At 43.4% G+C, this 125,753-nt stretch overlaps 4 protein-coding genes and 3 long non-coding RNA genes across 8 annotated transcripts; 5 read left to right on the top strand and 2 right to left on the bottom strand.

Annotated features, from left to right (window-relative positions):
• The first annotated feature begins 5,406 nt into the window (after positions 1 to 5,406).
• LOC115791456 (zinc finger protein 726-like) lies at positions 5,407 to 20,139 on the top strand. The gene is made up of 5 exons (XM_030745545.1): positions 5,407 to 5,442; positions 9,296 to 9,373; positions 9,856 to 10,452; positions 16,713 to 18,418; positions 19,096 to 20,139. Exons 1-4 carry the CDS (start codon positions 5,425 to 5,427, stop codon positions 17,268 to 17,270), a joined length of 1,251 nt encoding a protein of 416 aa, XP_030601405.1. The 5' UTR covers positions 5,407 to 5,424; the 3' UTR covers positions 17,271 to 18,418; positions 19,096 to 20,139.
• Positions 20,140 to 26,922: 6,783 nt separating this feature from the next.
• On the top strand, positions 26,923 to 28,226 carry LOC115791717 (uncharacterized). Its single transcript, XR_004020977.1, has 3 exons — positions 26,923 to 27,127; positions 27,895 to 28,089; positions 28,178 to 28,226. It is a non-coding gene; the product is annotated as an uncharacterized LOC115791717 (long non-coding RNA).
• Positions 28,227 to 30,135: 1,909 nt separating this feature from the next.
• Positions 30,136 to 32,465, bottom strand: LOC115798161 (uncharacterized). Its single transcript, XM_030754908.1, has 3 exons — positions 31,801 to 32,465; positions 31,108 to 31,243; positions 30,136 to 30,888 (listed from the first exon to the last, which is right to left on the bottom strand). The coding sequence occupies exons 1-3, from the start codon at positions 32,394 to 32,396 to the stop codon at positions 30,136 to 30,138; spliced, it is 1,485 nt and encodes a 494-aa protein (XP_030610768.1). The 5' UTR covers positions 32,397 to 32,465.
• Positions 32,466 to 34,813: 2,348 nt separating this feature from the next.
• LOC115791408 (zinc finger protein 226-like) lies at positions 34,814 to 43,252 on the top strand. The gene is made up of 4 exons (XM_030745507.1): positions 34,814 to 35,016; positions 36,345 to 36,417; positions 41,152 to 41,748; positions 42,432 to 43,252. Exons 2-4 carry the CDS (start codon positions 36,400 to 36,402, stop codon positions 43,089 to 43,091), a joined length of 1,275 nt encoding a protein of 424 aa, XP_030601367.1. The 5' UTR covers positions 34,814 to 35,016; positions 36,345 to 36,399; the 3' UTR covers positions 43,092 to 43,252.
• A 12,625-nt stretch (positions 43,253 to 55,877) lies between these two features.
• On the bottom strand, positions 55,878 to 124,732 carry LOC115791185 (NACHT, LRR and PYD domains-containing protein 12-like). The gene is made up of 10 exons (XM_030745318.1): positions 124,597 to 124,732; positions 116,331 to 116,468; positions 116,121 to 116,246; positions 100,058 to 100,136; positions 99,699 to 99,897; positions 96,935 to 98,741; positions 86,424 to 86,597; positions 80,982 to 81,155; positions 56,729 to 56,775; positions 55,878 to 56,553 (listed from the first exon to the last, which is right to left on the bottom strand). The coding sequence occupies exons 2-10, from the start codon at positions 116,417 to 116,419 to the stop codon at positions 56,006 to 56,008; spliced, it is 3,243 nt and encodes a 1,080-aa protein (XP_030601178.1). The 5' UTR covers positions 116,420 to 116,468; positions 124,597 to 124,732; the 3' UTR covers positions 55,878 to 56,005.
• On the top strand, positions 59,524 to 60,347 carry LOC115791744 (uncharacterized). 2 transcript variants are annotated; one of them, XR_004020983.1, is made up of 3 exons: positions 59,524 to 59,716; positions 59,799 to 59,862; positions 59,961 to 60,347. It is a non-coding gene; the product is annotated as an uncharacterized LOC115791744 (long non-coding RNA). The 2 variants fall into 2 exon arrangements; XR_004020982.1 differs by having other exon boundaries at positions 59,799 to 60,347.
• On the top strand, positions 71,537 to 72,452 carry LOC115791759 (uncharacterized). The gene is made up of 2 exons (XR_004020985.1): positions 71,537 to 72,164; positions 72,247 to 72,452. It is a non-coding gene; the product is annotated as an uncharacterized LOC115791759 (long non-coding RNA).
• Positions 124,733 to 125,753: the final 1,021 nt, after the last annotated feature.

Below are 125,753 nucleotides of genomic sequence, written 5' to 3'. Positions count from 1 at the left end.
TTAAAATCAGAGCTTTATTGCTGACTTCCCACAAAATCAGAGCTGGCCCTGTCTCCTCGCTGTGATCGCTGCCTCTCTGGGGATCCTTGGACAGTTCCTCCGGGCCTGCCCCGCCGCCGCCAATGTGCAGGGCATCCTGTGGGCCATGTTGTCCTGTGCTGCTGGGGCTGAGTCTGGGCATCCGGGTTGTCCTGGCTGCTGTGCCTCCCGGGCCTTGGTTCTGTTCACTGTCTCTCGGCTCGTGCGGTGCTTTGAGCTCCTTTTCTGGGTGCCTGTGCCGCCTGGGTGGGACCGGGTTGTGCTCTCTGCCTCTGTTGGCTTTGTAGAGACCCTCAGACACTGATGTAGACCTTCCTGCATGTTTCTGCCCTGGCGCGGGGGTTTCTACTGCTTCTTGGCCTTAATGCAGGTTGCTGACACTTGGGTTCTTGTTGCCATCCTGTGTTGTGCTGTTTGGACTCACCACACTGACTGATTTGGTTTCTGATACTCTTTGTCGTTGTTTAGGGGTCTGGATGCTTGTTGTCACTGAGGTGCTTTCATTTTTGTCTATTTTATTCTTTTTTTATTTATTTTTTTTTGTAAAGGGGAAGAAAATAAAAATCTCATGATGAGTTGGGATCACTACGTTAAATTTGGGAGGGAGCACATGCATGCCTTCACAAGAGCATGAACATGGGCACATATGTGCACAGGGACATGCAAGCAACACACACACACACACACACACACACACACACACACACACACACACACACACACACACACACAAAAAGAGGGCCAATGATGTTTTAAAACACTACCAACCAACAGATACCCCAGCCTGTAGCAGATAGCATAAATGATTTTTTTGTTTGTGTGTTTTTTGTTTGTTTGTTTTTCCAGTTTCCTGCCTGTTCATGCTGCATGGCTGGGGTACCTGTCAGATTTTTTTTTTTTCTCTGAGGCCCTAATTAAAAAAAAAAAAAAAAGAATAACGATCTTACCAAATCTACGATTAGCCTTAGCCAGCAGTTTCAAATTTCCATGAATGTCGCCTGCTCTGGCCCCTGGAAGACATTTGACTATGGTCGCCGGTGTGTCTAGCTTCACGTTTCTCAAAACAGAGTCGCCAGTAACCAGAGTTTGTTCCTCGGCGGGTGTGTCGCCGAGTGGAGAAAAACGGTTAGAGACGTGAACAGGTTGGTGGTGTACCCGGGGCTTCTGCTTAGGACTACGCTTCCTCCTCACCGTCACCCAGCCGGCCTGTTTTCCCTGCTGCTCGGGATCTGCTGGGGGGGAGCTAATGGCGGCTAAGCTACCATGGTCCGCACCCGCTACAGGGGCCTGGCTAGATGTAGGATTTTCCAGGGTGCGGAGCCGAGTCTCCAGTTCAGAAAGCCTGGCCTCCAGAGCTACAAACAGACTACATTTATTATGTGGTACCCAGTACATATTGAATGTTTAGAAAGTACACCCCCCAATAACTTTTCATTTTATTGAGGCTGAAGTCCTGTTCACTTTTCTGTTTAATGTTCATATGGGTTGTTACACCTAAAAAACTGTAAATAATTCACCTGTTAAACTGGGATGCATTACACATGCCACGCCACCAGATGGCGACCATGGCACTAAGAGGTCAACAGTGTTGCCAACTTAGCGACTTAGTCGCTAGATTTAGCGGCTTTTCAGACCCCTCTAGCGACTCTTTTTCCAAAAAGTGACTAGCGACAAATTTAGCGAGTTTTCCCAGTGACGCTGGCGACTTTTGGAGAGTTTTTTGTTCACCTGAAATCCTCGCCGTGTTTGTGTACATACAGCCTTGTACTGCGTCCGTTCAGACGCTTTGGCATCACCCGGACCCCCAAGAGTACCTGGCTGTTGGTATGTACCATAGGTCACGTGACCTTAATAGTGGAAGTGGATCTGTTCGTGTCCTCGTATGCTGTGATACGTCAGCGCATATGTCTATGGATTTACTGAGCTGACTAAAATCCTGCACTGTGGTGAAGTCTGCTTCACTGCAGACTGGCTTTGTAAAGAAGTCAGCTGTTTGCTGTTTTTGCTCTGGATCTTTTCTGTTAGCATTTTAATAGCACAGCTGCGAGTCTTTTGTTATGGAGGAAAAAAACATTCATTTCTTTGAGGAGCATTATTATTTAAATGCCAGTGGTTTATTTTTGAGCAGTTTCTCCTGTACATCTACAGCTGAATGTTAATAAAAGTGTCTGTGTGACATTTGGGACATGTAGCTTTGACTCAGAGGTGCCTTTTTGTTTATACCTTGTAGAGGAAGAAAATATCAAGATATATTTTGTATATCATTCAGGTAAAAAATATTGAGATATTATTTTGGTCCATATTCCCCAGGATCATTTTCTCATGCTGATAAACAAAATAAAAGATCTATAATAAAAGCCATTGAATAAATAGATCTTTAGAATATTTATGGGTGTTTTGATGTCCTGTCTTAGTTTGTGTAAATTGAATTATTGACCCATAGACCTGCAGTTCATGGTATTTGGTTTAATTGACAGGGAAAAATTGGAACTTTCTTCACTGGACTTTTTCCACAGGTACCTGAGATCATACCTGAGACATTAACAGGAAACTAACCAGGATGACGGCCAGATGTGAACAGCTGTGTCTAAAGAGGTGCAGGAATGCATCTCAGGGACGAGTGCTGACTGCTGTGGTTTGAACATCCATGCTGAAAGAAGGCTGCATATATAACTATTACCTGTGCACTGATCAGTGATCATTTCTTTTAGTTTGCAGTAAGATTTTCATGGATTGGAACTGGATTTGATCCTGAAGGGATGCAATCCACATTTTTTAATGAATTTGAGGAAAATTATTAGATAGTGACTGTTTCATGTTACTGTTTGTCATGTGGGGAAATTTATATGCAGAATTTACTTTGGACTGATTAGATTTAAATGCTAATCCACTTCACTGAACAACATTGACATATGAAAGACCAATGCTTGTTTCCTTAAGAGGTTTTCTTAAGTAGGTACATCCATTATAAGTATGACATCATTAAACCCTGTCTTAAGTCTTTGCTAAATTCACAGTCACAGTAATATGAGATTAGTTTTCACAGAATCCTCTTCTGGCTTTTAACATCAGTGCAGTTCTGGCTGACCGACCCAGGTCAGGCTGGTGGAGTTGAGCTCAGAAACGTCAGCTCTGCAGTGATCAGGTCTGAGTGTGGCAGTGAGACTGAACTCAGCTCTCCAACAATCTGCTTCATCACAGTTCATTGATCATTGAACACGAGGGGAAATGAGTTTTTCACACAGGGCAGGAAGGTTTGGATCACTTTGTTCCCTTAATGCATGAAATCATTGATAAACTGCAGTTTGGATTTACTCAGATTATTGATGATTAATATTAATTGATGCTGATTTTTCTCCTCTTTGCTTCTTTTCTTCCTGTTTTTCGTCTTTATAAGTTGCTGCTGTTGTAGAGAATTTCCAGCCCAAGTGATTTGTGAGCGCAGCTGAGTCACGTGACCGCCCAGCGACAAACCACAGCAGAGCAGGAAGAAGGGGGCGGAGCAAAGTGTGGCTGCGTGGTCGGAGAGCGGAGCTAACGGAGCTGCTTTTTCATTGATGAAAAGACGTGAATTTAGAGGAGAAACAAACTAAAGCATCGATCCAACATCTCTACCAACGTTCGTATCGATACTTGGATCGATCACCCACCCTGCTCTCCTGGATGTGACCTGAGAACAGCGCTAATCTGTCTGTGGGCTCAGCTACAGGTAAGCATCGAGCTAACTTTAGCAGTTGAGCGTTTGGCAGAAAGCTGGAGCAGAAACTGCTGTGGATGAACACATGAGAGGAAGTGAACTCCTAAAATGATGCGCAGAGAGCAGCTGGGCGGTGAGGGGAGAGAGAGGAGAGAAAAGAGGAGCACAGAGATCCCAGCAACAACACACAGGACAAAACACAAAGAGCAGGAGACAAAAGGCTAAAGACACGCAGCAGTGACCGCTGCAGCTACACCTGGGAGAGCAGCTACAAATTCATCTGCGCATCTACATCGTTATGTACGGTTCGTGCTACGTTTCCACTGCGAGGTTCCGGTGCTGGTTCCAACGAGCCGGCGAAACGCTTAAGAACGGGCCGCGTTCCCACCGCGTTTCTGTGAACTGCTCCTTTACGTATGAGCGTGGGCGGGTCCTCGTCTGGACACGAAGCCGAAGCGCACAAACGTGGGAGAACACGCTCCCCTTTCTGTGCTGCAAATACGTTTTAGGGTCCAAACCAAACTACTGCAGCATCTGTGTGCAGCACAGAGGGAAACACAGACAGAGATTAGAGCAAGACGACAAGTACGCACTTTGTGTCCTTTTATCTGTGATATGAACTGATACAAAGCAGCAAGTTCAGCCTTAGAGCCCAACCTAATTCACAGCCGTGAAAATCGCTTCACTTTTCTCCTGTAATACACACCATGCAGTGAAACAGCGGCAGAAAACTTTACGTTTTACGAATGGCTCTGAAAAGTCAGCAACAGTGGCCGCCAGTGCTAAAAGGCCTCATTTGAATGACACACGCTGCTATAAATTAATGCACAGGAAGAGGTTAACAAAATTGAATAAAATGGAGTTCATATTTGAACACACTGAAAATAAAAGTGTATTGTGGTGCTTCATGTGCAGCTCGTGGTGATTTGGGAGAAGAAGATCAGAATAGAATAGAATGTCTTTATTGTCATTATACAGGATGTACAATGAGATTGGAGGGCCACTCCTGTTCAGTGCTGTGCAATAAAATGTTGGATTTTATTTTGTCTACAGAAGCCAGAAGTTTGTCCACTTGTGATCAATTAGATTGATTTTCTTTTTTTTTCTTGTGTATTGGTTGGGTTCATTTGAGTTTCATTTGTGGGGGTTTGGTCTGTGAAAGAGTTGATTTACATCTCTGTCAAGTATGGAGAGAGGCATCGTGGGGGGTGGAGAGACTTGAAGTGAAGTGTTAAGCAGGTCCATGTTGTATTATGAATGGTGGAGGTGGTGGGACTGGGGTGGGTGAGTAACAGGTCTGTCCCGTTGTTGAAGCTACAGGAGAAGCTATTCAGGTTGTTGGTGAGGAGTGAATTGTTGGTGAGGAGTGTGAGTGTGTGTGTGTGTGTGTGTGGGGGGGGGTAGGCTTCTGATTCATTCACTGCCTGAGAACTTTTCAGACTGAAGAACTTGTTTCAAACAAGTTTCCCACCTCCTGTTTCTAGATGCCCACCCTAACATAGCAGGCTGGAACCGGCCGTATCCCACAGAAGTGTATAAATCCAAATGCAGCCTTAAAGGGCTCATTCCCCCAAACAGTGCAGTGTGGTACCTTCTAATAAAGATCTGTTCTCCTGCAGCTGATCATCAGGAGGAGGAGAGTCTGACGGAGCAGCAGAGGAACATTTTCAGCCTCTACAGAGGAAACAATGAGTTCAACACAACAGGTGAGAAAAATCTCAGTGTTACACTATTATTGAAACTGTGTGACTTCATCAGCTGCTGTTGGTTTGGTTTATTATGGTCCCAGTTAGCACTGAAGTTACAACAAGGCCAAATAAGAAGGTCACATTTTAACAGGACACTGAAACAAAGACATTAATAATCAAGATTCAGATCAAACCCACAGTTTATCACACAATACATCATTTTATTTGAACACTATTTGATCTATGATGTCATTTTCTTTACTGTTATAATTACACATTTCATGTTTTCATAGCACTTTTAAGATAAGATAAAACTTTAATGATCCCACAACACTGAAATTTGCATATTACAGCAGCTCAGTACAGAGAAAAATTAAAGGATGAATAAAAGAAATGAAATAAAATAGAAAACACTGTGCATAAAATATATATCAATATTGATACACATATACATATATACACATAAACACACACATCAAAACATTATATACATTTGTAGCCGGTAAGGTACACAGCATACACGGTATGCATTATATGGATGAGAGTGTAATAAATACAATGTATCTGGACTGTAAGGATAAAGTGATGGCAGAGGAGGTAAAGTGTCCAAGTGACTCAAGACATCATGATGTGTTATACAGTCTAACTCAGGGGTGGGCAATCCCAGGCCTCGAGGGCCAGTGTCCTGCAGGTTTTAGATGTGTCCCTGATCCAACACACCTGAATCAAATGGCTGAATTACCTCCTCAGTATGCAGTCAGGTTCTCCAGGGTCCTGCTAATGACTTCTACATGTGATTCAGGTGTGTTGGCTCAGGAACACATCTAAAACATGCAGGGCACCAGCCCTCGAGGCCTGGAGTTGCCCACCCCTGGTCTAACTGCTGTTGGGATGAATGACTGTGAAAGCGCTCCTTCCTGCAGCGAGGATGTTTCAGTCTCTGACTGAAGGAGCTGCTCAGCTCACCCACGCTCTCATGCAGAGGGTGATGGGGGGGGGTCCATGATGGAGGTCAGCTTTGCTAACATCCTCCTCTCACCCACCACCATCACAGACTCCAGAGGACATCCCAGCACAGAGCTAGATCTCCGCACCAGTTTGTCGATCCTGCTCCTGTCCCTTTCGGTGCACCCCCCCCAGCAGGCCACTGCATAGAAAAGGGCAGATGCTACCACTGTGTCATAAAAGGTCTTTAACAGAGTCCTGCAGACACCAAAGGACCTCAGTCTCCTCAGCAGGCTCTGTTGTAGGTGGGGGTGAGGAGAGTACAGGCAATGATAGCCCTGCACCAGGAGAGAGGGGGGACCGCATATGGAGGGGGGTAGATGAGAGCTGAGGGGTGGGGGAGGTGGTCAACGGCTCAGAGTCAAATCTATTGAAAAACAGATTCAGGTCATTAGCCCACCCCCGGTCAGCAGACACTGTGGCTCCTCCATTGTCCTCAAAGTGGCCAGAGATTTTTTTCATGTTTCTCCAGACTTCTCAGACTTTATGTTGGAGCTGTTCCTCCATTTTCCACCTGAAGCTTTCTTTGCCTCTCATGATCTTGTATTTCACATCCTTTTCACCCACGGTTTATTGTTGGAGAAGCACTGTAGCTTCTTGGTTGGCACAGTGTTCTCCACACAGAAGTGCAATGATGTAGGTAGACAAATAACAAATACGACTGTACAGCTTCTGAAGAAAACATACATGGAATGCAACTCTCGTGTAAACTTGTCTCTCCTCCTGCAGCTTCCGCAGTTCATCACTCTGTAGAATCAGGACATAATATAAATCATCTGGTGCTGATATTTGCTTTATCTGCTATAAAACATATGCATACAGGGCTTGGAAAAGTGTGTGTTGGCTGTCCTTTGATGGCATTCATGTGGCCTGCAGTAGTGCTATGAGGAATCTTGTGCGGCATTTCCATTAGTACCTGGTACCAGTTACCAGGTACTTTTTTAGTACTCACTCAGCTGGGGTTCCAAGCAATCTGACGCGATCCAAAAATGTGACATCGAAGAACAACATGCCACGATTGGCTAAAGAGTCATCAGTAGCTGAGTCATGAGAGCGACTCCTTCACTAGAATCAACCGCACCATTTTTAAAACTGATGGCAAGAAAATGGAGGCAAACCATTGGGAGGCTCGGGTCAATGTCCAGACCAACGATTCGCAGTGGTAGTTTTGCAATAAGAGATCCATCTGAAAGGCACACACAGCATACCGTATTTTTCGGACTATACGTCGCTCCAGAGTATAGGTCGCACCAGCCAAAAAATGCATAATAAAGAAGAAAAAAACATATATAGGTCGCACTGGACTATAAGTCGCACTTTTTTGGGGGGGGTGTTGATAGAATCCGAGACCCAGAGCAGAAATGCCATCTTGAACGACAATTTAAAATAATGGATTAAAGAACAGGACGAACACGGTTACGCCTACGTTATGCTAACGTAGCACATTCAGCTACATGACGCACAACGAACACGTGTTCGGTATGTTAACGTAACATTAACCCCTTAACTGGCAAGGGCCCGGTGACGGGCCGTTTGTAGTCCCTTTTATATGGCAGGCTAGACCCTCCCATTTTTATTGACACGTCATTCGGCCAATCATGTAACTGGCTGCACCAAATCACCTGACAAAGCTACGTGACGCCCTCTGAGTATTATTGGCTCTGGGAAACCCATTTCTTAACATGATTGGCCGAATGAGGTGTAAGTCAAAATGGGCGGGTCTAGCCTGCCATATAAATGCACTTCATTCGGCCCGCGGACCAGACGCAGCCAGTTAATAGGCTATGAAATGGGTTGTTCAGAGCCAATAATAACCAGAGGGTGTTATGTAGTTGTTTCAGGTGATTTTATTTGCTGCCAGTTAAGGGGTTAAGTTATTCAGATAACCATAGCATAAAGAACATACTAACAAGTTAACCAAACCATCAATCCATTGAATTCTTCATCCTCGGTGTCACTTCTAAACAATTCCGTACACTCCGTAGACGAAGCGCCGCTTCCTCTTCTGTGTTACGTTAGTCAGACTCGTCGTCAGCTGCAGTTCCAATTATTCCAGCCTTTCTGAATCCCAACAGGATGGTTTGTCACTGAAGCCCATGTTTTCTTGATCCATCCAATGACTTCCAGGAAAGTTGGGTGGCGCATTCTCCCAGTTGCCGTTAAGCTGTGCTCTCCATCCATCATCCACTGCGCCCACAGGTTACGCAAGACTGCCTTAAAGCTGCAGTTCACGGAGATGTCAAGTGGCTGGAGTATTTTGGTTCATGTGTTATAAATGTCACATATACGTCGCTCCGGAGTATAGGTCGCACCCCCAGCCAAACTATGAAAAAAAGTGCGACTTATACTCCGGAAAATACGGTACATATTTGAATACTTTACAGTGATAACCTTCATCCATTAAAACATTATACTAATGCATGGTGTTGGTAGTAAACTGGCATTAGCCACCCTTAGTTTGCCTCTAGCTCATCCATTATTGTGTTTGAGTTGCACACAAATTACGTCAATAGACTACTGCCCGCGTTGCTATTTCCACTCCACCCACACTGAGGTGGCAATTGTAATGAAAACACAACAAGACTGTGGCGAGTTGTTCTGGCCATGGCGAATAGGGACTAATAGACTATTGCAAACGCAGCATCTTTGTCCAGGATGTGTCTGTTAGAAAGTGTCTGAAAACAAGATTTCAGGATGGTTTTCATTCATCATCAGTGTTGTCCCATCCTTTAACATTTTAAAGCTGGACTGATGTGATTCTTTATAACCAGGATGTCCAATTAATGCTTTGAAATTATTTTACAAAAATTAATGTTTTTTTTTTTTTTTCCCTGTACATGGTTGCATGTGCTATTATCACCAATAGGTGGTTGTAATTTGGGCCGCAACGATTCCTTGGGCCGCAACGATTCCTTGGGCCGCAACGATTCCTCAAGTAACTCAGGTAATTCAATTCTAAAAAAATCATCAGCACAAATTTGTTGCTTTGATATATCGTTTAAACTCTGCAGCTCGAGTGTCTCTGAGTAAGTGGAGTGTTTCACCCACATTAGCAGCAGTAAAGTGTTTCGTCACTGCGAACGATTTCCTTCATTTGGAAAAAATGACCGTTTAACACTGAGTAGATCATTACGGACACTTTTTCCACACCTCCACTGCTCTCTGCCGTGTGTGTGTGTGTGTGTGTGTGTGTGTGTGTGTGTGTGTGTGTGTGTGTGTGTGTGTGTGTGTCTGTGTGTGTGTGTGTGTGTGTGTGTGTGTGTGTTGTGCTCACTGTGCTGAAAATTTCAGCTGTTATTTTTTCTCTACTTCAGCTGTTAGCTACCAGAACAGATCAGTATAACCACGATTTGCTAGCAGGCGCTGCCATTAGCACTAGCGACTGCATTTCACTCACTGCCTCTGTTTGTATCTCTGTCACTGCAGGACCAACATGGACAGAGAATTGAGTGCTCTCAGGAGGCTGGCAAACCTCACAGAAGGAAGAGAGAAAAAAAATACTTCTGTGATCTGTGTGGGAAGAATTTTGCTAATAAATGTACATTGAAAAATCATAAATTCATCCACACTGGAGAGAGACCGTTCAGCTGTGACGTGTGTGGAAAGTCTTTTACCGAGGCTGGACACTTAAAAACACACCAACTCATCCACAGTGGAGAGAAACCGTACCTCTGTGATCAGTGTGGCAAAGCTTTTGTCCACAGTAAAGCCTTAAAGAGTCATCAAATTACCCACTCTGGAATTAAGGCACACAGCTGTGACTTTTGTGGAAAAACCTTCAGCAACATAAGTAAGAGAAATGCACACCTCCGCATTCACACTGGACAAGATGCGTACTGGTGTGATCGGTGTGGCAAAAAGTTTGGAACAAAATGGCACCTAGAACACCACATGGTTACCCACACTGAGGAGAGACCTTATCAGTGTGACCTGTGTAATAAGACTTATAAATCGCAACAGTACCTGAAAGAACACCAAAAGATCCACAGCAGAAAGAAACTCTACAAGTGCAGTTCCTGTGAGGTATGTATTTTTATTTTGATCTTGTAATTTTGGCCTGTGACAGGTAATAGGCTTGTTTTTGAAGGACACCTGAAACACTTTAATTAAAAAAGCAAGACATTTAATATATTAAAGAATCAGAAGAAATCACAAATGCACATGTGGGACTCAGAGGAGAGACAGGGCTCTGTGAATGTGACCTCTCCCTCCCTGAGCCCATGTTCCTGTCTAACCAGAACATCTTTATACTGCCTCTTATCTAAACCTAAATAAATTGTGGGCACTATGACTTGGCCTTTGTCACTCTGTCTTGTTCAAGCTGGTTTTTCATGACCCAGATTCCTCTCATCTGCGATGAAGCCATAAAGCACATCTTCTTCCTGATGTTTTAATTTGTCATACAGAGCAATCTTGTCCAGATTAATAACAAAACATGGTGACGTTGGTGATGTTTAATTGTACGTACAGTGGCTGAATCCTCCAAGATAAGATGCACTGAGACAGAGAAGTTAGTCTAGCACTTTCTAATCTGTTGTTCTCTAATGTATTATTTAATTGTTTATTATTTGGTTGATCCCATGTTCATTAATTTACTGGAGTTTACTTTTAAACATTTGTCATTTTATTAATTAAGTAAAAATAATCCCTAACAACTCCCTCCTTTTTCACACCCTTGAGGTGTGAAACCAATTTAATACCCCTATGGTTATTAACCTATTGATTAAAATCTAAAAACATGTTTTTAGATTTGTTTCAGCAGAGACAGAGACAGCAGCTCTCTTTTTTCAGTAAAGAATGGAAAAACATATGAAAAGCACTCTAAGACATAATTATTATAAGCGCTCTCATTTCCCAAAGTCACCCTCATTTTCTATAAATTGAAACCAATCAAACCAAAATGCCAAGCAAGTGCACTAAAGCACAAGACACAAGACCATGATCATTCTGCAAACATAACTCAGAATATGTCTGTTTAAACCACATCACATGACACAAATATTTATTATCACACTTTCATCAGTTAGTATTTATTTACTAGATAATTGATCCTGTCATTACAGGTTCAGACCCTTTTTCTTTTTGTCTTTTCCTAGGGATTAGTCATCTAGTCTTCATTACAGTAACTGCAATAGAGACTAAAAGAGAGAAATTAGAATTTGTCCATCTGATTTCCCAAAACATTTCCCCATCATTAAAGATACAGGATTTATTTATTTATTTCTGAGTTCTCTGCTGGTTTTTGACAATGCTTTGGAGAATTGAACTGCTGTGGTTAAATTTTATTTTCACTGAGTAAACAGCACAAGTAACATCTATGTTATTTTGTTCTGCTGTTAATGATGTTCAGTTCTATCACTAAGTTTTCCAATTAGTCTCTGTAAAGTTAATCAACATTCCTGATTGGGTTAGTTATAATATTAAATCTAAGTTTTGTTTACTTTTGGCCCAAAAGGCATACAGTGACACAACTCTGCTGCTATCCCTTGAATTTGTTACTAACAACTATTAAGGCATAAAAGGACCCTTTTGGGCTGATTGTTTTATTGATGTAACAACCTGGACTAGTGGTCATATACCATTCCATTCTCCTGGAGAACTGAGGATACAGTCTGTGTGTCCCAAACATCGGGCCTTCAAGCCTCCTGTTTCCTTAAACCAGGTTCCGTTATTTCTGGCCTCTCAGACTGGCATGTTCCTACACCTATAGGACAGACCTTCAGACATGTTCCTCCTGGTAAAAACACATTCTCCTTATAATGGCACACCAGGGGGCAGTTACTGGTATCCATGAAAAACTAGTCCAGTTGTTTTAAAGTTCTGATTTTCCTTAATATCTATAATTTGAAAAGTTGAGTCTTGAAGTGCAGACCTTTGAGGTCAATATTTAAATTTGAATAGAACCTGTGGTCTGATCAGGTCTAACTATTCAACATAATTTTATTAATTTGATGTATTAATTTTACCCACTAAATATAACACCCTGACTCAAAAATTATTAACTTAAAATCTACAGACTACAATTTGCCGAGACACATATTTAACAGCAGAAGTGTATGTTTGAAAGATCTATTATACAGTGTATTCATATTACAGACCTCTTGATTAGTTAAACCCAGTCTGAATCAATTCTGGAGTAAAAAAAATCAGTCTATTGGATTGACACCTCATTTGGCCAATCATGTTATGAAATTAGTTTTCCAGAGCCAATAATAATCAGACAGCATCATGTGACTTCTCTGGACATGCCCCAAATTGCTCTCCAATCGTTCTGATTGGTCAGCTCTGACCCAAAATCTAAAACCTGACACATAGATATATGGCATCTTGGGGTGTGTTTTCAGATGAATCCACAAAGTTGCTGCACAATGAGTGCGTATTATGTCACTCACGTGTTTACAGTACTTTTTCCTCACTAACAGATTGTATAAATATCTTAAAACAAGCTATATTTCTTCAACGAAGTGACAAAGTGACTCACGAGAGTGGATTATTATTTATTAGAGGACTTTGTCACTGAATCGACCGGTTTTACCGCTGCAGAATGCACACGAACGAACAGCTGTTACTCAGAAGGCGTTTCATAGTAAGTCTAAGTTTTTATTCCCAGCTTGTGCTCGTATTATATGCCGTTCAGCTGTAAATATGTGTGTCTTGATGGGCTTTCATGGCAGTTACACAATGGCTAAGAGCAATTTTTATTGATATTCGTGATATTCGCTTTGTGGTGGGCTTTGGGTTCCTTTGTGTTTGTGGGGTGTGGTGGAACTTATTTTTTCAAAAGCCTTCAGTCTCATTGGGTAACCCATTCACTAAAATCCAATGGTCCAAATTGCAGTTACGTCTTCTTCGCTATGCAGAACCGAACTTTATCTCCAGATCTTATCCCTTTCACCTGCGATCATGTTCGCAGCTGGACTACGTATCCAGCTTGCGGCTCAGGTCCAACAGGCTCTGAGTCTGAGTCTGAACAGCTCTGCATAGCCCATCCGTCTTGTTCTGCTGACTTGGCAGATGCCGAACTGCTGCCCAGATTTTCTTAAATTCCCGGTAAATCAGGTATCCTCCAAGCCCAGACAGAAGAGATCCCATTACCAAAAAGCCAAATATGTATACGTCTTCCACGTCCTCGACCCACAGCACTGAGAGACACAGAGGTCTTCACATGCCCCACGAATCCAGGACGTGTCCAACCGGGTCTGTTCAACTAGGACATACGGGCTTCCCTTTCCCCAATCTCATAGTGGAGAAAATATGATCCATGATGTTGAGGGCCCATTTTTCCACATCCATGTTGTTTCTTATTCGATTGATGTGTAAGAGAGGCCCTTTTCAGCAAGTAGGGTAGAAGGGGAGGGCAGGAGAGAGAGAAAAATGTGTCTGTCTCCGTCAAGAGCAGGAAGATTTGTAAAACTAATGTGTTTTAGTTCTTCACTGAGACCTGTGACTGAGCGTGCTTAAGGCCTACCGCTCCCCACGTCGAAGAGGTCTCCTGTTGATGACCCTCCTCCTGGGCTCAGACTTTACACAGAGGTCATGGGTCCAGGATCTTACACTTCACCTGTGAGCGCTCGACCCTCACTCCCTACTCTACCATCCATAACAAACAAAACAAAGCAAAAAAACAGCAACTTACAGCACACAAATTCTGTCTCTCTCTGACACACAAGCAAACTTAGATTAAGACGCGCACACGCACACACACTCCAGTTGCTAAACATTGCAATATTTTTTTCCTTTTTCTCTTTCTCTTTCTCTCTGTCTCTCTCTCTGAGCCACACACACACACAGGCACACACAATGACTGTCATTCTCACACACCAACTCCAGTTTTCTTTCTTTGCAAGGCGCACACACACACAAGCCTCTTTCCCACCAACAGGGTTCTGGAGCCAGTGCCTTTATTTGAACCGTTAGGCGAGTTTTCTATCGCAGAAGCACTCGGTGCTCGGCCGAAAAACGGGTTCAACTCCGGCCCCGCTGGTCTTTTCTACCATATTACATGTGTATTACATGAGAAAAGCGAAGCGATGTTCACAGCTGTGAATTAGGTTGGGCTCTAAGGCTGAACTTGCTGCTTTGTATCAGTTCATATCACAGATAAAAGGACACAAAGTGCGTACTTGTCGTCTAATCACTGTCTGTGTTTCCCTCTGTGCTGCACACAGATGCTGCAGTAGTTTGGTTTGGACCCTAAAATATACAGAGCCTTGTGAAAGTATTCGGTCCCCTTCAACTTTTCAACCTTTTGCTACATTTCAGGCTTCAAACATAAAGATATAAATTTTTAATTTTGTGTGAAGAATCAACAACAAGTGGGACACAGTCGTGAAGTGGAATGAAATTTATTGGATGTGTCAAACTTTTTTAACAAATAAAAAAACTGAAAAGTGGGGCGTGCAATATTATTCGGCCCCTTTACTTTCAGTGCAGCAAACTGACTCCAGAAGTTCAGTGAGGGTCTCTGAATGATCCAATGTTGTCTCAAATGACTGATGATGATAAATAGAATCCACCTGTGTGTAATCAAGTCTCCGTATAAATGCACCTGCTCTGTGATAGTCTCAGGGTTCTGTTCAAAGCACAGAGAGCTTTATGAAGACCAAGGAACACACCAGGCAGGTCCAAAATACTGTTGTGGAGACGTTCAAAGCCGGATTTGGATACAAAAAGATTTCCTAAGCTTTAAACATCTCAAGGAGCACTGTGCAAGCAATCATATTGAAATGGAAGGAGTATTGCAAATCTACCAAGACCCGGCCGTCCCTCTAAACTTTCATCTCAAACAAGGAGCAGACTGATCAGAGATGCAGCCAAGAGGCCCTTGATCACTCTGGATGAACTGCAGCGATCTCCAGCTGAGGTGGGAGAGTCTGTCCATAGGACAACAATCAGTCGTACACTGCACAAATCTGGCCTTTATGGAAGAGTGGCAAGAAGAAAGCCATTTCTCAAAGATATCCATAAAAAGTCTTGTTTAAGGTTTGCCACAAGCCACCTGGGAGACACACCAAGCATGTGGAAGAAGGTGCTCTGGTCAGATGAAGCCAAAATCCAACTGTTTGGCCACATTGCAAAACGATATGTTTGGCGGAAAAGCAACACCGCTCATCACCCTGAACACACCATCCCCACTGTCAAACATGGTGGTGGCAGTATCATGGCTTGGGCCTGCTTTTCGTCAGCAGGGACAGGAAGATGGTCAAAATTGATGGGAAGATGGATGGGGCCAAATACAGGACCATTCTGGAAGAAAACCTGTTGGAGTCTGCAAGAGACCTGAGACTGGGACGGAGATTTATCTTCCAACAAGACAATGATCCAAAACATGAAGCCAAATCTACAATGGAACGGTTCACAAATAAACGTATCCAGGTGTTGGAATGGCATTGAAGCTATGGACTGACCCGCCCGTTCCCCAGACCTGAATCCGATTGAGCACATCTGGGACATCATGTCTCGCTCCATCCACCAACGTCACGTTGCACCACAGACTGTCCAGGAGTTGGTGGATGCTTTAGTCCAGGTCTGGGAGGAGATCCCTCAGGAGACCATCCGCCACCTCATCAGGAGCATGCCCAGGCGTTGTAGGGAGGTCCTACAGGCATGTGGAGGCCACACACAATACTGAGCCTCATTTTGACTTGTTTTAAGGACATTACATCAAAGTTGGATCAGCCTGTAGTGTATTTGTCCACTTTAATTTTGTGTGTGACTCCAAATCCAGGCCTCCATTGGTTAATAAATTTGATTTCCACTGATGATTTTTGTGTGATTTTGTTGTCAGCACATTCAACTTCATTCATTCAGATCTAGGATGTGTTATTTGAGTGTTCCCTTTATGTTTTTGCGCAGCGTATAAGCATGATAGTATTACACTTACACACTTGCACATTTACAGCAGTGGTAATGCAGTACTACAGTATTTTAGTACTGCATTAGTATTATTCCATGGGTGGATACATTAGTATTAATATAGTGTGACATTAATATTGTGGCACTATGTTGGTGGCAGTTCATTAAGACAGTAATATTATTATGGTGGTATTATTGCAGTGGTAGTACTTCAGTATGATATTAACGTTATTATAGTATTAAATGAGTATTGTTGTAGTATTATGGTGGTAGTATTGTAGTTATTGTATCCCAGTAAGCTGAGTGTTCTAATGTAAACAGTAAAATGTAATTGGACGTTGGCAGAGATGCTCTTTATTTCAGGTGACGTACAGGATAAAAATGTTGAAGGATTCTCTGACTTACTCTGTCTTTGTGTCTTTGTGTAGAAGCAGAGCCACACAGATGGATCCAGTTCTCAGTCCTGTCGTCGCTGTGGTGGTGGGAAAGCGTTTCGCTGTGACCTTTGTGGAAAAACCTTCAATCATCAACACAACTTAAAAACACATCAACGTAGACACACTGGACACAACCTGAACTACTGCAAAGAATGTGGGAAAAGCTTCATCACAGCAGCTGGATTAAAACAACATGAACTCATCCACAGTGGGGTTAAAAAGCACGTCTGTGACCAGTGTGGGTCATCCTTCTTCCATGCAGACCGCCTTAAAGTACATAAACGAGTCCACACAGGAGAGAAACCATACAAGTGCAGACACTGCGAGAAAAGCTTCTCAAGTTCAAGTTATCGTAACGTTCATGAACGTTCACACATTGAAAGGAGCTACAGCTGTGACCAGTGTGACAAGAGCTTCAAGAATCTCATTTTATACTCCTACCACAAACGATCCCACGAAGCAAAGAACTGTTTCACTGTTACCAATGTGCAAAAACATTCTCTTCATTATCTGCTCTGTCCAAACATCAGCGTGATCATGCAGGGCTGAAATCATTCCCATCATTGGATCACAATGAATCTGCAGACACACAAAGATCCTCTTCTGGTTGCACAGTCAAACTTGAAAACCTTGAGATCCAGATCCACTGAATTCCGATGGAATCTCCTGTAAACAGTGTCAGTTAATGTCACACTTGGATCTGATGAAGTAGCTCTGATTTCTGGATTTGCAGTGAATAATCCTGAATCTGACATTTAGGAAGCTGCAAGTACAGATATATACATCAAGGTTTTTATTTGTGTTTGAGGAATTTTATTAATCCTTTAAAATGTTATCCCAGGTTTTCCAGTTAAATTTGAATCATTTTAGAAACAGTAGTAGTACTTGTAGTATAGAAATGTCTGTTATATCCAACTGATACTGCAGCCAAACTTTATCTTTAATAAGTACTTAAAGGTTGGTCGAGTCAGTGCAGTACTCTGTTTAATAAGCAGCAGCCATCGATAACTACAGACATCATGTCTCATTAGAATTTAATTATTCAACTAAATAATTTCTCACAGGTGACCCTGTCTGTGGTTATGAATATTAGCAGGTCATTAATATCCATTTATAACACTACAATAAAGTTAGAGTTGTTATAATTGGAAATCGAGGGGCCCATAGCTCAGGAGGTAAAGCAGGTCATACACTAATTGGAAGGTTGGCCGTTGGATTCCTGGCTGCTAGAGGCTGCATGCCAAAGATACTGAAGTCCAAGTTGCTCTCTGAAGCAATCGTTGGAGTATGAATGTGTGTGAATGGACAGAAAGCACTTAGCTACAGATGGAGGTGCTTGTATGAATGGGCGTGAATGGCTAAATGCAAAATGTTGTTTAAGTGCATTAACTGCTCAGCTAGAGTAGAACAGCGTCATATAAGAACTAGTCAATTTACCATTTATAGTTTGTTTTTAATTACTCTGAATTTTCTTTTTGTAATTTTAGTTTTTAATCCAGTTTAGTTTGTTCCAAGTGTGGATTTATATTAGCGTAGGTTTTTCTTTGTTTCCTTTTTGTGTTAATTTTCTTTGTATTGCAGTAATATGTGGAAGTGTTGTCAGGAAGAGGACAGATTTAGGAAGTACAGAGCAGGTATTACAATTCAAACACAGCATCTTTGTGAATGACTCAGTGATGTAGAAATCCAAGTCTCAGGTGCCGTTTACACGAAGCCGTTTTCACTGGAAACGGTGTCGTTTTGATGCGTTTCAGCCTTTCGTTTACACGATGGCGTTTCAGAAACGATCCGCGTTTACACGAGGACATGTGAAACGATGAAAACGATGTAGTTCCCATGCCAGGCCACAAGTTGGCGTTGGTTTTCTCTTTGCAGTTTGTTTACGCAAGACGCGCATGCGTGGAGTGACACAGTAGGTAGTGCGGCAAATTGTTCATTACTTACAAAACGGCCAATGTGAGAGGTTTTGTGTGGACAGATGATGAGGTTGGATCGCTGCTGCACACAACGCTGAATTACAAAACGGTAAAAACACAGGAAAAGCATAAGAAGCACTCGTGATTCCGCGAGTACTGTTTATCAGTTTGCGCGTGCGCGAAAAACTGGCCGTCGCAACCATAGTGCGCATGTGCGAGTCGAGCGTTTTCAAATCACCCCGGTTTCAAGTGTTTACACGAAAACGCAAGCCGGTGCGTTTCTGAAACGCTCCACTCTGGACCCCGTTTCTGAAACACATCGTTTTCACTCTGTTGTCGTGTAAACAGAAGGCCGAAACGCATCAAAACGACACCGTTGTCGTGTAAACGCAAGGCCGAAACGCATCAAAACGACACCGTTTCAAAATGAAAACGGTCTCGTGTAAACGGCACCTCAGACATCTGCCCACTGAGTTAGCTTTGAATCTTTTTATAATCCTTTTAATGCTTTTGATTTTAGTCATGGCTGTAAACTTAAACATGATCAGCATTTTAACTCTGACCTAAAGAATGTGGAAAAGAGACTCGTGGATCAACAGGATCTGCAGTCATTCACTCAAATATTTCTCCCACCAGCTGAGTCACATATTTCAGTTCCAGGAAGTCTTCACAGACACAGCATGCAGCGAGTGGATGGAAAGCTGCTGTGGTAATCCCTGCTCCTAAATCCAGTTCTCCCAGCACTCTAAATGATTTCACACCAGCTGCTCTGAAAACCTTCCAACATGAACTAAAACCATCACCAGGATGTGAAACAGCAGCTGCTGTGTCTTTATGTCCAAAAAAGATGTGAACTGAAGCTGAACTGAGGCTGTACTTCTGTGTAATACCAATCTGTACCACAAGATGGAGCAGTGAGTCAGTGTGACCTTTATTTAATCAAACAAAGAAGTCGTTCTTATTTCCAGGGGCGGCCTGCAGAAGTCAAAGCCTCTTGTGGAAATGGGGGTGAGGCAGCAAAGAAGTGCTGACAGGTAAAAACAGCAGCACATCAGAAACATCTCAGGAGCTTTTTAAAGTTTGCAGATGATCTGTTGTTGTTGGTCAGCTCCAGGACAGTGAGAGCAGCCATGGCCCAGTCCTCTTGTCTTAATGCTGTTTAATGCTTTGTCTGTTACTGCCTTTGCTTTAGTGTGGCAGGCAGTGGCTGATGTCTCTGTCAGTAAGAAGGCTGGAACACTGACACTGATGAAGATGATGAAGAGCGCCTTGGACCTGTTTGATTTTTGAGACCATAAACACAGATTTTTATTTCCCAGCAGCCGGATGAACAAACGAGTGTTTGTCTTCCATCATGTAGGGTGGATTTGTTCTTCTTTTTCCTTCACTGTGTTTGATTCTGTTTCTGGGATGTTTGGAAAGGTTTTCATTTTCACATGGATGAGCTGCTGAATGCAAACCAAATGTACCTGCAGGAGCAAATAAACTCACCTGAACCTGAAGCCCTCTGATGTTTATGTTGGTGAATGTGACCACACTCACACACATTTCCTCTCACTTTGTATTTGTTAGTCATTAAAATCAGGCCTTATTGTGTAAATGTAACACAGAGTTCAAGAGAACAAGTGTATATGTACACATGATTGCACAATAATAATCTAGTTCCATATCTGTTGTATTTAACAGATATAATGTATGAATGAGAGCTAATTCTGTCCTGATTTTAAAGAACCAACATGTGGTGGAAGAAACTGAAAGGAAGTTTGAGTCAAACAAGATTTATTCCTTCTTCCTGTGCTTTGTGTTACCGTGATACACCGAATATCTCAGGTCATCTAAAAACTCCCACTGTGCATCACCTCATGCTGAATCAGTTTGTAGTTTGATGGAGCATCAGGGACAATTCTTCCACAGCAGCTGTTACAGGAATACAAAGTTTTTTTTTTTCTAACTCAAAGTTTTTATTTTCATTGTGTATATATATAAAAAAAAAAACACAACAAAGACAAAACTCCATACAGTGCCGGTGGGATACATAGTCTTAAAGATAATATTCAAATATCGTCTATTTCGAAGGTTCCAGTGTTGTCTCTGTTTTGTGATTTGTATTTGTCCCATTTCTTGCATTTCCCATTGAATTTTGCCCACTGGAGTCTTAATCTGTGTGTGAGACGTTCCATTCCGAGGATCTCCTCGACTATGTCCAACCAGTTCCTCCGGGTGGGAGGATCATCTTTATGCCACTTCCTGGTGATAGTCTTCTTGGCTGCAGCCAGCAGAATTTTTACTAAATATGTTTCCTCGTGCTGTATGGTGTCCTTTGTCAGGTTACATGGGTATAGTATCTTACTTGTCTTTGGTATCTCATACCCCAACATAGTTCTAATGCCCATCCACACATCGTTCCAATAATTAACCATTTTACTACATTCCCAAAATATATGACTATGACCTGCATTCGGAGCCCCACACCCTCTCCAGCATATTTGTTGTGTACTTGAACATTAGCTTTTTGATTTAGGAGTGATAAAGAATCTAATAATGTTTTTCCAACAAAATTCCTTCCACATCCTGGAGTTGGTGGTTTTCTGAATTTCACTAATATTGTACCAGTCCTCCTCAGATATCTGTATTTTGCTTTCTTTTGCCCATCTGTCTCTTATATACAGTGTTGAGGTTTTTCTGTTTTTCTGCAGACCCTGATATAATGATGATACCACTTTCCCCACACTATTCCTATGTGCCTTACATATTGTTACTGTAATTTGATTCAACTCCCAGGGAAGATCTGGCTTTATATCCTTCTCAAAGTAGTCTCTAACTTGGTAGTATCTGAACTGGTCACAATCTTCCAGTCCAAATTCCCTCTTCTGTTTTTGAAAGCATTTAATTTTGCCCCGTTCAATTATTGTGCATATTGCTGTAATCCCCTTGTTTATCCATTGTTTGTAATTTCCATCCATTTCCCCTGGTTTAAATTTAGAGTCACAGGTCAGCCAGTTCAGAATTTTCATTTCCGTCTCCAAATCGTATTTCCGAACAACCTTAAACCAGATTTCTAAAGTGAATATAGTAAACGGATCTAGCATGGTCCTATATTTTCTAAACATATCCCTGTTAGCAATTAAACTCTGAATATGGTATCCCTCTCCTGTCCATTCAATATCTTTCCACCTTGCAGTATATTCAGGATCACACCAGTACACCAAGGGTCGAATCTGTGCCACATAATAATATTCTAAGAGGTTCGGTAAAGCTAACCTTCCTCTGTCTTTGGGAATCTGGAGAGTTGTAAATTTTATCCTTGGGTGTACCCTGCCTCTTGCCCTATGACAGCTAGGATAGGCTGCAGCCCCCCCCCCCCCCCCCCCCCCCCCCCCCCCCCTCCCCCTCGACAGTTAACAGGATAAGCAGAAGCGAATGGATGGATGGATGTGTTAAATCACTACTAATATTTACACCTAGATATTTTATGGTTCTTGCTTTCCATTTGAATTTATATGCTTGTTGAATGGATTGGGGTGGGGTATAATTTATGGGTAGCACCTGTGTTTTGGTCACATTAAGTTTATAACCTGATAAGTGGTGAAATGAGTCCAGTCTTTCAATAAGTCTTGGAAGACAGACATCCGGTTGTTTTAGACTAATCATAACATCATCTGCGAATAGTCCAATTTTATTTATTTTAATTCTTGCTATCGGGTTTTGATAAAGTGTTCTAATTATGTTTACTGAGTCCATATTGAAACTGAATCTTTCTAAACTAAGATATAAAAATTTCCAACTGACGCTATCGAAAGCTTTTTCTGCATCTAAGCTGAGCAGCAGTGCACTTTCTCCCCTTTTCGTAACTTCCTCAATTATGTGTGAAGTCCTCCTTATATTATCTTGTGTTTGACGCTCCTTAATAAAACCGCATTGATCTTCATTAATTAATTCTGTCATAAGTGTTTCAAGTCTCTTAGCTAGAATGGCTATATATATCTTATAATCACAATTTAATATTGATATTGGCCTATAATTTTGACAGAATTCTTTATCCTTCCCCTTCTTGGGAAGGACTATGATTATTGCTTCCCTCCAAGAGGGAGGAATCTTCCTTTTTTTAAAGTTTCATTGAATGATGCTAATAACATTGGTCCTAATTCTTTTTTAAACATTTTATACCATTCTGTTGCTGCTTTAAATGCTCTTACAGACTGCAGTCTGATTGGAGCCTTTAAATGGACCTGATTTCTGCTCCATTCAATCAGAGGCTTAAAGCAGCACTTGGAAACAGAACTCCAATATGATCATATCAGCATGTATGTGATCTCCATGCTGCTGCTCATAGAGGACACTGTGTTTGGACTCAGTCCAACAATCTGCTGTCAGATCTTGTTTGCAGTCTGTCAGAGAGCTGTGGGAGCAGAGATGGGCTGTAGTTTGTGAGCAGCTGTTTCAATCTTTCCACACAATAAACCATCATTAATGACAGATTGTTGCTGAATGCTTTCATCATACAGTCAATGATGTCTGGGACTAAATCCATCCCAATGCCATCACAGTCAGGTGACTTACTGCCCTTCAGTGATGTCACTACATCAGTCATTTCCTCTTCCTGTCTTCCCCTCACAAACACTGAGTTTGCTGCACTTTGGATTTGGACTCATAGGAAAAGGTCCAGTTTTTACAATTTCTCTGGCCGAGCCAGGACCACCGTCAAGAAACAATCATTGACACTTTGTTTTCTCTCAGTGATCAGTGTGTTTGGACCTGATCATTATCTGGATATTCCAATAATTCTTTATTGGCAACATGATTTAGTCCTTTCCATGTGTTTCCACTGAGGGACAGAGACTGATGCTGCTCACTGTGTGGATGAAATCAGCTATTTCATAAATCTGTCTTCAGATCAGCACAAATCAAATTCATTTTCTTCTTCTGAACAAAATTATCCATGTTGAGCATTTCCTCTGGAAACATTTGTATCCGTGCTGCGGGGTTCCTGTAAATACAGCCGTTTCTTTGACTCCTTCCATTTCAATCGTTCTGCACTCCATTAGATCCTCCTCACATTTCACTGAGCGTCCTGCTTTGGTCATTGTTATCAATATACAGGGCAGCCCCCCCCCCCTTGTTCATGTCTGTCATACATCTCATATCCATCAATCAAGTCTCTGAAACTGCAGTCACAGTGAAACTCTGAGAACTTTGTGCACAATTCAATTCAATTCAATTTTATTTATATAGCGCCAAATCACAACAAACTGTCGCCTCAAGGCGCTTTGTATTGTGGGTAAAGACCCTACAATAATACAGAGAAAACCCAACAGTCAAAACGACCCCCTATGAGCAGCACTTGGCGACAGTGGAAAGGAAAAACTCCCTTTTAACAGGAAGAAACCTCCAGCAGAACCAGGCTCAGGGAGGGGCAGTCATCTGCCGCGACCGGTTGGGCTGAGGGGAGAGAAAGACATGCTGTGGAAGAGAGCCAGAGATTAATATCAATTAATGATTAAATGCAGAGTGTAGTATAAACAAAGTAAATAAGGTGAATGAGAAACAGTGCATTATGTGAACCCCCCAGCAGACTAGGCCTATAGCAGCATAACTAAGGGAGGGTTCAGGGTCACCTGATCCAGCCCTCACTATAAGCTTTATCATAAAGGAAAGTTTTAAGCCTAATCTTAAAAATAGAGAGGGTGTCTGCCTCCCGAATCCAAGCTGGAAGCTGGTTCCACAGAAGAGGGGCCTGAAAGCTGAAGGCTCTGCCTCCCATTCTACTCTTAAGTATCCTAGGAACCACAAGTAAGCCAGCAGTCTGAGAGCGAAGTGCTCTGTTGGGGTGATATGGTACTATGAGGTCTTTGAGATAAGATGGTGCCTGATTATTCAAGACCTTGTATGTGAGGAGAAGAATTTTAAATTCTATTCTAGATTTAACAGGGAGCCAATGAAGAGAAGCCAATATGGGAGAAATCTGCTCTCTCTTTCTAGTCCCTGTCAGTACTCTAGCTGCAGCATTTTGGATCAGCTGAAGGCTTTTCAGGGAGCTTTTAGGACAGCCTGATAATAATGAATTACAATAGTCCATCCTAGAAGTAAAAAATGCATGAATTAGCTTTTCAGCATCACTCTGAGAAATGATGATTCTAATTTTAGAAATATTGTGCAAATGCAAAAAAGCGGTGCTACATATTTGTTTAATATGTGCATTGAAGGACATATCCTGGTCAAAAATGACTCCAAGATTTCTCACAGTGTTACTGGAGGCCAAAGTAATGCCATCCAGAGTAAGTATCTGGTTAGACACCATGTTTCTAAGATTTGTGGGGCCGAGAACAAGAATTTCAGTTTTATCTGAATTTAGAAGCAGGAAATTAGAGGTCATCCAGGCATTAATATCTTTAAGACATTCCTGCAGTTTAATTAATTGATGTGTGTCATCTGGCTTCATTGATAGGTAAAGCTGAGTATCATCTGCATAACAATGAAAATTGATGCAGTGCTTTCTAATAATACTGCCTAAGGGAAGCATGTATAATGTAAATAAAATTGGTCCTAGCACAGAACCCTGTGGAACTCCATAATTAACCTTAGTGTGTGAAGAAGACTCCCCATTTACATGAACAAATTGGAGTCTATGAGATAAATATGATTCAAACTACTGCAGTGCAGTACCTTTAATACCTATAGTATGCTCTAATCTCTGTAATAAAATGTTATGGTCAACAGTATCAAAGCTGCACTGAGGTCCAACAGGACAAGAACAGAGATGAGTCCACTGTCAGAGGCTCTAAGAAGATCATTTGTAACCTTCACTAATGCTGTTTCTGTACTGTGATGAATTCTGAAACCTGACTGAAACTCTTCAAATAAACCGTTCCTCTGCAGATGATCAGTTAGCTGTTTTACAACTACTCTTTCAAGAATCTTTGAGAGAAAAGGAAGGTTGGAGATTGGCCTATAATTAGCTAAGACAACTGGGTCAAGTGATGGCTTTTTAAGCAGAGGTTTAATTACAGCCACCTTGAAGGTCTGTGGTACATAGCCAACTAATAAAGACTGATTGATCATTTTTAAGATAGAAGCATCAATAATTGGAAAGACTTCTTTGAACAGTCTAGTAGGAATGGGATCTAATAAACATGTTGCTGGTTTGGAGGAAGTAACTATTGAAGTTAACTCTGAAAGATCAACTGGAGCAAAAGAGTCTAAACAAATACCAGCAGTGCTGAAAGCAGCCGAACATGAAGAATAATCTTTGAGATGGTTATGAATAATTTTTCTCTAATGTCTAAAATTTTATTTGTAAAGAAATCCATGAAGTCACTACTAGTTAACGTGAAAGGAATACTCGGCTCTACAGAGCTCTGACTCTTTGTCAGCCTGGCTACAGTGCTGAAAAGAAACCTGGGGTTGTTCTTATTTTCTTCAATTAATGATGAGCAGTAAGATGTCCTAGCTTTACGGAGGGCTTTTTTATAGAGCAACAAACTTTTTTTCCAGGCTAAATGAGCATCTTCTAATTTAGTGAGACGCCATTCCCTCTCCAGCTTTCGGGTTATCTGCTTTAAGCTGTGCGTTTGTGAATTATACCACGGAGTCAGGCACTTCTGATTTGAAGCTTTCCTTTTCAGAGGAGCCACAGTATCCAAAGTTATACGCAGTGAGGATGTAAAACTATTGACGAGATAATCGACCTCACTGGGAGCAGAGTTTAGGTAGCTGCTCTGCACTGTGTTGGCACTGAAGAGCATAATAATGAAGGAATTAGATCCTTAAACTTAGTTACAGCACTTTCAGAAAGACTTCTACTGTAATAAAACTTATTCCCCACTGCTGTGTAATCCATTAAAGTAAATGTAAATGTTACTAAGAAATGATCAGACAGGAGGGGGCTTTCAGGGAATACTGTTAAGTCTTCAGTTTCTATGCCATATGTTAGGACAAGATCCAGAGTATGATTAAAGTGGTGGGTGGGCTCCTTTACATTTTGAGAGACGCCAGTTGAATCTAACAATAGATTAAATGCAGTGTTGAGGCTGTCATTCTCAGCATCTACATGGATGTTAAAATCACCCACTATAATGATTTTATCTGAACTGAGCACTAAATCAGATAAAAAGTCTGAGAAATCAGACAGAAACTTTGAGTAAGGACCAGGTGGACGATAGATAATAACAAATAAAACAGGTTTTTGATTTTCCCAATTAGGATGGACAAGACTAAGAGTCAGGCTTTCAAAAGAATGAAAACTTTGTCTGGGTCTTTGATTAATTAATAAGCTGGAATGGGCCTGTTGCACAATCGCTTCCGTGTTCGGCGCGACGCGGCTCCACCGCTTCCGGTTAAAAATTGCGACGTTCTACACCCGATGCTTGCAAGAGCTCCCAACATTAAATGTCACTGATGTTCATCGGATTTGCAGGACAATGAAAGCCCCAGCCAGCAAACTGGATAAAGGATTTAAATTATATGCTGCATCATATATACACAACTATGAAGGTAAGAAAACAACAATGAACCGCAAAGTAACGTTTGCTAACGTTAGCTAAGGTTTTATGTGGTTCATTCAATAGTAATTTTCGACATAACCTCGCAACATGCATTCTTAATGTTTTGTCTTATACTAAACTATAGACGGAGTTTTGTTAACTAATGTCACTCTTGCTATTAGCTATTATATTATTGTTAAATAGTTAGCTATTTAATGCTAATCTTACTGTGTGCCATGTGCTTAAGTACTAACGTGAGTAATGCAGAAACACTAACGGGACTTGCATGTGTGACTTTATTCAGTGTCCAATAAAGACAGGTTGTCAGGCGAGGTCAGCGTGAGAGCCTGGTGCTACAGGTCAATGAGGAAGAGTGAGGCACCACACAGATTAAGTGTAGGCAGGAAGCAGTGTAATGTTGTTCACCCCGTTCAATGGGGTTCAGTTCAGTTCATTATTAAAGGCCCACCAACTTGAATGTTTTATCTCCCTGCTTTATCACACATAATTTGACTGGTCAGATCATTTGATCAATGTGTGTTTGGGTGATCAGAAACAAATTTACATTAAGTTAATACTATACAGCAAAGCTATTTCAGTTATCAAGGATGGTTAATCAGATTTTTTTCAGTAGGGAGAGAAGGCAACACTAAGCATTCAGGAGGGTATGCCTGTTTTATGAGCATGGGTCAGTAACCATAACACTGAACCATGCTCCTTGTTGGCTCTTTTTCCAGAAAGTGATGTTACATTTCTAATTTTCTTTCTTGTTCTTAGATTAAGCTTCTGGATTCATCACCAGTGGCGCTGACATCCAGCCAGTGCTCCTGTGTGGCAGGCACTGTTATGTGCAATCACACAGTGGCACTGCTCTTCCAAACAGCGCACTACTCAGAACTCAGAGTTCCTGTTGTCCCTCCTGTCCATAGCTGCACCGAATCTGAACAGCAATGGCACAAGCCACGCACAATGGTAATTTAAATGACATTAAAGTTTTTGTATTAGTCCATGTTTACATATAGACAGTAGAACCATCCATAGTAAATATGTCTTATGTTAGGGTGTGAAGCCAGGACCCATCAATTCTATGGTCTTCACTAAGCCGGTACCAAATAGGATGGTCCAGACTGGAGTACGGTAAGTAGATTTATGAAATTTTGTTTCCCATGTGTCAAATGCATATGTGTATTTGTTCATGCATATACAATATGCCAGAAGCAAGTTTCTATAAGTTCAGAATATGCATTGATTTACATATGTGTTGTTTAGCACACTACATATGAGAAGGCAGCTGATTATTATTACAGTTATTCAGAGATTCACATATCTAGACATACATCCCAGTCTCAAATATATGCACTGTTTCAGTTTTTTTATTTTTACTTCAATATAATAACTTTGTCCCTTGTATTGTTATCATTATGTTTTTCCTTTAGGAGTGGATTCTACAGAGGCATGGTGGGTCCATTACCAGATCGCTGCATGTTCAGAATAACAGAGGCATATGCAAAATTTAAAATTGAGGACAGGTCACTTGTGACCATGATGAACATGAGACCCGATAAGCCCCTTGTGGAAAGTGCCTTTGGTGTGGTGCAGGAGGGCAGTGTTCTATCATATCAGCAGCCAGTTTTGAAATCCCGGTACATCACACTACACCATGATGCACCACCAACACCACACTTGCCTCTGGAGGGTTACGACATCTTGCCATTAGACTGTGCGTTTGTGTGCTCAGAAGAGGAGCTCCTACATCTCAAGAGCTTGTCTGTAACTCTGGAAATGGTTCAGAAAATAGAAGCAGCTACACGTGAGCAAAGTTCCAGCTCTGAGTGGCATCTTCTCCGCAGGCCCAGAGTGACTGCATCTAGGTTTCGCGAAGTGTGTCATGTCAGAGGCCAGAGCTCTGCAGAGTCACTTGCTGAACGCATCATGAAGGGAACAAGGCAAACAGCAGACATGAGGAGAGGTGCTGAGATGGAGCCAGCAATAGCAACTGAGTACAGTAGGCTAATGAATGTAAACTACTCACCCTGTGGTCTAGTCATTCACCCCACTGCCCCCTGGCTTGCTGCATCTCCTGATGGTGTTGTATTTGACCCCAATGAATACCCCCAGTTTGGTCTTGTTGAGTTCAAATGCCCAAATGTACAAAACTTCATTGACTGCAAATATGTACAAATAGACTCTGGTTCTCCTGCACTAAAGAAGAGCCATGCATATTACTGGCAGGTACAAGGACAACTGCTCATCAGCGGGATGCAGTGGTGTGACTTTGTTGTGTGGGCACAGGAGGACTACCTTGTGGAGAGAATATACACAGATGCAGAGGTGCAAAGAGCAATCAGAGAAAAAGCTGACCATTTTTTTTTCTACACATATATGCCAAGATACCTGTGTCTGAAAAATGAACACTGAACACATAAGGGTAAAAAGGATTCTTCAGGTTTGCTTGTGTAACAGTTACATTTTATTTGCAATTTAAACATTTTATGAATTTGTTTCAACAGTTTACGTTTGTGTGAAATAAATTATTTTAGAAATGGCACTGATTGAGTTTTTAAAACACATTAAGATACTGAGTTTGTATTATATTCAGGACAAACAACCCCATACTGATGTAGTTAAACTTACACAAGTGAAGAAAATGACAAATGTTTGATGTAAAAAAAAAAGACTAACAAGATTTTAAATAATCTGGAACATGTATAGAAACACAGTAGCATAATATAGTATTAATATTCAACATCTGCAAAAAATTAGAACTATCAATAACTAGAACTCAACTATCAACATCCAAGTATAAGTTCTGTAATCAGATTTTGTCAGCTGACTGTAGGGGCTTCAGCTGCAGGCCAATTTCCATAAAGTCACCCTCCTAAAATAATAGCCTAAGTAACTTTTTTCAAAAAACAAAACTGAACCAAATATTAAAAATTTGATGATTTAGGCAAAAATAAAATTAATTTTAGGATGGTGACAATAAGCTACTTGCATTGCATTCTGGTGTCTTGTGGCTCACTTAACCCATTTTTTAACTAAAGCTGTATTCTGGTAATTTGAAAGCATACATGCCACTGCAAACAGCTGGTTGATGTTGTAGACATGTGATAAGGTGATGATGCCATCAAAAAGTTTGTTCTGTTTTATCCTCCTAATGACTCGCTCCACATGTACTCTCAGTCTGGCTATGGCCTGTGTCTCCTTAACCTGGTATGCTGGCATCTGCTTCTGCTTAGACAGGAAAGGTGGACAGTACACTTTGTACTTACAGCAGTCACTGATTAGAAAGCCCTTATCAACCATCACTGCCATGTCTTCGGTCAACTTCTCAGCGATGCCTGATTGCTTGAATAGCTCCTTATCACTAATCGAACCACCATACAGATCAGAGATGAATGTCACTGCACCATGTGGAGCTATGCCAACCAGGGCTTTCATAGTGCAGTGGGAGTTGTATGAGGAGTACATTTCACTTTGGAGTAGTGGTGAGGATGGTGTTTGGCATCTCAGCTCTGTACAGTCTAGGATGACCTGGGTGTCTGGGAAATCTTTAAATTCCTCAGGGAGGTAAGCCTGCACTTCTGCACGCATAAGCCAGATGCATTGAGACCCCAGTGCAGTGGCAAGAAAACTTGTCCATGTTGCAATAATACGGCTCACTGTGGACTGGTGTATGTTGAATCGATGTGCCAGGTCCCTCTCCTTCAAACCAACCGACAGGAAGACGAGAAAAAGAAAGAACTCATCGATTGGCTGGAGCAGCTGCCTCTGGGAGGTTAAAATAAAAGAGAAAATGTTACTTCTTATGCTACAAACTAGTAAGATTATGCTTTTTTTTTTTGGCTGAATGTTTTCTAATGGTTATGTATACCATACCATGGGGTAAACAGTGGGGGACTGTAGCACACAGGTGTATGTAAGGGAGGCTGAGTCCTTTAGGATGTAGACCTATATAAATGCATAGATCTGAGTACCAGCATAACTTACTGTTGATGAACGTGCAGGTGTCACCACTTCTTCATTCCTCTTGGCAGCTGATTTGGCTCTTGAGACCCTGACCATTTTATAAATGCAAGGCTCAATCAAAAACCAAAATGCCATCAAATGGTCATAGCTTGGAAATCTATTCACAAAAAAGAAAAACACAATTTCAATCATTAATTAATGCTCCACACACTGAGCAAAATGATGTCAGCTTTGACAACTAAACCAGTGTCTCAAATTGTATGCTATTTAACTTTCAGATAGTATGATTAAGAAGCTATTTGGTTCTGTATTTTATCTATAGCATTAGGATATTGCTTAAATACTAATGCATCTACATGAGATATATATGTGTGTGTGTCTAGATACAGTGTTTTTATTATGACAGGAAACACTTTAATTTAACTCAGTGGTTCTCAAACTTTTTCCATCATGTCCCACTTTGCAGGTCGAAATGGCATTGCTGCTCTATGTAAACAAAAGACGGTGGAAAATAGCGCTAGCCGCTATGCTAACGTACCTGCTGCCGTATACTGATGGGATTTCCCAGTTATGCCATGAAAATTAATCTTATGTTCAACTTAACATTACTTTTCTCCCAGGTCGTTTGCATCCCACAGATTGAGAATCACTGATTTAAGTGATGCTGAAATTTGTATATTTGAAACAGTTAGCTTGAACAGAACTTAGGTGTACCTGGTATAGAATCTGATGTCGGTGTCGGAGCCAGCAAACCGCTGTAATCCAAACTCACGCTGGACACGCAGCTCCTGTATTTCCTTCCTCAGATCCTCTACCTCTTTACACAGGTCTTCTGCAGCTGATGCAGACATGTCCAATGCAGACGGTTCAGGGACTGAGCAGTAGTCATGATCATTTGAGAGACCCTGCTCTTCCTGCTCCTCAAGATGGACAAGTTCAGTGGGTCGCTCTGTTCTCTCCCAAACACTACGCCGCAGTGGCTCAACTTTAAAGCCATTCCACTCAAAAAGCGTTGGTACAGCACCTTTAATCAGTCTTCTTCGACCATCAGGGGTCGTTGGCTCTATGAGCTGATCAGTGGCAAAGTGTCTGCTACAGACCTTAGTGTGAGTGGTAAGAGTGAAATCATCCCGGCGTATGTTTATCAGCCATCGTTTTCTCAAGTCGGACTGAGTCGGAAAACTATGGAAACTTAAAACACCGTTAAATTTGGACGAAGCCGAACAAAGTGGGACACAGCAATGTTCGGAGTATTTCTTCTCCTGTCTTTGAAAATGTACCGTTTTAAATACTTTTCTGCGTACACTCATGCTGAATTACCAGACAACAACAGCTAACAAGCATTAAAACAAACATACCGGAAACGATGCAGCAGCATAGTTTCGAAATGGAAGTACGTCACAAGCCCTAGTGCAACTAGCCCATTGAAGATTGCAGCTACTCCTCCTCCTCGACCTGTGCTTCGAGCATTCTGACAGTTACTGTGACTCGGGGGTGTTGATTCATTTAAACTAACATATTCATCCTGCTGTAACCAGGTTTCTGTAAGGCAGAATAAATCAATACGTTGATCAATTATTAAATAATTTACTAATAGGGACTTGGAAGAGAGAGACCTAATGTTTAACAATCCACATTTAATTGTTTTATTTTTTGGTGCAGTTGATGAAGCTGTATTATTTATTGTTTTTGAATTTTTATGCTTAAATAGCTTTTTGCTGATTTTAGCTTTGTTTTTTGGTGGTCTGGGAGCAGGCACCGACTCTATGGGGATGGGGTTTTGGGGGGATGGCAGGAGGAGAGAAGCTGCAGAGAGGCGTGTAAGACTGCAACTCTGTTTCCTGGTCTCAACCCTGGGTAGTCAGGTTTTAGGAGGGTTAATAAATTTGGCCAGATTTCTAGAAATGAGAGCTGCTCCATCCAAAGTGGGATGGATGCCGGCTCTCCTAACAAGACCAGGTTTTCCCCAGAAACTTTGCCAATTATCTATGAAGCCCACGTCATTTTTTGGACACCACTCAGACAGCCAGCGATTCAAGGAGAACATGCGGCTAAACATGTCGCTCCTGGTCTGATTGGGGAGGGGCCCAGAGAAAACTACAGAGTCCGACATTGTTTTTGCAAAGTTACACACCGAGTCAATATTAATTTTAGTGACCTCCGATTGGCGTAACCGGGTGTCATTACTGCCGACGTGAATAACGATCTTACCAAATCTACGATTAGCCTTAGCCAGCAGTTTCAAATTTCCATGAATGTCGCCTGCTCTGGCCCCTGGAAGACATTTGACTATGGTCGCCGGTGTCTCTAGCTTCACGTTTCTCAAAACAGAGTCACCAATAACCAGAGTTTGTTCCTCGGCGGGTGTGTCGCCGAGAGGAGAAAAACGGTTAGAGACGTGAACAGGTTGGTGGTGTACCCGGGGCTTCTGCTTAGGACTACGCTTCCTCCTCACCGTCACCCAGCTGGCCTGTTTTCCCTGCTGCTCGGGATCTGCTGGGGGGGAGCTAACAGCGGCTAAGCTACCATGGTCCGCACCCGCTACAGGGGCCTGGCTAGATACAGGATTTTCCAGGGTGCGGAGCCGAGTCTCCAGTTCAGAAAGCCTGGCCTCCAGAGCTACAAACAGACTACATTTATTACAAGTACCGTTACTGCTAAAGGAGGCCGAGGAGTAACTAAACATGTGACACCCAGAGCAGGAAAGTGCAGGAGAGACAGGACAACAGTCCAAACGTTGGGACTGGTTTGCACTGAGACTCCTACTATTGATCTGATTGATGTGATCTGCTGCTCCATGGTGGAGAAGCTGCTCAGTATTACAGGATTCACAGCTATTATTCTGGATCCTGGGACAGAAATGATTTTCAGGCTCTGTGATCAGTGCACTCAAAGACTTTTACTCCCAAATCCTCGTTTTCACTCTTCATTGATGGACAGAGTTCATTTGGAGCAAACAGAGCAAAGTGATTATTGTTCCATTGTTATATGGATAGTGACTGTTGTGGCTTCCTGATGGAAATGATGGTTTTGATGAAGCTCTCATAATTGTGGACATGTGTGATATTTCTCCAAAGCTCAAAGCTCTTTAATGATTACAGCTTTTTGTCCTTCAGCTGCTCCTGTAACTTTGATCTTTGATCCATGTTGATTGAATGTGGTTTTGTCTCCTTAGTATTGGTGCTGTGGTGTTGTGTCTGCATGTTTCTCTGTCAGAGGCTCATTTCTGTCTGCATTGGTTCCTTTCAGCTTCTTTCTTGGTCTTGGAAGCTCCTTTTTTGCTTCCTGACATCTTTGAGCTGCTTCACTTTGTCACACAGCTTGTGTTTAAGGGTCTTCCTGATTCAGCAGCTCTGCAGTGATCAGGTCTGAGTGTGGCAGTGAGACTGAACTCAGCTCTCCAACAATCTGCTTCATCACAGTTCATTGATCATTGAATATGAGGGGAAATGAGTTTTTCACACAGGGCAGGTAGGTTTGGATCACTTTGTTCCCTTAATGCATGAAATCATTGATAACCTGCAGTTTGGATTTACTCAGATTATTGATGATTAATATTAATTGATGCTGATTTTTCTCCTCTTTGATTCTTTTCTTCCTGTTTTTCGTCTTTATAAGTTGCTGCTGTTGTAGAGAATTTCCAGCTCAAGTGATTTGTGAGCGCAGCTGAGTCACGTGACCGCCCAGCGACAAACCACAGCAGAGCAGGAAGAAGGGGGCGGAGCAAAGTGTGGCTGCGTGGTCGGAGAGCGGAGCTGACGGAGCTGCTTTTTCATTGATGAAAAGACGTGAATTTAGAGGAGAAACAAACTAAAGCATCGATCCAACATCTCTACCAACGTTCGTATCGATACTTGGATCGATCACCCACCCTGATCTCCTGGATGTGACCTGAGAACAGCGCTAATCTGTCTGTGGGCTCAGCTACAGGTAAGCATCGAGCTAACTTTAGCAGTTGAGCGTTTGGCAGAAAGCTGGAGCAGAAACTGCTGTGGATGAACACATGAGAGGAAGTGAACTCCTAAAATGATGCGCAGAGAGCAGCTGGGCGGTGAGGGGAGAGAGAGGAGAGAAAAGAGGAGCACAGAGATCCCAGCAACAACACACAGGACAAAACACAAAGAGCAGGAGACAAAAAGCTAAAGACACGCAGCAGTGACCGCTGCAGCTACACCTGGGAGAGCAGCTACAAATTCATCTGCGCATCTACATCGTTATGTACGGTTCGTGCTACGTTTCCACTGCGAGGTTCCGGTGCTGGTTCCAACGAGCCGGTGTTGTGCCAAAAAGTGATTATTTGAATATTATCTTTCCGATGTTTCTGTGAAACAGATAACAGTCATTTTTATACTGACTGTTATCTAAGCAGAAATAATCTCTGGGTGCTACGAGTTGACCTTCGTCACTCAGTCTTGTTCAAGCTGGTTTTTCATGACCCAGATTCCTCTCAGTCATGAGCACATCTTCTTCCTGATGTTCTGATTTCATCAATACAGAGAAATCTTGTCCAGATTAATGGCAGATTGTGGTGATGTTGGTGATGTTTTAATTGTACGTTCTTGTGGCCGGACCTCAAGATAAGATGCACTGAAACAGAGAAGTTAGTCTACTACTGTCTGATCTGTTGCTCTCTGTCTAATGTATTATTTAATTGTTTATTATTTGGTTGATCCACTGTTTATTAATTCATTTACTGGAGTTTACCATAAACATTTGTCCTTTATTCAGTGAGTAAAAAATAATCCCTAACAAATGAAAACTGGTTCAGGAGTTTCTTTCAGTTCACCTGTTTAGCCTCTCACTGCTTTGCTAAACCTGAACTTTGAAACTGCCTCCGTCTCCACTCTGAAACAGAAGAAGAAAGAGAAGAAAGAGCTTTATTTGTCACATACATTTACATGCAGTGAAATTCATTCTCTGCATTTAACCCATCACACACATGGAGTATGTAGTACACACAGCACAGCATGGAGCAGGGGGCAGCCAAAGGGCGCCCGGGGAGCAACCTGGGGGGGTGGGCTTGCTCAGGGACCCACAGTGATGCCAGCCCGAGGATTTGAACCAGGGTCCTCTCAGTGACGAACCCTCTTCTTCTCCCCTAGGCCACACTTCTTCCTCTTCCAGCCTCAGCCTCCTCAGCTTAGCTGTGAACCAGGGCTCTTCATTACTGTGACCCTGGTGTGTGATGGTGTGCAGCTGTCCTCAAGAAGCTGATGTGTCTGTGTGGTAGCTTCTAATAAAGATCTGTTCTCCTGCAGGAGGAGAGTCTGACGGAGCAGCAGAGGAACATTTTCAGCCTCTACAGAGGAAACAATGAGTTCAACACAACAGGTGAGAAAAATCTCAGTGTTACACTATTATTGAAACTGTGTGACTTCATCAGCTGCTGTTGGTTTGGTTTATTATGTCCCAGTTAGCACTGAAGTTACAACAAGACCAAATAAGAAGGTCACATTTTAACAGGACACTGAAACAAAGACATTAATAATCAAGATTCAGATCAAACCCACAATTTATCACACAATACATCATTTTCATTGAACAGCATTTGATCTATAATGTCATTTTCATTACTGTTATAATTACACATTTCATATTTTCATAGCACTTTTCCACTCTCTCCTCATTAGAGATCATTGTTTTCCAACCAGTTTGTTTCCAGTTCTTACTGGTTTGGAAATGCTGTCCCAGTAGCTGTTCATGTTGCTGTTGTGGTGATCCCCAGAGTCTCTCATCCTGTGGTTCAACACACTCCAACTCCACTGTGTTGGACTGCAGCCGGTGGCAGTAGTTCTTGTTCTGCTCTGAAGATCTGCTTCAAGCTTCAGGGTCAGCAGAAGCTGCAGAAGGTGGAGAGCTGCTTCATGTGCTGCTGCACCAAACTCAGAGGCTGCAGAGCAGAACAACAACTACCATCACAACCTGCAGTTCAGCACTGTGGAGAAACTCAGTGAGAGAGCTCAGAGTTGCTTTGTGATTTTCACTCATAGTAAAAAGAACCTAAACACTGTCAGTACTCTGGTTTTATGTATCAGGACATAATATAAATCATCTGGTGCTGATATTTACTTTATCTGTTATAAAATATATGCATACAGGGCTCGGAAAAGCGTATGCTGGCTGTCCTTTGATGGCATTACCAGTACCAGTTACCAGGTACTTTTTTGGTACTCACTCAGCTGGGGTTCCAAGCGATCTGACGTGATCCAAAAATGTGGCATCGAAGGACAACATGCCACGATTGGCTAAAGAGAGTTGTCAGTATCTGAGTCATGAGAGCGACTCTTTCACTAGAATCAACCGCGCCATTTTTAAAACTGATGGCAAGAAAATGGAGGCAAACCATTGGGAGGCTCGGGTCAATGTCCAGACCAGGGGTGGCTGTAGCTCAGTAGGTAGAGCAGGTCACCTACTGATCGGAAGGTCAGAGGTTCGATTCCTGGCTACTCCAGGCTACATGTCAATGTATCCTTGGGCAAGATACTTAACCCCAAGTTGCTCTCCGACCGTTCCGTCGGAGTGTGAATGTGTGTGGATGTTATATAATTAAAAAAAGCACTTAGCTTAGTTAACATGGAAGTGCTTGTATGAATGGGTGTGCATGGGTAAATGTAAAAAAACGTGTTGTATAAGCGCTTTGAGTGCTCTGACTGAGTAGAAAAGCGCTATATAAGAACTAGTCCATTTACCATTTACCAACGATTCGCAGCAGTAGTTTTGCAATAAGTGATCCATCTGAAAGGCACACACAGCATACATATTTGAATACTTTACAGTGATAACCTTCATCCATTAAAACATTGTACAGGGGACTTATGCATGATGTCATAGTAAACTGGCATTAGCCACCGTTAGTTTGCCTCTAGCTCATCCATTGTTGTGTTGTGTTTGAGTTGCATACGAGTTACGTCAATAGACTACTGCCCGCGCTGCTATTTTCACTCCACCCACACTGAGGTGGTAATTGTAATGAAAACACAACAAGACTGTGGCGAGTTGTTCTGGCCGTGCTGAGTAGGGACTAATAGAAACACAGCATTGGCTTCATCTTTGTCCAGGACGTGTCTGTTAGCTCACAGATAAAACAAGTTTCCAGGATGGCTTTCATTCATCATCAGTGTTGTCCCATCCTTTGGCATTTTAAAGCTGGACTCTTGTGATTCTTCATAACCAGGATGTTAGGGCTGGGCAATATATCGATTTTTTTAAAAAAAATATCGATACATTTTCATTCGCGATATAAGATGAGGCAATATCGTTTATATCGATATAGTCTAGTTCACATTACAATCATACTTGTAGCTCCACCAGTTCACCTTCTCTTCTCCCAGTTTGCCTCTGCACAGCTTCACACTGCCCCCCCCTCTCCGCTTCACCCGTTAATCCGCTTCACCCGTTAATCATGCAGGAAGCGACCGCATGTTCCCAACTTAGTGTTCCCAACTTAGTAAATTTGTTGCTAGATTTAACGGCTTTTCAGACCGCGCTGTCGACTTTTTTTCCCCAAAAACGAGTAGCGATAAATTTAACGATTTTTTCCAGTGAGGTCGGAGAGTTTTGGAAACCTGAAATTCTCCGCTGTTGCTGTGTTTTGTGTACATACAGCTTTCGTTCGTACATTTGTACATTCGTGTCTGTGTGACATTTGGGACACGTAACTTTGACTCTGAAGCTTAAGAGTCCCCACCTGCAGGTAAGAGGGCCCCGCCATACACAGCAGAAGTTGGTTGGTACCATAAGTCACGTGACCTTAATAGCGTTAGCTGGTCATTTTCTTGCATTTACAGACGCTGCATTGAGTGGCTGGGCCCATTGCTGTGATACGTCAGCGCATATGTCTATGGATTTACTGAGATGGTAAAATCCTGCAGATGGAGTTTAGTTCAGTCAGTCTGTACAGGAGCCTGTACCTGGATGTACAGCTCTGTAAAGAATCAGTCAGCCTTTTGCTGTTTTTGTTCTGTATCTTTTCTATTTACATTTTAATAGACCAGCTGTGAGTCTTTTTATAGAGGAAAAAGCATTAATTTATTTGCAGAGCATTATTTAGATATGCCAATAGTTTATTTTTGAGTAATTTCTTATGTATATCTTCAGCTGAATGTTAATAAAAATGCCTGTGTGACATTTGGGACACGTAGCTTTGACTCTTAAGTGCTTTTTTGTTTATACCTTTTGGGATAAAAATATATCGAGATATATATCGTATATCACTATTCAGCTAAAAAATATTGAGATATTAATTTTGGTCCATATTGCCCAGCCCTACAGAATGTCCAATTAATGCTTTGAAATTATTTAACAAAAATTAATGTTTTTTATTTTTCCTGTACATGGTTGCATGTAATGTGCTATTTTCACCAATAGGTGGTGGTAATTTGGGCTGCCACGATTCATCGAGTAACTCAGGTGATGCGATTCTAAAAAATCATCACAAATTTGTTGCTTTGATACATCATTTAAACTCTGCAGCTTGGGTGTCTCTGAGTAAGTGGAGTGTTTCACCCACATTAGCAGCAGTAAAGTGTTTCGTCACTGCGTCGGATTTCCTTCATTTGTAAAAGATGACCCTTTAGCACTAGGGTTTAATCCCGGGATCCGGGATTCCCGGGAAATGCGATCAGAACCATTTCCCGTTTCCCAGGAAACGTTAGACGGGAAACCGGGAAAAAAGTCGCGCGCGTCGATTTGACTTTCAGAAAGAAAAGAAAGCTTCAGAAAGTTAAATTTAAGGAAATATTGAGAGAAGGGTTCGTTTAATGCGAAAAGCATTACTCTTCATTTCAGGCACGTTCAGCCTTCATCTCGAGCATTTTAATAGAGATATTACACGGTTGTACTTTTTTCCTCTTTAATTTGTTGAAATCGTAGGCAATGTGTTTACCCTAAGGTATTTTGTATTATATAATTTTATATTATTATATATTACTATATTGCATTATATAGCCTATAAAATATGCCTGCCCTGAACAATAAAGAAATATCTGTTTAACTTCGAGTGTTTCTTTTCCTCGTTTGCAGCCGCTTACTAACAATCATGAATTAGGATACGGGCCTAATGTGTGAAGAAAGTATCATGAAATAGATACTTTAACATATTTCACTTTTAAAATGGAGTTGAGTAAAATGTATATTTTTTAGGCTATAAGGATCGGCCAGTTTTTCAAAAGACGATTCACAGCGAACCTACTTTAACCCTCAGACACGGTGTTATAAATTTGCTGTTGCCAGAATGGCAATGACCAAGTCGTAGTGCATTACTCAAGGCCCTGTGTTATGCCATATTATAGTGTAGTACGGTAGTTAACTTTTCAATGACTATTACAGCGTTCCACTGGTGGAGATATAGTGCAACAGATGTCGCCACGACAGCGTGGCTGAGCCTTTATCAATGCTGTGGAGATGAACCGTATTGTTTTGCACCAGCAGTTGTAAAATATCTTGGTATAATTCCATGTACAATGGAGGAATATTCGAATTATATTTGTTAAGGGAGTGTTGAGGAACGATACAACATGCATAGCTCGAGCACTCGAATGTCGAGATGTAGGTTTTTTTGCATTAATCAAGCCGACGTTGCCCCCTACTGGGCATAACAGGACATAGCTGGAAAGCTACCTCTACAATATCAAAATGGTTAAGCCCGACACAGGCTACAGAAGGCCTAATTAAAATTTAAAAAAAATGGCTCGTCATTTCCCGGGATTTCATTCATGTCATTTTCGGGAAAAATATTAAACCCTATTTAGCACTGATTAGATCATTACTGACACTTTCTCCACACCTCCACTGCTCTCTGCCGTGTGTGTGTGTGTGTGTGTGTGTGTGTGTGTGTGTGTGTGTGTGTGTGTGTGTGTGTGTGTGTGTGTGTGTGTGTGTGTGTGTGTGTGTGTGTGTGTGTGTTGTGATCACTGTGCTGACAATTTCAGCTGTTACTTTTTTCTGTACTTCAGCTGTTAGCTACCAGAACAGATCACTATAACCACAATTTGCTAGCAGGCGCTGCCATTAGCACTAGTGACTGCATTTCACTCACTGCCTCTGTTTGTATCTCTGTCACTGCAGGACCAACATGGACAGAGAATTGAGTGCTCTCAGGAGGCTGACAAACCTCACAGAACAAAGGGAGTAAAAAAATACTCCTGTGATCAGTGTGGGAAGAATTTTCCTGATAAAGCTAAATTGAAATATCATCAAGTCATTCACACTGGAGAGAGACCGTTCAGCTGTGACGTGTGTGGAAAGTCTTTTACCCTGGCTGGAAACTTAAAAACACACCAGCGCATCCACAGTGGAGAGAAACCGTACCGCTGTGATCAGTGTGGCAGAACTTTTACTCTCAATAACAGTTTAAAGAGTCATCAAATTACCCACTCTGGGATTAAGGCATACAGCTGTGACTATTGTGGAAAAGCCTTCAGCCACATAGGGAGCAGAAATGCACACCTCCGCATTCACACTTTACATGACGTGTACTGCTGTGATCAATGTGGTAAAAAGTTTGCAACAGATTACCACAGACAACAGCACATGTTTACCCACACTGAGGAGAGGCCTTATCAATGTGACCTGTGTGATAAGACATTTAAAGCTCCACATTACCTCAAAGTACACCAAAAGATCCACAGCAGAAAGAGACTCTACAAGTGCAGTTACTGTGAGGTATGTATTTTTATTTTGATCTTGTAATTTTAGCCTGACTGTGTGGAACAACTCTGCTCATTAAATTGTGAAAGAAAAAAAAGTAAATTGTTACTTTTTTCTCACTGTATTATTTAAGATTATGGTAGTTTCCTGATATATTAGGCATTATTGTTATTATTGTTATTATTATTATTATTATTATTTCTGCATAATTTGCTCTTTGTTCATTTGAACTGGCTCCTACTTCAGTCAGGTGCATATAGAATAAAAATAATTTTAATGTCCTGAAAGAAATATAATGTGTAAATAAAATGTGGTAATGCAGTACTACAGTATTGTAGTACTGCATTAGTATTGTTCCATGGGTGGATACATTAGTATTAATATAGTGTGACATTAATATTGTGGCACTACGTTGGTGGCAGTTCATTAAGATAGTAATATTGCAGTTATGGTGATAGTATTTTAGTGTTATAGTGATAGTATTTCAGTATGACATTAAGGTTATAGTGTTAAATGAGTATTATTGTAGTATTATGGTGGTAGTATTGTAGTTATTGTATCCCAGTAAGCTGAGTGTTGTAACGTAAACAGTAAAATGTAATTGGACGTTGGCAGAGATGCTCTTTATTTCAGGTGACGTACAGGATAAAAATGTTGAAGGATTCTCTGACTTACTCTGTCTTTGTGTCTTTGTGTAGAAGCAGAGCCACACAGATGGATCCAGTTCTCAGCCATGTCTTCTCTGTGGTGGTGGGAAAGCGTTTCGCTGTGACTTTTGTGGGAAAACCTTCAATCATCAACACACCTTAAAAACACATCAGCGTAGACACACTGGACACAAACTGAACTACTGCAAAGAATGTGGGAGCAGCTTCCCCACAGCACGTGGATTAAAACGACATGAACTCTACCACAGTGGGGTTAAAAAGCACGTCTGTGACCAGTGTGGGTCATCGTTCGCCACTGAAGACTACCTTAAAGTACATAAACGAGTCCACACAGGAGAGAAACCACACAAGTGCAGACACTGTGAGCAAAGCTTCTCACAAGCAAGTAGTCGTAGCCTTCATGAACGTGCACACATTGAAGGGAACTTCAGCTGTGACCAGTGTGACAAGAGCTTCAAGAATCTTGGTTCATACTCCCGACACAAACGATCCCACGCTTCAAAGAAACTGTTTCACTGTTACCAATGTCCAAAAACATTCACTTCATTATCTGCTCTGTCCAAACATCAGCGTGATCATGCAGGGCTGAAATCATTCCCATCATTGGATCACAATGAATCTGCAGACACACAAAGATCCTCTTCTGGTTGCACAGTCAAACTTGAAAACCTTGAGATCCAGATCCACTGAATTCCGATGGAATCTCCTGTAAACAGTGTCAGTTAATGTCACACTTGGATCTGATGAGGTAGCTCTGATTTCTGGACTTGGAGTGAATAATCCTGAATCTGACATTTAGGAAGCTGCAAGTACAGATATATACATCAAGGTTTTTATTTTTCTTTGAGAAATTACAGTATTTAGTAGTAGTACTTGTATTAAAGAAACGTCTGTTATATCCAACTGATACTGCAGCCAAACTTTATCTTTAATAAGTACTTAAAGGTTGGTCGAGTCAGTGCAGTACTCTGTTTAATAAGCAGCAGCCATCGATAACTATAGACATCATGTCTCATTAGAATTTAATTATTCAACTAAATAATTTCTCACAGGTGACCCTGTCTGTGGTTATGAATATTTGCAGGTCATTAATATCCATTTATAACACTGCAATAAAGTTAGAGTTGTTATAATTGGAAATCGAGGGGCCCATAGCTCAGGAGGTAAAGCAGGTCATACACTAATTGGAAGGTTGGCCGTTGGATTCCTGGCTGCTAGAGGCTGCATGCCAAAGATACTGAAGTCCAAGTTGCTCTCTGAAGCAATCGTTGGAGTATGAATGTGTGTGAATGGACAGAAAGCACTTAGCTACAGATGGAGGTGCTTGTATGAATGGGCGTGAATGGCTAAATGCAAAATGTTGTTTAAGTGCATTAACTGCTCAGCTAGAGTAGAACAGCGTCATATAAGAACTAGTCAATTTACCATTTATAGTTTGTTTTTAATTACTCTGAATTTTCTTTTTGTAATTTTAGTGTTTAATCCAGTTTAGTTTGTTCCAAGTGTGGATTTATATTAGCGTAGGTTTTTCTTTGTTTCCTCTTCATTAGTTTGTGTTACTTTTCTTTGTATTGCAGTAATATGTGGAAGTGTTGTCAGGAAGAGGACAGATTTAGGAAGTACAGAGCAGGTATTACAATTCAAACACAGCATCTTTGTGAATGACTCAGTGATGTAGAAATCCAAGTCTCAGTCATCTGCCCACTGAGTTAGCTTTGAATCTTTTTATAATCCTTTTAATGCTTTTGATTTTAGTCATGGCTGTAAACTTAAACATGATCAGCATTTTAACTCTGACCTAAAGAATGTGGAAAAGAGACTCGTGGATCAACAGGATCTGCAGTCATTCACTCAAATATTTCTCCCACCAGCTGAGTCACATATTTCAGTTCCAGGAAGTCTTCACAGACACAGCATGCAGCGAGTGGATGGAAAGATGCTGTGGTAATCCCTGCTCCTAAATCCAGTTCTCCCAGAACTCTAAATGATTTCACACCAGCTGCTCTGAAAAACTTCCAACATGAACTAAAACCATCACCAGGATGTGAAACAGCAGCTGCTGTGTCTTTATGTCCAAAAAAGATGTGAACTGAAGCTGAACTGAGGCTGTACTTCTGTGTAATACCAATCTGTACCACAAGATGGAGCAGTGAGTCAGTGTGACCTTTATTTAATCAGACAAAGAAGTCGTTCTTATTTCCAGGGGCGGCCTGCAGAAGTCAAAGCCTCTTGTGGAACTGGGGGTGAGGCAGCAAAGAAGTGCTGACAGGTAAAAACAGCAGCACATCAGAAACATCTCAGGAGCTTTTTAAAGTTTGCAGATGATCTGTTGTTGTTGGTCAGCTCCAGGACAGTGAGAGCAGCCATGGCCCAGTCCTCTTTTCTTAATGCTGTTTAATGCTTTGTCTGTTACTGCCTTTGCTTTAGTGTGGCAGGCAGTGGCTGATGTCTCTGTCAGTAAGAAGGCTGGAACACTGACACTGATGAAGATGATGAAGAGCGCCTTGGACCTGTTTGATTTTTGAGACCATAAACACAGATTTTTATTTCCCAGCAGCCGGATGAACAAACGAGTGTTTGTCTTCCCCCATGTAGGGTGGATTTGTTCTTCTTTTTCCTTCACTGTGTTTGATTCTGTTTCTGGGATGTTTGGAAAGGTTTTCATTTTCACATGGATGAGCTGCTGAATGCAAACCAAATGTACCTGCAGGAGCAAATAAACTCACCTGAACCTGAAGCCCTCTGATGTTTATGTTGGTGAATGTGACCACACTCACACACATTTCCTCTCACTTTGTATTTGTTAGTCATTAACAAATGGCGCTGGAGTACGGCGACATGTAGCAGCAGCAGAGTGTATGGGTATGTGAGCAGTAGTTTATGGGCGCAGCTGTCTTTTAACGTAACTTAACATAATCTTAAGTAACCTAATTTTTTCTATTTTATTTACTTTTTTAATCATTTTTAATCGTGATTTTTAATTTTTAACGTGTGGGAATTTTTGCAACAATATGGCTTATATTAGGCCGGTAGTCCTTCTTCTAATCATCTTGACGATGACCTGTCACTTTTTGAGAGGTCTCTGTGGACATAATCCGTTTATTCAGTATAGTCGAGAGTCCCTTTTGTTTTTCCGGAACCCAGATGTTGGAGATGTTAAGCTCATGGCGGCCTTACCGGCCGAAATCCTTCAGCATGATTTCACCACGATGAACAAGAACTGGAGATCTAAACAAACGGCGGTGAGGAAAAGGGGCAGACGCGGAGGAGTGCGACAGAGACTGAGAAGGCAAGGCCATCGGAGGATTCCTCTTCCAACAATCATCCTCGCCAACGCGCAGTCCCTGCGGAACAAAGTTGACATTCTTCAGGCTAACGTCAATTTTTTACCAGAATACAAGAATGTTTGTCTCATCGCTCTTACGGAGACATGGCTCAAGCAGCGGGACTTACAATCGGAGCTGGAAATCAGTGGTTTTGGAGAACCTCTGAGGCTCGACAGAGACCCGACTGTGACTGGTAAGACCCTGGGCGGGGGTCTCTGTTTTTATATTAATAAGAACTGGTGTCGTAACACGGTGGTGAGGGAATCACTGTGTTCTCCTGATGTTGAACTTTTATCTGTCTCTCTGCGTCCTTTTTATTTACCAAGAGAATTCCCACAGATATTTGTTACTCTTGTGTACGTTCACCCGAGGGCTAATGTGGAAGTCGCCACTAGGAGCATAGTGGAGACGGTACACAGACTGCAGTGCATTGCACCAGATGCCCCCAATTTTGTAATGGGTGACTTTAACCAGTGTAAACTTGGGAGGTCGCTCACTAACCTGCATCAATATGTAAATTGCCCCACGAGGAATTTGAAGACTCTGGATCTTTGTTATGGCTCAATTAAGGGAGCTTATAAGTCTTTTAGCAGAGCACCTCTTGGCATGTCTGACCACAATGTTGTTTATCTGGTTCCCACCTATAAATCTGTCCTGAAGGGAACAAAACCCCAGCGTCGCCTGGTTCCAGTATGGTCAGCGGAGTCCATTCAGACCCTTCAAGACTGTTTCACTTGTACCGATTGGGACTTATTCAAAAGAACCTGCTATGACCTAGATGAAATTACAGAGACTGTCACAGCTTATATTAATTTCTGTGAAGACTTGATAATCCCAAAGAAGGAAATTTGCATATTTGCAAACAACAAACCATGGGTATCCAAAGCTCTGAAAAGTATTATTAATCAGAGGAATATTGCATTTAACTGTGGGGATGTTGTTTATAGCAGAGAGTTGCAAAAGCAAGTGAAAAGAGAATTGAAGCTTGCCAAAATTAAATATAAAGATAAAGTGCAGTCATTGCTGGGCACAGGACGCTCACGCCCTGCCTGGGAGGGGGTTAAGTCTATTATGGGTTTGCAACACAGGAAGTGTCCCATTTCTTTTGGAGGTGTGTCTGATTTAGAGCTGGCGAATGATTTGAATCTTTTTTACAATCGTTTTAACATTCACAACTTTAATGAAGAACTGGCTGTGTACAGGGATGTTTCTCCAAAACAGTCAGTTATTAATATTGATAGATTATTGGTGCTTAAATTATTTAAAGGGGTGAAAGAGCGAAAAAGTCCAGGCCCAGACAAAATAAATGGGCGTCTCCTTAGAAACTGCGCAGAGCAATTGGCTGGAAGTTTTTCATTTCTTTTCTCAAAATCTCTTGAGTTTCATAAAGTGCCACGTATATGGAAGGACTCTATTATTGTACCAGTGCCCAAAGTTAAAGCACCTAAATCATTAAATGACTATCGTCCTGTAGCTTTAACTTCACTTGTAATGAAAATATTTGAGAAACTTGTAAGAAATGAAATTTTTTGTGCCACTGAGACAAAATTAGACCCCCTCCAATTCGCCTATAGAACAGGGAGGGGTGTGGAGGATGCTGTGTGCACTTTGCTCCACAAGGTTCTGGAGCATCTGGATGGTGCACGTAATTTTTCTCGTTTGCTTTTTATAGATTTTTCATCAGCTTTTAACTGCATCCAGCCCCATATTTTAGCAAGACGGCTTATTAGTACATACAATCTTGATTCTGGTCTGGTATCTTGGCTCATGGATTTTTTAACAGATAGACCACAGAGAGTGCGAGTCAACAGCATTTTATCAGATCTGCTTTTATCCTCCACTGGTTCCCCTCAGGGATGTGTCCTTTCTCCACTTTTATTTGTTCTCTACACAAATGAGTGTCAGAGCCACTATAAGAACAGATATATAATTAAATATGCAGATGACTCAGTGATCATTTCTCTGCTCCATGATGCAGATCTTGACCATGGCCCGGTTGTAGACGATTTTGTAACATGGTGTGGAAATTCCTTTCTAGACATAAATGCATCAAAAACAAAAGAAATGATCATAGACTTTCGTCGGAAAACCTCATCAATACCTGCTGTTCATATTCATGGCCAGGAAATAGAGGTAGTGGAGAAATACAAATATTTGGGCACTATACTGGACAACAAACTGTCACTTGATGCAAATACAGAGGCCATTTGTGCAAAAGCTCATCAGCGTATGTATTTGTATCGAAAACTTAGGGGTTTTAACGTGGATAAGATTTTTAGGAAAATGTTTTATTCTTGTTTTATTGAGTCTGTTTTAACCTTTTCTTTGGTTCGGTTCTCTGAGCCTCAAGAACAAAAGAAGGTTAGAGAACATTGTGAAACTTTGTAGCAAGGTGGCAAATGTAAGTTTTAATGATCTTGCCCTCCTGTACAGGGTCCGAGCCACCCAAAAGGCAGAAAGGATTCGGGGTGATAGCGCTCACCCCCTGTCCTCAATGTATCAGTTATTGCCTTCAGGAAGGAGGTACTCTGTGCCACAGTGCAGAACAAACAGATTTAAATTCTCTTTTATTCCCAATACTATTAACTTTTTGAACTCTTTTAGATAATTGTGTCCTCGGTTGTGTGTGTTGTATGTTTGATTGTTTTTATAGATTTATTTATTTTGCTGTTGGCTGCAAAACAAATTGCCCCTCGGGGATAATAAAGTATTTGATTGATTGATTGATTAATATCAGGCCTTATTGTGTAAATGTAACACAGAGTTCAAGAGAACAAATGTATATGTACACATGATTGCACTAATAATAATCTAGTTCCATATCTGTTGTATTTAACAGATATAATGTATGAATGAGAGCTAATTCTGTCCTGATTTTAAAGAACCAACATGTGGTGGAAGAAACTGAAAGGAAGTGCGAGTCAAACAAGAAGATTTAGTCCATCTTCTTATGATTTGTGTTACCGTGATACACCGAATATCTCAGTACAGCTCATCTTTCCTTCTTTACAGCCCTGTGGGAACATTCTCTCTAGCACAAACGGCAACAGTCATCTAAAAGCTCCCACTGAGAAGATCCTGCTGGGAAGGTTCAGTTTGTCTTGGAGTAATGCAGCCTGTGCATCAACTTGGCTCTTGTGTAAAAGCTTGAATGGTTTAATGGTTAAAGGCAGCTGATCCAGGCTAACAGTGAGCATCTGTTTCATGCTGAGTGTGTGGTGTTGGAGGAGCTGGTCAATGGTTAAACAGGGACACACTGTTGATTCCATCACAGCTGTCATTGTCTGCTGTCACTCTGCTGAGCCATTGTTCAGTAGGACCGTGTCAGCTATGAAAGCTTCCTGTTGTTGCCTTAATACAGCGCTCTTACCAACCGCATGTGGTCAGCATTCACTTCTGGGAAAGAGGGAGTGCACTTACAAATGTAAACTGCCAAAGGACATTACACTGTAAAAAAAACTACATTATATTAAGCTAGCTAACTCTCCTGTGATGCTTTTTTAAAAATTTATTTATTAAGGAAACAACTTGTTAATAAAAAGAAAAACAAGGAACATAACACAGAAAGAGATTGAAATATGCCAGGGGTATAGGCTTCTGGAGTAAATACATGGGCTCAAAAACAGAAAGCAGATATAAAGATTCCTTCCATCCATCCATTCATTCTCTTCCGCTTATCCAGGGCTGGGTCGCGGGGGCAGGAGCCTCCCCAGCCATCTCCTCCAGCTCATCGGGAGGGACCCCAAGGCGTTCCCAGGCCAGCCGAGAGATATAATCTCTCTAGCATTTCCTGGGTCTAACCACAGGGCCTCCTCCCGGTTGGACATGCACGGAACACCTCACCCAAGAGGCAGCCAGGCAGCATCCTAATCAGATGCCCGAGCCACCTCAACTGGCTCCTTTTGATGTGGAGGAGCAGCGGCTCTACTCTGAGCCCCTCCCAGATGGCCGCACTCCTCACCTTACAGTGGTGTGAAAAAGTGTTTGCCCCCTGCCTCATTTCCTGTTTTTTTGCATGTTTGTCACACTTAAGTGTTTCGGAACATCAAACCAATTTAAACAATAGTCAAGGACAACACAAGTAAACACAAAATGCAAGTTGTAAATGAAGGTGTTTATTAGTAAAGGTGAAAAAAAATCCAAACCATCATGGCCCTGTGTGAAAAAGTGATTGCCCCCCCTTGTTAAAACATACTATAACAGTTCAATTTCCCTAGCCACACCTAGGCCTGATTATTGCCACACCTGTTCCCAATCAAGACATCACTTAAATAGGAGCTGCCTGACACAGTAAGGTCCACCAGAAGATCCTTGAAAGCTACACATCATGCCGAGATCCAAAGAAATTCAGGAGCAATTGAGAAAGAAAGTAATTGAGATCTATCAGTCTGGAAAGGGTTATAAAGCCATTTCCAAAGCTTTGGGAATCCAGCGAACCACAGTGAGACCCATTATCCACAAATGGCGAAGACATGGAACAGTGGTGAACCTTCCCAGGAGTGGCCGGCCGCCCAAAATTACCCCAAGGGCGCAGCGACGACTCATCCAAGAGGTCACAAAAGACCCCACAACAACGTCCAAAGAACTGCAGGCCTCACTGGCCTCAGTTAAGGTCAGCGTTTATGCCTCCACCATCAGAAAAAGACTGAGCAAAAATGGCCTGCATGGCAGAGTTCCAAGAAGAAAACCACTGCTGAGCAAAAAGAACATTAAAGCTCGTCTCAATTTTTCCAAAACACATCTTGATGATCCCCAAGACTTTTGGGACAACATTCTGTGGACCGATGAGACAAAAGTGGAACTCTTTGGAAGGTGTGTGTCCCATTACATCTGGCGTAAACGGAACACTGCATTTCAGAAAAAGAACATTATACCAACAGTAAAATATGGTGGTGGTAGTGTGATGGTCCACCACTGAATGGCTGAAGAAAAACAAAATGAAGACTTTGGAGTGGCCTAGCCAAAGTCCTGACCTGAATCCTATTGAGATGTTGTGGTATGACCTTAAAAAGGCCGTTCATGCTCGAAAACCCTCTAATGTAACTGAATTAGGACAATTCTGCAAAGATGAGTGGGCCAAAATTCCTCCAGAACGCTGTAAAAGCCTCATTGCAAGTTATTGCAGACGCTTGGTTGCAGTTGTTGCTGCTAAGGGTGGCCCAACCAGTTATTAGGTTTAGGGGGCAATCACTTTTTCACACAGGGCCATGATGGTTTGGATATTTTTTCACCTTTACTAATAAACACCTTCATTTACAACTTGCATTTTGTGTTTACTTGTGTTGTCCTTGACTATTGTTTAAATTGGTTTGATGTTCCGAAACACTTAAGTGTGACAAACATGCAAAAAAACAGGAAATGAGGCAGAGGGCAAACACTTTTTCACACCACTGTATCTCTAAGGGAGAGACCAGCCACCCTTCGAAGGAAACTCATTTCTGCCGCTTATAGTCGCGATCTTATTCTTTCGGTCACTACCCAAAGCTCGTGACCATAGGTGAGGGTAGGAATGTAGATCGACTGGTAAATCGAGAGCTTCGTTTTTACACTAAGCTCCCTCTTCACCACGACAGACCGGTGCAGCATCCGCATCACTGCAGAAGCAGCCCCGATCCATCTGTCGACCTCCCGCTCCCTTCTCCCATCACTCGTGAACAAGACCCCGAGATACTTGAACTCCTCCACTTGGGGCAAGAACTCGTTCCTGAGCCGGAGAGGGCACTCCACCCTTTTCCGGCTGAGGACCATGGCCTCAGACTTAGAGGTGCTGATTCTCATGCCGGCCACTTCACACTCGGCTACGAACTGTTTCACTGCGAACTGGAGGCCACCCCCTGATGAAGCCAACAGGACCGCATCATCTGCAAAGAGCAGAGATGAGACTCTGAGGCCACCAAGGAAGAAGCCTTCCGCCACCTGGCTACACCTAGAAATTCTGTCCATAAAAATTATGAACAGAATCAGTGACAAAGGGCAGCCCTGACGGAGTCCAACACCCACAGGAAATTAATCCAACTTATTACCGGCTATACGGACCAAGCTCTCACTGTGGTTGTACAGAGATTGAATGGCCTGCAACAACGGGCCAAACACCCCATACTCCCGCAGGACACAGTCGAATGCCTTCTCCAAGTCCACAAAGCACATGTAGACTGGTTGGGCAAACTCCCACGCACACTCGAATATCCTTGAGAGGATAAAGAGCTGGTTCTGCGTTCCGCGACCAGAATGAAAACTGCATTGTTCCTCCTGGATCCGAGGTTCAACTAACGAACGGACCCTTCTTTCCAGCACCCTGGCATAGACCTTACCGGGGAGGCTGAGGAGTGTGATCCCACGAAGGTTGGAGCACTCCCTCCGGTCTCCCTTCTTAAAGATGGGGACCACCACCCCGGTCTGCCAAACCAATGGCACTGCCCCAGATCTCCACGCGATGTTGCAAAGGTGTGTCAACCAAGACAGCCCTACAACATCCAGAGCCTTCAGGAACTCAGGGCAAATCTCATCCACCCCAGGGGCCCTGCCACCAAGGAGTTGTTTAACTACCTCAGTGACCTCACCCCCAGTGATGTTCAAGTCATCTCCCTCGTCCCCAGACTCTGCTTCCACTACAGAAGGCGTGTCAGTAGGATTCAGGAGGTCCTCGAAGTATTCCTTCCACCGTCCGACTATAGCCTCAGTTGAAGTCAGCAGCACCCCACCCACACTACACGCTCCCTTCACCTCCGGTGACCACCATCTGGTTCGGGGGTTACCACCACGACAGGCACCAACCACCTTGCAGCCACAGCTCTGAGCAGCAGCCGCAACAATGGAGGTGCGGAACATGGTCCATTCAGATTCAATGTCCTCAGCCTCCCTCGGAACGCTGTTGAAGTTCTGCCGGGGGTGGGAGTTGATGATCTCCAGGGCTTCTGCCAGGTGTTCTCAGAGCACAATCACTAGCCGTCTAACCCGCCACCTGATCCAACTCACCACCAGGTGGTGATCAGTTGACAGCTTAGCTTCTCTCTTCACCTGAGTGTCCAGAACATACGGCCGCAGATCTGATGATACGATTACAAAATCGATCATCGACCTGCGCCCTATGGTGTCCTGGTTGTCACTTATGGACATCCTTATGTTCCAACATGGTGTTCGTTATGGACAAACTGTGGTTTGCACAGAAGTCCAATAACAAAACACCATTCGGGTTTAGATTGGGCAGCCCATTCCTCCCAGTCACGCCCCTCCAGGTCTCACTGTCATTGCCCACATGAGCGTTGAAGTTTCCCAGCAAGACTATGGAGTCACTAGATGGAGCACTCTCCAGCACCCCGCCCAGCGACTCCAAAAAGGGTGGGTACTCTGAACTGTCATTTGGCACATAAGCACAAACAACAGCCAGGACCCGTTCCCCAGCTCGAAGGCGCAGGGAAACTACCCTCTCGTCCACCGGTGAAAACTCCGACGTACAGGCAGCAAGCCGGGGGGATACAAGAATACCCATCCCAGCTCGCCACCTCTCACCGAGGGCAACTCCAGACTGGAACAGAGTCCAGCCCTTCTCCAGGAGACTGGTTCCAGAGCCCAGGCCATGCGTTGACGTAAGTCCAACTATATCTAGTTGGTATCTCTCAACCTCACGCACTAGCTCAGGCTCCTTCCCCACCAGAGAGGTGACATTCCATGTCCCAATAGCCAGTTTTGATAGCCGGGGATCGGTCCGCCAGGGCCTCCGCCCTCGGCCACCGCCCGAAACACACTGCACCCGACCCCTACGACGCCTCATGTGGGTGGTGGGCCTACAGGAGGGCGGGCCCATGTAACCTCTTCGGGCTGCCCTCGGCCGAGCACCACAGGCTAATACCCGGCCACCAGACGCTCTCCCTTGAGCTCCCTCCCCAGGCCTGGCTCCAGGGTGGGGCCCCGGTAACCCTATCCCAGGCAGGGTAAACTGTTCCCTTGCTGTTACGAATATAGGGTTCTTCTGAATAAAGATTACAATAAATTAAAAACATTCAGTGACTTGAAACATTCATAAGTGTTTACAGCGTTTTTGTTTGTACTCTTGTAAATAGAGGATAAGTAAAATTCTATTTCCTTAACCAGAAGTGTAAAAAAGGGTGAAGATGATGAAAATTTGTGGATATGAAATTTGCCAAATAATTATATTAATTGTTAGTCTTTTGTTTGCATTTGTATTCTTTCCATGAAAAACAAAAATAATATGTTCATATCTTAGTGAAAATTTAGAATCAGTGTTACAATTTATAAAGTTATTACAGTCTTTCCAAAGTTGTGATATGACAATTCCAAAATAAATGACTGATTGTTTCTGACTGTCCTTTACAGAATTTACAGTTGGGGTCTATTGTTTTAACATATTTCACCATGTATTGATTAGTAGGATAAATTCTATGTAACAGTTTGAAGGAGACATCTCTCATTTTGTTGTTTATCAAAAGATTCTGATGAAATGTCTATACTGTTTTCCTCAATGAATCAGGAACAAAGTTTTTCCAGTAGAAAACAGCTGAAGGTACAGAGACAACATCTTGGTGGAATAGGGCAAGAATAATTTTGTTATTCTTACAAGGAAAAGAAAAACAGACTTTACAAACAGTGGTGTCAGTTAAATTTAACAAGGACTTATCTTCATCAACGTTATTTCTAAATAGTTCACATATTTCATTAGTTACAGCATCAAACACAGTATCATAGGCAGTATTATCAGAAAGCATTGCATCAGTTTTCATTGTTATGCAGATGATACTCAGCTTTACCTATCAATGAAGACAGATGACACACATCAATTAGTTAAACTGCAGGAATGTCTTAAAGACATTAAGGCCTGGATGACCTCTAATTTCCTGCTTCTAAATTCAGATCAAAATGAAGTTCTTGTACTCGGCCCCACAAATCTTAGAAACATGGTGTCAAACCAGGTACTTACTCTGGATGGCATTACTTTGGCCTCCAGTAACACTGTGAGAAATCTTGGAGTCATTTTTGACCAGGATATGTCCTTCAATGCACATATTAAACAAATATGTAGGACCGCTTTTTTGCATTTGCGCAATATTTCTAAAATTAGAAACATCCTTTCTCAGAGTGATGCTGAAAAGCTAATTCATGCATTTATTACTTCTAGGGTGGACTATTGTAATTCATTATTATCAGGCTGTCCTAAAAGCTCCCTGAAAAGCCTTCAGCTTATCCAAAATGCTGCAGCTAGAGTACTGACAGGGACTAGAAAGAGAGAGCAGATTTCTCCCATATTGGCTTCTCTTCATTGGCTGCCTGTTAAATCTAGAATAGAATTTAAAATCCTTCTCCTCACATACAAGGTCTTGAATAATCAGGCACCATCTTATCTCAAAGACCTCATAGTCCCATATCACCCCAACAGAGCACTTCTCTCTCAGACTGCTGGCTTACTTGTGGTTCCTAGGATACTTAAGAGTAGAATGGGAGGCAGAGCCTTCAGCTTTCAGGCGCCTCTTCTGTGGAACCAGCTCCCAGCGTGGATTCAGGAGACAGACACCCTCTCTATTTTTAAGATTAGGCTTAAAACTTTCCTTTAGGATAAAGCTTATAGTTAGGGCTGGATCAGGTGACCCTGAACCCTCCCTTAATTATGCTGCTATAGGCCTAGTCTGCTGGGGGGTTCCCATAATGCACTGTTTCTTTTCATTCACCCATTTTCACTGTGTTTATACCCCACTCTGCATTTAATCATTAATTAATAATCTCTCCCTCTATGTAATTACTGTAGGGTCTTTACCTTGCATTATAAAGTGCCTTGCGGCAACTGTTTGTGGCGATTTGACGCTATATCAATAAAATTGATTAGTAAAGTTACAGATAATTTGCATATTGTGCAAAATGAAAATTCAAACTACAGCTTTTCTCTTAAGTCATTAAAAAAAAATAATAATCAAGCTAAACTTATTCTATCAGCTTTGCAATAAGCCGGAACTAAGCAGTTACTGACACGTCCACCACAGCTGTGCAATCAAAAACCAACAAGTCCACTCAAAGTTTCACTGTGAAGCTTTGAGTGGAAAAAGACAGAAAAACAACATGTGGATCCTGGAATAATGGCAGCTTCCATCTTTAAAGGACTGAAGAGGAAGAAGTTTACAAGGAATCATTGAGAACAGTTTCAAACATCAACTGATTGAATCCATGAATGTGAAAACGTGTTTGTGAGTGAAAGAGACAGACATGTACAGACTGAACTATCTGTTCAACAGTCAGAGTTTCTCTAACAGGAGGACGCTCTTTACACTAAACTCAGCACAGAGATGCTGAGGAACCAGGAGACCAGATTGCAAACCCAGGATAAAGAGGTTCAGTGAATGTGGTGTTGAAGGTGTGGAGGTGGATCAGAGTGTCAGAGGAGACTCTGTAGAAGGACAGAGTGCCAGCAGGACAGTCCACATACACTGCTACTCTGTTAGAGACAGAGGAGGAGGAGGAGGAGGAGGAAGAGGAGGAGGAGAGGACTGTTTTTCTGTTATCGTACCAGATGTAAAGAGGACCTTCATCAGAACAGTACAGACTCCAAGACTGATTGTTAAATCCAAACTCCGAGTCGGTGCGACCTCTCCTGGGGAGTGTTCCATAACTCACTGATATATAAACCTCTCCTCTGCACTCGACCTCCCAGTAACAGCGACCAGTCAGACCATCTCTGCACAGCAGCTGAGCCCAGTATTCAAACCTGTGTGGATGATCAGGATATGACTGAACCTCCTCCACACGTGTCACCTTCCTGTTGTTGTCAGACAGTTGTAGCTTTGTGTGTACTGTGTTTGTGTCGATTGTGAGTTGACAGGAATCTGATGGAGAGAACAAACACAATCCAGCTGCAGTTATTGATCCATCATCTGTTGATTGATTGACACTTTGATGATGACTCCTGACATCAGAGATGTGAATGAGTGATGTGACAGTTTGAAGATGGTTGAATGTGTGCTGCTTTGTTTTCATCAATCACATTAAAAACACACTTACACTTCCTCAGACCTGGGATCAGCCATCGCACTCCAGCAGGCTCCGCCCTGAAAGGAGGAGGGGGGTCAGAGCAGCACAGTCTCTGTCAGCATGCACACATGGACATTACATCACTCTCATACACACACTGTTACACACTGATAAAGGAACAGTCCAACATATTTCCCAAAAACACTTCAATCCATATGTGGATACAATTGCTGATGATTTGGACTGATCCTGTTCTTTGAAGTAGGTGTTGGATTGGTTCTCACAGCAATGAATCTGTCAAAGCACGACTTCATAATTTTAGTGATTGGTGTATGAATAAGAATAAGAGTATTCCAAGAGGAGAGAAAATTTTATAATGATCATGATCCCTTAACTACCCTGAATCATTAATTTTAGAGTGGTGCTGCTTCAGTCATGAGGGACTGCAGAATGTGAGATTTCCTGTTGCTTACTGGAAACTTTTACAAAGCTCTGAAGAAGTCATTCATTTTATTAGCCTCAAAAATCCCTTGGATTCATATTTTCAGTGCAGATATGATAATCATTTTTTTTATTCTGCCCCCTTCTGTTTGCTTTCAAAGGACAAAGAAAATTAATCCCTATGATCTATTCATTAAAAGCTCAGCAAAAGTCCAATAGATGTGTTTGCAATTTTTGAATTTAACTTTTTTGTTCTCATGTTCTTGATGTTCAGCTGTTTGCTCTGAATATTAAGGCATCAACAAGATCACCTTTGTAGTGTTTAATATAGTTTCCAGTAAAAAGGACTAACTTTATCTCTTTTCTTATCACATTCTGTTTTTGAAATGAACTTTTTGGTAAAGGATGATTATGAACCTGGTTATCTGTCAACAAAAAATATATCAACAATAATAATAACAATACAAGTTCTCTTCACCTCCATCTCAAGCATGTGTCCAGTCGCTAGCCATATACGTAAAATCCAGTTAGGCAGAATGGTGACGTCCATCTGCATGTGGCCACTATATTCAAGATGTTGGGGGCAACATGGCAGTTTTCACAAACCAGCGCTTGCTCCACTGAGAGCGGTAATCACAGAGGAAGAGGGCTCACTCTGCTAGTTAATAACCGCTGGAGTAACCATTGTCACATCACCATCAACGAACATGTAGGTTGCCCAGATACTGAGCTGTTGGCTGTTGTACTCAGGCCATGTTATTTACCACAGGGGTTCTCCCAACCTGACATCGGCATGTGAAGTCCTTCATTCAATTCAATTCAATTTTATTTATATAGCGCCAAATCACAACAAACTGTTGCCTCAAGGCGCTTTGTATTGTGGGTAAAGACCCTACAATAATACAGAGAAAACCCAACAGTCAAAACGACCCCCTATGAGCAGCACTTGGTGACAGTGGGAAGGAAAAACTCCCTTTTAACAGGAAGAAACCTCCAGCAGAACCAGGCTCAGGGAGGGGGGGTCATCTGCTGAGGGGAGGGGGGGGCTGAGGGGAGAGAAAGACATGCTGTGGAAGAGAGCCAGAGATTAATATCAATTATTGATTAAATGCAGAGTGGAGTATAAACAAAGTAAATAAGGTGAATGAAAAGAAACAGTGCATTATGTGAACCCCCCAGCAGACTAGGCCTATAGCAGCATAACTAAGGGAGGGTTCAGGGTCACCTGATCCAGCCCTAACTATAAGCTTTATCATAAAGGAAAGTTTTAAGCCTAATCTTAAAAATAGAGAGGGTGTCTGTCTCCCGAATCCAAGCTGGAAGCTGGTTCCACAGAAGAGGCGCCTGAAAGCTGAAGGCTCTGCCTCCCATTCTACTCTTAAGTATCCTAGGAACCACAAGTAAGCCAGCAGTCTGAGAGCGAAGTGCTCTGTTGGGGTGATACGGTACACATTGAGCTGCTATTTTTACTATTCCTACTGTTCACGCTGTCTGACAGTGGTGCTACTGAAACCAGGAGGAAATACAGCAGGATAGAGTTGCTGGAACTGAACTGTGTGAGACCAAGTAGCATGTCAGGTATCAGCTACAGGTTCCAGAAATCATTTGAAGAAGCGATGAGAACAAATTCCATGGTTGAGTACAGGTGAACAGAAGACGCAAGAGAGAGAAGTGAGGGGGGGGTTGGCAATGGCTGAGGAAAATACAGCTAAACCGAACCCCACTGCTCCCAATGATCCTGGCAAATGTTTAATCCCTCAGGAATAAAGTGGATGAACTTCAGGGAAACGTCCGATTCCAGAAGGATTTTGGGGACTGCTGTGTGATGGCGTTCACAGAGACCTGGCTAACCGAGCGTGACCAGGCGGAGACCTGTCAGTCAGCAGCTTCGGACCACCATATCGTCTTGATCGTGACGCCAAGGTGACGTGGAAAATGCAATGTCTCTACATTAATTAGAGATACTGCAGTTCTGTAACTCTTAGAGCGCGAATCTGCACTCCTGATGTGGAACTTTTATCAGTATCCCTGCGCCCTTTTTATTTGCCCCGTGAGTTTCCCCAGCTTTTTATCAAAGTTGTGTAGATTCACCCCAAGGCCAGTGCGTCTTCTGTCTGTAAGACTCTCTCTGATGTTGTGCAGAAGCTTCAGTCTATCTCGCCATTTTTCCCTTAAAAAGACATTTCCTGACTTCGCCCAGTATGTAACATGTCGCAGCAGGCGGGATAAGATTCTCAACCTGTGTTATGGGTCAGTGAAGGAGGCTTACAAATCTTTTTCTCTACCTCCTCTCGGAAATGGAGACCACAACTGTGTTCACCTTCTACCCACTTACAGATCAATTCTGAAGAGGGAAAAAGCTCAAATAAAGGATGTAATTGACACCGAATTGTCTTGGAGTGGCCACAGGAGGCGGTGTGTGTGGTGGAGAGGAGGTGAAGGACCAGCAAAAGGGAATTAGGTTTTATGGCCCTCACCTGCTTTCTGTTGGCATGCGTTGCCTCATTTTCGTTTGTTTGGTGTGGCGTGGTGTCCGGTTTCCCCGTGGCTTCTTTTTCCTTGTTGGATGTTTGCTTGGTGAGTTGTCGGTTTGAATTTTTATCTTCCTTTCTTCTGAATTGTATGGATCGTATTTAAGGATTTTATTGTTTATTATTAGTCTTAAGGTGACGGGCAGCCTTATAGATGATCCGTAATATAGCACCCCTCGGTGACGGAACGAGGTACGTTTGCCTTTTGTGATTTAGTTGTTGTGATAATTGTAAGTTTCCTGTTGATGATGTATTGTAAATAAATTGTTTTTTTTGTATCTGTTTTTAAGTTTTCACGGTGCACAATGAAGTGGAAATAAAGAGTTGAAGCACCTGTCGAGACTCCCGTTTATTGACCCAGGGGCAGCTACAGTGAAAACTCGACCATCGGAAGAGTAAGGCTTCAGCTAAGAAAATCAACGTTATTGCACAAGTATTTGATAACGGCGGTCCGGCCCAGTGTACGCCCCTTTCGCGCACCGGCGAGCTCAGCCAATGGACGGTATTTGTTACGCTTCTAGTTCAAGCGAACTGGGTAGCGATACATAAGAGACTGGTGATAAAGCCTATGATTAAGTGCTTAATGTTTAGGGTTTGAATGTGTTTTATAATGTATTCCTTTTCTCCTTTTTGGGGTTGAAGGGTAAAGTTATATTGATTAAAATATTTGTAGTTTATTGTTGTGGTTTAATGTCGAATTTTAGTATTGTTTGGTGAATTTGGAAATTGTAAACTAAAGGGTAAATGAGGTAAAATGTCCGTTAAAAATCAAGTTTTAGATAATACTGCCGACCAACCAAGCAGGTCCAGCTCCCGTCAAAGAGTTTTGACCGAGAAGGGTCAGGAGCTGCGTAGAGAGAGAGCCGAACAACATGAAAGGTCTTTTATGAAGGAATATGATGTGTGGAAACAAACAGCTCGAGATTCCAGGACGCAATTGAAGCGATTTTGTACAGTGAATGACCTTAATGTAATCCAGCAGAATTTAAAAACTAATTATGATTTAGTATGTCAGTCCTATGAGCCCATCAGGCGTAACTGCACTGCCACACCAGACATTATTAAGAAAATGGATGCTTGTGTTTCTCTCACCGCCGAAATCAGCGAACTTGTAGTTAAAAGAAAGGAAACTATTGAAGAAGTTTTTAATGATGAATTGGAGAAAGAACGAGTGAGGATGACCCTAAATAAAGGGGAGTATGGGTCCATTTTTGGAGGTACAGATACAGAGACTGTGATTTCTGAAATGTCGGTAGCTTGTCCTCCTATCTCCCATTCAGTGGTTTCAAGTAAATTAGCAGAGGCTGAGGCAGAGTTCGCTGTTAAGGTGGAACAGGCAAAGGCGGTGAGAAAAATTCAAGCTCAACAAATGAAAATGTGCAAATTGGAGAATGAATGGAAATTAGAAGAAGCGAAGATGCTGGCTGAAATTAAACAGAAGGAAGTTGAAATCAGAATCAGAATCAGAATCTTTATTGTCATTGTACACAGAAGTTGCACAACGAAATTTAAAATGCATTCCTTTCTAGGTGCCTCAGACAATAAATAATAAAATAATAAAAATATGAGTGATAAAAATGATTACTAAAATACAGTGCACAATAGTAAATTAAGACGAATCTAGCCCCAATACACACACCAACGCACGCACACAGTCAGCACTACCACCCCACATCACTGTCCAAACCACACAGAGTTCAGTTCAATGATAGCCCTGGCATAAAAGCTGTTCCTCAGTCTGTTTGTTCTGGCCTTCATTGTCCTGAAACGTCTGCCTGATGGCAGTAGCTGAAACAAGGAGTGTCCAGGGTGTGAGGGGTCCTGGAGGATGTTCTGTGCCCTCCTCTGGCAGCGGGCATTGAACAGTTCCTGGAGGGAGGGCAGGGGACAGCCTATGATCTTTTGAGCCGTGTTGATGATTCGCTGGAGTGTTTTCCTGTCTGCTGCTGTGCAGCTGTTGAACCACACGCACAGACAGTAGGTCAGGATGCTCTCTACAGAGCAACGGTAGAAGGACACCAGCAGATTCTGGGTCAGATAGTTGCTCCTAAGAACCCTCAGGAAATGCAGTCTCTGTTGGGCCTTCCTGACAATGCTGGTCGTATTGATACTCCAGGTCAAATCATCCTGCAGATGTACTCCCAGGAATCCAAAATCTGAAACCAGCTCCACTTCATCCCCCTCGATGAACAGAGGTTGAATGACATGTGTTGTCCTCCTAAAGTCTACTACCATCTCCTTTGTCTTAGTGGTGTTCAGGATCAAGTTATTCTCACTGCACCACCTTGACAGCCGCTGCACCTCGTCCCGGTATGCTGACTCATCCCCGCCTGATATGAGCCCCACCACAGTGGTGTCATCCGCAAACTTAATGATGCAGTTACTGGCATGTATGGAGGTGCAGTCATGTGTGTAGAGGGTGAAGAGTAGGGGACTCAGCACACAGCCCTGTGGAGAGCCGGTGCTGAGGCTGATGGCTGAAGAGAGGTGGGGACCTACTCTTACCCTCTGGGAACGGTCTGTCAGGAAGTCCTTGATCCAAAGACAGGTGGAGCGTGGTATCCCCAGATCTGACAGTTTAGTCACCAGTCTGCCAGGAAGGATGGTGTTAAACGCCGAGCTGAAGTCCACAAAGAGCAGCCGAGCGTAGTTCCCCCCCTGCTCCAGGTGAGAGAAGGCAGAGTGGAGGGCCGTGGCAATGGCGTCCTCTGTGGACCGGTTGGCTCTGTAGGCAAACTGGTGGGGGTCTAGTCTGGGAGAGAGACTGGAGATGACGTGAGCCCGGACAAGCTTTTCAAAGCACTTCATAACAATTGGTGTTAGTGCTACTGGCCTGTAGTCATTCAAACCTCTGATAGTGTTCTTCTTGGGGATGGGGATGATAATGGAGGACTTCAGGCAGGAAGGGACAGCAGCCTGGCTCAGGGACTGGTTAAAAATGCTGGTAAAAATACCAGCCAGCTGAGCCGCACAGACCTTCAGTATCCGTCCAGAGACACCATCGGGCCCCACAGCTTTCCTGGGGTTCACAGTTTCCAGCATACGCCTCACCTCTTGCTCTTGCAGCCTGAGGATGCTGCTGCTGCCTGCTGAGGGATGTTGGATGGCTGTCTCTGATTGCTGTACCTCAAAGCGTGCAAAGAAGCTGTTCAGCTCCTCTGCCAGATTGATGTTACGCTGATCAACTAACAGGCTGGGTTTGTAGTTCAAAATATGCCGAACCCCTTGCCACACCTGCCTGAAGTCGTGGCTCTGGAAACAGTCCTCAATCCTCCTCTTATACACAGCCTTGGCCTCCCTGATGCCCCTCTTCAGGTTGGCTCTGGCAGCGCTGTAAAGCGCCCCATCACCAGCTCTGAAGGCGATGTTCCTTTCTCTGAGTAAGCTCTGCACCTTTCCATTCATCCATGGCTTTCTATTTGGAAAAACCCGGATATTCTTGTCCACAGTTACAGTGTCGGTGCAGAACTTGATGTAGTCCAGAACAGCCGAGGTGTACTGCTCCAGGTCCTGGTGCTTGAATACGTCCCAGTCAGTTGTTTCAAAGCAGTCCTGCAGCTGTTGAGAGGCACCTTCAGGCCAGGTCTGAACAGTCTTAGATGTAGAAAGAGCAGTTTTGCTGAGGGGGGTGTATGCTGGAATCATAAGCAGGGACAGATGGTCTGACTGGCCCAGATGTGGCAGTGGCACAGCCCTGAAACCCAGCTTGATGTTAGAGTAGACTTTATCCAGTGTGTTGTTCCCTCTTGTAGGGCATTTAACATGCTGATGGAACTTGGGTAGAACAGTCTTTAAATCGACATGGTTAAAGTCTCCTGCAATGATGTGTACAGCCTCAGGATATCTGCTCTGTTGACTGCAAACCGTGTCATGTAAGAGACTAACAGCCGAGTTAGCATTAGCATCAGGGGGAAGATAAACAACAGTGATCAAAACAGCTGTAAACTCACGGGGCAGATAGATGGGCCTGCATTTAACAGTCATGTACTCCAGGTCCGGAGAGCAGTGGCTGTTCACAGTCATACTGTCTGTACACCAGCTGTTGTTTACATACAAGCACACACCCCCTCCTCTGCTCTTACCGGAGGTCCGCATTCTGTCATGCCGGTGCGTTGTCCTGCCGGCTAGCTCGATGGCTGCATCAGGAATGGATGAATGAAGCCAGGTCTCAGTGAAGAGCAAAACGCAGCAGTCCTTCACGGTCCTGTTTGTAGCCACCAGCAGTCTCAACTCATCCATTTTATTCGGGAGTGATCTTACATTGGCGAGGAAAACACTGGGTAACGGAGGTCTATGAGGCCGTTTACGTAGCCTCTCCAAAACGCCAGCTCTGCCGCCTCTTTTCTGCCTCCTTTCTCTGCGCCGTCTCCGTCTGCGACCCCCCCTCACAGGGATGATGAACCACAAAGAGCCAGGTGGTCTGGCGATGTCCACCGGGATGTTGTGAGAGTGGAGGAAGTCAGCCGTAACCGCCTGCTCACTTTGTGCTCCTATATGTAGGAGTTCGTGCCGTCTGTATGTTATAATGTCCGCCCGACATAATGGTGATGTGTTGAGCCACAGTTGAAGCACACATAACAACATACACAATTTCACAGAGCACCGAAAAGGAGAGCACTGAGCCGCTGCGACTATGCGCGCCGCCATCTTGAATCAATGCGTTTCAAACAAGAGGAGGAGAAGCTGCGGTTAAAACAAATAGAAGCAGAAAATGATGTGGAGGTGGCAGTGGCGCGTTTGAGGGCTTATAGGGATTTAGAAGACGGTTTGAGGAATCAGGGAGAAAAGGGTGATCAAGGAGATATCCGGTCTAGTCACCAAGGGAAGGATATCGGGGATCCATCAAATTCAGGGGTTGTACCGCTTCAATCTCAACAGACATTAATCGGAGTTAAAAATCAGGAGACAGCTGACTTAGCTCAAGCCATTGCGGGTTCCTTGAGCATGTGTCACCTGTCTCCCCCCGACTTGGCAACCTTTTCCGGGGACCCCTTGAAATTTATTGACTGGAAGATCTCCTTTATGACTCTTATTGGTAAGAAACCCCTCCTAGTCTGTGAAAAAATGTTATATTTGAAACATTACCTTGTAGGGGAGGCACGCAAGGCTGTGGAGGGATTTTTTTATAGAAATTCTGAGGATGCCTATCACAGTGCTTGGACATTGTTAGAGGAGAGATATGGAAATCCATTTATCGTCCAGAGAGCTCTCCGAGAAAGGCTTATGAAATGGCCTAGGATCAGTGAAAATGATCCCTTGGCCCTTAGAGATTTTGTGGATTTTTTAAAGGGGTGTGCTGAGGCTATGCCTTATGTCAAGGGATTGGACATTTTGAACGATTGTGAGGAAAATCATAAATTGCTTAAGAAGTTACCGGAGTGGATTGTACGTAAATGGGGTAGGTTTGTTGTTGATGAGTTAGATGCATCCGGTAATTATCCAGGCTTTTTGCATTTTGTGGATTTCCTGCAAAAGGAGGTCCGTATTGTATGCAATCCTATTGTTTCCCCTTTCTTATTGAACTCTAAGGCAGCGGAAGATAAGTCAAAGCGAGTCAGTACCTTTAATACGAGCTCTCAAAGTGATGCCCCCCCTTTTGAAACAAATGTAACAAATGGTTCTAAATCAAGAATATCTTGTTTGGTTTGTGAAAATGAAACGCACGGTGTAGCAAGATGTCCCATCTTCGCAGAGAAAACAATTGATGATAAGAGAACCTTTATTCGAGAGAACCGACTCTGTTTTGGTTGTTTGTGGGGGGGGCACGTTATGAGGAATTGCAGGAGGCGGCACACGTGTGCTACTTGTGGACGGCGTCATCCAACCTGTTTGCATAGCGAGAGTGACAATTCGTCTGCCACAGCACTGGAGCCACACCTCTCTCCGGGGGTGGATGACGCCGGTCAGGAGGTACGTAGTGTATCGTCTCATGCTGTGACTAAGGGCCTTCCTTCCACATCTAATATCGTGCCAGTGTTCCTGTCATCGGTGGAAGAACCACGTAGGGAGGTGCTCACTTATGCCTTACTTGACCCACAGAGTGATACAACCTTTATCTTGGAGGATTTAGTTAGCAAGTTACATGTAAATATGCAACCAGTACAATTAAAACTGAGCACAATGACAGCTGTTGACACCGTGATTAAAAGTGGGATTTCACATGGTTTGCAAATTCGAGGGATTTTATTCCGGTGGATAGATCTCATATTCCAACTGATAGTACCGCTCTGCAGTGGCCTCATTTGAAGCATTTGGCCGGTAAGCTGTTGCCATTGCAAGAATGTGAAGTTGGATTGCTTGTGGGTTATGATTGTACGTCAGCATTGGTACCGTTGGAGGTTGTTAGAGGGGGTGAGAACGAACCCTTCGCGCAAAGAACGGTACTCGGATGGAGTATAACCGGGTCCTCCAACCCACATTTCGATCGGCAAGGAAATCAGAGCTTTGTGCATCGAGTTACGGCAAGAGAGGTGTTCGCACCACCCGGTAGTGATATTCTTAAGGTTCTTGAGTCGGACTTTAATGAGAAGTCCTATAAAGATCAGTGCGTTTCTCAGGAGGATATGCTTTTTATACAACTTCTCCGTGATAATATATGGCAAAGAGAGGATGGACATTATGAGCTCCCCCTGCCCTTTAAGAGTAATATACCCCCCATATTGCCAATAATAAGGGCGTAGCTATTGCTCGTTTACAGCATTTGAAGAGGAAACTAAGGGCTAATCAGCAGTATTATGATCATTATCAGACCTTTATGGAGGAAATCCTCAAAAGGGGTAATGCAGAGTTAGCCCCCCCACTATGTGAGGGAGAAGTAGTGTGGTATATACCGCATCATGGTGTATACCACTCGCAGAATCTGGAGAAGTTGAGGGTGGTTTTTGATTGCTCAGCAAGGTTTCGGGGAGTTTCATTAAATGATGTTCTATTGACTGGTCCTGACTTGATTAACTCTTTGATAGGAGTCCTTTGTCGCTTTCGGAAGGAAAATGTAGCTGTGGTATGCGACATCGAAAGGATGTTTCATCAATTCTTTGTTCCCCCGGCAGCGCGGAACTATTTGAGGTTCCTGTGGTGGGGTGGTGCAGATCTGGAAGCGGAACCGCAAGAATATCGGATGACAGTTCACCCCTTTGGCGCTACTTCATCCCCTGGGTGCGCTAATTTTGGCCTCAAGTATCTGGCCCAGAAACATAAGGTGGATTATCCTTTGGCATCGGCTTTCATTGAGAAGAATTTTTATGTAGATGACGGCCTAACTAGTGTTCCTTCTGTTAAGGATGCAGAGGATTTGATTATAGAAGCACGGGAGTTATGTAAGAAAGGGGGCCTACGTCTGCATAAATTTAACTCAAACAGATTGGAGGTACTGGATTGTGTTGACGCTTCTGAGAGAGCGACGAAGGCTGGAGGCTTGCATCTTGGTTTAGATGAGCCGTTAATAGGATGTGCTTTGGGCATCCAGTGGTCAATAGAACAAGATAGTTTTAGTTTTGATGTAAACCTTAAGAATCAGCCTTCTAGTCGTCGTGGCATTCTCTCAGTTATCGCCTCTATATACGATCCGCTCGGGTTTATTTCCCCCGTTACCTTATGCGGAAAGCGTATTCTGCAGGATTTGTGTCGACAGGGTGCTGGATGGGATGAGCCTCTTCCTGAGGATTTAGGCTCTCGATGGGAGGAGTGGAAAGGGGACTTGCCCAAATTGCAAGAAATTATAATACCCAGATGTTATCATCCGCCAGAATTTAAATCTATTGTTCGGATAGAGTTGCATCATTTTTCAGACGCCAGTAGCGTCGGTTATGGCGCATGTTCATATGTGAGGTACATTAATAACGACAGAGAGGTTTACTGTAGCCTAGTGATGGCTAAAGCAAGAGTAGCACCCACGAAGCTCCTGAGTATACCTAGAATGGAGCTTTCTGCTGCTGTGGTTTCCGCCAGAATGAGTGCCATGTTGAGGGTTGAACTGGAAATGAAAATCGATGAGGAATTTTTTTGGACAGATTCCCAAGTGGTATTGGCCTATATTAATAATGACGTGAGAAGGTTTCATGTATTTGTGGCAAATAGACTCCAAGTAATAAAGGGAGAAACAAACTGTAGCCAGTGGCATTTTGTTGATACATCTGAAAATCCAGCTGATCATGCCTCCAGGGGTTTAACCTGTTAACTGGCAAGGGCCCGCCCCCGGGCCCTCTGTAGCGATTTCCGACTTTGAAGCCTCATAGCGTCACAGTAACGCTGCCGTTCGCCCTCACGATGCTTTTATATGACAGACTAGACCCTCAGAATTCGATTGACACCTCATTTAGCCAATCATGTTATGAAATGGATTTTCCAGAGCCAATAATATCCAGAGAGCGTCATGTGACATTTAAGGACATGCCCCCAAATGTTCTCCAATCGTTCTTATTGGTCAACTCTAACCTGAAATCTAAAACCACAGATGGATAGCCAATAAAATTCCCGACACGTGGGTATATGGCACTATGGGGTGTGTTTTCACATGAAGGCATAAACTCCCTGCGTATTCAGTGCGTATTTGCTGCGTCCTCCATGCGTAAACCAAACAGGAAGTAGGAGTCTATGCGCTGACGTGCATAAACAGTATTTACAATGTTTTCTCTCGGCAATGGATTGTCAGAATGCATCAAAAACAGACTACATTTATTCAACGAAGTGACTAAATGACTCACGAGAGTGGATTATTTTGTATTAGAGAATGTCGTCGCTGATTTGACCAGTTTTATCGCTGCAAATGAACACCTGTTACTCAGAAGGCAGAAGGTAAGTTTTTATTCTCAGCTCGTCCTCGTATTATATGCCGTTCTGATGTAAATATGTATGTAATGCTGAGCTTGGCATGCACCATTACACAGAAAATATAACCGTGCGCCGCTGTGGCGCCACTTATATTGTGTGTTTGCGTGGGCGCTGTATAGTGGTGTGATTTACGTATTGAAATGTGCCAGGTGTTTGGGGGTAGGGAAAGGTGTACTGTAAGTATCGATTGGGGGTTTTGCGGGCTTCTCTATTACGTCAGCATCACCCGATAAAAGGGCAAGGTGAGGTGGACAACGTCTCAGAGCTTCATTTGAGATTCGTCGTGATCGCATCGTTGTTTTGGAGTTTTGCGAAATGGCACAGCGGGCCGCCGGCAAGACCAAGTTCAGCGCTCAGGAGGTTGTGGAATTGCTCACACGGAGAGAGAGCGACATTTCAGCATCAGACTTTTTGGGTTCAACTGATGATCCAACATCAGAAGAAGATTTGTTTTCCGATGGAGATGACCAGTAAGTGTCTAAAGTTTTACAAGTTGGGGGTGGGGGTTATTGTATGGGAGGAGGTTGTACATTTTGTATCAGACAAGGACTACTGGGAGGATTGTGTGGTTTTTATTTTATGTGTGTATGCACTGTCTGCATTTACTGTAACTTTTTTTGATATACAATGTATTTATTTGTGTGTGTAAGGGAATCACTGAAAAATGACTGGGTTTTTGGTGCATGAAGGCCTGACATTTTCCTTCTTTTACAAATTAGGGGAACCTCTGATCATGAGTGGCAGCCAGCCAAAGAGAAGATGGTGGAAGAGGCTTCTTCATCTGATGAAGAGGATCTAATGCCTGTTACAGCACAGGCCAGAAGGGCCAGTGCACCACATGTGACAAGCCATTGTGCTTTGTCCCAAACAGAGACTGCTATAACCAGTGGCACATTGAAAATTCCATGTGAGGGGGGGTGGGGGTAGAGCAGAATAATTGTAAATAGTTGCAGTTTGCTGTGCTGTGTTTTTTTTTTTACATTACTCTGAAAAATAAAATAGCATTTACAGAAATGGTGATTTGTTTTGTGACTATTTTTTTTTTTACAATGTACAATAGTGTCATTCATATTTTATTGGATTAATATGGCTTTATTTATGATTTATTCAGTAATTTTGTGTGTAGTACAGGATTCCTCAGGACAGTATCTTTGATTAGAGCCCTCATTGATGACTGTATGTTGAAGCATTGAGGAGTTACAGCCCTTTAAAATTTGCATGTCAAAGGGGGCTTAGATGCGGCACTTGGACTATCCAAATGGCACATGAGAGAGCACGCCAGGGCATCAATGCACAAAAACCTTTACAAAACAATAGGCTTTTGTGCTATCTTGATGAAATTCGAAATGCACGACAAAAAGACTTCATTCTACAGCTCCAATGTATTTTCCAGTCGTTACCTTCTATATTCAGTGTGTAGTTACATGATAACAATCAGGAAAAATCTAGGCGAGGCAAAAATTGTCTACTTTTTCTGTGTTCCAAACTTAATAGCTACAAACTCATTACAGTTACAGTGCTTTTGACTACATAAATGAAAAATATAGGTTGTCTGCTTCGCAAAGACACTAAACTTTTGTGTGTACTCCAAAGAGTTCAGGAACAGCAGCTGATTTAATTTGGGTATGCTTTTTCAGGCGTTTTTTGTTTTTTTTAGCCGCCAGTTAAGTGGTTAAATGCTTCTGGCCTTTTATCAACTAACTGGATGATGGGACCAAGTTTTTTGTGGCAGCATGAGCTGAAGTTAACATCCCCTCCTTCCGCTGTGCTGTTGGTGCGTGATCCAGAAGTGAGGGCAGCACAAGTGAATGTGGCGATTACAAGCGATTGCGATGATATGCTTGATAGGTTGAGCCGATTTTCCTCTTGGATACGGCTCCTTAAGGTGGTGGCGAGAATCAGGAGGATGACATCCAGACAAAGGCATGATAGTGATCACATTACGGTAGAGGAAATTGAGAGCGCGACGGAAGTGGTAGTTAGACTTGTCCAGCAACAAGCCTTCTCCGAAGAGAGAAGAACGTTGGAGAAGGGGGATAGTCTTCCCCACTCCAGTCCCCTTTTTCGTTTCAATCCTATTTTGGATAAGGGAATTCTTAGGGTTGGTGGGAGGTTGAGGCAGTCATCTCTCAGTCAAGGGTTGAAACACCCAATTATTCTTCCTAAGAGTTCACACATTACCGAGCTTGTGCTTCTTCATTTTCATGAGAGGATTTGTCACCAAGGTCGAAGCCAGACTCAAATGGAACTTCGAGCAAATGGGTTTTGGGTCATTGGTGGGAGTAAATCCACTGCTAGGTTGATACATCATTGTGTGACTTGTAGGAAGCTTCGACGTCCGGCAGAGGAGCAGCAGATGGCTGAGCTCCCGGAGGCACGGGTGGAGGCCTCAGCACCATTCACATATTGTGGGATGGACGTGTTTGGTCCCTTTATTATTAAAAGGGCACGCACGGAACACAAGAGGTACGGATTGATTTTTACTTGTCTTTCCTCAAGGGCTATTCACATTGAGACGTTGGAAGATTTGTCAACGGATGCGTTTATAAACGCTTTAAGATGTTTTATCAGCCTCAGGGGGGCTGTACGTCAGCTTTATTGTGATCATGGCACAAATTTTGTGGGGGCTAGGAACGAGTTTAAGAAGGCTTTGAAACAGTGTGATCCCAAGAAATTGGAGGCTTATCTGGCAAATAAACAGTGTGAATTCATTTTTAGTGCACCAGCGGCGAGTCATGCGGGTGGCGTTTGGGAGCGGCAAATTCGAACCGTGCGGAATGTTTTGAATGCCATGCTTTGTGTCTGTCCAGGTAGGCTCGATGATTTCTCACTTCGAACACTCTTTTATGAGGCTATGGCTATAGTGAATAGCCGCCCCTTGAATGTGGACGGTATCAATGATCCCAGATCATTGGAACCTTTGACACCTAATCATCTTATTTTGATGAAGTCTCAGATTGCCCTTCCTTCTGCTGGGAAATTTGTAAGAGAGGATGTATATGCAACGAAACGATGGCGACGAGTGCAATACTTGACTGAGCAGTTTTGGGGACGCTGGAAGAGGGAATATTTATTGAATATTTCCCTGCGTCAGAAATGGCATAAGCCTCGGCGCAACCTTAAAACAAACGACATTGTCATCGTCATTGAGGATACACTTCCGAGGAATCAGTGGCAGTTGGGGCGAGTGGTGGAGACCATTCAAGGAACTGATAAGTTGGTTCGTAGGGTTAGGGTTCAAGTCACAGATCGGAGGCTGCATGGGAAATCGGACCCCCCTTTTAGGACCGTCATCCTTGAGAGACCCATCCAGAAGTTAGTGTTGTTGCTTGGAAATGAATGATTGGAAAATTTGATTCCTTATTTTAGTTGTGAGACAGTTCGGTGTCAGAGTTTTAACTGTTTGTGAATCATGTATAATTCGATTGATTATGAATTTATCGTGGTATGATTGGGGGGAGTGTAATTGACACCGAATTGTCTTGGAGTGGCCACAGGAGGCGGTGTGTGTGGTGGAGAGGAGGTGAAGGACCAGCAAAAGGGAATTAGGTTTTATGGCCCTCACCTGCTTTCTGTTGGCATGCGTTGCCTCATTTTCGTTTGTTTGGTGTGGCGTGGTGTCCGGTTTCCCCGTGGCTTCTTTTTCCTTGTTGGATGTTTGCTTGGTGAGTTGTCGGTTTGAATTTTTATCTTCGTTTCTTCTGAATTGTATGGATCGTATTTAAGGATTTTATTGTTTATTATTAGTCTTAAGGTGACGGGCAGCCTTATAGATGATCCGTAATATAGCACCCCTCGGTGACGGAACGAGGTACGTTTGCCTTTTGTGATTTAGTTGTTGTGATAATTGTAAGTTTCCTGTTGATGATGTATTGTAAATAAATTGTTTTTTTTGTATCTGTTTTTAAGTTTTCACGGTGCACAATGAAGTGGAAATAAAGAGTTGAAGCACCTGTCGAGACTCCCGTTTATTGACCCAGGGGCAGCTACAAAGGACATTAAACACTGGACAGAGGAGTCCATACAGTGTCTACAGGACTGTTATGACTGTACAGAGTGGAACATGTTCATAGAGGCATGTGATGGGGATTTAGCTCTTAGCCGACTCACTACCAGCATGGCTTCTTCTCCTGTCTCTCCTGCACTTTCCTGCTCTGGGTGTCACATGTTTAGTTACTCCTCGGCCTCCTTTAGCAGTAACGGTACTTGTAATAAATGTAGTCTGTTTGTAGCTCTGGAGGCCAGGCTTTCTGAACTGGAGACTCGGCTCCGCACCCTGGAAAATCCTGCATCTAGCCAGGCCCCTGTAGTGGGTGCGGACCATGGTAGCTTAGCCGCCGTTAGCTCCCCCCCAGCAGATCCCGAGCAGCAGGGAAAACAGGCCGGCTGGGTGACGATGAGGAGGAAGCGTAGTCCTAAGCAGAAGCCCCGGGTACACCACCAACCTGTTCACGTCTCTAACCGTTTTTCTCCACTCGGCGACACACCCGCCGAGGAACAAACTCTGGTTATTGGCGACTCTGTTTTGAGAAACGTGAAGCTAGAGACACCAGCGACCATAGTCAAATGTCTTCCAGGGGCCAGAGCAGGCGACATTCATGGAAATCTGAAACTGCTGGCTAAGGCTAATCATAGATTTGGTAAGATCGTTATTCACGTCGGCAGTAATGACACCCGGTTATGCCAATCGGAGGTCACTAAAATTAATATTGACTCGGTGTGTAACTTTGCAAAAACAATGTCGGACTCTGTAGTTTTCTCTGGGCCCCTCCGCAATCAGACTAGGAGCGACATGTTTAGCCGCATGTTCTCCTTGAATCGCTGGCTGTCTGAGTGGTGTCCAAAAAATGACGTGGGCTTCATAGATAATTGGCAAAGTTTCTGGGGAAAACCTGGTCTTGTTAGGAGAGACGGCATCCATCCCACTTTGGATGGAGCAGCTCTCATTTCTAGAAATATGGCCAAATTTATTAACCCTCCTAAAAACTGACTACCCAGGGTTGAGACCAGGAAGCAGAGTTGCAGTCTTACACGCCTCTCTGCAACTTCTCTCCTCCTGCCATCCCCCCAAAACCCCATCCCCATAGAGTCGGTGCCTGCTCCCAGACCACCAAAAAACAAAGCTAAAATCAGCAAAAAGCTATTTAAGCATAAAAACTCAAAAACAATAAATAATACAGCTTCATCAACTACACCAAAAAATAAAACAATTAAATGTGGATTGTTAAACATTAGGTCTCTCTCTTCCAAGTCCCTGTTAGTAAATGATTTAATAATTGATCAACATATTGATTTATTCTGCCTTACAGAAACCTGGTTACAGCAGGATGAATATGTTAGTTTAAATGAATCAACACCTCCGAGTCACAGTAACTGTCAGAATGCTCGAAGCACAGGTCGAGGAGGAGGATTAGCTGCAATCTTCAATTCCAGCTTATTAATTAATCAAAGACCCAGACAAAGTTTTCATTCTTTTGAAAGCCTGACTCTTAGTCTTGTCCATCCTAATTGGGAAAATCAAAAACCTGTTTTATTTGTTATTATCTATCGTCCACCTGGTCCCTACTCAGAGTTTCTGTCTGATTTCTCAGACTTTTTATCTGATTTAGTGCTCAGTTCAGATAAAATCATTATAGTGGGTGATTTTAACATCCATGTAGATGCTGAGAATGACAGCCTCAACACTGCATTTAATCTATTGTTAGATTCAATTGGCTTCTCTCAAAATGTAAAGGAGCCCACCCACCACTTTAATCATACTCTGGATCTTGTCCTAACATATGGCATAGAAACTGAAGACTTAACAGTATTCCCTGAAAGCCCCCTCCTGTCTGATCATTTCTTAGTAACATTTACATTTACTTTAATGGATTACACAGCAGTGGGGAATAAGTTTTATTACAGTAGAAGTCTTTCTGAAAGTGCTGTAACTAAGTTTAAGGATCTAATTTCTTCATTGTTATGCTCTTCAGTGCCAACACAGTGCAGAGCAGCTACCTAAACTCTGCTCCCAGTGAGGTCGATTATCTCGTCAATAGTTTTACATCCTCACTGCGTATAACTTTGGATACTGTGGCTCCACTGAAAAGGAAAGCTTCAAATCAGAAGTGCCTGACTCCGTGGTATAATTCACAAACGCACAGCTTAAAGCAGATAACCCGAAAGCTGGAGAGGGAATGGCGTCTCACTAAATTAGAAGATGCTCATTTAGCCTGGAAAAAGAGTTTGTTGCTCTATAAAAAAGCCCTCCGTAAAGCTAGGACATCTTACTACTCATCATTAATTGAAGAAAATAAGAACAACCCCAGGTTTCTTTTCAGCACTGTAGCCAGGCTGACAAAGAGTCAGAGCTCTGTAGAGCCGAGTATTCCTTTCACGTTAACTAGTAGTGACTTCATGGATTTCTTTACAAATAAAATTTTAGACATTAGAGAAAAATTATTCATAACCATCTCAAAGATTATTCTTCATGTTCGGCTGCTTTCAGCACTGCTGGTATTTGTTTAGACTCCTTTGCTCCAGTTGATCTTTCAGAGTTAACTTCAATAGTTACTTCCTCCAAACCAGCAACATGTTTGTTAGATCCCATTCCTACTAGACTGTTCAAAGAAGTCTTTCCAATTATTGATGCTTCAATCTTAAAAATGATCAATCTGTCTTTATTAGTTGGCTATGTACCACAGACCTTCAAGGTGGCTGTAATTAAACCTCTACTTAAAAAGCCATCACTGACCCAGCTGTCTTAGCTAATTATAGGCCAATCTCCAACCTTCCTTTTCTCTCAAAGATTCTTGAAAGAGTACCGTATTTTCCGGAGTATAAGTCGCACTTTTTTTCATAGTTTGGCTGGGGGTGCGACCTATACTCCGGAGCGACGTATATGTGACATTTATAACACATGAACCAAAATACTCCAGCCACTTGACATCTCCGTGAACTGCAGCTTTAAGGCAGTCTTGCGTAACCTGTGGGCGCAGTGGATGATGGATGGAGAGCACAGCTTAACGGCAACTGGGAGAATGCGCCACCCAACTTTCCTGGAAGTCATTGGATGGATCAAGAAAACATGGGCTTCAGTGACAACCAAACCATCCTGTTGGGATTCAGAAAGGCTGGAATAATTGGAACTTTAGCTGACGACGAGTCTGACTAACGCGACACAGAAGAGGAAGCGGCGCTTCGTCTACGGAGTGTACGGAATTGTTTAGAAGTGACACCGAGGATGAAGAATTCAATAGATTGATGGTTTGGTTAACTTGTTAGTATGTTCTTTATGCTATGGTTATCTGAATAACTTAATGTTACGTTAACATACCGAACACGTGTTCGTTGTGCGTCATGTAGCTGAATGTGTTACGTTAGCAGAACGTAGGCGTAACCGTGTTCGTCCTGTTCTTTAATCCATTATTATTTTAAATTGCCGTTCAAGATGGAATTTCTGCTCTGGGTCTTGGCTTCTATCAACACCCCCCCCCCCCCCCCCCCCCCCCCCCAAAAAAAAAGTGCGACTTATAGTCCAGTGCGACCTATATATGTTTTTTTCTTCTTTATTATGCATTTCTTGGCTGGTGCGACCTATACTCCGGAGCGACGTATAGTCCAAAAATACGGTAGTTGTAAAACAGCTAACTGACGGGGTTATTATAGTTAATGAAATTGAACGAAAAAAAGAAAACTGAAATTGAAAAAACATTGTCGTTAACTGAAATAAATAAAAACTAAAATTAAAAGGAAAAAACGATAACTAACTAAAACTGTATTGTGAGTTTAAAAAACTAACTAAAATTATAAATAAAATGACCTTCCTTTTCTTGTTTGTCGTTTTATTTAAAAGCCTTATGAATTGATCATTTTCCGCTCTCCGAGTTTAAACCGGGAGCGCCGTCGGGCAGCTGTGCGCGCGCGCGCTCACCGCGCTGGCACGTAATGGCAGCGGTCTCCCGAGAAAGCGGCAGAGTCTCATATGGAGTTTCTTTGAGTCCAATAATACAGATAGAAGCGTGTCTTGCTGTGAATGATGAAAAATGTATGGAACACGTCTCAGTGAGGAAAAAACACCAACATCAAAGTCCACCTGAGAAGCGCACACAAGGCAGCTACGGAAACCGCTCTGAACCGACGTGATCTGGCGTTCACCTCCATAGAAATTTGACTACTCGTCGCTGCCACGCAGCCGCAACATTGTGATGAACCTGTTCCGTCCTTGTGCGTTTCCGGCCACTTTATCAGTGAGAGAATAACAATCAGGAACAATCAATACAAGGACGCGAGGGAATGAAGAAATAACAGGGACAAATATGTTTATAGCCAAAAAACTGAGCACAAAGAGCGAGGACCAAAAGAAGTCCCAGCCGGCACCGCATATAAAACACCAGCACACGACCACAAGGTAATGAACACACACAATCCAGCTACACAAGCAGAAATGTGACATGAGGTCGGCCACATATGGAGCATCTAACCAAGCTAGCTCCAAAACAGAAGTTGCTGTTAATCTACTGCACTGACTGAACTTTATTGGAAGTTTATTGTAGAATTTATTGAGTTTGGGAGTTCATGTTTTTCTGTTTCTCCCTGTTAATGTTCATGTGTGTCCTTAATATTACACACATTTAGCAGGTAGTGCTGCTGTCTGTTGAATATATTTCTTTAAACATATCTTTTGTTGAGTTTTTATTACACAAGAGTTACTCTTGTATCTTGAATCTTGCACCTGACAAAGTATGAAAAACTAAAACTAATACTGAAACTAAGGAAACTAAAACTAAGCAATAAACCAAAAATAAAAATTAATTAAAAACGAGCAAAACCACTCTGAAAACTAATTAAAACTAACTGAATTAAAGAAAAAAAAAAGTAAAAACTAATTAAAACTAAATGATAAAATCCAAAACTAATATAACCCTGCTAACTGATCATCTGCAGAGGAACGGTTTATTTGAAGAGTTTCAGTCAGGTTTCAGAATTCATCACAGTACAGAAACAGCATTAGTGAAGGTTACAAATGATCTTCTTAGAGCCTCTGACAGTGGACTCATCTCTGTTCTTGTCCTGTTGGACCTCAGTGCAGCTTTGATACTGTTGACCATAACATTTTATTACAGAGATTAGAGCTTGCTATAGGTATTAAAGGTACTGCACTGCAGTGGTTTGAATCATATTTCTCTAATAGACTCCAATTTGTTCATGTAAATGGGGAGACTTCTTCACACACTAAGGTTAATTATGGAGTTCCACAGGGTTCTGTGCTAGGACCAATTTTATTTACATTATACATGCTTCCCTTAGGCAGTATTATTAGAAAGCACTGCATCAATTTTCATTGTTATGCAGATGATACTCAGCTTTAAACTGCAGGAATGTCTTAAAAACATAAAGGACTGGATGACCTCTAATTTCCTGCTACTAAATCCAAAAACTGAAATTCTTGTTCTCGGCCCCACAAATCTTAGAAACATGGTGTCAAACCAGATACTTACTCTGGATGACATTACTTTGGCCTCCAGTAACACTGTGAGAAATCTTGTTTTTGATCAGGAGTGTATTCATAAAAAAAGGAAACATCCTTTCTCAGAGTGATGCTGAAAAGCTAATTCATGCATTTATTACTTCTAGGGTGGACTATTGTAATTCATTATTATCAGGCTGTCCTAAAAGCTCCCTGAAAAGCCTTCAGCTGATCCAAAATGCTGCAGCTAGAGTACTGACAGGGACTAGAAAGAGAGAGCAGATTTCTCCCATATTGGCTTCTCTTCATTGGCTCCCTGTTAAATCTAGAATAGAATTTAAAATCCTTCTCCTCACCTACAAGGTCTTGAATAATCAGGCCCCATCTTATCTCAAAGACCTCATAGTACCATATCACCCCAACAGAGCACTTCTCTCTCAGACTGCTGGCTTACTTGTGGTTCCTCGGATACTTAAGAGTAGAATGGGAGGCAGAGCCTTCAGCTTTCAGGCCCCTCTTCTGTGGAACCAGCTCCCAGCTTGGATTCGGGAGACAGACACCCTCTCTATTTTTAAGATTAGGCTTATTTGAATTGAATTGAAAATTGACTCAGCAGACTACACCAGGATCATTCTCATACAGGGCCCCTTATATTTTGTAGATGATACCCTAAGAAGGGTTTCAAGGGGGGAATGTTGGAATATTTTCATCACTCCAATGCTGATATTTAAATTTATTATTCCTACTTTTGTTTATTTGCAACTAAGCTGCTTTTTACACTAAAATAAAATACATACTGTGTCTCTAAAGGCCTCTACACACCAGACGCGTAAATTCCGTGCAAACGTTTCGTGCGTTAAAAATATTTTTCGGATTCGCCTGTTCTTAATGCAGCCTTTCACACCAGCCGCATCATTTCACAGGACGATTTAGCAGCATTTATTCTTTCAGATCAAGTTTGATTTTTCTCACTTTCGCAAGCAAACAAACAGGTCTGACCAATCAGAGCGCTACATTTAATAACATGTGAGCTCATATTTCAAAATGTACTGAATATACAGAGATGTGGGCATGAGCGTAATTTCCGGGGGGGATAGGGGGGTTAAGACCCCCCCCCCCCCCCCCCCCCCAATAATCTTATCCAATCACTGTAGCCCCCCCAATAAAGTCACATCATTTCAATTCACAAAAAACATCTTACATAAATAACATGTTAATTTTCTTTATTCATTATTTGGGGTGGCTGTAGCTCAGTAGGTAGAGCAGGTCACCTACTGATCGGAAGGTCAGGGGTTCGATTCCTGGCTACTCCAGGCTACATGCCAATGTATCCTTGGGCAAGATACTTAACCCCAAGTTGCTCTCCGACCGTTCCGTCGGAGTGTGAATGTGTGTGGATGTTTTTTAATTAAAAAGCACTTAGCTTAGTTAACATGGAAGTGCTTGTATGAATGGGTGTGCATGGGTAAATGTAAAAAACGTGTTGTATAAGCGCTTTGAGTGCTCTGACTGAGTAGAAAAGCGCTATATAAGAACTAGTCCATTTACCATTATCAATTTTGGGTAAAATACTAGCATGTTTAATCATTTGGTAATGTAACCCCCACTCTCCCCACAAAAACTTGGTATCACCCAACGCAATGTCATACATGTACATTTAAGCATAATTGCTGAAATTGACATGAAGGGTTTTAGTCTACTCTTGTTTAATTACTAATGGCTATAATTGTGGAACTGTGTCGTAATTTCTCCTAACCAAATTATAGTGCACCAGGTAAATACACACACTTGGAATATTTGTTGCTATTGGAAGAAATGAAAAATGTAAGTCTTTTCTTAATTGTTGAAGGTGGAGAGTAAATACAGAGAAAGTTAAATAAATACATAGCAAAAGCATTACAATTTATTTCTAATATGGTTAACCCAAAATCTCCTGAATCCTAAATGATAAATAATTTAATGATTTAATAAATAAATAAATAAATAGGCAGAGAGCTTAACCCCCAATGTTGGACCCAAAGTTACGCCCTTGGATGTGGGAACAGTAAACTCGTACTATTTTCCCTCAGACACACAGCTACATGCTGTTCTGAGTCAGTCGGCTCTCTGATATTATCCTCTGCCTCCTCACATCTGGTCCCAACTCTGCCAACAAGAGCTCAAACTGTCCCACTGACATCCTAAAATATGCCCAAAAGCGGCCATGTTGCAGCTTCAACTCCAGGATCAAACCATAAAACTCTCCCTGCTTCTGCTTTCTTATGAGTTGGACAAACCCAGAATCTCTATATTTCTTAGGATACTATATTAATTAGATTTTAATTTACAAAAGCATCTTGCCCTCACACTGTCTACCGAGAAAAATTCTGGCCCTTAGACAAATGTAGTTAATGAACCCTGTCCTAGAGTGACCCAGTCAGATGACGAACATCTCTGGAGAGGCCTGAAAATGGCTGCCCACCAATAGTCCCCATCCAACCTGACTGAGTTGGAAAGGATTTACAAAGAATGGCAGAAACTCTATCAATCCAGTTGTGCAAAAGCTTGCTGCATCATTCTCAAAAAGATTTGAGGCTGTAGTTGATGCACTTTGGCAGCAATTAAGTATGAAGTAAAGTGTTTGAATACTTAAATAAATAAATGTGATATTTCATTTTTTGCTATTGATAAGTTCACACACACAAAAAAACCCTAAAATTATGTTTTCTATATCACTATTACTGAGTCTAGATTGAGGGGGGAAAAGTAATTTAAATGACTGCCTATCTACACAGATATTTATCTAATTCAGTGAGAGAGTGATAAGGATTTTTCTAAAAATTACTGGACTGTCAAAAAAGAGATCCACATAATCAATAAACGGTGACCAAAAGGCAGTCGTCATTATTGTTCCAGCATAATTATCTTTGGACACAATCAGCCTATCTCCTAATATTATTAAATTGGACTAGTGTTCATGCCACATATGCATGAAACAAACAGGAACTGAATGAAACAGAAGGTCTTCCTCCTCCATCAGAAATCCTCTCCATACCTGAGAGTGTCCAGTCTCCAGCGTGGATCCTTCGGTCCAGCCAACAGCAGCTTCATTCCTGAGTCTCCTGGATGATTGTAGCTCAGGTCCAGCTCTCTCAGATGGGAGGGGTTGGAGCTCAGAGCTGAGGCGAGAGAAGTACAGCCTTCCTCTGTGATCAGACAGCCTGACAGACTGCAGACACACAAAACAACAATCCATATATGAATAAATAATGTGGGTATTACAGTATTTCACAAATGCTAGGATACTAAACCTCATTCGCTAGATCAAATCCACAGAAGCCTAAACCACACACTCCTCTGGCCAAAGTGCAAACACAGTCCAGGCAGTTAGCCACATCCAGTGCAACTCAATCACTCCCTTTTAAGCAACAGAAAACACATTTCCACTCACTAAACACACTTCACATGTGTATTGCTGAAAGTTTCACACAGTCTTTGTCATTTCACACCTGCATCTCAAAACTGTAAACATTGGCAGCAGAATGCAAATACAACTCCAACACCACTGTCATCTGTTGCACACAGCAACTCACAATTGAACACACATTTGCCATATGATGTGACCAGACCAACTGGGCAGGATAAAAGTCAGTTCAGTGTGCAGGTGGCACATATGCATCTACAATGGACCAACACATACAGAGAGAGCAGATTTCTCCCATATTGGCTTCTCTTCATTGGCTCCCTGTTAAATCTATAATAGAACTTTAAATCCTTCTCCTCACCTATAAGGTCTTGAATAATCAGGCCCCATCTTATCTTAAAGACCTCATAGTACCATATCACCCCAACAGAGCACTTCACTCTCAGACTGCTGGCTTACTTGTGGTTCCTAGGATACTCGGACCACTGCCACCTACAGAAGTTCTCAGATGATACGGCCATCATTGGATGTGTATCAGATGGGAACGACCAGGAATACAGGGGTGTCATCAGTGACTTTGTCGGCTGGTGTGAGAACAACGCACTCTAAATCAACGCCAGCAAGACGAAGGAGATGGTTATAGACTTCAGGAGGAAGCCACCTCCTACAGCACCGGTGAACATCCAGGGAAAGGACATTGAGACAGTGGTCTCCTACAAGTACCTGGGTGTTCATCTCAGTAACAAGCTGGACTGGAGTACAAACACAGACGTCCTGTATAAGAAGGGCCAGAGTCGACTACACCTGCTGAGGAGACTGAGGTCCTTTGGTGTCTGCAGGACTCTGTTAAAGACCTTTTATGACTCAGTGGTAGCATCTGCCCTTTTCTATGCAGTGGCCTGCTGGGGGGGTGGATGCACCGAAAGGGACGGGAGCAGGATCGACAAACTGGTGCAGAAGTCTAGCTCTGTGTTGGGATGTCCTCTAGAGTCTGTGATGGTGGTGGGTGAGAGGAGGATGTTAGCAAAGCTGACATCCATCATGGACCCCCCCCATCACCCTCTGCATGAGGCCATGGGTGAGCTGAGCAGCTCCTTCAGTCAGAGACTGAAACATCCTCGCTGCAGGAAGGAGCGCTTTCACAGTCATTCATCCCAACAGCAGTTAGACTGTATAACACATCATAATGTCTTGAGTCACTTGGACACTTTACCTCCTCTGCATCACTTTATCCATACAGTCAAGATACATTTTATTTATTACACTCACCCATATAATGCATACCGTGTATGCTGTGTACCTTACCGGCTACAAATGTATATATTTTGATATCTGTATATAGTGTTTGATGTGTGTGTATATGTGTGTATATGTACATGTGTGTATTGACTATATATTTTCTGTATATAGTGCATATGTATATGTGTATAGTGTTTTTCTATTTTATTTTATTCTATTCTATTTTTAGTTTTCTGTACTGAGCTGCTGTAATGCGCAAATTTCCCCGTCGTGGGATCATTAAAGTTTTATCTTATCTTATCTTATCTTAAAAATAATGCAGCGTTTTGCTGCCATTCCCCCCCGACTCTTCCATTCAATCTGCTCAGGAGGCCACTTTCCCAGATTTAGCCTCAGTGCCCCCTGATTATCATGATCTCGCCCCTGTGATTAGTAAGGCCAGTGCACTGTCGCTCCCTCCCCACCACCCATGCGACTGTGCAATTAAGTTCCAGTTGGCTTTATCAGCTCTCCGGGCCTGAGCGGCAGGCCATGTAAAAATACATCAAATACTCCCTAAGCGCTTGTGTCATTCTCTCCACTTGGAGCGGGGTTTTTCCTTGTGGACAATAAGGACAAAACTGTCATGGGTCGGGGCAGGCTGTGTGGTTGGGAGTGTTTTTTGTCTTCCAGGTGATCCGTTGGGGTAGGCAGCTGTTTCCTGTTGCTCATCAAGGTCGGGAGTATTTAGGAGGGGCTGAGATGCTGACTCACCGCCAGATTGTTGCTCTGCTCTTTGTGGTAGTAACCAGACAGCTCAAAGTGAAACTAGTTAAGGTTTGTTCTCTGGATATTCATATTTGTACTTACCAGCTTTGCTTTCCTCCTGTTTAGTAATCCTCCTTGGTGTACCAGCCTTCGTTTCCCAGCTCTGGATTCCTTTCTACCCTACCTATGAGTGGCGATTCCAGCCACCACCACTCCGGAACCCATCCACTCGACCATGCTCCTCTGCCTTCATCTGCTTCTGCCTGCCTGCCCCTCGGACCACCTTGCTCCGACTCACTCGCCAGCCTCATCCCCGACCAGACCGTAAAACCTGAGTTCAGAGTAAGCCACCTTACCTTCCCCCCCTGACCATCACCTTTTTTTAGTTAGTTAATTCCTGCCTGACCCTGTTCGCTTTTTCTTTACAGATACTCCGTGCTCGCCAGAGAATTTCCACTCTCGCCTGTTTTCCCTGTTTACATTTATTTTTGGAATAAAGATTCTGTTTTCTGTGAACTTTTGCCTCTGCGTCTGGGTCTGTTTTCCACCGGCCACAATGACAAAAACACTAAGACCTTGCAATGACTATAGAGGCCTGAATCTCATCACCTTAAAGAACAAATATCCTCTACCCGTGTTGAACTCAGCATTTGACCCTCTTCATCAGGCCGCAGTGTTTACTAAATTGGACCTGTGTAATGCATATCACTTGGTCCGAATCAGGGAAGGGGATGAATGGAAGACCACATTTAACACTACCCTAGGACACTTCGAATATTTAGTGATGCCTTTCGGACTTACAAAAGCGCCAGCAGTGTTCCAGGCTTTGGTTAATGATGTGCTGCAAGATTTTTTGAACAAGTTTGTTTTTGTTTATTTGGATGACATCCTGATTTTCTCCAGGAACCTCGAGGAGCACCGCAGGCATGTGCGGCAAGTACTTCAGCGCCTCCTTGAAAATAAACCATACATTAAGGCAGAGAAATGGGAGTTTCACACAAACAGTATAGCCTTTCTGGGTTACATCATTGAGGAGGGACAAATAAAGACAGATCCAGCCAAGGTCAAAGTGGTATTAGAGTGGCCTACATGCACCACATGAAAAGAGCTGCAACGCTTTCTGGGCTTTGCTAACTTCTATCGGCGGTTCATCCACAATTATAGCCAGACTGCACTGCCTCTAACTTATTTCACCTCTGTTTCCAGGCCCTTTGTGTGGACTAATGAAGTTGACTGGGTTTTTCCGTGTTTGAAGGAGAAGTTTTGCTCTGCACCAGTTCTTGTTCACCCTGACCCTAATAAACAGTTCATTGTTGAGGTGGACGCATCCGAATCAGGAGTGGGTGCTGTCCTCTTTTAGCGTACAGAGCCTAGAGATAAGCTGCACCCTTTTGCCATTTTCTACAGACGCTTAACACCTTCTGAGAAGAACTATGATGTTGGCAATCTTGAGTTACTGGCTATTAAATTAGTACTGGAGCTGTGGAGACACCTGTTGGTAGGAACTGTGCACCCTATTATGATATGGACAGATCACCAAAATGTAATTTACCTCCGAACCGCTAAAAGACTGAATGCAAGACAGGCCCGGTGGCAGTTGTTTTTGGAGAGGTTTAATTTCACTCTCTCATACCGTCCTGGTTCTCGTAATGTTAAACCCGATGCTCTCTCCCGTCAATTTTCCACAGACTCCAGCCCTTCGGTGCCCGAGCCCATTTTACCCCCCTCCTGTGTGGTCGGGGTGCTCACCTGGGAGATCGAGAACCTTATCCACAAGTTTCCAATTGGTCATAGATAAAAATGCAGGAGCAACAGACTAAAAATCTCATTTGTCCCAGCTGCCATTGAGCTTTTAAATAATTTATTTTTATCTTGGTAGTGTGATTTCTGCTGATTGAAAAAATTACCCCTTGGGAATAATAAAGATATAATTGGTCCTTAATCTGTGTACCTTTTTTGATAATGAAAGGAAATGGATATGAACACAAAAAAAAAAAAGAAACTAAAATCTTTAAATTGATCAAAGCATGAAGTGACATTTTTAGACAAATCTATAATAAAAAATGTGATTGTGAAAAATTTTCAAGCATAATTCACAGTCTCATAAAATATAAAAAAATAAATAAAATGCACTTGACAATCCTGCAAATGTCTTGACTCAGCCCTGGTTTTTTAAATATGTTCCTTCCAAGGAGCCAGACTTCCTTGTAACTTGTAAAGTGGTCTTGAAGAAAATCTCTCTAATCTTTCCGAAAGTCTTTCTATGACCACCGGCTGCTTTCCTACTCATCTTTCGTCCCATCCTTGTACCTGACCATTTTCAGAGGAATGCTTGTTTGAAAAGATACTTAATACTGACCTATGAATAAAACAAGCATAAAAAAGGCTCCTAACTCAATGGAGCAGCACTATATCTATTCAAAATAGAGAATCAATTTTAAATTATATCTTTAGTCACTTTATTCCTAGCACCCTGTTGCAAAGACATATCAGTTGTTCCCATTTCTTCAGTTAAATCTATGAAGAAACAGACAACACAGTTTGATGAGCACAGTATTTTTACACCAAATAGGTGATTTCCAAAGTGCTATTAGCTGAATTTGGCATATCAGCTTACTAGCGCTACCCTTCAAAAAACCTGGAATCTCTTCTAATGGTTGTCAAATCATGACTTTATTAATATACTGAGATGTCAAACGGTTATTACAGGAACAGGTGAAATTGTCAAATGTTGCCTTTATGTGGGATAGAGTTAGGAAATAGGAAAAGAAATTCAGCAAATACCTGACACAGGACCTGAGAAATGCATTTGCCCTTCAGCTGATCCAGCTACTGTTCAATTAAGCCTAATCAGAAAGGGTCTCAAAGGAAGGGTGGCTGTCAAAATGCCATTTGTGAGGACAGGAAACAGGAACAAAATGCTGAATAATGCCAAATTATACACAAACTGGACTGAAAATTACTTAATATAAAGCAATGGAGGGTGACGCAAAACTTTTGTGCAGTACTGTGTAAATATTAGGTATCTATGCAATGATAAAATTCAGATTTGATTTAAATGATCACTGGAAAAGACTGAATCCTGACCTGAGACCTTCCAGTTTACAGTATGGACTCTGGAGTCCAGCAGACAGAAGCTTCACTCCTGAATCCTGCAGGTTGTTGTTACTCAGGTCCAACTCTCTCAGACAGGAGGACTGGGAGCTGAGAACTGATGATAGAGCTTTACAGCTTCTCTCTGAGAGGTTACAGCCACCCAAGCTGAGGGAAAAAAAAAGGAAATAAAGATGTGATCAAATGAAATCACTGTCAATGTTGAACCAAAAGAAATACTTCCACGTGTACTTAATGCTTAACTGAATAACTTACAATTCAAATCAGAACAAATCTACATTTTAAATTTGTTTCATAAAAGTGCAACTATACGTCTATGTCTAAATGAAAACCAATGACAAGCTGGTAGCTTTAGTGATGCTAGTTCTGTACCTGCTGACACAGGCATCCAGTTCTGTTGGGTCCTCTCCTAATTTTAATATCAGTGATTATTGTCACTAGATACAGTTCAAAACAATCCTCATTTGTGAAAAACCTAACCTTAGTGCAGCAGCTCAGTTCATTCTCTATGTGAAATATATCATTTTAGCTCTTTCCAGTTTAAGCCACTGTTGCTAAAAGCCCACTTTTTTGGGCCAGTTTCAGAAAGCAGGCTAAGTCTTGTGAGTTTCACCTCCTCCAACCTCTGGTTTAAAAGTTCTGACAACAAACTCTAAACCTTCTAAAAGTAATCTCTGGCTCATGAGGAGAAATTTATATTTTTTTGAACCTGATTCTTGAAATATGACAATTAAAAACACAAACATCCACAGCAAGACAACAGGATGTTTGTTTGGTAGATATTATGCTCATTGAGTCACTGGATTTAGCCTTTCAAACACTAACCATGTAAAAAAGTGTCACTCTGTATGTGAGGGAAATGAGCTGAAATGCTAGCTTCAGTGGAAAACTAATAATGTCAGGAAATACCTAAGGTAAAGCAGGAACTACAATGTAATTCTGTGGGAATTGGAAAGTTGGAGGAACAAGCACCTTTGTTACAGGTTAAGTTATGAAAAGGACTTTTTCTATGCTCAAAGCAATTATGGCAGCCACAACATAATACGACTACCATGCAGGTAAACTGAGTTATGGTTACTTTCTTCAAGATGGCACCTGTATGGCCGCCTCGGTACTGTGCTCTCTAGTACTATGCCGATTTTTGCTTATTATCTGTAATTACGGATATTCAAACCCAAAAACCTATTCAAGAGATGAACTGATTAATATCAGGCAGTCAATCCCGGTCAGTTTTTCTCCAGTTTTCATAAACCCAGAAAGTTTGTTGGAGATCTTTGTTGGAGGTGCAGCGGCCTTTTACGGGACATGGAAACAATGAAGATGAGGTAAATGTGCTGGAGCGCTTGTAAAGCTGCGACAGCGGGGATTCCGAACAGCGCTTCCATCCATTCACCTGGCGAATCTCCGCTCTTTACCCAACAAAATGGAGGAACTACGTCCACTCAACAGGATAAATAGGGACGTTGCATGTTCTGCTGTTCTCTGTTTTACTGAAACCTGGCTCAGCGAATCCATCCCGGACAGCGGACTACAATTGTCGGGTTTCAATCTACACCGCACGGATCGCATGGCGGAGCTTTCAGGAAAAACTAAAGGCAGCGGAATATGCTTCTATATAAATGAAGGTTGGTGTGTAGATGTCACTATTCTGAACAAATACTGCAGTCCAAACTTGGAATCACTTTTCATAAACTGTAAACCTTTTCATTCACCGCGGTCGGTGTTTACATCCCACCTCAGGCAAACAAGTCATTCACCACAGACTCTAGCGCATCAAACAACAGGTCTGGAACAGAAACACCCGGACTCATTTTTTTTATGATACTTGGTGATTTTAACAGAGCAAAATTAAACCATGAATCGCCAAAATATAAACAAGATATTAATATTCCTACCAGGGAAAATAATACTTTGGATCACTGCTATACAGTACTTAAAAACTCATATCGCTCTGTTCCCCAGGCAGCCTTGGGACATTCTGATAACTGCCTGGTACATCTTATTCCAACATACAGGCAAAAGCTAAAATCTGCAAAGCCTGTTGTCAAAACTGTGAAGAAATGGAGCAGGGAGGCACAGCAAGAACTGCAAGACTGCACCGATGGGAGTGTCTTTGAAGCTGCTACTGAAAATCTGGATGAACGGACTGACACTGTGACATCCTACATCAGTTTTTGTGAAGATGTGTGTGCCAACCAAGACCTTTCGCACATACACTGTGTGCAGAATTATTAGGCAAGTTGTATTTGATAGGTGTCTTTTTATTATTGAACAACTATGTTCTCAATCAACCCAAAAGACTCGTAAATCTCAAAGCTTAATATTTTTGGAAGTTGGAGTGGGGTTTTTAAGATTTGGCTATCCTAGGAGGATATCTGTTTGTGCAGGTTACTATTACTGTGCAGAATTATTAGGCAACTGAATAAAAACTAAATATATACCCATCTCACTTGTTTATTTTCACCAGGTAAACCAATATAACAGAAAAATTAGAAATAAACATTTCAGACACTCAAAAACAAAACCAAAAACAAATCAGTGACCAATATATCCACCTTTCTTTACGATGACACTCAAAAGCCTTCCATCCATAGATTCTGTCAGTTGCTTGATCTGTTTGCAATCAACATTGCGTGCACCCACCTCACAGACACTGTTCAGAGAGCTGTACTGTTTTTGCTCCCTGTAGAGCTCACATTTTATGAGGGACCACAGGTTCTCTATGGGGTTCAGATCAGGTGAACAAGGGGGCCATGTCATTATTTTTTCTTCTTTTAGACCTTTACTGGCCAGCCACGCTGTGGAGTATTTGGATGCATGTGATGGAGCATTGTCCTGCATGAAAATCATGTTTTTCTTGAACGATACTGACTTCTTCCTGTACCACTGCTTGAAGTAGGTGTCTTCCAGGAACTGGCAGTAGGTCTGAGAGTTGAGCTTCACTCCATCCTCAACCTGAAAAGGCCCCACAAGTTCATCTTTGATGATAGCAGCCCATACCAGTACCCCACCTCCACCTTGCTGGCGTCTGAGTCGGAGTGGAGCTCTCTGCCCTTTAGTGATCCAGCCTCGGGTCCATCCATCTGGCCCATCAAGAGTCACTCTCATTTCATCAGTCCATAAAACCTTAGAAAAATCAGTCTTAAGATACTTCTTGGCCCAGTCTTGACGTTTTATCTTACGTTTCTTGTTCAAAGGTGGTCGTTTTTCAGCCTTCCTTACCTTGGCCATGTCCCTGAGTATTGCACACCTTGTGCTTTTTGATACTCCAGTAACGTTGCAGCTCTGAAATATGGCCAAACTGGTAGCTAATGGCATCTTGGCAGCTTCACACTTGATTTTCCTCCATTTATGGGCAGTTATTTTGCGCCTTTTTTTTCCCAACACGCTTCTTGCGACCCTGTTGGCTATTTGCCATGAAACGCTTGATTGTTCGGTGATCACGCTTCAAAAGTTTGGCAATTTCAAGACTGCTGCATCCCTCTGCAAGACATCTCACAATTTTTGACTTTTCAGAATCCGTCAAATCTCTCTTCTGACCCATTTTGCCACAGGGAAGGAAGCTGCCTAATAATTTAGCACACCTTATATAGGGTGTTGATGTCATTAGACCACACCCCTCCTCATTACAGAGATGCACATCACCTGATTTACTTAATTGGTAGTTGGCTTTCAAGCCTATACAGCTTGGAGGAGGACAACATGTATAAAAAGGATGATGTGGTCAAAATACTAATTTGCCTAATAATTCTGCACACAGTGTACAGTAACAATAAACTATGGCTCACCGCCAAGTTAAAACAGCTTCGTCAGGATAAGGAGGATGCCTACAGAAGTGGGGACAGAGACCTGTACAAGCAGGCCAGAACACACTGACAAAAGAGATCAGACGGGCGAAGAGAATGTACACAGAGAAACTAAAAAACAGGTTTGCAGCCAATGACCTGTCATCGGTGTGGAAAGGCCTTAAACACATCACAAACTACAAGGGACCACCTCCCCCTACTGAAGCAAACAAAGACCTGGCTGGCGATCTCAACACCTACAACTGTAGGTTTGAGAGAGACAAGTCTACATCTCCCACCCACTCCAGCCAGACAACAACTGCCATCTTCACACCCTTACTCTCTCGCTGATCAAGCTATTATCAGTCAATCTGCTGGAATGACAATACATGAAGAGGAGGTGAGACAGCTCTTCAAAGCCTCTTTCCCACCAACAGGGTTCCATAGCCGGTGCCTTTATTTGAACCGTTAGGCGGGTTTTCCACTGTGGAAGCACTCAGTGCTCGGCCAAAAAACGGGTCCAACTCCGGTCCCGCAAGCTAGCTGGTCTCGAACCAAGAACGTGTGATGAAAGCGGCAGAAGGGCGTGACTCTGCCATCTCAACATCAAGTTTTCTACAATATTACATGTGTATTACATGAGAAATGCAAAGCGATTTTCACGGCTGTGAATTAGGTTGGGCTCTAAGGCTGAACTTGCTGCTTTGTATCAGTTCATATCACAGATAAAAGGACACAAAGTGCGTACTTGTCGTCTTGCTCTAATTGCTGTCTGTGTTTCCCTCTGTGCTGCACACAGATGCTGCAGTAGTTTGGTTTGGACCCTAAAACATATTTGCAGCACAGAAAGGGGAGCGTGTTCTCCCACATTTGTGTGCTTTGGCTTGTGTGGCCAGACAAGGACCCGCCCACACTCATACGTAAAGGAGCAGTTCACAGAAACGCGGTGGAAACACGGGCCCATTCTTAAGTCTCCCCCTCCTTCCTCAAAACCTGTGCTGAGCAGTTAGCTCTGGTCTTCACGCAGATCTTCAATAAATCCTTAGAACTGCATGAAGTCCCCTCCTGCTTCAAAAAATCCACCATCATTCCAGTACCCAAGAAACCCTCCATCACAGGACTAAATGAATACAGGCCTGTCACACTGACGTCTGTGGTAATGAAGTCCTTTGAACGTCTGGTGTTGGCTCACCTGAAGAATGTCACGGGACACAGGCTGGACCCCCTGCAGTTTGCCTACCAAGCCAACAGTTCAGTGGATGAGCCTGTTAACATGGGACTGCACTACATCCTACAACACCTTGACAGCCTGGGAACATATGCTAGGATCCTGTTTGTTGACTTCACCTCTGCGTTTACCACCATGAAACCTGATATCCTCTCCTCCAAACTCTCTCAGCTCACTGTACCTCCTGCCATCTGTCAGTGGATCACCAGCTTCCTGACAGACAGAACACAGCAAGTGAGGCTGGGGGAAATCACTCCCGAATAGAATAGAATAGAATGCCTTTATTGTCATTATACAGGATGTACAATGAGATTCAGATACACTATCAATCAGCACTGGAGCTCCACAAGGATGTGTCCTGTCCCCACTGCTCTTCTCCCTCTATGCCAACAACTGCACATCGACAGACCAGACTGTTAAACTCCTTAAGTTTGCAGACAACACAAGTCATTGGACTCATACATGACGGTGACGAGTCTGCATATCGGCGGGAGGTTGAATGGTTGGTGCTTTTGTGCAGTCAGAACAATCTGGAGCTAAACACACTTAAGACTGTGGAGATGACAGTGGACTTCAGGAGACACCAATCATCAATGATTCCCTTCACTATAACTAACAGCACTGTGATGACTGTGAAGACCTTCAAGTTTCTGGGAACCACCATCTCTCAGGACCTGAAATGGGAGCTCAACATCAGCTCCATCCTCAAAAAGGCCCAACAGAGGATGTATTTTCTGTGCCAACTGAGGAATTATGGTTTGCTACAGGAGCTGTTCATTGAACCTGTCTTGTGCTCTTCTATCGCAATCTGGTTCGGAGCAACAACAAAAAAAGACAGGAACAGACTGCAGAGAACTACTAGTACTGCTGAGAAAATCATTGGTGTTTCTCTGCCTAACCTTCAGGACTTCTGCACTTTCAGAACCAGGAAACGTGCAAAGAAAATCATCACAGACTCCTCACACCCTGGACACAGTTTATTTCAGCTCCTTCCCTCAGGCAGGAGATACAGATCTCTGTACACAAAGACCACCAGACACTCAAACAGTTTCTTTCCCCATGTCATCACACTCATACACACTCACACTACACTTTAATTAAATTTATTATTTATTAGATTTTGTATATTGTATAGTTTCTTAAATTACATTGCACCTTCCGTTCCTAGATTTGTATTTGTATATAGTATAACATTTATGCTGAATTATATGACACTTTATAGTACTAGGAAGACACCATCAACCGGAACCAAATTCCTTGCATGTGTAAACATGCTTGGCCAAAATAAATCTGATTCTGATTAAGTTATAGTCATTAGGAATGAAGAACAATACTGGACTTTGAGGTTAGATATTTGAGTAAACAATCTGAGGCTAGTAAACCTGTCAGAAGACCTATGTTCTCATTTTGGTAAATTGAATCTAGAAGGTGCTGGGTGTTGACAGATGAATTACACTGGAACCTGGCAACAGGAACCTATAAGCAACATAAGAAACACAATTTGGTTCCTCAGCAGCCGCAGAGCGAGCCAGGTTATACAATATGGAGTCACTGTACCAGCGAAACTGATTGTAACATACACAAAATGATTTCAATTTTTGAACTGACCAGTGCACTGAAATAGGAATTTTTGAAGATCAAAAAATAAATCTCCTCCGTGAATCGCCACCTTATCGTGGTGGAGGGGTTTGTGTGCCCCAGTGATCCCAGGTGCTATGTTGTCCGGGGGCTTGTCCCCCTGGTAGGGTCTCCCATGGCAAACTGGTCCTGGGTGAGGGTCCAGACAAAGAGCGGTTCAGAAGACCCCTATGTTTGCAACAACGAGGGAACAGTTTACCCTGCCCGGGATAGGGTTACCGGGGCCCCACCCTGGAGCCAGGCCTGGGGAGGGAGCTCGAGGGAGAGCGTCTGGTGGCCGGGCATTAGCCCGTGGTGCTCGGCCGGGCGCAGCCCGAAGAGGTTACATGGGCCCGGCCTCCTGTAGGCCCACCACCCGCAGGAGGCGTCGTAGGGGTCGAGTGCAGTGGGTGTCGGGCGGTGGCCAAGGGCGGAGGCCCTGGCGGACCGATCCCCGGCTATCAAAACTGGCTATTGGGACATGGAATGTCACCTCTCTGGTGGGGAAGGAGCCTGAGCTAGTGCGTGAGGTTGAGAGATACCAGCTAGATATAGTTGGGCTCACCTCAACGCATGGCCTGGGCTCTGGAACCAGTCTCCTGGAGAAGGGCTGGACTCTGTTCCAGTCTGGAGTTGCCCTCGGTGAGAGGCGGTGAGCTGGGGTGGGTATTCTTGTATACCCCCGGCTTGCTGCCTGTACGTCGGAGTTTACACCGGTGGACAAGAGGGTAGTTTCCCTGCGCCTTCGAGCTGGGGAACGGGTCCTGACTGTTGTTTGCACTTATGCGCCGAATGACAGTTCAGAGTACTCACCATTTTTGGAGTCGCTGGGTGGGGTGCTCAAGGGTGCTCCATCTGGTGACTCCATCACGTTGCTGGGAGACTTCAATGCTCACGTGGGCAATGACAGTGAGACCTGGAGGGGCATGATTGGGAGGAACGGCCTGCCCGGTCTAAACCTGAATGGTGTTTTGTTATTTGACTTCTATGCAAACCACAGTTTGTCAATAACGAACACCATGTTCGAACATAAGGATGTCCATAAGTGCACATGGCACCAGGACACCCTAGGTCACAGGTTGATGATCGATTTTGTAATCGTATCATCAGATCTGCGGCCGTATGTTGTGGACACTTGGGTGAAGAGAGGAGCTGAGCTGTCAACTGATCACCACCTGGTGGTGAGTTGGATCAGGTGGTGGGGGAAGATGCTGGACAGACCTGGCACACCTAAACGTATTGTGAGGGTGTGCTGGGAACACCTGGCAGAAGCCCCAGTCCGGGAGATCTTCAACTCCCACCTCTGGCAGAACTTCGACAGCATTCCAAGGGAGGCTGTGGACATTGAGTCTGAATGGACCATGTTCCGCACCTCCATTGTTGAGGCTGCTGCTCAGAGCTGTGGCTGCAAGGTGGTTGGTGCCTGTCGTGGTGGTAACCCCCGAACCAGATGGTGGTCACCGGAGGTGAAGGGAGCCATCAAGCTGAAGAAAGAGTCCTATTGTGCTTGGTTAGCCTGTGGGACTCTGGAGGCAGCTGACAGGTATTGGCAGGCTGAGCAGAATGCAGCTTGGGCAGTGGCCGAGGCAAAAACTCAGGTGTGGGAGGAGTTCGGTGAGGCTATGGAAAAAGACTTTCGGACGGCATCGAAGCGATTCTGGCAACCCGTCAGGCGACTCAGGAGGGGAAAGCAGGGCTCCACTCACACGGTTTATAGTGCGGGGGGGGTGCTGCTGACTTCAACTGAGGCTATAGTCGGACGGTGGAAGGAATACTTCGAGGACCTCCTGAATCCCACTGACACGCCTTCTGTAGTGGAAGCAGAGTCTGGGGACGAGGGAGATGACTTGACCATCACTGGGGGTGAGGTCACTGAGGTAGTTAAACAACTCCTTGGTGGCAGGGCCCCTGGGGTGGACGAGATTCGCCCTGAGTTCCTGAAGGCTCTGGATGTTGTAGGGCTGTCTTGGTTGACACGCCTCTGCAACATCGCGTGGAGATCTGGGGCAGTGCCAATGGATTGGCAGACCGGGGTGGTGGTCCCCATCTTTAAGAAGGGAGACCGGAGGGAGTGCTCCAACTTTCGGGGGATCACACTCCTCAGCCTCCCCGGTAAGGTCTATGCCAGGGTGCTGGAAAGGAGGGTCCGTCCGTTAGTCGACCCTCGGATCCAGGAGGAACAATGCGGTTTTCGACCTGGTCGCGTAACGCTGGACCAGCTCTTTATCCTCTCAAGGATATTCGAGTGTGCGTGGGAGTTTGCCCAACCAGTCTACATGTGCTTTGTGGACTTGGAGAAGGCATTCGACCGCGTCCCTCGGGGTGTCCTTTGGGAGGTCCTGCGGGAGTATGGGGTGTCTGGCCCGTTGTTGCGGGCCATTCAGTCTTTGTACAACCGCAGTGAGAGCTTGGTCCGTATAGCCGGTAATAAGTCGGATTCGTTTCCTGTGGGTGTTGGACTCCATCAGGGCTGCCCTTTGTCACCGATTCTGTTCATAATTTTTATGGACAGAATTTCTAGGCGTAGCCAGGTGGTAGAAGGCTTCTTTCTCGGTGGCCTCAGAGTCTCATCTCTGCTTTTTGCGGATGATGCAGTTCTGTTGGCTTCATCAGGGGGTGGCCTCCAGCTCGCAGTGGAACAGTTCGCAGCCGAGTGTGAAGCGGCCGGTATGAGAATCAGCACCTCTAAGTCTGAGGCCATGGTCCTCAGCCGGAAAAAGGTGGAGTGCTCTCTCCGGCTCAGGAACGAGTTCTTACCCCATGTGGAGGAGTTCAAGTATCTCGGGGTCTTGTTCACGAGTGACGGGAGAAGGGAACGGGAGATCGACAGACGGATCGGGGCTGCCTCTGCAGTGATGCGGACGCTGCACCGGTCTGTCGTGGTGAAGAGAGAGCTTAGTGTAAAAGCGAAGCTCTCGATTTACTGGTCGATCTACGTTCCTACCCTCACCTATGGCCACGAGCTTTGGGTAGTGACCGAAAGAATAAGATCGCGAATACAAGCGGCAGAAATGAGTTTCCTTCGAAGGGTGGCTGGCCTCTCCCTTAGAGATAGGGTGAGGAGTGCAGCCATCCGGGAGGGGCTCAGAGTAGAGCCGCTGCTCCTCCACATCGAAAGGAGCCAGTTGAGGTGGCTCGGGCAGCTGATTAGGATGCCGCCTGGCCGCCTCTTAGGTGAGGTGTTCCGGGCATGTCCCACCGGGAAGAGGCCCTGTGGTAGACCCAGGACACGCTGGAGGGATTATATCTCTCGGCTGGCCTGGGAACGCCTTGGGGTCCCTCCGGATGAGCTGGAGGAGGTGGCTGGGGAGAGGGAAGCCTGGGCTTCTTTGCTTAGGCTCCTGCCCCCGCGACCCGGCCCCAGATAAGCGGAAGAGAATGGATGGATGGATGGAAAAAAGAAATGAAAGAGAGCTGAAAAGAGAACAGTGCAGCAACAAAACACTGAATAATTCCATATACTGTTGGTATAAACAAAAACTGTTAGATTTTTATTCTGACTTTTTCTTTTGTATTGTTTTTGTATTTTCTTTGGAGGATTATCACCTATGCGTCCACCATAGGCTAAATATGGATGGTACTATGGTAATTTGATACAGGTTACAAAGACTGACACTTTTTGATGCTTTGAGACATTAAAGGTTTAATATATTTCATTGTGAGTGCTGATGATAATTTCATTCAAAAGTTCTAGTTTTTTTTTTTTTGAAGACGTCATGAAGAGGTCAGCATGCATTAAACGTTTTTTTCTTTTCCTTTTTTGGAGGGGGGTGGGGGGCAACCCTGCTGTTTTTTTGTTTTTTTTAATGTAATCAACATTTCAAAAATAAAGGGATGAGCACATATTTACTCACAGAGATTTGTTGGAGGCTTTGACCACTGGCAGCAGCCTCAGCAGAGCCTCCTCTGAAGCAGAGTATTTCTTCAGGTCAAACACATCCAGATCTTCTTCTGATGACAGTAAGATGAAGACCAGAGCTGACCACTGAGCAGGAGACAGTTTATCTGTGGAGAGACTTCCTGATCTCAGGGACTGTTGGATCTCCTCCACTAGAGAACCATCATTCAGTTCATTCAGACAGTGGAACAGATTGATGCTTTTCTCTGTAGATAGATTCTCATTAATCACCCTCTTGATGTACTGGGCTGTCTCTCGATTGGTCTGTGAGTTACTTCCTGTCTGTGTTAGCAGGCCTTGTAGGAGTCTCTGATTGGTCTGCAGTGAAAGACCCAGGAGGAAGCGGAGGAACAAGTCCAGGTGTCCATTTGGACTCTGTAAGGCCTTGTTCACAGCACTCTGGTAGAAGGATTTCTCTGCAGATTCTCCTGTTTCAGACTTCTGGGAGGTTGATTTTTGTTCTTCCAGCAGATTGACTCCAGAGTTGATGAAGGTCAGATGGACATGAAGAGCAGCCAGAAACTCCTGAACACTCAGATGGATGAAGCAGAACACCTTGTCCTGGTACAGCCCTCTCTCCTCTTTAAAGATCTGTGTGAACACTCCTGAGTACACTGAGGCTGCTCTGATATCGATGCCACACTCTGTCAGGTCTGATTCATAGAAGATCAGGTTTCCTTTCTGCAGCTGATCAAAAGCCAGTTTTCCCAGAGACTCAATCATCTTCCTGCTCTCTGGACTCCAGTGTGGATCTGTCTCAGCTCCTCCATCATACTTGACCTTCTTCACTTTGGCCTGAACCACCAGGAAGTGGATGTACATCTCAGTCAGGGTCTTGGGCGGCTCTCCTCCCTCTCTGGTTTTCAGCACATCCTCCAGAACTGTAGCAGTGATCCAGCAGAAGACTGGGATGTGGCACATGATGTGGAGGCTTCGTGATGTCTTGATGTGGGAGATGATCCTGCTGGCCTGCTTCTTATCTCTGAATCTCTTCCTGAAGTACTCCTCCTTCTGTGGGTCTGTGAACCCTCTGATCTCTGTCACCATGCTAACACACTGAGGAGGGATCTGATTGGCTGCTGCAGGTCGTGTGGTTATCCAGAGGTGAGCAGAGGGAAGTAGGGTCCCCCTGATGAGGTTTGTCAGCAGCACATCCACTGAGGTGGACTTTCTAGGGTCAGTCAGGATTGTAGTTTTGTGGAAGTCCAGAGGAAGTCGACACTCATCCAGACCATCAAAGATGAACACAACCTGGAAGTCTTCAAAGCTGCAGATTCCTGCTTCTTTGGTTTCAGTGAAGAAGTGATGAACAAGTTCCACCAAGCTGAACTTTTCCTCTTTCAGCACATTCAGCTCTCTGAAAGTCAATGGAAACATGAACTGGATGTCCTGGTTGGCTTTGTCTTCAGCCCAGTCGAGGGTGTATTTCTGTGTTAAGACTGTTTTCCCAATGCCAGCCACTCCCTTTGTCAGCACTGTTCTGATTGGTTTATCTCTTCCAGGTGAGCCTTTAAAGATATCTTCTTGTCCGATTGTTTCTTCTAGGCTGTCCAGTTTCCTGGATGCTGTTTCAATCTGTCTGACCTCATGTTCATCATTGACCTCTGCAGCCCCTCCTTCTGTGATGTAGAGCTCTGTGTAGATCTGATTCAGGAGGGTTGGGTTTCCTGTTTTAGCGATGCCCTCAAACACACACTGGAACTTGTTCTTCAGATTAGATTTAAGTTGAGTCTGGCCCCACTGGAAGTTTTTAATAGGAGCTCCTACAAAACAATAGACAAAAAATATCAATCAAGAATTTATCAGCTTGAAGGAGGAGTCCTATCTGGCTTGGTTAGCCTGGCAGGTACTAGCAGGCCAAGCAGAACACGAATTAGGTGGTGGCTTAAATAAAACCTTGGGTGCGGGAGACGTTTGGTGAGGCCATGGAAAAAGACTTTCATAGAGCCTCAAAGCAAGTTAGGAAAACCTTTCAGGTGACTCAGGAGAGGAAAGCAGTGCTTTACTCACATGATCTATAGTATGGATGGAGCGCTGCTGACTTCAACTGAGGCTATACTCAGGCGGTGGAAAGAGTACGTAGTGGAAGCAGAGTCTGGGGATGAGGGGGATGACTCACCCATTTGGAGTGAGAGATTGGCAGACAGATTGGGGCAGTGATGCGGATGCTGCACCGTTCTGTTGTGGTGAAGAGGGAGCTGAGCGTAAGAGTGAATTTGTTGATTTACCGGTCGATCTACATCCCTACCCTCACCTATGTTTATGAGTTTTGGTTAGTGACATAAAGAATGAGATCGTGAATACAAATGGCAGAAATAGAGAGAGAGTGCAGCTATACAGGAGGAGCTCTAAGTAGAGCTGCTGCTCCTCTACATCAAAAGTAGCCAGTTGAGGTGATTTGGGCATCTGACTAAGATGCCTCCTGGGTGTCTCTTGCATAAAGTGTTCCAGGCATGTCCAGGAAAAGGGCCCTGGGCAAACCCAGGACACACTGGAGAGATTATCTCTCTCGGCTGGCCTGGGAACACCTTGGGGTCCCCCTGGATGGGCCAGTGGAGGTGGCTGGGTAGAGGGAAGTCTGGGCTTGTCTGCCTAAACTGCTGACCCCCCATAAATGGAAAAAATGGATAGATGGATGAAGAATTTATCAAGTGCACATATTTTGAATCCATGTCGGTCCAGTCATCCATCAACTTCAATCTTTAGAGAAATCCTCTTACTGCTCTGCAGACGCTCTGCCAGCTCCTCCTGCTTCATTCCCCTCAGGAAGTCCAGTGTGATCTTCACAAATGCCTCTCTGCTGCTCCTCTTCTGCTCTTCATCCTCCCTTTCTAAGCATTCTGAGTAATCTGGACTCAGAAGCTTATGGATCTTCTTCAGTTCGTTCTTCACAAAAGTGATGATGTTGTCCTCCAGCAGCTGGAACAGAATACTTTATGAATGACCCAATCAGACTGAAATCATGGAGCCAAACATCAGATCATGGCTGGACACACTGACAATCCACTGGTCTACAAAGAGCAGCATGGAGATGACTGAACAGAATAGATGTAAAAGTAGTTGTTGGACATGTACAGACCTTAAATATGGAGTCCAGGTGTGTTTGATGCTGCTGGGCAGACTGACCACTGGGACCCTCTGAGCTCTCCTGGACCACTCTGTTAAGGAATTGTTAGATAAATTCAGAAACTTATCAAAAACCAGAGGCCACATGATCAATCTCCAGTAAAGATCATTTAATTCTCTTGCAAGAAAATTAAAGGAGCGTGTACGTCAGTACAAGTTCAGTTTGTCCTCTGCTCTGAGCCACTTGAGTATATGAACAGGAAAGCACATAAAGTAAGTAACAGAAACACTGATGTCTTTCAATTCTCCACCTCTCTAAAAGGTCTCTGAGTCAAATGGAAAGTTGCTTTTGCACCTTGCTATAGCTCTAATTAAACACATGACATTAGCATAACGTATAGATATTAGACTCGGATGGGTTGAAGGAAGTTTACCAGACATATGAATCTTCGTACTTCTGTCTTTACACTTCTCGTTACAAAGAAACACATTCTGTACAAAAGGTCAAAAGTTTATAGAAAAACCCTGAAAAGATGCAAAAGGAAAGCCATTAAGGAGTAACCATTCTGATTGGTCCACAAGATACTAGATTGATGATGGAGACAATTCCCAGTTGGCTACCACTGAGATGCACCCAGCATCTGCTCTCCAAAGGAGGGACTGGCTGCCATATTAAGATGGTAGAATCTGGAGAATGTGGACTCACACACTGTAAAACCCGATGAGTTAGCTCAACTCAAATTATTTGAGGAAATTGACTGCCTTGAATCATTTAAGTTCATTAACTCAAACATTTAAAGCGTGAAAAAATTAGTCTTTATGAGTAAAGGTAAATCAGTGTTAAAGCAGCTTGGATGAATAGCTAAACATATTGTGATTTGATTAAAAGGAAACATAACACGACTGCCTTTTTTTTGGGGGGGGGGGGGGGGGGGGGGGGGGGGGTTGACATTTTATTTGACAGACAGCGGTGAAGAGAGACAAGGAAGACACTCAGGTCGGGATGCGAACCTGTGCTGCCGGCACCGCTACGAGGCCTACGTGGTCGCCTGCTCTTCATTTGAGCCACCCTGGTGCACGAGTGCCTCTTTTTTAAAATCTAATTTCACATTTTCACCAAACCTTTAAACACTGGGGGGTTTACCCCGGGGTTACAGTTAAAATACTGAATTTTCTGTGAATCAATTTATTTAACAGTTACTATTTAATTCATTATTCTTTTCGGTTTGACCAACATCAAATGTTTACACTTTGCGGGATCATTAACAATTAAAAACTGAAATAGAAACAACTGAAAGATGAAAGATAAAGTGGTGTTTACATTTTTTGTAATGATATAAGGTAAACTCAATCGGAATCGGAACGATGATCCGAATGCTCTGATGTACCAAACATATTTGCTTTTACAAGAATAGCTCTTTAAGTATTCAACAGGCTACTCTTGTTAATGTTTGTATTTTCATTTTATTTTATTTATTTATGCCAGGCCTGACAGGCAGAAAAGAAGGGGTAAGAAAAGAGAAAGAGAAGAAAAAAAGAAAAACAAAAAAAAGCAAAGCGGAGAAAAAAATAATTGAAGAACGATGTACATACATACATACATACATACATGCACACATCCATATATCTGTACACATGCATATACATATACACACACATACATAAAATCTTGCTGTTGCTTCCAATAATGTGCCTCTGTCATAGAATGTACTCACTAATGAGGGCAAGAAACTGCAATCTACACTCCCCGTGATCCAGAGGCAAACAGGGAAGGACCCAGGGGACCCGGTCTATCCACAGCCCACTTGGAGCTCAGAAGACAGGAGGCCACACATCTCGATGGCAACCGTGTGCACACCCCAAAAGGGGAAGGAGGGAGACCCCAGATGGAGCCCCCACGGTCAAAGGGCAAGAGTCTAGCGAGCCGGAGGCAATGAGCAGCCAACCCCCTGCAGGCCGGCACCCCCCCCCCGCACGAGCTGAGAATGAGGCCCCGCGTCCCAGGTGCCCGCCAGCCGCCCAACCCCCAGTAGAGCGCCCCCCATGCCAAAGAGGCCAGAGTCACGCCCAGGCCACAACCGCCAAGTGAGCGGGACAAGAGCCATGCCAAGACATCCGGCCATGAACCCTGGGACCCACGGGTACCCACACCCCAGGTGCAGCAGTGCTGATCAGTGGGGAGCAGCGGGAAATGGTAGGGAGCGATAGGGAGGGGTAACTCCCACCCTCCGCAACCATGTCCCACAGGTGCCAAGGTTCAGCAAGCCACAGACCCAGGCCCTGCTGTCCCCACACACACACACACACACACACACACACACACACACACACACACACACACACAGATCATATACTTATACTCACACATATGATCGTCACACATTCATGCGCACACACACAGAACTCACATGGACACCAAGTGTGGGCGAGCAGGTACCAGCACAGAGCCAGTGGCACCCCAGGAAAGCAGCCAACCTGGCCACAAACCACTAGCCAGTCCCTACCCCATGCAGGGTGCATGAAACTGGGGTGTGGAAAGACCCGCCCACTCCCTCCTCCCACTCAACGTGTTTGGAGTGATGTGTTGGGTGTATGTGAGTGTATGTAGTGTGAAGAATGTGCATGACTTTGTGAAAGCTACAGTGCTATTAGAATTGGAGGGACAGATGTAATATGAGCACTGAGCAACAGCACCCATCCACACCACCCCCCAAGGCCCTCAATGTCTAAGATGTAAATAAAATTGAGGAGCAGGCAGCAGTGAACAAATAAGTGGGGCCACCTTAGCAGCTTCACACACTAACCACTGTGTGACACACCTGCCCCACAAGGCCCTATGTGTACTATGACATGTTGTGAGCTGTAAGATGTAATTAAAAAGGGGGAGTGGAACATCATGCAACATAGCAAGCAGAGCTGAAAAGTGGCCCTACTCACTGCAGCACTAGCTCCCCCTCACCCAAGACCTTACGTGTGTGATGTAATGTTTGACTGAGTGGGTGGAGGAGAAGGGTCAGGATACATATGACAGAGAGGTAGAGAACTACCCCTGGAAGAAGAAAGCCAGCAAATTACTGGCTCACTAAACACCGCAGTTCCCTACACCCAACCACAGTACAGGGAAGCTCCAAGGCCTGAAGTGGCCACATCCCCAGGGCACCATCGTGCCCAAGACCGGCACCACCGCCTGCACCACAGACAATCACGACACAAAAAAAAAAAAAAAAAAAAACACACCCCTACACACATACAAAAGACAGCAAATATCTTCAACAAACTACAACAAACATCACACCCACACATATACACACACAGTGGTCCAGAGTCCGAGAAAAACCGGCCCCCTGTGGGAACTATTGCTCCCACACCTGAACGCCCCACCCCCCACAGGGTGCGCGGGCATCCTTTATTGTTTTTTAGTAGAGGAATATGATTTAACCGTACCAGGTCCGACAGCCTGGTGGAAAAATTTATACCTAAATATCTAATGTTGCCTGACTGTAGTGAGGTATTGGTGGTGTTCTGAAACTTACAATTCACAGGTAAAACTGTTGATTTACTCCAAGTGATGGAGTAGTCTGATATAGATGAGAACTTATCTATAAGTGTGATTGTCTTCAGAAGAGAGGTTTGTGAGTTCCCAAGGAAAAGTAATACATCACCAGCATAAAGGCTTATCTTATGGTCTGTGTTTTCTGTTTGAATTCCTTTAATATCTACATTTTGTCAGATTGTTGCTGCTAGTGGTTCAATGAAAATAATAAAAAGTGAAGGAGAAAGTGGGCAGCCCTGCCTGGTGCCCCTCTGCAAACTGAAGCTTTGGGAAATAAGATAATTTGTCCTAACACATGCATTTGGAGAGCTGTATAGTGTTCTGATCCAGTTTATGAACGATGAACCAAATCCAAATTTGTGTAGAACTGCTAAAAGAAATTTCCAGTTTACCTGGTTGAATGCTTTCTCTGCATCTGAAGATACAATTGTGGTTTCTATTTTGTTAATGGAACAGTAATCTGTTATATTTATTAGTCGGCGTGTATTATTGGCTGAGTGCCGACCCTTGATAAAACCTGTTTGGTCTGGATGTTTAATAGATGGAGTGATTTTTTTCTAACCTTCTGGCAAGGACTTTGCAAATTATTTTAAGGTCTACATTAATCAGAGAGATTGGCCTGTAGCTAGATGGGAGTGTGGGGTCTTTGCCTGGTTTAAGGAGCAGGCTAATGTTAGCAGAGTTCATGTTTGGAGATAGTGTTTGATCATTCTGAATCTGAGTTACCATTCTGAAAAAAATGGGTGCTAGCTCAGACCAAAATTCTTTATAAAACTCTGCTGGAAAACCATCTGGGCCTGAGGCTTTATTATTTGGGAGATGCTGTACTGCTTCATAAAATTCAGATGGTGAGAAAGGTGAATCAAGAGCCGCAGCCTGTTCATCATTTAATTTAGGTAGATTTATGCCATTGAGATAATCTTCAATTTCAGCATCAGATGGATTAATCTGTGATGAGTATAATATGTACAAGTACATGTATATACAATAGGCTTGATAAAAGTCTTTAAAAGAGTTATTTGTTGTGGGTCATGAGTAATGTTACCAGTCGAGTCTTTAATAGAAGGAATAGCTGTTCTTTCTTTATTTAATTTTAACTGGTTAGCCAGGAATTTTCCAGATTTATTTCCATGCTCGAAGTTTTCCAAACGCAGCCTCTGCAACATAAATTGTGTCCTTTTAACAATTAGTTTATTTAACTCCAGTTTTAGTTTCCTCAGGTTGTTAATTATATGTTCTTGTGGTGAAGCAGCATAGGCAGTTTCTAAAGATTTATTTTTCTGTTCTAATTCTAACACAAGTGTGTTTTCTTTATTTTTTTTTATGCGAGCAGTAAGATATTATTTTGCCCCGCATTACTGCTTTTCCTGCTTCCCAAAGAACACATGGTGATATTCCTGGCAGATCATTATTTTCTAGATATATAGCCCACTCCTTTTTGAAATAATTAATGAAATCTTGTTCTTTAAGTAATGGTGTATTAAATCTCCAGTTCCTGATTGATGGTGTGACTTTTTTCTGTGTCAGAGACATAGACACCGGTGCATGGTCACTGATAGTGATAGGATGAATCTGAGTGTCTGTGATATCCATCATCATGGAGCTGCTAACTAAAAAGTAATCTAAGCGGGAGTGAGACTTGTGTACTGGTGAGAAAAAACTATAATCTCTCAGAGTGGGGTGATGTGAACGCCAAGCATCACAAAGTACTGTTTAAGAATGTCTGCAGACTGCCAGTTCCTCTGACTCACTGCTGTACTGAGCCTGTCAATATCTGGATTAAGTACCAGGTTGAAGTCTCCTCCTATTATAAGTGTGGTGTCAGAGTGATCCAAGAGTGAAGTGAAGAAAGCATGAAAGAAGGAGGGGTCATCAACATTTGGTCCATATATGCTAGCGATACATAAATCTGTATTCTGAATAGATAAATTAAGTATTATAAATCTACCTTCTGGGTCTGATGTCCTGTGACGTGTGACGTGGGATGATACGTAAGATGGCGCCGGTGTGTGTGGCTGCTCGTCTGTCATTCTCATGTTTGTTTATGTTTATATTGTTTTTAACCTGTCATTTATGGAACTGAGTCTCTGCTGGTGTATGATCGCCGAACACTACTGGACCTCCAACCTTCGGTCCAGGACATGGTGATATTTGGTGTTGGTGGACAGCAATCCTTGCCCCCGTTTCTGTCGGAGATTCCGAGTCATCTGTGGCGGGTTCCTGCGCTGCCTTCCCGGCGGAGACGTCATCGTCGTCGCGGAAGAAGAAGCGGCCGGCTGGTGAAGCTGAAATTTTACCTGACGCACTCTTCTGCTTCTACCCGATCGGTGCATGGATCGTTTCTAGGATCTCGTGTGCCTCGGCGTTTCCTGGATCCCGTTGATGCCTGTTTGGTGCCCATTGTCGGCTTTGAAGCCCTTCGGCCCCGCCGCCCATGCCCTCTCCGGCTCAACATGCGCCGACAATGTCTCCGAAACCTGAGACCGCTGTGCCGGGTTTCCCGACTTGTTGGAGCCCATGCTCCAGTTCCTGTCAGGATTGGCCTGGTAAATGCCAGGTCGCTGGCGAATAAAACTTTTATTCTTCGGGACTTTTTTAGTTCCCGTAACCTGGATCTTCTGTTTGTGACTGAGACGTGGCTGAGTGTTGGCGAGTCCAGTGCTCTGTCTGAGCTTTTACCAGAGGATTGTTGTTATTTTAACTCACCGCGGGCTTCAGGGAGAGGCGGAGGCACAGCGACTGTTTACAAACAGGACTACAAATGTAAGCAGTGCTTTCTACAGTCGTCATTCTCCAGCTTTGAGTTTACCTCGTTTGAGATGAGGCACATTAACCCGGTTTTCTGCGCTGTGGTTTACCGGCCCCCCAAATACAACAAAAATTTCATAAATGACTTCTCTGATTTTCTAGCAGGGATTATACCTAATTATGAATATGTTCTTATTGTTGGAGATTTTAATATACATGTGTGTTGTCCTGATAAGCCACTGGTAAAGGACTTTTTAAGCCTTCTTGACTCTTTTAACCTGGTACAGGCCGTACCCGGCCCTACACATGAGCACGGACACACACTGGACCTGGTTCTTTCCTGCGGTCTGCCTGTGACTAACCTGGAAATCTGTGACTCTGTATTCTCGGATCATCTGCCTGTGTTATTCACTGCTAGTTTGACACGTACTGCAGTTAAAACTCGCGCTCCTGTTCGGCGCTGTCGGGTTATTAACCCGTCCACTGCCGCTCAGTTTTCTACTGCTTTTTTTCACCTCTGTGGTTCGTTTGACTTTCTCTCCTCTGATACAGAAGAGCTTATTTCTTGGTTCTACTCTTCCTGTCAAACCATCCTGGACTCGGTGGCTCCATTAAAAACCAGGCAGCCAAAGACTAAACCTGAGCCGTGGTTTAATGACAGAACTCGTGCTGTGAGGAGGGAATGTCGCCGAGCTGAACGAAAGTGGAAAAAAGATAAACTGCAGGTGACTCTTCAAATTTTAAAAGACTGCTGGCGTCACTACCAGAGCACGGTTAAAGAGGCAAAAAGGGAATACTTTGCAAAAATTATTTCCTCCAACAGCCATAACCCACGGGTTTTGTTTAACACTATTAACTCTGTGCTTAATGCTCCCCAGAATGCCTGTTTGGAAGCTTCTCCTGATACGTGCAATAATTTTCTGCGTTTTTTTATTGAAAAGGTTGCTAGTACCAGGGCTCTTATCACAGCTCCTGGTTCTGACCCCTCTGTTTCAGTCCCTTGCTCTGCTGTTTTCACTCAGTTTGAGTCTGTGACTCTCTCACTTTTAGAGGATGTGGTCGGCCATATTAAGCCATCAGGTTCCCCCCATGATCCTGTCCCTCCACGATTTTTTAAAGAAATTTTATCTAGTATAGGGCAGCCTGTTCTTACCATTATAAATAGCAGTCTGTCCTCAGGTGTGGTCCCTGCTATTTTTAAACATGCAGTAGTCCAGCCACTGCTTAAGAAACCTGGTCTTGATCCTGCTGTGCTGGCTAATTATCGGCCTATTTCCAAGCTGCCTTTTCTTTCTAAGGTTTTAGAAAAAATTGTGTACTGTCAGCTGAAACAGTTTTTAGATGAGAATAGCACCCTGGAGGTTTTTCAGTCAGGTTTTAAAACCCTTCATAGCACAGAATCTGCTTTATTAAGGGTTTTTAACGACATCCTTCTTGCATGTGATTCTGGGAACCATGTTGTTCTGGTTTTACTTGACCTAACTGCTGCCTTTGATACAGTAGATCACAGCATTTTAATATCTCGTTTACACCACTTAGTAGGCATTGGTGGCACTGTTCTTAAATGGTTCAGTTCTTACCTGGCAGAGAGAACTTTTTCTGTGAGCATTCTTGATGCTGAATCATCTGCTGCTTCTCTGCCATGTGGTGTACCGCAGGGCTCAATTCTGGGCCCACTGCTTTTCTCACTGTATTTACTGCCTCTGGGTTCTATCCTCAGAAAACATGGAATCTCATTTCATTGTTATGCTGACGATTGTCAAATTTATTTGCCCTTGAAGAAGAAGGATATCCATTCCATAAAACATCTCCTGGCATGTCTAGGTGATATTAAAGCTTGGTTGGCCTTGAACTTTTTAAATTTTAATGAAAAGAAAACAGAGGTAATGGTGTTTGGACCCAGTGGCTCCTGTGAGTCCTCCTCTGTTGACCTGGGACCCTTGGAGGTATATTTTAAACCCATTATTACTGATCTTGGTTTTAAGGTGGACAGTGATTTTAAATTGGACAGCCAAATCAGAGCTGTGGTTAAGTCCAGTTTTTATCATTTGAAGCAATTGGTATCAGTAAAAGCATTTCTATCTAGGCAGCATTTTGAAACAGTGATCCATGCTTTTATTTTATCTCGACTGGATTACTGTAATTCACTTTATTTTGGAGTCAGTCAGTCGCTACTCTCACGTCTGCAGCTGGTTCAAAATGCTGCTGCACGACTTTTGATGGGAACTCAAAAGAGAGAGCACATGACCTCTGTCCTGGCCTCACTTCACTGGTTGCCTGTACATTTTAGGATTCATTTTAAGATTCTTATGTTTGTTTTTAAATCTTTGCACAATCTTGCCCCGCCTTACCTCTCTGAGCTTCTTCACCCCTACATACCTTGCCGGTCTCTCAGGTCAGCAGACCAGCTGCTCTTGGAGGTACCAAGATCAAGAAGGAAGCGGAGAGGGGACAGGGCTTTCTCTGTTGTTGGTCCTAAGTTATGGAATGACTTGCCTTTGCAGGTTAGAGCGGCCCCTTCACTGTCCACTTTTAAAGTTCGTCTTAAAACCCATCTTTTTTCCTTGGCTTTTAACTCCAGCGGGATCTAGTTTTAAACTGTTTCTTTTTTTTTTTTTTTTTTTTTTTTTAACCTGAAAGAGTTATTAAATTGTTATTTATTTGTGTTTTAATGTACAGCACTTTGTGTCAGCTGTGGTTGTTTTAAAGTGCTTTATAAATAAAGATGGTATGGTATGGTCTGATGTAGTATTTCTAATAGTGAAATTTATCTTATTGTTAATCAATATAGCTACACCTCTTTGTCTGGAGTTGTAGCAGGCTGAGTATGTGTGAGGGAACTGTGGAGAGGAGAGAGTGCGCAGATGTTCTGGACACGTGTCTCCTGTAGAAACACAACATCAGCCTGTAAATCATTTAACTGATTAATAATTTTCATTCTCTTTTCCCTAAAACCAACTCCGCGTACATTCCATGAGACAAACCTGAGTGTGCTCATGTTTGAATTAACTGGGGAGGTGTTGTGTTTTCACTAAAGATGTGTGTGTTGTGTGTGCGCGCGCTCTCGCATGTATCCTGTTTGACCTTGTCTGTGTGCGCGTCCTGCATGACTGTGCGTACTGCATGACTGTGTATCCTGTATGACGGTGTGTGTGCTGTATATCCGTGTGGCAAACATGCTGGGTGCAGAAAGAGAAGAGAAAAGGAGTGTAAAGTGAGAAAGAAATGAAACGGTGCAAACACCAACGAACCGCTCCAAAGTGACAAACAAGCACAAAAAAACTCAACCTCTTTTTTTTTTTTTTTTTTTTAAAGCCTGTCATGTCTGGTAGATCTTGCAAGCAGAACTGTGATCTGAATGCGTTGTTGTGCCAAACATATTTGCTATTTCAAGATGAGCTCTATAGGTTCTCAATAGGCTCTTCTTGTTGATGTTTTAACCCTTTATTTTATTTATCTGAGTTATTTTTCCACATACTATGTAACAGCCAGAGCTGATAGGCTGAAGAAGAGGAAAATAAAGAGAAGAAAAAGGGAGAGAGAAAGGGAGCAAAAAAAAAAAAGGGGAAAGAGCACAAGTCTATTAATCAGATACTTCATCACTTTAACATATAAAAAAATACTATCAATACTTGCAAAAATAAATTTGTGTGTGAAAAACAAAACTAACAAAGCATGTTACGCACACCAACAATTTTGTTGAGTTGTGATTGAGTGGGCGTTTGTGTCTGTGTCATGTTTGTGTCTGTGTCATGGAACGTACTTACCAATGAGGGCAAAACGCTGCAGCTCCACCCATCAGAAGCCAGAGGCAGGTACGGAAAGCCCCCGGAACCCCAGGCCACCCGCAGCCCACCACGAGCCAGGAAGACCCCCGGCCACTCAGTCCAAAGACAACCGCACACCCACCCCAGCAGACGGGAGAGGGTGGTCTCAGACGGAGCCCCCCCAGTCGAGGAGCGAGGGCTCCAGGGAACCCAAGGCGATGAGAAGCCAGCCCCCCCCCAGCGGCCAGCCCCCTGCACTGGCCGGCGGCAGGGCTCCCGGGCCCACGGCACCCAAGGACCGCCCGACCCTCCACAGAGCCCCCCCCCACGCCGAAGAAGCCAACGCAGCCCCGCACCGCACCCCCAAGGGGGGCAGGCCAGCACCCACGCCAGAACACCCAGCCCCACCCAGGAACCCCGAGGTACCCCCATCCCAGGGGGGTAGGGGGGAGGAGGCAACCAGCAAGGAGCGGCCAGGAGGCAAGGCACAAGGCCCAGACCCAGGTCCAGCCATACATACAAACACACCCAGACACCCGTGTACACATTTATACACAGATACTCATACATGCCCATACATACTTACCCACACACAGATATGCCATACATACACATTCACTCACCCACCCATACTCACGGAGACGGTGACAAATACACAAAGACACACATTCATCCATAGCTACCCCCCCTCTGAAGGCGGGGCAAGTGGAAACCCCCCCAGGGCCAACAGCGACCCCAGGACGCCACCAGCCCAGTCCCCAAGGAACCGCCCGACCCCTACCCCGGGCGAGACGCAAGAAATCGGGGTGTAAGATGACCCATCCACCCCTCCTCCTCCCCAACTTGTAGGTCTATGTGTTAATGTTTGTGAGTGAATGAGGTGTATAGGGTGCAGTTAAAATTGAGGGGACAGTTATGCCACAAGCGCCAACTGTTGGTCGTCAGTGCCTGCCCACACTGCCCCCCCAAAACCCTCCATGTCTAAAGTGCAAATAAAATTTGGAGACAGACAGTGACGAGGATCCGAGTGGGGCCACCTCAGCGGCCCATCTCATCAACCTCTGAGTAACATGCCTGCCCCAAAGGTCCTATGTGTATCAGGTTGTAAGTGTGTATGTGTTGTGAGTTATAATGACTAAAGTGCAATTAAAACGGAGAGGCAAGTGGTGGTGCAGCTCTCCACGTGGCCTCTCCATCCTACATCTGTGAGTGATGTGTATTCTGTGTGTGTGTGTGTTTGTGTATGGGGAGGGGGAGGGGGGGGGGCATATGACCAGGAAGAATCCTGGAAGAAGAGAGCCAGCTGTCCGCTGGCTCAATAGGCACCCCGACCTCCCACACCCCAGCACAGGGCAGGGGGAGGTGAGCCCGGGGCCGCGGTGACAGCATCCCGGAGCACTGCAGCACCCGAGGTTGGCGCCCTCGCCCCCACCGCAGAGGGCGGCCCGCTCCTCCTAGATGCCCATTCACTCAACAATAGACACAAACAGGCGACAGGACATACTGGCCTGGGCATGGAAATGCAGTGCCCAGTCCCCCCCAACCACCCCACCGCGGCCCCATCCCCCACCCCACCCCCCTGCAATGCAGGCACCCCAGGGCCCCAAAAGCGTAGACCGGACATCCCGACGTCAGGCCAACCCACCCCACCCGGCGGCGCGGCCGGGACAGCAGAGGCCCCCCCCGCGCCAGGGGGGGCCCCAGACCCCCGCCCCCAAGCCATACAGGGAAGACCAGCCCACCGACCGAGGGCCGGCACCACCCCCCCAAGCACCCCGCCCACACCCCAGGACCGAAGGCAGCACCATCCAAGCCCCCACCACCATCAACCAGGACAGGCACACAGACATCACCAGAAGGTCGCCCCAGGACCCCAGCCTCAGGAGGCTACCAGCTACCCAGGCCCCCGGAGTCCCCCCCCACCCCCCCACAAAGCACATCAGGAGCAGAGCCCGCAGCCCACCACCCCCACTAAGTAATGGAGCTGAGCAGTGGGAACCAAAGAGAGTCAAATTCCTCCAATTTGTTTTTAGAAGAAGCAGACATTCTCTCTAAACTAACATGATCTACTAATAAATTTCTGTACTGAGTAATACATAGTTTATTTTTTGTCTTCCAGTTCATGAGGATCATCTTCTTAGCGATGCACAAGGCAGTAAGAACTATGTGTGATATATTTAACTCCATAATTAATTCACTGACATCACCTAAGATGCATAGTCTGGGGGAAGTTGGGATATGACAGCTAAACCATGTGGATAGATCTTCACAAATCCTCTGCCAAAATCTCTGAACTGGTACACAAGACCACAGAGCGTGTAGATGATTATCCTCTGAATTGCTTGTACAGTGGGTGCATATGTTTGAGTGTGTAAGGCCCATTTGGAACATCCTTTGTCCAGTGTAGTATGTTCTATGGAGAATCTTATATTGTACAAGTTGTATTTGGGGTCTTTTAGTCATTTTGAAGATATTTAAACATATTTCTGTCCATAAATTTTGATCCAGGTTGACAGAAAGATCACGCTCCCATTTTGTAATTGGGAGGGAAACTGAATCATCAGTTTTTATTAATAATTTATATAATTTTGATAACAATTTTGGGGTACAGAGGTTAAGAAATTCTGTTACCCAAGTAGGCATTTCTAGATTCAATTGATTAAGGTTAAATCTTCCCTGTAGGACGGACTTAACTTGTTGATATTCCAGAAATCTACCGTTGCCAATTCTATATTTTGATATAAGTTCTTGGAACGTGATAAAATTTCCATCTTGGATAATATGTTCTAAGTTATTTATACCCTTATCACGCCATAACGGAAAATTCAGCATTTTCTTTTTCTGACAAATATCTGGATTGTTCCAAATGGGTGTTAGTTTACAGGGGATGAGTGAAGACTTAGTTATTTTTAAAAATTCCCACCAGGCTGTCAGAGAGGTATTTATACTAAGGACTTTATAGCAGTTATGATGTTTAATACTGGAACTAATGAAAGGTAAATCTGAGATTTTTATTTTTCCACAAAACGCCTGTTCTAGATCCAGCCATGGGTTGTCTAATGAATTGGATTTGATCCACTTTGAAATATACTGCAATCTACTGCTTAAGAAATAGTAATAAAAGTTTGGTAATTCTAGACCTCCACTGTGTTTTGGCTTTTGTAAAGTTTTTAAGCTTATTCTTGACGGTTTGTTTTTCCATAAAAATTTTGAGATGTTTGAATCTAGTGACTTAAACCAAGGAAGAGTAGGTTTATTAGGGAACATAGGTTTATTAGGGATCAAAAACTCAACTTCTTAACAAAACAGTGCACTATGCTGACTGAACCGGCATTAATTATCATATACGGACATGTCTAATGAACCTGAAAAAAAGAAGTAATGAAGAGTTACAGAAAAAGGCGTTGTTGTGACCTGTTAGATCAGTACAGCCATGGCGTGGTTTCCTAGTCGCGGTACAGCTGTCCGTTCATGTAAAGTTTATCCACCGCGATGACAGCTCGGGAGCCTCCTTGGATGTGTTTTTTCCGGATCGGGAACAGGACCCTGCGTCGCTCCAGGATCTCCTTGGGAAACCTGGGTTAACGCTAAAGTCCGTTCCTTTCAGCTCCCGGCCGCGGCTCTTCACCAGCTCCTTTTGTTTGAAACGCTCAAATTTGTCCACGATCGGTCTCGGTCTGTGTCCTCCGGGTTGCTTGGGTCCTATGCGGTGAACACGATCAAAGGTGATGGTCTTCAGTGTCCTCCGGGAGCTTCAGGTAGGTTTGAATAAATTCTTTCACTGTTGTCTCCAGGTCTTCTTCAGCCTTCAGTATTCCCAAAAACACGAGGTTGTCTCTCATGGTGCGGGCCTGGAGCCCGATGACAGTTTCTTTTATCTTCTTATTTCCCTCGAAGAGCCGGGTCATTCCGTCGGTGAGGGAATTCACCAACTCTCTGAGGACGGCGTTTTCCGCAGCAAGCTTTTCCACCTGCTGCTGGCTAAACTCTACAGACTCGCGGAGAGCCTGAAACTCCTTATGGAGAATTTCTAGAATGGAAAGGCGAGTGTCAAAACTGGACAGTTTCTTGTCTATGGACTCCAAATTATCCACCACATCGCTGGAATGTGAAGAACCGGCCTCTGGGGAATCTTCAGGGCGACTCCTCTTGGTGGATGGAGCTCCTTTGTTGCCGGAGGGAGTCAGCATCTTGTCTTGTTTACCCATGACAACTTGCTCGAAACATCCGTCAATATAAATCTGCAGACTGTCCAGGTCCTCTTTGCCGTCCTCCAGTGCACTTCAGTTAGTGACTATCTAGCTAATATAAATTTTATAGCCTTTAAAGTTGTCTATAACTAAGCTGGCTAAGAAAATTGATCACTAAAATCTTTAACAATCACTGTCTCACTACCTTGCTCGATACTGCCGGGATTCGAGTTGAAGTCTCGCGTTACTACAGCATAGTCTCGTTACCTGCTGGCTCCAGCTTTTTCATGGGATTAAGTTAAATGAACTTACTTCTTTTATTAAAATATACTGTTAGGTTTTCCAGTGCATAACCATGTTGCAGCAGCACAAATGGCCCTTAACAAGGCCCATGAAGTGGCCACACCTTGTAATGAGTGGCACCATACTCAGGATGGGAAGAGAGTTCCCAAAAATGTATACCCTTGGTGAATGGCCACCACAGCCCCATGGGACAGCCTGAGCTTTGACTGTTTGGGTCTGCCCAAGACCTCAAAGTTGGCGCAAACTAGGAAAGGAGGACTTGGATAGAGCCTTTGGTAGAAAATGCATGGTTAGGCCAAAGGATGCCCCTGATCCTTCTGGCAAAAAACCTGGAGCAATTGCTGTGAAACCTCTGGGCAAACCTTATGAAGAATTAAAGAAAGAAGAAGCAGCTTTCAGAAAAGCTGTTTTAAGGGAAACGCATTTAAAATTAGCATCGTTGAGGAGATTAAGGGGGGATCCTGAAGAGTGCCAAAGATTATGGGGGTTTCATGGGGGAACCAAGAGTCCAGACATGTGAACTGTAAGCCTTTAACCCTTTAACGATGAGCGATCGCTGCTGAAGCGCCCGTTACTTGCCCTCAATAGGGACAAACAGCTGATTGAGACGTAGCGTATCAGCTCGGAGTCGGCTGATCAAAGGAACGTTGATCCGCTGGCGTATTACCGTAACTCCGCAAGCATTTGTCCTATCGAAAAAATGCAAATGGTTCCTGAAAGCCCAGAAATTGCACGTCACCGCCATATAGGGGTAATAGGGTATTTGTCGCCGGAAGTCCGCGAACAGCGGCACTTTTGAAGTATGCCGTGTCACAATGGACACATTCGGTGTCAAAGGGTTAAGAAACAGGGAAATCAGAGATTGATAGATCCAGATTGAGTGCTGAGCGACCATCGTGAACTGCCTGAATCGCTGCCACCATACCACACAGGGTTTCTGCAGATTTGCTTGTTCGCAGATTGGACTGCAGAAATTGCATGGATATCCTAGCTGTGGCCTAAGAGGGCTGATCTGATGGACTGCACACCATGAGGGAAACAGTCCCCAGCCAGCACGTAGCCAGTCCTAGTGGATTGTGCAAAATCTTGTACATATTTCCAGAAAGCCCAGGATGTCCTGGTTAGAGTACAACAGGATATAACTGAGTTTCTTGAAAAAATTAAAAGTTGTGCATGAAAATGTTAATGTCCACTACAGAGGACAACAGTCAATGGCCTGGATCTTGGGAGGATAAGACCAGGTGGATGATCAATTGCAAAAAATAAAACAAAATTTTCCCCTTAGGGTGGACAAGGCTAAGAGTCAGAGTTTCATATTAATTAAAAATTTGTCTGGGTTTTGATTATGATTTGATTATTATTGATTATTATTTGATGCAGAATCTGAGTCAGTAACAATGTTGAGACACAGATTACCTGTCTGCAGGAGAATGTCGTCCTTCATTAAACTCAATACTACAAGCCTTTGACCAGTCACTCTTAACAGACACAGAGTTCATGCTACGAACAGCTCACCTCTCTGCAGCAGATGCACGCTGAACTTTAAATCCAATGGGTGGACTTTTAGACCGGTCACTCTTTAAGGACACACAGCTGGGTTCAGGTCCAGGTTCAGGTTTACGTTTAGTTCCTCGTCTTTTCCTGTGAATAATGATGCAGCAGTGATGTGAGTGCTGAGCTGTGACATGGAGAAGAGTCATGGACAGTTAGAGATGGTCATCTCACCTCTGAGCTTTGGTCTGGCTCTCATGTTCCCCACACAGAGTGGTTTTAGAGGGAGGGACTCCCTCCTCTCTGTCCTCACACTGATCCATGTAGTTTACACAGAGGTGAACTCCTTTCTGGAAGCAGTCAGAATTTCACCTGAAGCAGCAAAGAATAGCACGTTGTTAATTATTTTGACTTCTTGACTTTTACCTGTGTTGTCAGATTAAAAATAAAGAATCATTTCAACTTGATAATCAAGATAAATTCAGTACTAATCACAGAACCTCAACAGCAATAACAGAAAAATTCAATATTCAAATTGTATAGCTGTATTAAAATCTTCAAAGTTATCCAGACTCTTTCTAAACTCTGGAGAACAGCTGTGACAGTAATTAAATTCAACTCAATTTTATATATAAAGCACCAAATCACTACAAAGAGTCACCTCAAGGTGCTTTATATTGTAAGGTAAAGACCCTACAATAATGACAGAGAAAACCCAACAGTCAAAATGACCCCTATGAGCAGCACTTGGTGACAGTGGGAAGAGGAACAGGGAGCCAATGAAGAGAAGCCAATATGGGAGAAATCTGCTCTCTCTTTCTAGTCCCTGTCAGTACTCTAGCTGCAGCATTTTGGATCAGCTGAAGGCTTTTCAGGGAGCTTTTAGGACAGCCTGATAATAATGAATTACAATAGTCCAGCCTAGAAGTAATAAATGCATGAATTAGCTTTTCAGCATCACTCTGAGAAAGGATGTTTCTAATATTAGAAATACTGGACAAATGTAAAAGAGTGGGCAGCACAGTGATGTGGTGGTTAGCACTGCTGCCTCACAGAATAACATCTAGAAGGCCTGGGTTTGATTCCACCTCGGCCCAGCATATACAGGGTGAAACCTGCCTCTCGCCCTATGATAGCTGGGATATGTTCCAGTCCCCCCACGACCCTGAACAGGATAAGCAGAAGAGAATGGATGGATGGATGCAAAAGAGCAGTCCTACATATTAATTTAATATGTGCATTGAAGAAAATATCCTGCTCAAAAATTACTCCAAGATTTCCCACAGTGTTACTGGAGCACTCGCACATGCGGCTCCTATATGTACACCACCAACTTGTGGTCTGGCAATAGGAACTACAGCGGTTTCAGTGTCTTGTGTTTGTAAATGGAGATGTTTCTGAAATGTCTCCGTGTAAACGTAAACTTGTCACTTTTTGGAAACGACAATGGCAATATGGGATATGGGAGTCAGTTTGCTGTATGCTCTCATCTTCAGTTACACTATAATGCATTATATTCAAATATTGCATCTCAGTTTATTTCTGCACCGAGATTGGAAACTTTATCTAAAGAAAAGTATCTGAATTCACTTTTAATTTAAAATGATTTTTTTGTTTATTAATGTTTAACAACATTAGTTTTAGCTGGTCTTATTTATGCCAGCATTTTTGAGTCCTCAAACCAATATCCACATGAAATCTTCCAACCCGACAAACACCTTCAACTCTGTTAAAGATTAAGTTTTCACCGACTCCAAGTGTCACAACCTACCCACAAAATCTTGCATTTGGTGTCAACAATGTCTTCTTTAACATGCTTTGAGCATCAATGTGATATCATAGCTTCATTAAATTGCACCAATTGTGTGCCTGTAACACAGAAAGAAGTTTGATCAGTTTTATGATCATTCACTGGAGATACTTAAAGTGCATTCTGGGTAAACTTTGAAAGTTCATATCACCATGGGGGCTAGATGGCTGCTAGAACACATGATAACATAAGAAATGACTTTTTTTTTTTCTTTTACCTACATTTGGATACCAGGCACATCTTCATGATTCTATCTGTGTTCAAATAATCATTATTCATTTAACACTCACTAATTCATTATAATGAAAAGCTGTAACTGCTTAATTTAAGTTAAAAAAAAGGGGAAAAAATCAATTTACAACACAAAAACCACAAACTCTGCTCTTTTTTCACCATTAATTATTTTTCTGCTGATCAGTCTTCTTCTCTGAGCCCTCCTCTCATTCTTTTTAAATTATATAACAGTTTGTGATTATTACACTGGGAGGTTTCATGCATGATTAGCTGAAACTGACTCTGCAGCTGTAAAAAAGCACAGTGTGGTCTCTGCAGGTTTCCCTTATTTGAGCTCATCATAATAGTCATGTTAAAAGCAGTCTAAATGCGCTATCCTGTGGTAACAAAGCAACATTACAACAATTGTTAATATCATCACCTTGTTAAAAATGATGGCCCGTCATTTTTTGGGAAAACTGATTTTTTTGGCCTAAATCACTTCCTCGTGATGCTGGTGAACTCACCTGCCTCCTCAGCAGAACAGATCCTGCAGTTTTACACATTTAATATAACAGCCTTTATCAAGACTGTGATTTAGGCTGTTTTACAAGCTCTTCAATAAGACAGTGGCTAACATCAGTGGCTAAGACATAGCCACTGATGTTATTTCCATGATTCTGGTCTCATCCCCTTTTGTTAACTGATGATATTTACTATAACATAGACTGAGCTATGAATATTGCATAGCCATGAATCTTTTATTCAGGTTTTTTAGTCAGAACAAAAGTTTAATCTATGAAGGCTCCAGAATATGTGACTGTTACAGTATTTCCTCCACAGGTTTTGCCTCTTTTTATGTTACATGAGAAATTAGAAAACTGTATTGTACTCTGATAACTAGAAATTGTGTATAACAAAAATTACATTAAACTTTTGTGTTTATATTTGACAAATATCTCACAAAATTGAACACAATATTAGTAATTATAACATAACCTGCCTGGTATTGTAGTACACCTGCTGTGCAGTGTCTAGAGGCAGCTTGTGCACATTTACGGTGCACGCATGCGCAGTCATTCCTGATGTAGCTTAATACAAGTGAGCACAAGGCAATGACAGTTTTTCAGGATGATCCCATATGTGACTGAGGAGTAAAAGAAGCATCACTGTGAACAACCATCACTGAGCAGAGAGGTGGATTACGTCACCACCTTTCCTCTGTTTACAGTCTGATCCTGAGCTCCCTCCCCAGGTGTCTCAACTCCCGCTCACGCCTTTGTTCAGGTGACCTCAACAGCAGTGTTAATTTAGTTGATGAAATATTTTCATCATAGTTTTTGTCAACGACCCTTTTTTCATGACGAAAATGAGATGATAATTAAATTAAAACTACCTAAAAGGATAAAAACGATAATGAAATTAATTGATACTTTCACCAACAAATGAAAATGAGACAAAAATGCTTGGTGGGGACGAAATCCAATCAGAACTGATTTAATTTTGTGACAGGGCGGGAAAAGTTAGGAAAACATCCAATCAAACGCACAGTTGCACAAATTTGCTCTAAACCCGGGAAGACCAAACTAGCCTGTGATTGGTCGTTACTTCTGATAGAACTAATGACCAAAGTTATGTAACCAATGTCAGCAGGGAGAAAGAGAAGAGCCGATGTATGGACACATTTGTCCTTTGACGTTGTGACAAACAAAACGATGTGTAAACCATGTGGGGCGACTATCTCGGGTAAAAACACGACAAATCTTAAACATCTGCAAACCAGTCACCCAGATCTCCATGCAAAGGTCAGCATTTTAATGTCATGCAGGGTAAAGTGTTTTTCCCAGTTTGTGTTTAGAGAAAATCTCCACACCGCGGTGGATTATTTATAATCTTAGTCCTGAACACTGCCCTGTACCTTTCAGAGCGTCCTGCTGTAAAACGCTGGATTATCTCAGTAAGGTGGTGTTAATGATCAGGTGTGTGGGAAGCAGGTGAAACACTAATGTTAATATTATTAATAATATTCCATAACTTTAAATAAATGTTTAATTTGTGCGTGTATAATGACTAATTAAAAGGAAATTAAGAAAAAGCATTTACATTTTACACCCTTTATATTTTAGACGACTAAATCCACTGTAGATTTATTCGACTATATTCTTACGATAATTCGACTGAAACTATTCATGTGACTAAATTATGACTAAAACTAAATTACACTGCTCAAAAAAATAAAGGGAACACTTAAACAACACAATTTAACTCCAAGTAAATCAAACTTCTGTGAAATCAAACTGTCCACTTAGGAAGCAACACTGATTGACAATCAGTTTCACATGCTGTTGTGCAAATGGAATAGACAACAGGTGGAAATTATTGGCAATTAGCAAGACACACTCAAAAAGGAGTGGTTCTGCAGGTGGGGACCACAGACCACTTCTCAGTACCTATGCTTTCTGGCTGATGTTTTGGTCACTTTTGAATGTTGGTGGTGCTTTCACACTCGTGGTAGCATGAGACAGACTCTACAACCCACACAAGTGGCTCAGGTAGTGCAGCTCATCCAGGATGGCGCATCAATGTGAGCTGTGGCAAGAAGGTTTGCTGTGTCTGTCAGTGTAGTGTCCAGAGGATGGAGGCGCTACCAGGAGACAGGCCAGTACACCAAGAGAGGTGGAGGAGGCCGTAGGAGGGCAACAACCCAGCAGCAGGACTGCTACCTCCGCCATGTGCAAGGAGGAACAGGAGGAGCACTCCCAGAGCCCTGCAAAATGACCTCCAGCAGGCCACAAATGTGCATGTGTCTGCACAAACGGTTAGAAACCGACTCCATGAGGATGGTATGAGGGCCCGACGTCCACAGATGGGGGTTGCGCTCACAGCCCAACACCGTGCAGGACACTTGGCATTTGCCAGAGAATACCAGGATTGGCAAATTCGCCACTGGAGCCCTGTGCTCTTCACAGATGAAAGCAGATTCACACTGAGCACATGTGACAGACGTGACAGAGTCTGGAGACGCCGTGGAGAGCGATCTGCTGCCTGCAACATCCTTCAGCATGACCGGTTTGGCAGTGGGTCAGTAATGGTGTGGGGTGGCGTTTCTTTGGAGGGCCGCACAGCCCTCCATGTGCTCGCCAGAGGTAGCATGCCTGCCATTAGGTACCGAGATGAGATCCTCAGACCCCTTGTGAGACCATATGCTGGTGCAGTTGGCCCTGGGTTCCTCCTAATGTAGGACAATGCTAGACCTCATGTGCCTGGAGAGTGTCAGCAGTTCCTGCAAGATGAAGGCATTGAAGCTATGGACTGGCCCGCCCGTTCCCCAGACCTGAATCCGATTGAGCACATCTGGGACATCATGTCTCGCTCCATCCACCAACGTCACGTTGCACCACAGACTGTCCAGGAGTTGGCGGATGCTTTAGTCCAGGTCTGGCAGGAGATCCTTCAGGAGACCATCCGCCACCTCATCAGGAGCATGCCCAGGCATTGTAGGGAGGTCATACAGGTACGTGGAGGCCACACAATACTGAGCCTCATTTTGACTTGTTTTAAAGACATTACATCAAAGTTGGATCAGCCTGTAGTGTGTTTTTCCACTTTCATTTTGTGTGAATCCAAATCCAGGCCTCCATTGGTTAATAAATTTGATTTCCATTGATGATTTTTGTGTGATTTTGTTGTCAGCACATTCAACTTTGTACAGAACAAAGTATTCAATGAGAATATTTCATTCATTCAGATCTAGGATGTGTTATTTGAGCGTTCCCTTTATTTTTTTGAGCTGCGTTACATGTTGGGTTACACCTGTGCTGCACATGCTGATGTTCCACAGTCTGTCTAATATACTGAATGAATGTGTGCGACATGTTTATTCTTTATAATGGGTCATAAATGTGCATTGAAAATACACGGGGGGAGGCAGAAAGTAAGCGCACCACACCGATGGGGGGGCAGTGCTGCAGCAGTGCAGGATAGGGAGAAGGATGGGCGCATCTTCAAACAAAGGTTAGATAATACATGTTTATTTTTTTTAATTCATTTAAAAAGAGAGACCCCCTCACACACACACACACACACAAAAAACTTTGACCTCACATTAAATATTCACAAACCTCACGTCACTGCCAGTTTGCTAGAGGAGGCTGTCATTAGCTTTAGCAATCGTACTGCAGAGAGCCTCCCTGTACTGAGGGGCTCCGTCAAAATGTTTTTTATGCTTTGTTCCCTGATTAGCGACTAAAAATAGACCTGCAGTAGAAACGTATTTAGGAGAATGCTTGTGAATAAAAAGCATTACAGCATTAAGCTCCTGCAGCCCCCAGTTTTTCAGCAAAAACAGCAGCAGCTGTTTCACAGTCTGTCTGCAGCAGAAAGAGGCAGAGTCATTACTGAGACGTTGAAGTCAGGTGGAGCAACCAGGAAACAGCTGGAGGGACACATTTTGTTAGATCGGTTTTTGTTGTAGTTCAAAATTGTGACCTTGAAATATTTAAATAAAATAATTTTATTATTTTTCATCTCTCAATATATGCGTCACTCGCAAAAGCTGGTAGTGACTACCAGCTTCCAGTAGTATTTGCGGCTCTCAGTGTTTTCTTTTCTGTGGAAACCGGGTCGCAATGGGTCTTTGAGTGTTAAAGGTTGCTGACCCCTGGTCTACAGCTAAGTGCTGACTATAACATTCACACATTCATACTCCAATGATTGCACTGGAGAGCAACTTGGGGTTCAGTATCTTGCCCAAGGATACTTTGGCATACAGAGTGGAGCAGGCAGGAATCGAACCACCAGCCTTCTGATTAGTAGAGGACCTGCTCTACATCCTGAGTCACAGCTGCCACCATGAAGACAAAATGAAGGCAGCCTAACTACAGCAATAAATCCATGTGAAAGTGCTTAAACAGGATGAGTTCCTGAATGCAGCTTACTTCATTAACACCACACAAGGCAAGGAGGTTGGAGATCCAACTGCATGATTTGGAGGCTCTTCAGTTCAGCAGTGAAGGCAAAATCCATTTGAAGCTGTCCATCACGGAGGCCTCTGAGTGGGAAGCACTGCCACAGAGGACAAAGGTGCCAAATGAGCCAATAGCATGGACAGGAATGTTTCCAAATGCTCCGCCCATCAAGGCGAGAACGCTCCAGGATCTCTGGACTATGAAACATGTCATTCCTGTTGGGTGCCATCACCTCTTTGAAAATTTGCCGCATCAGCCAAGAACCCAGCAAAGAAGAGCCCCCCCCCCTCATAATTATGTTTATGTAGTTAGTTATGCTTCATGTTGACAGAGCTGAATATTTAAAATTGCTTAAGTCACAAAAGCATGATAAAAAAAAAATTGTCCTCTTATATTACAAAATTGACAGTCATTGTAATAGAATGTCATCTACTGTCATAACCTTTTTGAGTAGAATTATTAATGAACATTTTCAATATTTAGTTCAGTTTTTTGTGTTTTCTGAAAAACAAAATAAATCACTTGGTAACAAGGTGACCATATTAAATCCATGTATTCAAACTACCTATCAAACACATAGCCATAAATCATTTTAATAATAATAATTTTAAATTAACTCATTAAATACGGCCACAGTAATACAATCAACCGATCCAATCTTGTAGATCTCCACAGTTTTTGCCATCACCGGATGATCTGCAGGCAGGTCCAGAATATGCACCTAAGCATTATTTACACGGCTGTAACTTTGGCTGAAATTAGTAGAAATGCATCCATATAATCTGGGACGTCTCTTTTTGAGACGCACATTTCTTCTAGACTCACATGTGCTGCGTGCTTTCACTTCTCCCACGTGTGATACGAAAAAACAAACAAACAAAAAAAATCCCTGTGGAACCGGTTTCATCCTTGGCAGCATCTCGTTTTAACTGTAACAGTTGCCACCACAAATCACGAAATCTGCATCAAGTTTAACTTTGTGTTAACTCCTCATTTCCTGCTTTGGCCTGGGACCAGGACAGGTGAGTCACTGCGCATGTGCAGTTCGACGGCAGAGATAACCTTCAGTCTTCATCAGAGCTGCTGAATAAGAGCCAGATTTTAGGAAACTGTTATTCAGAACTACAGAGCCCATCAAACTGGGTCAATGCGGGACACCTGCGGTGGACAAAGAAGCCGCGCAGTTGTGCGCAAACGTGACATCTGAGAGATTTCGGTTTCCGCCAGCGTGCCTTTCTTTGCTTCTCCTGAACCGTCGGATAATCGCAAAGCTGACATATGGGTCAGATATTAGAGCTTCTCACAGCTACATTCTGGTCCAACAACAGCTTCAAAGTTTATTTCAGACTTCAGTTTTGTCTCCTCTGCCGTTCCCTCACAGCAGTCCCAAATCCCTGAGCCACACTCCGCTGCGTCAGTGAACGCATCGCAGCGTTTCTGAAACGTACTGAAGCTGCGACTCAAAACTTTTTACGTCCGCAAAAACACGTTAAACGTTTACACAACTGACCTGTAAATGTGGCAAAGTCCACAACGTTTCCAGCCAATGAGGAAGAACATGGAGGTGGAGACTGTAGACTGAAGATGATCCAAGTTTGATCAGGATCGATCTCTATCGAAAGGAAACATTTTAAACCTGTCCCTCACTTTCGCATCCCGAATCTGTACGCATGTGCGAAAATGGCTTTTCCTGTTTCTTTTCACAATAAAAGTCCTTGGCTGTGTTCTTCCTGGACTTGTGAAACGTCATCAGCAGTGGCGGTTTCTGATATGGGCGATATGGGCAGCCGCCCAGGGCGGCTTCTCATCTAGGGCGGCATGACCGCCCCCCTCCCCCCATCGCCGCAGCAGCGCCTACCGCACTACTCCACTTGTGGGGTAATGGGCGCCTTCTGCCTGCTGTGTGGTGCATGTAGCTTTCTGCCATGGTCTGACAGACAGCGGAGAGGAGAAGGGGGCGGGGCAGCGCTGTATGTGTTTGTAACAAGATTAATGTGGAAGCGCGTGTCCTTATATTAAAAACTTTTGCGAGATCTCGAATGCTTTTCCGTGTTAATTTTGATACGGCAGCGTCCCTGAGGACGTTGAAAGGATCGGCGAGAGGTTGCCAGCAAAAGTCGCCTTTAATTTATAATTGAGCGGTTACTGTTGGCCGTAACCACTCCAAAACTGTACAGGCATAAACAGAGGTGGGCTAAAATTCAGCTTGGTTTGGAGAGGCCTTTTATCCGATCGTACAACAGGCAAAAAATATTCTGACCTGTTCGGGAAACCTTCCGAAGGCCACCACGCCAAAACTGTACAGGCATGAATGAATGAAAGAGAGCGAGACAGTCAGCCGGGTTCATTCATGCCTGTACAGTTTTGGCGTGGTTACGGCCAACAGTAACAAAACTGAATTATAAATAAAGGCGACTTTTGCTGGCAGTCTCTCGCCAAACCTTTCATCCTCACTGACACTGCCATATCAAGATTAACGTGGAAGTGTATGTCCTAATATTGAAAAGTTTTGTGAGATCTCGCAAAACTGCCTCTTTTTTTTTCCTCCCATGTTTTTTTTTCCCCCATGTCCCTTGCGGGGTTCCATATAGAAAGAATCTGTGCGTCTAATAAAATTAGATGCACACAACTGATAGAACACAAAGCGCATTTCATTTATAATATTGT

This window comes from Archocentrus centrarchus, chromosome 2 (assembly GCF_007364275.1).
Source record: "Archocentrus centrarchus isolate MPI-CPG fArcCen1 chromosome 2, fArcCen1, whole genome shotgun sequence".
In the NCBI taxonomy this organism is placed as follows: domain Eukaryota; kingdom Metazoa; phylum Chordata; class Actinopteri; order Cichliformes; family Cichlidae; genus Archocentrus; species Archocentrus centrarchus.
Note: the sequence above shows the minus strand (reverse complement) of the source record. Positions and strands in the feature narration are given on the sequence as shown.

Coding starts and splice junctions, on each gene's coding strand:
- LOC115791456 (XM_030745545.1), top strand. Junction 9,374..9,855: donor CGATTCCTCAAGTAACTCAG/GTAATTCAATTC, acceptor CTGTCACTGCAG/GACCAACATGGACAGAGAAT. Junction 10,453..16,712: donor ACAAGTGCAGTTCCTGTGAG/GTATGTATTTTT, acceptor GTCTTTGTGTAG/AAGCAGAGCCACACAGATGG.
- LOC115798161 (XM_030754908.1), bottom strand. CDS start 32,396: ATGAGTGTACGCAGAAAAGTATTTAAAACGGTACATTTTCAAAGACAG. Junction 31,244..31,800: donor GACATCAGATTCTATACCAG/GTACACCTAAGT, acceptor TTTTGTGAATAG/ATTTCCAAGCTATGACCATT. Junction 30,889..31,107: donor CACCTGCACGTTCATCAACA/GTAAGTTATGCT, acceptor TTAACCTCCCAG/AGGCAGCTGCTCCAGCCAAT.
- LOC115791408 (XM_030745507.1), top strand. Junction 41,749..42,431: donor ACAAGTGCAGTTACTGTGAG/GTATGTATTTTT, acceptor GTCTTTGTGTAG/AAGCAGAGCCACACAGATGG.
- LOC115791185 (XM_030745318.1), bottom strand. CDS start 116,419: ATGGATCAGTGTGAGGACAGAGAGGAGGGAGTCCCTCCCTCTAAAACC. Junction 98,742..99,698: donor GGCAGAGCGTCTGCAGAGCA/GTAAGAGGATTT, acceptor ATTGTTTTGTAG/GAGCTCCTATTAAAAACTTC. Junction 56,776..80,981: donor TGGAGACTGGACACTCTCAG/GTATGGAGAGGA, acceptor TCCTCCTTTCAG/GGCGGAGCCTGCTGGAGTGC.